The sequence below is a fragment of the Saccopteryx leptura genome, chromosome 2 (assembly GCF_036850995.1).
Source record: "Saccopteryx leptura isolate mSacLep1 chromosome 2, mSacLep1_pri_phased_curated, whole genome shotgun sequence".
Lineage (NCBI taxonomy): Eukaryota > Metazoa > Chordata > Mammalia > Chiroptera > Emballonuridae > Saccopteryx > Saccopteryx leptura.
The window spans coordinates 94,999,795-95,121,690 of NC_089504.1; the positions used below are offsets into that span (position 1 = coordinate 94,999,795).

Sequence of the window (121,896 nt, forward strand, 5' to 3'; positions counted from 1 at the left end):
CAGTGTAGCACAACTACAACCACAGACAGCAACATGGAAAAAGTTCAGATGCCAAAGCTACAAACTGATGCCATATATGTAGAATTCAAACACCAGGCAAAACTCATGCATTCCTAAGGTAAACACACTCCTCCTAAGGAAGAACAAGAAGGTGACTACCGTAAAATCAGGATAAGATTTCCCTGTAGAGAGAGCAGGGAGCATGAGGGAGTCTCTCTGCATTATGAGTCAAGTTCTATTTTTTGACCGAGGTGACAACTATAAACATTCATTCAGGTAAACATTGCACTGTTTATCAAAAACCCAAATATGCTTAAGAATTGAAAATAACAATTCTTGGGCCCACGTCCCAAATGATCTGATCCAATGGGTGTGGCTTAGGCCCTAAAAGCTACACTTTTAACAAAGAATTTGAGAGATTCAAATGTAGGTGGTCCTCAGACCAGGCACGGGGAGATAAAGACAGACAGCCTACCTTACAGCTGGGAAGAGCTTTAGGGGACAGTCAGAAAGCTCAGCCTGATTCCCAGTTTAACGTCCTGGCATGATCAGCTCAGGGGCTTCAGGAAGACTCCTTCAAGCCCTCCTTTGATCCAGGCACGAAGCCCATTAGCAGGGAGCAGAGGTAGAAAGATTGCTCAAAACCCCCAAACGGTTTAAGTAAACTTCTAAACAAACTGAGGGTGAACTTGGAATTACATCACAGTGTCTTTACCATTACAGATGTGTTTCTGTCTCAAAGAGAAAATTGGCCATTACAAAGTTTCTAAGTACATTTGATCACTTTTCTTTGGCTCTACAAGAGATGTTGTAGAGCCACCACTGGGTTCATGGCTGTCATTTACCAAGGTCCACATTTTTGCAACATGCAATACAGAAAACGAGGTCCAGTCCTGACATGACCATTAAATCTATAACCAGCACCTCTGTACCCTGCTATATAAAAAGCTCTTGTTTTCTAGGTAGACACACCAGCAAAATGCAAGAGGATGAATGAGCAAATCCAATATTTTCTTGCCTTTCCAACAGTAAACTTGGCATAGCTCTCTGGGCCCCCAACATTTTCCAGGTGCTCTCCCCCACTCCCCCCGCCCCTGCCCCCGGGGCTCTGTGCTCCTCTGACTGCTTGCTACAAAAGCAGCTGTGACACCAGGAGGCTGCAGCTCCCCCTGCAGCACTCTAAGCTGAAGTCCCATTGAAAACCACTCAGCTGGAACTAGCCAAATATACCCATTCATCAGGATGACTTTCCTTCTTCAAGTTAGGTCATAATCCCTTATACTACTTTCACCAAAGAAGCCTGTGTTGTGCTATGTGTGTTCAAACCCCACCACACCCCACCCCACTTCCTGGAGACTGTGAGACTTGCCTGCAGTGGGGTCTTCCTTTTCTCTCTTTTCAGCCTGCTTCCCCCTCTCGGATTCTATGAATTTTTCAGAACCTACAAGAGGATTCCTCCAACGTTGTCAGAAACCAGACATGTCTGGGGCACATCAGGAATCCCTATCATTTTTGTGTTATAAACCCAGCAAGCAGGTTTCCCTAAAAACCTTACTCTGATGATCCCATGTACCAACTGGGATTCACTCCCTAGCCAGTCCCGAGCCCCAAACTGCCCAAGCCCTATTGTTTCCACTACTGTTTCTGCTACTGTTTCCTCCAGAGCCTTCTGTGTTGCAACCTTCACCCCCGACTCCCATCCACGGACGCTTAGGCAAAGGGAGGTCACTGGAGCAGGCACATGGCTAAGCCTGAGCCTTAAAATCAGGGTGGGCTTTAGGGAAAATGACCAGGGGGTACTTCCTTTCCATCTCTGTATTGAATTTGCAAAGTCTATGGAGGAAAAGGAATTACACATATGTAGGTATAACCTCTTACCACATTTCCGAGGATCTCAAATGAAAAAGAATGTTTTAACACACAAAATGAGGAGAACTCTAACTTTGTGGATGGTATCATAGAAAAAGCTCTGGGCCAGGAGGAGGAAAAAGGGGATTCTCATCTTTCTTCTGCCAATGAATAGTTTGAGGCCTTAAGCACAATTCTTGGTCTGCAGTTTCCTGGTTTCTGCAAGGAAGTATTTGGCTTTACCAACAATTTCTTCCAGCTCAAAAATGCTGTAAACTTATGGATACTTTTTCATTCAGTGTATGTTTTATGTAAGGACTGTGAGCAAAAATTTGACTTCAGGACTTGACTGTGCTACCTGTCTCCACCCACCCTTTCCCCCTCTTTCCCAGGCAATATTAAATATTTTTAAAATCCCTCAAACTCATCTCTGTGGTACAATCAACCCAGGCGTCTCACCTTCATCACGCATGTATATTTATTTGTGCTCTCAATAATTGCTTACTTCTCCCCCACCTCATCCCTGGATTACAAACTACAATATGACATACGAAGAGCAAACAGTCAGAGTCAGGGAGCTGTAAATCCATCTGGAAAATCCCAACCAGCAAGACAGTTATGTCCCACAAAGTCATTGTAATTCACTCTCAAACGTCCTGGAAGCCTAAGAGAAAGAGAAAACCTTGCAGGTGCACAGTGAGCACCTTGGCACAGAAAGTTCACAAAGGCACAAACCAGTGCTTTCAGGGATGCGCAGCTTCCCTGTGCCCACATCCTGAAAGGCACGTGTAATGGCATTCTTTACACAGGAACAGAAAACGACAGAGTGAATAGAGCCTGCACTCAACACCCGTCGAGCAGCGAAGCATCTGGCTTCTCTTTGGAGCATTTCTCGCAAAGACTGTCTGTGGCTAGCTACAAGGGCAGGAAACAAGCTGTGTTCTAGAGAAAAAGGGAGCACTGTAAGGGGGACAGCCTGCAGTGGGGTTGGCTGGGGTGCTGTTTGCGTTGACTAGACAGGGCAGTCCTGTGTGTGTAGGTGCCGTCTGAGCTGAGATCTGGAGGCAGTAAGGGAGCAAGCATGCCAGATCCCCTGGGAAGAGTATAGCAGGTAGGTAGACAGCAGGTGCCAAAGGCCCTGAGATTGGCAAGGCTGGGCATGTTTATGGAAAAGGAAAAAGGCCAGTGTGACTGGAGTCCAGTAGTGCAGGGAATTGTGATGGGGAAATGGGCTCAAACAGAAAGAGTCTCAGGGCTAGGGGCAGAGGGCTGATGGCATGTGGCCAGCAAGAACTTTTGGCTTATACTGTAGGTAAGATGGGTAGGCAACCGAGTACAGAGCATTACTGACATATGTAGCTAAGAATAACCCTTGCAGGGTCTTCCTCCTTATGAAATACCCAGAAGCCACAAATAGAGCGAGGACTCCTCCTCTGCCATTACTGGGGTAGTCATCACCAATCTGAAGGTTTCTTAATGCATGCAGAGCCCTGAAAGTAGGAACCACTTTTACTCATGCCACATCTGCCTCACCTCAGCAAAGGCAATAAGACAGGAGGTTCCAATCTGTCTTTGTTCCTCACGTCCTAAGGTTCTTCCCAGAGACCTTAGGAGAAATTGTCAGGGGCCTCTAAGCATCCCACCTACTTGCTCCACGTATAGTTCTGTTTCCACCTGTGCCGTAGCTTACATCTTCTGGGTTCGTTATTGCTTGAAAAGTATCTGCCTGGACAAGAAGGATGGCAGGGCCACTGACTAGACTGTTCTTGGTTATCAGATGACTCTCGGTGGTTTCTGGAAGTGGGATGGAGGAAGTCAGCACATGAAGACAGAACTTATTCTTCCAAATTGTTGCCGTTGTGTACTAATTTTAAAAGAAATGTGATATGAAAAAATTAAAACCTGTACAATTATTAGGAGATGCTGGGATGTGACAATTCTGAGGTGGGTTTGGGTAGGAGCTCTTTAGTCTGGGTAAAGAGGAAGGGCTGGAAGGGAGAGAAGAGGAGTGCTTTGCCCTAGCGGAGACCCCAAAACTTTCTACATGTAGTAATAAGAAAAGGCAAACCTTGTGAGTTTATTAAGTGCGTCGAGAGGAAGCATGTTGAACTGAGTGGTTGTCTGCCACAGACAAAACCAAACAAAAACCAAGGAATCAAGATGTCTTCTCTACTGGCTTCCTTGGGCCACCACAACAAATTGCCACGAACTCAGCAGGTTAAAGCAACAGAGGTGTATTCTCTCACAGTCCTGGGGGCTAGAGATCTGAAGTCAGGGTATCTGTAGGGTCATGCTCCCTCCAAAGGCTGGAAGGGAAGAGTCTGTCCCTGCTGCTTCTGCTTTCTGTAGCTCCGGATGTCCCTTGGCTTCTGGTTGCAGGGTCTGCCTCCATCTCCACAAGCCTTCACCTGTGTCTCCCTGTGTCTCTCCTGTGTGTCTCTTCTAAGGATTACTTGTTGCCAGATTTAGGCAACTCACCCTTCATCCAGGATGATCTCCTCTGGAGAACCTTCGCATAATTAGATATGTAAAGACTCTTTACAAATAAGGTCACATTCCAAGATATGACATATTTTTGTGGGGGGCGGGAGAGCCATTAACCCTCCCAAGGGATACACTTATGGAAACAATAAATGAGCCTCCACCACTGAAGAACAGCAGGGGTGCAGCCATTCAGAAACACCCGGAGCACAAAGCCAGAAAGCAAGCAGCCAGGGAGAGGCCCGGGAAGCCATGGGAGCAGATACCACATGACCCGCAGATCAGGGATGTAGCTGGCAGAGGGAAGGCGACAACTCCGTGCAGCACAGCAGTGTGCAACCCTGGCTGCACATTAAAATCACTTGGGAGCTTTTAAAAAACACATTAACACCCAGGCTCCTCCCTCAGAGATTCTGACTTAATGGGGTTGGGTTGGTACCAGGTCATTCGCATTTTTTTTAAAGGTCCCCAGGAGATTCCCATGCGCAGCTAAGGTGGAGAAACCCCAGTAGCTAGAAGGGCATTGAGGGGAGGAGCCAGGGACCTATGTTCTCCCCCAGGCTCTGATGCTTACATGGGACAAGGAAATTCCCGTCTCCCCGGGATGTGCGTATGGGCTCAGAGACGACAGCCAACGTTCCCATTCTTTGTGCTTGTTCAGCACCCTTTTCACACAGTCCTCTGAGTTCTGCTGCTGCTGCCAGGCTGGTTGGAAGACCTTCCATACACACACTGTTCTGATTTTGCTTTCCATCTGCCCCTGCACCACGCGAGGAACTGTGTGATCCTCAGCACTCAGGCATGACTCGTTCAAATTACTTCAAGGGTGACAATTTGAGCAGCCGGCATTGGGTCCTCAGCAGAGCCATGGAGCCATGAGATGTGCGCATCTGAGGAGGCTGGTGTTACCTCAGAGCACTCTCCAACTGTCTGCTACAGTTCCTGAGGGGCCACCATGGCCTGTACTGTGGTGTTCTACTTCGTCCCTCTACTCTGAGCACTCTCTCCTCTGGGGCCCAGCCACCCGTGCAGAGAAGCCTTTCCGTTCTCTTCTGCTTTCCTGAAAGGAAGAAGACACAAACTCAGTAACACTTCTTGTGTTCAGTAGTTACTCCCCCCTAGGCCTTAAGAGAAGTTCTGGAGTGGAGATGGCCCTTTGGAACTGTCCCAAATTCAGGCTAGTCGGCCAGGTCTTTGCAAACCCTACTCCACTCCTCTGCAACAGAGCAAGCTGGTGCCATGCCTCGTGTTGGGCAGCTTTCTTGAACTGAGCTCAATTCCCAAAGAGGGACAGAGCCATGAGTTGCAGCCAACATTGCTGTCTGCTTGGAGAATGCGTGCCCTCATCTTGAAGGGGAACTTGGGCGGCACACTGCAGGATCCACCGCACCTTGAATATTTTCATTTTCACCAAATCAATTTAAAATTAGGAATTTATTATTTTTTTTACTGAATTCATCAGGAGATAAAAATCTTTTTTAGTGTGTGGGAAGGTCTTCTTTAGCTGGTTAAGAGCTTTAGCAAGCAAAGCTGAGTAAGAAACAAAAAAAAAATAAAAAAGAAAATTTGCCCTTGTTAAGTGATGAAAGAATTCTACAGCAACTGGCAAGAACACTGAGAAGCTAGTGTTTGGATATGAAAACAAAATCTCTAAGGTACTTAACACAAAACTCTGGCGTTCATAATGGAGAGTCTCACACACATAGACAGGCAGGCTGACAGACTGACAGAGAGGCCAGTGGTTCTCAAGGCAAACATCTTAAGTTACAGCAGCCCTTGGCTTCTTTCTTTTCCCCATTAGGTACTGCATTCAAAGGACCTTCATGTGGTACATTGAAGATCAAAGTACATTTTTTCAAAGGAGAGAAAAAAAAACAGAAAGAACTAACTATTCCAAATATACATATGTTCTCAGTTGTGCATATTTTCCATCCTTTGTTGTAGGAAAATAAGTTGAAGACAGGAAAGAACTAGGTGATAGAATCAATTGTGTACATATCATTGTCAAGAGAGGACGCCAGATTCAACACAATGGAAGCCTGTCTGTAAGCTGAGGCTTTTGGAATTTAAACTAATCAATGCTGTTACAACATTTGAGACTTTTTAAAAGACAATCTTCTTTTAAAGAAAAACTACAGTGGATTAAGACATATATATTAAAGCATGTTCATGGTGAATGTCACTTTTCTTTCTGCAGAAAGTTCTATTTCTTACTCTATTTCAAGTAGTTTTGTTTTTTTTGTTTTTTTTTTTTTGTTTTTTTTATTGATATTAGAGAGAGAGGAAGGGAGAGAAAGAGAAAGACAGAAACATCGATCTGTTCTTGTACATGTCCCTGACCTGGGATCAAACCTTCAATCTTTGCATATGAGGACAATGTTCTAACCAATTGAGCTACCCAGCCAGGGCTCATGTCCAGTTTAGATTAAATGACTCCTGCTACATTATCTTAGTGCTTCTAAGAGAAGCGAAAAAAATCACACACTATGTTCTTGAAGTTTCACCAGTAGAAAAGTATTCAAATAGTACATATTAAGCACATAGTTCAACACATACATTGCTAGTCTTCTGGGTGTCAGATACTGTGGTGGGCACTGAGGCTACATGAATAACTAGACACAGTGTCTAGTTATTTTCAAAGGGTGAGCAAGATAGACCATTCCAATGTTAGGCAGCAAATTTGAAGATAGCATATAGAGGAGTAATCACAGCTACCTTGGAAACAACCTGCCTTCTTGTGGGGAGGGATTTAGAGGATGAGGGAAGGTTCCATGGAAGAAATGTCTCATGAACCTAATCATGCAGAATGAGCAGGAGATAGATGGGCGAAGAGTCCTGGGAAAGACTTATGGGCTTGGGGAATGGTAATGACAAGCCATTCTGTATTGTTGCATATAGAAGAAATGCAGAACGGGAGATGACCTGGGGAAGTGGAAGAAGACAGCCCAGGAGGGCTTTGGATGACATGAAGGAGCTTAGAATCATTAAAGAGGAAGATGGCCAGATTTGCATTTAGACCAGTTGTTCTGGCAGCAGCATGGGAAAGGGATTTAAGGGAACCAAGATGAGGAACAGGTGTGAGAACTATTTTAGAAGCAATAGGACAGGGTTACTAATAGGATTTAGGCGTGAGGGAGAACAAGAAATTAAGTATAGTTCTCAGGTCTCTAGAAAGGGCGATTGGCTAGATGGATGGATGAATAGACTGTTAGATGGAGAATTCAGAAGAGTAGGTATAGAACGAAAGGATGGGAGTTTGGTTTTAGACACCTTGAGCTAGAGAGAACCAAGAAAGAGGTTAATGTAGATGTGGGAATCTAAATCTCTGAAGATAGGTCTAAGTTAAACATTGACTTGGGAGTCATTCCTGTATTCAAGCAGTATAAGGGTATAAATTGTTGTTTGTTTTTACATGTTTTATTCAAAACTGTGTATCCAGAACCTACAACTATACACACCGTAAGTGTCTGTTAGATGAAGAGTCATTAAACTCATGGCAGTGAACGAACTGTGTGGTAGAAACACTGAAGAAAAAGAAGTGATCAGAGAACACAGGGCAGCGTGGAAATAGATGTCTTGCTGGGCATCTCGGAGCTCTCACTGCCAACACTCCATACGGAATCTGTACATTTCAAGTTCAATAGAAATTACAAAAGAATTCAGTACTTACCTTCATTCAATTATCTCCAAAGTAACAGGAGGAAAGTCTATTTTATGTACTTTCAACTGAGTTGTATGAGGTAATGTGAGTGTTTAAAATGGACAAGAAATACACTCATGGACTTACAAAGACAAACCCTGCATAGTTCATCTAATTTTTTAAAACTTGGGAAAAACAAATTATATACTAATAAAAGAGACTATCTTGGTCACCACATGTATATACTAGTGCTGACTTAGCATCTCCATGGAAAGGATTCAAAGGGACTTCAAAATTGTTATGTTGAGGTGAGTGGCAGAGAAATGGGGAGTCACCTCTGACATCCCTCATTTCCATAGCTACACTGTTTCCAAATCCTGCCCGTTTCACATCCTGCATACCTCTAGAATCTAGTCACTTTCTCTCCCCATCACCCTACTCTACTCCAAGGAATGGCCACCTGTCCCTGGACTTCTGCATACCATCCCTCCTCTCATTCTCTCTGGACCTCCTCCCTCCCCTCCTTTAATGAATTTATTTAATGCTAACCTGAGTATTTTTGTTTTTTAAAAACACAAACCTGATCACATCTCCCTTTCATATGAAGCCCTTCATTGGCTTCCTGTGTCTCACAGGATAAACACAGATCTCCTTAAGTGACCTAAAAAGCCCTCAAGTCATGACCTCAGCCTCTTTCTGGTCTCCTCAGGCCCCTACCCCCTGCTCTCGGTCTGCTGTCTGCTCGGACCTTCCTTTCCTCATATCGGCTGCCTCCCTCCCACCCCAGCACTCGCTGTTTCCTCCACTTAGAACGCACTTATCATCAGCCCCCACTCTCCAACCCAGTCCATTCTTCCCGGTAAAATCAAATTCTACTATTGGCTGATTTCATGGAACTCCACCACTATCCCACAAGCACATAGCTCACTTTATAATTATAGACATTCTTCACTCTATAATTATCCATTCATTGCATAATTAAATAAATAATAGCTGTTGGCTGGGCCATCGGTTCCATATCTGTTTTTGATCCCAGCTCTATTATATCCCAGCTCTTAGATTTCCATCTAGCACATAGCAAGTACTCCAGAAATATCTGCTAAAATAATGAATGCATTAATGAATATGTGGAAGTGTATTTCTCTAGGTAGGATATTTGGGAGGCTTTGAAATTATTAACCAAAAAACAAATCTCTCAAAATGTAAGCACTATATGTTTTTACTTCCACTTCCCAGTTATTATACAATATTAAACAACATATGCCCATACATACTCCTTAACAAAATGTTTGATTGATCTGATTTTTCAGGTTGAACTGAAAAAGTAGAATAATAGTCATATAAAAAATTTCAGAGTCCCTTCTCTTAGACATAGTTCAGTAAAAGAATCAACTAGAAATAGCAGATCCAAAGCTATTTCAACCTATCCTTCACCATACCATGTAACAGACACTTTTTGAAACAGAAATAAAACAACAATATTTCTTAAACATTACTTTGAACAATCCTATAGTTCTATGGAAAGTTAACCAGGACTTCAAAAGTATTAGAAAAGCTTTGTAAATGCATTTTAAATAACTCATGCCTATAGTTTAATCATTGTCTCACATGGCTGTCTCCTCAGCCATAGCAGGAGCTGGACTTGACTGATTTTTTATTGCCAGGGCTAAGGCCCACATGCTTACCACCCACTAGCAATAAATGCTCCTGAAACAAATGCCAACTTCAAAATGTTCATTAAATGTTTCCTCTCTCCTTTTCTTCTTTTTTTTTTTCCAAGTGAGAGGAAGGGAGACAGAGAGACAGACTCCTGCATGAGCCCCAACCAGGATCCAACAGCAAGCCCCCTATGGCCCTGGGCCCTGGTCGGTGAACTGTGGCTCGTGAGTCACATGTGGCTCTTTGGCCCCTTGAGTGTGGCTCTTCCACAAAATACCACGTGTGGGTGCTACCTCAATAAGGGATGTATCTACCTATATAGTTTAAGTTTAAAAAATTTGGCTCTCAAAAAAATTTTCAATTGTTGTACTGTTGATATTTGGCTCTGTTGACTAATGAGTTTGCCGACCACTGCATATGGGATGATGTTCTGTTCTTCTGGGACAATGCTTGCAACTGAGCTATTTTTAGCACCTGAGGCAGAGCCTCTGCCGAGCCATCCTCAGTGCTCCAGGCCTATGCGCTTGAATCAATCAAGCCATAGCTGGGGGAGGAGAAAAGAAAAAGAGCAAGAGAGAGAGGGAGAAAAAGGGGAGACGGAAAGGGTGAAAAAGCAGATGGTCACTTCTCCTGTGTGCCTTGACAGGGAATTGAACCCAGGACATCCATATGCTGGGTCAACACTTTACCACTGAGGCAACTGGCCAGGGACCTCTATTTTCAAAAATAACTAAAAGGCATCCAGTTCAATATTGTCTAGAGATTGATTCTCCAATGTTTATAGGTATTATTGTTCCTTTCACCTCAAAAAAGGGTACCTATGTTTAGTCAAAAAGCAAATTTTGATATTTTCTTCGACCTTCTAAGATTGAATCTGCAGACTCCTCTGTTGAAAGGTGAAAAGACTGGCAAATCAAACATTAGGACTTACTGCTGCAAAAGAGACAGAGCCATGCGGAAGGTGTTTGGTCGGCCACGTGGTCGCTCCTGGAGAGCTGCCCTGTGCTGATTAAGAGGGAAAGCAGGTATGACTCAATTGGATAAAAAGGCCTCATATCTTTCTTACAGAAAAACTCCTTGTGGGAATTTCGGGACCTGGACCCATACAAATAGGCACGACTGAACCCAACATTCACAATGAAAATTTAAGGTGATTGTCTTACTACATGTTTCCCCAAAAGCAACCCCGGGGAAGACTTTGCATACCAGGAGTTTATTTGGGAGTGGCGCGGTGGGGAGGTGCAGAGGAGAGGAAGGGAAGGCAGCAAAAGAAAAGGTCCATTAACAGGCAAGACACTTCTGTGGACAACTGAAGCCCAGTCCCATGGGGGAACTCTGGAGCTGGAGCAGGTGGGAAGCATGAGATTCAGTTATTCCAATCAAGAGGCAGGATAGCTTGGGTATTTTATACAACGGTTAGTCCTTGCTTGAAGGCTGCTTCCAGAATTGTCCTTTCCTCAGCTCCTCCAGCCTTCTGTGTGAAAGCAGCAGAGCAGTTTCGGTGGCCAGAGAGCCCTGAGGCAAAGAAATGCAGCCACTACCAGTTGCAAGTTGGGCTGCCATGAGATAGGGATAATAGCCAGGGCACCGAGAGCATCTGCCACAGTAATGAACTGCACAGAGTCATTCCCATTTATCGGGTGCTTGCTCCGAGCAGAGCCCTTTACAATGATGATTTCATTTTTAAACTCATAACAGCCCTGGGAGGTAGGCATTATTATTACAACTTTACAACTAAAGAGAGAGGGTAGTGAACTTCTACAAGGTCATGCTCGAATGCATAGCATAATATATCTGGCTCCGGAGTTGAAGCTCTGAGCCACTGCTCTGTACTGGAAGGACTATCCTGCAGCTCCATAAATGTATACTGACCACCCATCCCATACACAGTGAAACTCACACAAGCCAGCCTTCCTTCCTGTCGGGCATTTCACTCTTTGCCTTTACTGGTTCTTTCACATTGGCATCAAGAGCTGTGCCAATTATTCAACAGTCAGTTGACCAAATACAGGACAACTTTGTGTAGGATAGTGGAGCTCTAAGGGCCTTTGACTGAAACTTCCAAATGAACATTCCGTGTGGCCAAGTTGTCAGTGAGAAAGAAGGTCTAATGAATCTCTGTGGTGCATGCCTGAAAGCGGGGCCTGAGCCACGCCAGCTTGAACACAATTATAAGGGCGTTGTTCCAGTGCCCTCCATACAGAGTAACTGTTATCTGAAGCTGTGGAGGCATTTCCTGAAATAGCCGGTAATTGTACAATGAAGCACATCATAAAAGCTGGCTGTCCCTCCACGCCTGATCACGAGGACAAAACTGAACCAGTTAGCACATTGATCTAGACCATGAAATTATGTTCAGAGGCTTTCCCTCCAACAGAGAAAAATCCACTTACCTAAAATAACCTCCCTTTAATAGACTGTTGCAGTAATAAACGGGTTTATTTGATGGAACTTGCTGTGTATACTCAAAGTGAATTTGAACCAACCAAATTCCCATCCTTCTCTCAAGTAGAGTAATGACTTCCTATATATTCATGCATTAAAATCACAGCATTTTGTCTTGAAAACAATGAAATTCTCTAAAGGTTACATTTCTAATTTCTCAGGATCCTCACTTTTTCTTATATAATTGATCAAAGAATTTCCCTAAGTTCTTTGATTCCTTGGAAAGCCTACTGCTAAGGGGGAAAAAAATTCATTTCATAATTCTTTTTAAAACTGCAAAATGATTAAAAGATATTCCAGAGACAATTATATAAAATACAAGATCAAATATTTAGGAAGAGAAGCAGAAGTTAAGAGTTCAGCTGACATATTTCTTCAGGTCTGGTGGATTAATTACCTCTATCACCCAAAGTTACCTACCATGGTTTGCATTCTCTGCAGGCAAAAAAACAAAACAAAAAAACCCCATAAAACAAAACACTGTGCATAGCCTCCACTGTCTGCACCAATTAATTTAAAGGAGAGGGGCTGCAGAAAGGCGCCTAGAACAACCTGACGATAAAATTAAAGCATGAAATGTTAGGGTCTTCTGTATCCCAGCCTACAAGGAGCCTCCTGACATCATCTCTTCTAGAAGGAATTTATTTTCTTGTTCCCTTAACATAGACATTGTAAACAGGCCAGTTTATATAGTAGGATGAAAGAACATTAAGGGATCCCTGAGAGGAAGCCACCAAAATGTGATCTTGGGAATGATGGCTTTGTAAACCCAGCGACAGGAACTCCTGAGATCTCTCCAGTGTCCTCCCCATTTAAATAGCTGTCATCTCCTTTTCTGCAGGCACGCAGACATGCTCTTCTGAAGACTGGCTCAAATGTGCTGTGATTCATGTGCATTTTTAAAGGATGCCCTGTCTCTATTAAAACATTTCCATCCAGGCCTTGGCCTGGTGGCTCAGTGGATAAAGCATTGCCCCAGCACATCAAGATTGAGGGTTCAATCCCTGATCAGGGAACATAGGAGAAGCACTCAATGAGTACACAACTAAATGGAACAACTAAGTGAAACAGTGAGTTGATGCTTCTCTCTCTCTCTCTCTCTCTCTCTTTCTCTCAAATCAATAAAAAAATGAAAACCATTTCATCCATAAAGCAGTGGAATAGCTATAATTGTGAGATGAACTAGATAGAGTTCACATTAAATAATAACTTCTGGTCACCTCAATAAATTCAATTAAAAAATAAAAATAACCTGACCAGGCAGTGGCACAGTAGATAGATCATTGGCCCAGGATGCTGAAAACCCAAGGTTGCCAGTTTGAGCATGGGATCATAGCCATGACCCTATGGTCACAGGCTTGTGCCCAAAGGTCACTAACTTGAAGCACAAGGCTGCTGGCTTGAGCCCAAGGTCACTGGCTTGAGCAAGGCATCACTGGTTCAGCTGGAGGCCCCCCCTCCCAGTCAAAGCACATATGAGAAGCAATCAATGAACAACTAAGGTGCTGCAACTATGAGTTTATGCTTCTCATCTCTCTCCCTTCCTGTCTGTCTGTCATTCTCTCTCTCCCTCACTAAATAAATAAATAAAAATAAAAAAAAAAAATTTCTGACCCAATCAGAATAAATGAATGTACTTGAAGAATTTGTCTGGCCTGACCGGGCAGTGGCGCAGTGGATAGAGTGTCAGACTGGGATGCTGAAGGACCCAGGTTCAAGACCCTGAGGTCACCAGCTTGAGCGCAGGCTCATCTGGTTTGAGCAAAAGCTCACCAGCTTGGACCCAAGGTCACTGGCTCAAGCAAGGGGTTACTCGGTCTGCTGAAGGCCCACGGTCAAGACACATATGAGAAAGCAATCAATGAACAACAAAGGTGTCACAATGCACAACGAAAAATGATTGATGCTTCTCATCTCTCCGTTTCTGTCTGTCTGTCCCTGTCTATCCCTCTCTCTGACTCTCTCTCTGTGTCTCTGAAAAAAAAAATTTTTGTCCGATGAGAAAAACCTGAGGTGTTGCCATTGCCACTATCCATGTCACCATTTTGCTTATAAATTGTGCCTACCCAGCACCATCACCTGCTCAGGCCAGCACAGGTGTGGAAATGAAGGCTCTTGCTGTGCTAAAATAAGACACCTGATGTTTGACAAATGGGGTGAGGAATAAGCTGTGTTTTATCTCAGACCTAAAGAAACAGGAATTCTCTATTCTCAATCTCAGCAGACAAAGAATAACACAAAAAACTAGAAACTATATACAGTATATTGATATGGAAAGGCGTATTTTTTAAAAAGTTCAAGCAGAGGATAGAACTATAGTTTAATATGCTACCTTTTATATAAAGAAAGGGACATATATACATTTAGGCTTAATTATATGTAAAATAATCTTAAGAGATAAACAAAATCCCAAAATGATGGTTGCCTCTGGAGAAGATAATGGAGGATTTGAAGTCAGGGGTAGAACCAGGACATGCGCTCTTCATTCTATACCTTTAAAAATGCTGGGCTTTTTATCATGGACATGTATTTCTTCTCTTTAAATACTGAATATTTGGAACTATATAGTCCATTTAAAAAACAGGAACAGAGAAACAAAAAATTCTAATGTGTAGTTATGGGCAGTGAGAAGTAACATTAGCAGGAGAATGAAACTTAGTTCTGCAGGAAAGCTCTGGGCACAAAACACAAGCCTCCAGATTTTCCCACCAGCCCCAGGGAGCTGGCGAATTCACGCACTGAGAGTCCACGCCCTGCCACATGTAGACTACTGTAAACTGCGGGGGTAGGGGGTGGGAGGGGGAGGCCTCGGGTCCTGAGCACTGCAGGGAAGTGTGGATTTGGCTGTTGGAAGGGAGAAGAAGCCTCAGGCACCATATCATGAGCTCTTTTCACTCACAACACTTCTGATACCAAGTGTGTGGGTTGTCCACACCAAGAATTCTCCAGTTCTCTGTGCACATCAACTGGATGTCTTACAATTAATTCAATTCTGACCCTACCCAGAGTTAGCACAGACCTCACAGGTGAGGGGCTGAGACCCACAAAACTGCACCACCCCCATTTCAGAGGTCCACCACAAATAGTGAATCCATGGGTTGCCCATACCTCTATGCCACTGATTATAAATTAAGAATCCCCACAGCCCCTCCTTAGGTGTAATCATTGTTATAATGGCTCACAAGACTCAGAACACTGCTTTATTTATTTGTTCTCATTTGTTGTAAAGGATGCAGGTGAACAGCTGGATGAAGAGGTACATAAGAGAGTTCTTGGAGGGTCCTGAATGCAGAAGCTCAAAGCTCATGGAGTCGGGGTACACCACACTCCTGACAGATGGATGTATTCACCAACCCAGAAGCTCCCCAAACCCTGGCATTTAGGAGTTTTGTGAAGGTTCCATTATATAGACACATTTGATTAAATGTTTGTCCATTAGTGTTTCCTCCCTGGAGATGGGGGAGGGATGTGTGTGAAAGTTTCAACTCTTTCACCATGTGGTTGATTCCTCTAGCAACCCGCCCCCATTCTAAAGCTCTCTAGGGGCCCACCAAGAGTCACCTCATTAGTATAAAGTCAGGTGTGATTGAAAGGGGCTAACTATATATAACACATTCTTCTTACCCCAACATTCAGGAAATTCTGAGGGTTTCAGAAGCTCTCGTGTGAGGGAACAAGGGCAAAAACCAAATGTGTATTTCTTATTATGTCTCAGCGTCACTCACAGAGATGCCGACTCCAGCAGCTGGACCCCTGCAGAGCACACTAAGGAGTCTGAACCTTGTGGTGGGTGCTGACAGCATCCACTGCGGGCCTCACCTATTGAGGTCAGTGTAGTGACCTACCAGCCATCATTGAGTGTCTCTGCCTAATATTCTTGGAACAGCACCTGGGGCTCAAATCTGACCTTTGAGCTTTGCTTTTATGAATTGTTACAGAGAGCTCCTTGGAAAGCCACAAAGGGAGCAAGAAGAATGGAAAAGATGGGAAAGAGCAAGGCCAAGACAGAAGAGGCAAACACAAGTTCCAAGTGCTGTCACCCCACTCACAGCAGACACTCCTCATTAGTCATGTCACTTTCCCCTTTGACATGAACTGGCAAAATCCTCATCAACATCAGAGGACTGGCAGCCACTCTCAGGCTATCAAAAGTACCTCTCAAGTGTCAACTATTTGTCCTGTCTTGACTAGAAGGTACAAAAGATTCAGCTAGACTAGGGAATAATAATAACATTCTAAAAATATGTTTTCTTTCTAAGCTCGGGTGTGTGGTTGCTACTGTAACAAATTACCACAAAGTTACTCTCTTAAAACAGCACAAATGGCATGTGTCTGTTCTGTAGGCAGAGGCAGATTAGGTCAGTTGAGGCCCCTGGCCAAGAATAAAATATTGAGCCCCTTAAAAAAGAGAGACAGGGAAAATAAAAATACATGTTAACCATATTTTTAAATAAATAAAAAATATTATGTACTATTACTGTTAAAATAGCACATATGAAGAAAAAAAAATAGCACATATGAAACCAAACTTGGTGCCATTAGGAGAGTGTGAAGTTGGAGTTTTGCGGGGCTCTTCAGAAGTCGGAGCCCAGGGCGCACCATTAAATCCAGTGAGCCCACCATTAAATCAGCCTCTGTCTGTACGTCAGAAGTCCATTGGCTATAGGTCTTGGCTGTAGACTCTAGGGAAAATCTGTTTACTTGCCTTTTCCAGCTTCTAGAAACTGCCCATAATCCTTAGCTTATGACCCCTTCCTCCATCAAAGCCAGCAATGACAGGTGGCATCCTTTTTACATGGCATTTAATCTCTTCTCATCTTCTACTTTTAGGGACTCTAGTTTGGACACACCCAAATGATCCAGGATAAATTCCCCATCTCAAAGTCCTTAATTACATTGGTAAAGTCTTTTTTTTTTTCAGGTAATCTAACATATTCACAGGTCCTTGGGATTAGGATGTAGACATCTTTGGGGGACCCTTGTGGTACTCTGCCTACCGCAAGCCCCTAAAAATAGTGTTTTATTAAAGTCATAATTTTTTCTAAAATGGATCCTGATTTCATATTATCTCACTTATTCTTTTCTTTTTTTCCCCTTTTGTGTGTGTGTGTGTGTGAGAGAGAGAGAAAGAAAGAGACAGACAGAAAGGGAAAGAGATGATGAAAAGCATCAACTCATAGTTGCATCACTTTAGTTGTTCATTGATTGCTTCTAATATATGCCTGCCTTGACTTAGTGACTGCTTGCTCAAGTCAGCAACCTTGGGATCAAGCCAGTGACCTGGGGCTTCAAGCACACGACCTTTGAGCTCAAGACAGAAACCATGAGATTATATTGATGACCCCATGCTCAAGCCAGTGACCCTCACGCTCAAGCTGGTGAGACTGTGCTCAAGCTGGATGAGCCTGCACTCAAGGTGGTGACCTCAGGTTTTGAACCTGGGACCTCAGGTTCTATTATGTACTATTATTGTTAAAATAGCACATATGAAAAAAAAATAGCACATATGAAACCAAACTTGGTGCCATTAGGAGAGTGTGAAGTTGGGGTTTTGCGAGGCTCTTCAGAAGTCGGAGCCCAGGGCATTTTTGTGAAAAAATTATGACTTTAATAAAACACCCTGGGCTTGACCTCCTAGATCAACCAACACTCTATTCGCTGTGCCACCACCAGCCGTACTCTCACCTATTCTTTTCAATCTGTGTGATTTTTGCAACTCTAACATTCGCAAAGCGGCATAAAATTTCTACCCAAACTGTTTCTGGGTGAGTAGTACGCTAAAGGTTTGATTAGCTATACTTTATAAGAACTAACTCTAATCACAAAGTCATCTAAGTGTTCAAAGTAGTCAGAACTCCCTCAGATATGCATATTGGGTCAGAATTTGTCTTCTAAATTGAAATTTATTATGGAGGAGTTGGCACCAGCAAATATTGGCCTGACCAAAATTAACATTGCTGAACATGTAACATACCTTTGAACCTACAAAGAAGTATTTGTCCACCCATGTTTATAGAAGTGCTATTCACAATAGCCAAAGGTGAAAGCAACCCAAGTGTCCAGTGGAAACTAGTCAATCTTAAAAAGGAAGGAAATGATCACATATGCTGCTACATGCTCAAAGATGTTACATTAAATGAAATAAGCCAGTCACACACACACAAAAAAAAAACAGTATATGATTCCACTTGGATGAGATATATAGAGTAATCAAATTTATGAAGACAAAAAAGTAGAATGGTGGTTACCAGGGACTGGACTTGGAGGAGAGAGAGGTAAACAGAGAGTTAGTGTTTAATGGGTACAGAGTTTCAGTTGTGGGAGATGTGGGTGAATGGTTTTACAACAACGTGAATGTTCTTAATGCCGCTAAACTGAACACTTAAAAATGATTAAAATTGTCCTTTTTTTTTTAATTTAGTGAGAGGAGGGGAGGCAGAGACAGATTCCCACATGCACCCAACCAGGATCCACCGGCAAGCTCACTAGAGGGTGATGCTCTCCCCATCTGGGGTATTGCTCTGTTGCTCAGCAACCAAGCTCTTCTTAGCCTCTGAGACAGAGGCTATGGAACCATCCTCAGCGCCCAGGGCCAACTCACTCTAATTGAGCCATGGCTGCAGGAGGGGAGGAGAAAGAGAGAGAGAGAAGCGAGAGGAGGAGGAATAGAGAAGCAGATGGGCACTTCTCCTGTGTGCCCTGACTAGGAATTGAACATCTACATACTGGGTGGACACTATCACTGAGCCAACCAGCCAGGGCCAAAACTGTCATTTTTTAAAATAATTCTTTTACTTATTCATTTTAGAGTGGAGAGAGAGAGAGAAGAGGGGAAGAGGTCAGGCATAATTTTTATGTTATGTGTATTTTACCACAGTTTTTAAAATTAAGATGTTTAAAACTGTGTTTAAATATCTTTGAGCTTAATCGTTTTAAAAATTGTTTGCAAAACTGTTGCAGAGTTGTTGTAATATAAAGTTATAATAATATAATGAAGGAGACACCAGAAAGTGAGATTCACATACACTTCCAATGCTTAACAATAAAGAGAAGTGACTATTAGCTTTGTCCACTCCATCAACTTTGTCCTTCACACAGAGGACATTGAAAAAGCCCCCAGAAAGTCCTAGAGATTTTATTTAACTCCCAGGTTGTGGTGCAAAACCCAGACAGCTATCTATAATTGATTTCTACCGTGTCACCAAAAATTTAATTCAGGTAGAATAAAACCAACAAAAACAGAGAGAAGAGAGGGAAGTCCGGGAAAGAGATATCAGTAAGTGATTCATTCCATCAAAAACATCTGTTGAGTACCTTTTTGCAAAATATTTTATAATTGGTTATATATAAGTAAACAAAGTGGTCCATATCTTCAAGTAGCTTATAAACTAACAACACATTCATTATTCAAGGAACTCATAAGTTAATAACAATTAATCAAGACATTTAAGGCTGCAAATATGAGAAAGCCCACTTGTAAGTGACTTAAACAAAAACAAGAATGTACAGGGCCACGTAAAATAAAAATTAAAGCCTAAAACGGTCATCAGAATGAAGTTTTTCTCCATTTCTCTTCTCTGTCTTCCACGTTCTTGGCTTTACTTTATTCTCAGGCTACAGCTGGTATTTCAAGCAACTCCAGATTTAACTATTTTTTACAGTTAGGGTATCTCAGTGGGATAGGAATATTACCTCTTTCTCAGTCATCCCCAACAATGTCTCACTGTGTTTCATTAATTCTGAGGGGCTCCCGTGCCCTTTACTGAACAATCACTGTGGGCTGAGGAATGAGATGCTCCAGTGAGGCAGGCCAGTCTGAGGACCTGTGCAGGAGCATGGGGTAATGTCAGTTTACCCTGATGCACTTAGTTGGGGCAGAAATGGCCAGGAGGAAACAGAGGTGATACCAGCAGAAGAAAGAACAAAAAGAGAGACTGGGTATCAAAAATAACAGCTGTCCACTCTGGCCTGTGGAGGAGAGACAAGAGAGTTAGGTATGGTGAGTGTTGTGGAGGTAAAAGGTGAAAAAGCTTATTTCAAATGGGGGAAGACCAGGGAAGTCTTCTTGGGGTAAGAGACACATGCACAGAGTGGCAGGGGTGGAAGTGGAGTAATAGGATGTTCCACAAAAAGAGAACAGCATGAGCAAAGGTGAGAAAGTCAGTCAGACCTCAGCTTGGTGCTTCACAATGAACAAAGAAGGGCCAAGGTAGAGAAGGGTGTTGGATGCCTGGCTGGACACATTCAACCTTCATTCAGCAAATGATGGGGCAGCATCAAAGGTTTCTGGTCCAGGGGTGGGTTGAAGAGTTGTACCTTTCAAGTAGGGACTTTGTCATGACGCATGGGATGGATTGGGATGGGTGCAGCGGGAAGCAGAGAACCAGTTTGAGGACTATTAGAATAGGCTGAGTACTTGGGACCAGGGCACCTGTGAGAAAGAGGGACGTGAGTGAACATGAAAGAAGTGATGGTGGGAGAAGCGGCAGGATGGAGACAGGTTGGTGACTTATTGGGGGGGGGGGGGGTAGGGAGAGAGCTGGTCAAGAGAAAAGCATAAAAAATATACATATACATGAAGCGTCACATTTGGGTGGATGTTGATGCCTGTGAGGGGAAGGGAGACAGAGAGAGAGAGAGAGAGAAATGGCGTTGTGATCGGACAAAGATAATTTCCATCTAAAGATAATTTTGCGTTTGGGGTGCCGGTATACAGATCAAATAGAAATCATAAAATTTGTGAGTTCTAAGGAAATTTAAAGGCCAGACATTTGGCCACACTGTCCCCACAAGTCCCATGGCGACAATTGATCTGCTGGAGCTAAGTAGTTGCTGTCCCCTCTGGACAGAGTTCTGCAGTTTGCCACAGTGTCCACTACTCCCAGTCTTTCAGTAGGTGATTAATAAGCTCATATTTGTCTAATTACTTAATTCATTTTTTTTTACCATTCAAAAATGTTGGTATTTGGCAAAGGAGGTTAAATGTCCTCCTTTTCTTTTCTCTTATAGACCATGAATTTCCTACCTCTATTTCAAAAAGTTTTCCTCAATCCCTACGTCATGTTTTGTGTCTTCTAAGTTATCTTTTTATTGTTTTACTATTTGTAAGAGAACACTCCATCTAGATACTTTTGCAAATTTTTGAGATAGGGATCCAGCTATATTTTCTTCTAGGAGATATTCACTTGGGTCAGCACATCAGATTTCCCGTTGAATTTAAATTATCTTCTTTGTCAGATATTAAATAGTTTGGAAGTGTAAAACACAGGCATTTTTGGTGACATGGAGTTATACATTCCTTGGAAACAGCCATATGATTCCAGCTAGTTTGCCATTGAACGAGAGGGCAAGTAAAGCACTTAATAAATATTAGGCCAATAACATGAAACAAGGAAAGTCCTACCAGAGAAATGAAAAAAAAACAACAACATGGGTCTGAGCCATAAACACTACCCTTCTGATACTGAGACGAATTTCTGTCCCATTCGGAAAGTATTTTGCAGTCTGTCTGCAGGGTGAGAACCCAGTCTCAGCCTGTGTGAGCCAGCTGGATGAACGGCTATACCTGGGAGCGAGACAGAGAGAGGTTCAGGTCCTGGCCAGGGAAGCCCCGTTAGCTACCTACAGAGGCCAACTTCACAAAGCAATTCCACCTTCCCTTCCCCTGACAGCCAGATCTAGACTAATGGCTCTCAAGTTTTAGCAGACACCAGAACCAGCTAGAAGACTTGTTAAAACACATATTGCTGGGCCCCACCCCCACAGCTTTGACTCAGCAACTGGAGGGAGAGGGAAAGGAGCAGCAGCTGAGAACTGGCATTTCTAACAAATTCCCAGGTGATGCCGATGCCGCTGGCCCGGGGACCCCACTTTGAGAACCGCTTCTCTAAGCTTTAATACCAAAATGACTAATAATTGTACCGATGACAACATCAAAATGACTAACACTACCCAAGAGATTTCAAGTGTACCAAAGAAAACCTTATTTGTGAAGTTCTTTCTGACTGTCTGATACAGAGTCGATGTCGTCTGTGTGTGCCAACGAAGTGACATTTGAGTTGCATCTTGAAGGATATGTGGAAATGTAGTAGGTATGGAGAGAAGACAGAGGGACAAGGGAATGCCCAGGCGTACAGGAGCAAGAAACTCAGAAAGCTGCACATAATTGCCTTGGGGAGAGCAGCAGGTGTGGAGTTCTGGCTGGAGAGGAAGGAGATCGACAAGCTCACCAGGGCCCTTGGAAACCACACCATGGAATGTGGACACGGTGCCGATGAACCCCTCTGGGTAACAGGGAGCCACCACAGGTGCTGCTTCTTTTCTGGCTGGGCAACTTGTAACTGGAAGAGTCATTAAGTGAGCCAGAATAGCAAGCTTGGGGAGTTGGGAGGGAGCGAGGACCTTAGCTGGAGGAGGTGGGCAGGAACATGTGTGATTTTAGGCACCTGTGAAGCATCATGGCCTTGGAGGTTCAGTCTGAAGCTCAGGGTCAAGGGCTGAGAAGAGCTTGGGTGCCCATGGACTCACTGTCCAGCCTACAGGAGTAAAAGAGTCAGCCAGCAAGAGGAACTGAGGTCAGCAATGGGCCCTGGGGATCACCAACCCCAACAGATGAAAAAACAGGAGCCAGCAGAGGAAGCTGGGCAGGAACAGTCAGAGAACAAAGGCCGGGGCAAGAGAACAGAACTTGGCCACCAGGCGCTGGAGCAGGTAGGTGAGCATGTCACAAAGGAGCATTGGGAGTTGTTCAAGATAAGGATCCATAAGAGTCCATCCATCCTGCGGCAGCCCTGCTGGGCGAGGAGCCGGGAGCTGCAGAGTGTTCTCTGCAGCCACAAAGCAGCCAACCATAGTGGGAACTCCTGGAGTAAGGAGAGCTGGGCTCAGACCACAGCTCCCATAGGCCTCCAGCACTTCTGCTCCACAGAGAGAGTGCAGCCCAGCCCTGGGTGCCCTATAGCAGTGGCTAGCAGCACTGTATGTGGTGACTAAGACTAATGAGTCAGCTCAGCATATAACAGGTTGGTGTTGAAGGCGGGAGGCAGAACACAGACTCCATGAATCTAAATCTCTATCTTCACAGATATCAGATATGGAACGTGTTTCTCCTTTTTGCAATTGGCACACTATTATAATGGTGTCCAAGTGGGCTCAGGGTGACTGCCCCAACCATATGCGAAAACTCTGCAAATTAGAGCTTCTTTATTATTTTGAAATGCTTGCTTTTGAAGAAAATATTTCATGATGTTATGGGTTGAATTGAGTGTCCCCCAAAAGATATGTTAAATTCCTAACCCTCAGTACATCAGAATGTGACATTTGGAAATAGGGTCGTCGCAGATGTAATTAGTTAAGATGAGGTCATACTGAAGTAGGGTGAACCCCTAGTCCCATATGGCGTCCATATAAGAAGGGGATACAGAGGTGGACACACAGGGAGAATGTCATGTGAAGATGGAGGCAGAGAAGGGAGTGATGAAGCTGCAAGCCAAGGGACACCAGGGACTGCCAGCCACCACCGGAAGCTGCAAGAGAAGCCTGGAGCAGATTGTCCCTCAGAACTCTCAAAAACAAAAAAACCCAACCCTGCCTGACCTGTGGTGGAGCAGTGGATAAAGCATCGACCTGGAACGCTGAGGCCGCTGGTTTGAAACCCTGTATTTGTCTGGTCAAGGCACATATGGGAGTTGATGCTTCCTGCTCCTACCCCCCTTCTCTCTCTCTCTCTCTCTCTCTCTCTCTCTCTTCTGTAAAACGATAAATTAAAAAAAAAAAAAACAACTCTGCCAATACCCTGGCTTTGGACTTCTAGTCTCTAGAACTGTGAGAGAATATATTGCTGCTATCTTAAGCCACCTTCTGTGTGGTGCTTTGTTATGAGAGCCCTGGGAAACAGATAAACAAGGAAAACTAGAAATACATTTGTATTACTATACTGCATTTCAATTTATTTTTCAAAGCAAGAAAGAGAAATTTGTTTAACAAAGAATATGCTAGCCCAACCCAGTGGTGGTGGTGGCAGAGTGGATAGAGCATCGGACTGGGATGCAGAGGACCCAGGTTCAAAACCCCAAGGTTGCCAGCTTGAGTATGGGCTCATCCGGCTTGAGTGCAAGGTCACTGGCTTGAGCATGGGATCATAGACATGACCCCATGGTCACTGGCTTGAGCCCAAATGTCACTGGCTTGAAGCCCAAGGTTGCTGACTTGAGCAAGGGGTCACTTGCTCGGCTGTAGCTTCCCCACCCGCCCCAGTCAAGGCACATATGAGAAAGCAATCAGTGAACAACGAAGGAGCCACAACAAAGAATTAATGCTTCTTATCTCTCTCCCTTTCTCTCTGTCACTCTCTGTCCTTCTCTCTGTCTCTCTCTGTCACACACACACACACACACACACACACACACACACACACACGCACAAGTATATGCTAGATTCTTTGAATATAATGCAACAGGTGTAAATGTTGTTGTTTTTCAACTTTATTGAGGTATTACTGACAAAATTGTTAGATATTTAAGGTGTACAGCCCTGGCTGGACAGCTCAGTTGGTTAAAGCATTGTCTGGATGTGCCAAGGTTGAGGGTTTGATCCCTGGGCAGGGCACATAGAGGAATCGACCAATGAATGCATGGATAAGTGGAACAGCAAATCGATGTTTCTCTCTGTCTCTCTTCCTTCCTCTGTCTCTAAAATTTAAAAAAAAAATTTAAGAAAAAAAGTAACATTTAAAAAAATAATAAAGTGTACATGATGGTTTGATATACATATACACTATAAAAAAGATTCTCCCATCAAGTAATTACCACCTCCCTCACCTCACATGTTTACTTTTTTTTTTTTCTTCTTTTTCAGTGAGAGTATTTAAGTTCTACTCTCTTAGGAAATTTCAGTTTTACAATACAGTGTTACCAACTGTATTCATTATGTTAAACATTAGATCCTCAGACACCATTTATCTTAAAACGAAAACATTGTATTATTTACCAAGTTCTGCCTAGTTTCCCCAACCCCTCAGCCCCTGGCAACCCCGTTCCTACTCTCTGTTTCTGACTTTGACTTTTTTTTTAAATCTCACATGTAATTGATACTATTCAATATTTGTTCTTCTCTGACTGACTTATTTCACCTAGTGTATTGCACTTCAAGTTCCATTCATGTTGTCGCAAGTGGTGGGATTTCCTTCTTTTTTAAAGGCTAAATGACATTTCATTATGTACATATACACCACATTTTCTTCATCCACTCATCCTTTGGCAGACACCTAGGTTGTTTCCATACTTTCTTGGCTATTGATAATAATGCTGCAATGACTTTTGGGGTGTAAATATCTCTTGGAGATAATGGTTTCTTTCCTTTGGATATATACCCAGACATGGAATTGCTGGATCAAATGGTGGTTCTGTTTTTCATTTCTTGAAGAACTCCATTGTGTTTTCCATAGTGGCTGCACAAGTTTACCTTCCCATCTGCAGTTCACAAAGGGTTCCGTTTTCTTCACATTTGTTATTGCTTGCCTTTTTGGGAACAGGTATAAAGTGCTCTCTCATTTTGGTTTTGATTTGCATTTCAACAGGTACAAATTTTGAATGGTTTTGTTTTTATCAGCAGCTCATACAAAGTTTTAAATCATGGTAACTAAAAGGAATTTTAAAAGAGCATCATTTAAACATCTTGCAGAGATCCTTATTATAGTCTTACTCAGAGACTTTTTACTCCGTCACTTTCGGCATGAAAGCTGACATAAAAAATTGATATTCGTTGGAAGTTCAGGTTTCTCAATCAAAAAGCTGAAAAGGTTTTATTTCGAAGCTCCATACAAATTTTATATTTAATACTTCTCAAATTTCTAAGTTTAATTTTCTGTTAATTCTATACTAAAATGATATAAAATTTCCACTAATCCTCCCCTCCCCCCCCCCCCCCCCCCCCCCCACACACACACACAGATAGATGCCTTTGAATCTCCTCTGGGTTATTCCACAATGCTGTACCAGCATCATCATTCTTTCTAGGTGCGCCATGATGTAAAAAGTTGAAAAGCACTAGAAACACTAAAAGAAAGGGTATCAAAAAGAAGTTATTAGTGGGGCCAATTACAATTACACAGTCTGCCAAAGGAGAGGGCATGGAAATGAGCAAGCCATTCAGTGGAGGGTGAGCTGATAACTGTTTCAAATCATGCAGGTTAAATGGAAGAATTCACCTGGATAAGCACATAATGAGCAGCAATTTGCAAGCGGCCTTCTCCTTAGCTTCCTTCAGGCCAATGCTTGTTTGTAACTGAGTATTTCTCAGCAGTCTGTCACTTTATCCATAGTGAAGTGACTTCATGAGAAAACATCTATCAATGTGAAATTCACAAGGAAAGAGAGTTAAGGTCACTATTTTCTGCATTTTTTACTATTACTCACATTTACAACTTCTAATTGTGTTTGTAGTAAATAACATCACTTTATACACCGAGAACCGCTGAAATGTCATAAGATGACCCCATAGATAGGTTGACTTACATAAAACATTTTTTAAAACTCAGATTTGAGTCTGTAAAGTTTGTATAATCTCACTGCCTTGGAAAAGATCATATGGGTTTCTTTTTTTTCCCCTCTTTCCCCTCTTTTTTTTTTAATTGATTTTAATTTATTGTGTTTACATAGATTCTTGTGTCCCCCGCATGCATCCTCCATCCCCCGTGTTCTCCTCAGCATCTCCCCTGCCTCCGTCCTTGCAACACACTCCCCACTTCCCTCCAGGATTATCCCATTCTCTCATCCCTTTTCCTTCTGTCCTCTTTCCCTCTGGTCCCTTTGATCCCGCCTCTGTGGGATTCCGTTCCTCAGTTCACATTGTTCACTGGATTCCTCAAATGAGTGAGGTCATATGATATTTTTCTTTCTCTGCTTGGCTTATTTCACTTAATATAATAGTTACCAGGTCCATTCATGTTGTTGCAAAAGGTAAGATTTCCTTCTTTTTCATGGCTCCATAGTGTTTCATTGTGTATATGTACCACTGCTTTTTAATCCACTTGTCTACTAACTGACATTTGGACTGTTTCCAGATCTTGGCTATTGTAAACAACGTTGCCATAAACATGGGGTGCATTTCTTCTTTTGAATCAGTGATTTGGTGTTCTTGGGATATATTCCTAAAAGTGGGATGGCTGGGTCAAAAGGCAGTTCCATTTTTAGTTTTTTGAGGAATCTCCATACTGTTTTCCACAGTGGTTGCACCAGTCTGCATTCCCACCAACAGTGCAGGAGGGTTCCCTTTTCTCCACATCTTCACCAGCACTTTTATTCTGTGTTGTTTTGTTGATGAGCGCCATTCTGCCAGGTGTGAGGTGGTATCTCATTTTGGTTTAAATTTGCATTTCTCTAATGATTACTGATGTTGAGCATTTTTTCATATGCCTATTGGCCATCTGTATGTACTCTTTGGAGAAGTGTCCATTCATTTCTTTTGCCCATTTTTTGACTGGATTGTTTATCATCCTGGTGTTGAGTTTTACAAGTTCTTTATAAATTTTCGTTATTAACATCTTATCAGACATATTGTCAAATATGTTCTCCCATTGTGTGTTTTGTCTTTTTATTTTGCTCATATTGTCTTTAGTTGCGCAAAAGCTTTTTAGTTTGATATAGTCCCATTTGTTCATCCTGTCCTTTATTTCACTTGCCCATGGAGTTAAATCAGCAAATATTAATACATTGCTGTGAGAGATGTCAGAGAGCTTTCTGCCTATGTTTTCTTCCAAGATGATTATGGTTTCACAACTTACATTTAAGTCTTTTATCCAGTTTAAGTTTATTTTTGTGGATGGTGTAAGTTGGTGGTCTAGTTTCATTTTTTGCAGGTAGCTGTCCAATTTTCCCAACACCATTTGTTAAAGAGACTGTCTTTACTCCATTGTATGCTCTTACCTCCTTTGTCAAATATCAATTGTCCATAAATGTGTGAGTTTATTTCTGGGTTCTCTGTTCTGTTCTATTGATCTATATGCCTGTTCTTATGCCAGTACCAGGCTGTTTTGAGTACAATGGCCTTGTAGTATAACTTGATATCAGGAAATGTGATACCTCCACTCTATTCTTCTTTTTCAAGATTGCTGAGGCTATTCATGTTCTTTTTGGGTTCCATATAAATTTTTGGAATATTTGTTTGATATCTTTGAAGTATGTCATTGGTATTTTAATAAGAATTGCATTGAATTTATAAGTTGCTTTGGTTAATATAGACATTTTAACAATGTTTTTTCTTCCTATCCATGAACACACTATATGCTTCCACTTGTTTGTATCTTTCTTGATCTCTTTTATCAATGTTTTATAATTTTCCGAGTACAAGTCTTTAACCTTCTCGGTTAAATTTACTCTTAGGTACTTTATTTTGTTGTTGTTGTTGTTGCAATAGTGAAGGGGATTGTTTCCTTAATTTCTCTTTCTGACAGTTCATTGTTGGTGTATAAAAATGCCTCTGATTTCTGAATATTAATTTTTTATCCTGACACCTTGCTTAATTCATTTATCAGGTCCAGTAGTTTTTTGACTGAGACTTTAGGGTTTTCTATATACAATATCATATCATCTGCAAATAATGATAGTTTTACTTCTTCTTTTCCAATTTGGATGTTTTTTATTTCTTCTTCTTGTCTGATTGCTGTGGCTAGAACTTCCAGAACTATATTGAATAAGAGTGGTGAAAGGGGGCACCCTTGCCTTGTTCTTGATCTTAAGGGGATTGCTTTTAATTTTTTCCCATTAATTATGATGTTGGCTGTGGGTTTGTCATAGATGGCCTTTATCATGTTGAGCAGGGGTCCCCAAACTTTTTACACAGGGGGCCAGTTCACTGTCCCTCAGACCGTTGGAGGGCCGAACTATAAAAAGAACTATGAACAAATCCCTATGCACACTGCACATATCTTATTTTAAAATAAAAAAACAAAATGGGAACAAATACAATATTTAAAATAAAGAACAAGTAAATTTAAATCAACAAACTGACCAGTATTTCAATGGGAACTATGCTCCTCTCACTGACCACCAATGAAAGAGGTGCCCCTTCCAGAAGTGCGGCGGGGGCCGGATAAATGGCCTCAGGGGGCCGCATGCGGCCCGCGGGCCGTAGTTTGGGGACCCCTGATGTTGAGGTATGTTCCCTATATCTTCACTTTACTGAGAGTTTTGATCATAAATGGGTGCTGAATTTTATTAAATGCTTTTTCTGCATCTATTGAAATTATCATGTGGTTTTTCTTCTTCATTTTGTTTATGTGATGAATCACATTGACTGATTTGCAAATATTGTACCAGCCTTGCCTCCCCAGAATAAATCCCACCTGATCATAATGTATTACTGGATCCGGTTTGCTCAATATTTTGTTGAGAATTTTAGCATCTAAATTCATCAGGTATATTGACCTATAGTTTTCTTTCTTTGTGTTGTCTTTGCCTGGTTTTGGAATTCGAATTATACTCGCCTCATAAAAGGAGCTTGGAAGTCTTCACTCCTCTTGAATTTTTTTAAATAGCCTGAGAAGGATAGGAGTTAGTTCTTCTTTGAATATTTGGTGAATATTTGGTAGAATTCGTCTGTAAAGCCATCTGGACCAGGGCTTTTGTTTGTTGGGAATTTTTTTTTTTTTTTTTTTTTTGGATAACTGTTTCAATCTCTTTTGTTGTAACCAGTCTGTTTAGGTTTTCTGATTCTTCCAGATTGATTTTTGAAAGATTATATTTTTCAAGGAATTTGTCTATTTCACCTAGGTTGTCTAATTTTCTGGCATACAGTTCTTCATAGTATTTTCTTACAATCCTTTGTATTTCTGCTGTGTCAGTTGTTACTTCTTTACTCTCATTTCTAATTTTATTTATTTGAGTCCTCTCTCCTTTTTTTTGGTGAGTTTGGTTAAAGGTTTATCGATCTTGTTTACTTTTTCAAAGAACGAGCTCTTGGTTTCATTGATCCTCTGTATTGTTTTTTATTTCCACTATGATCTTTATTATTTTCTTCCTTCTACTTCCTCTGGGCTTTACTTGCTGTTCTTTTTCTAGTTCTTTTAGATGCAGGGTTAAATTGTTTGAGTTTTTTCTAGCTTCTTAAGATATGCCTATGCCCTGGCCGGTTGGCTCAGTGGTAGAGCGTCGGCCTGGCGTGCAGAAGTCCCGGGTTCGATTCCCGGCCAGAGCACACAGGAGAAGCACCCATCTGCTTCTCCACCCATCCCCCTCTCCTTCCTCTCTGTCTTTCTCTTCCCCTCCCGCAGCAGAGGCTCCATTGGAGCTGAGATGGCCCAGGCGCTGGGGATGGCTCCTTGGCCTCTGCCCAAGGCACTAGAGTGGCTCTGGTCACAACAGAGCGATGCCCCGGAGGGGCAGAGCATCACCCCCTGGTGGGCAGAGCGTCGCCCCCTGGTGGGCGTGCCAGGTGGATCCCGGTCGGGCGCATGCGGGAGTCATCTGACTGTCTCTCCCCGTTTCCAGCTTCGGAAAAATACCAAAAAAAAAAAAAGATATGCCTATAATGCTATGAACCTCCCTCTCTGGACTTCTTTTGCTGTGTCCCATAAATTTTGAGTTGTTGTATGCTCATTTTCATTTGTTTCAAGGAAATTTTTTATTTTTTCCTTGATCTCATTGTTAACCCATTCTTTATTTAATAACATGCTATTTAGTTTCCAAGTCTTTGAGTGTTTTTCAGTTTTTCTACTGTAGTTGATTTCTAGTTTTATGCCATTGTGATCAGAGAATATTCTTGATTGATTTAAATCTTCTTAAATTTGTTGAGACTCATTTTGTGCCCTAACATGTGGTTTATCCTATAGATATACCGTGAGCACTTGAAAAGAATGTATATTTTGCTGCTTTAGGGTGAAAGGTTCTAAAAATATCTATAAAATCCAGTTGATCTAGTGTGTCCTTTAAGGCTGTTGTTTCTTTGTTAATTGAGGATCTATTCTTTGATGTTAGTGGGGTATTAAAATCCTCTACTATTTTAGTACTGCTGTTGATCTCACCCTTTATGTCCATCAAAATCTGCTTTATATATGATATTTAGGTGCTCCTATATTAGGTGCATAAATATTTATAATGGTTATATCTTCCTGTTGCATTGCTCCCTTTATCATTATGTAGAGACCTTTATCCCTTACTATATAGCGTTTGTTTTAAAGTCTATTTTGTCAGATATAAGTATTGCTACCCCAGCTTTTTTTCATTTCCATTTGCATGAAATATTTTTTTCCAACCTTTTACTTTCAGTCTATATGTATCTTTTGTTTTGAGGTGGGTATCTTGTAGACAGCATATGTACGTGTTCTGTGTTCTTATCCACACAGCTACCCTTTGTCTTTTGTTTAATTGGAGTATTTAATCCATTTACATTTAAGGTTATTATTGATATGAAGTTGTTTATTGCCATTTTATTCTTTAAATCTACATTTCTCTTTTACTAGATTTTTCCCCTTTTGTTCTGTTTACAATAAAGGACCCCTTAACATTTCTTGCAGCATTGGTTTGGTTGTAAAGAATTCCTTGAGTTTTATGTGTTTTTTGTTTTGTTTTGTTTTTTGTCTGCGAAGCTTTTTATTTGTCCTTCAATTTTAAACAATAGCCTTTTTGGATAAAGAAGACTTGGTTGTAGGCTCTTGTTCTGCATTACTTTAAATATTTCTTGCCATTCCCTTCTGGCCTCAAGTGTTTCTGTTGAGAAGTCAGATGTCACCCTTATGGGGGCTCCTTTGAAGGTGAATAACTGCTTTTCTCTTGCAGCTTTTAGTATTCTTTCTTAGCTTTGGTATTTTAATTATGATGTGTCTTGGTGTAGGTCTCTTTGGATTTCTCTTTAGTGGGATTCTCTGTGCTTCTTGAACTTGTGTGACTTTTTCCTGCATCAATTTAGGGAAGTTTTCAGCTATGATTTCTTCAATCAGATTCTCTGTACCTTGTTCTTTCTCTTCTCCTTCAGAAACCCCTATGATGCAGATGTTATTTCTCTTCATGTTGTCACAGAGCTCTCTTAGAGTTTCCTCAGACTTTTTGAGCTTCTTTTCTTTTTGTTGCTCCGCTTCCATGTTTTTGTTTATCTTGTCTTCTAAATCGCTGATGTGATCTTCTGCTTCATCCAGCCTGCTTTTTATCCTTCTAGTGTATTCTTCATTTCTGATATTGTATTTGTCATTTCTGACTGGTTCTTTTTTATGATTTCAATGTCCTTTTTGATGCTTATTATCTCTTTATTTTGGAGTTCATTATGGCCATTCATTGTTGCTCTAAGATCTTTGAGCATCCTAACAATCATTATTTTAAACTCTGCATCCGGTAATTTGGTTATTTTCATCTCAGTTCTTTTTCTGAGGATTTCTCTTGTTGATTTATTTGGATTGCATTTCTTTGTCTTCTCATTTTGTCTGTGTATCCACTCTTCCTTTGGGTTTGTGTATCTAGCTGAGTCTAGGGTTGGAATTGTCTGCCTCCAATTTTCAGTTGTGTTGTTTTTAGGTCTTCTTGGGTTCATATCAGCTGTTGTTTGTAATCTGCTGTGGGCTACTTATCTGCTATCATTATTCTTTTTGTTATTTTTGTTGGCGTTTTTCTATGTCTTAGCTGGGTCAGGTGTGAGGAGCCCTTTCTTAAGCTACCACTCTAACAAGGGTTGTTAGGACCTGAACTGATGCTCTCTGTATCTGACTGCTGGATGTGCCTGCCCTGGACCTCCCTGGCCAGAGCCTAGCACAGATCAGTGGGGGTCACTGCCTATGACTGGCTCTTATCAACTTTTTTGGAGGTACTGGCAATATAGATCTTGTGGCTGCCTCTGCTGGGCCCAGGTGCCATTGTAAATATCCACTGCACTCCTAGGCTAGCTTTTATCTACTTTTGGCCAGGGCAAAGTTCCTTTAAAATTTCACGTTACTTGCCTGACCTATGGTGGCACAGTGGATCAAGAATCAACCTGGAATGCTGAGGTTGCTGGTTCAAACCCCTGGGCATCCCCGGTCAAGGCACATATGGGAGTTGATGCTTCCTGCTCCTCCCCCTTTCTCTTTCTATCTCTCTCTCTCTGTCTCTCCTCTCTAAAATAAATAAATAAATAAAAATAATTTAAAAGTTCACATTACTCTAAGATCCGCTTTCTGCTGCCCCTTATTGCTGGCTAGTTGTTGGTCTCAGTACTGTAATTCAGTGATTAGGTACAGTATTGGATGTGGCTTCCCCCATAGCCTCAGATGTCTTTCTATCCAGATTTTTTATTTATTTTATTTTATTTTGTTTTTTTCTTCTCTTTCAGGACTCAGGAGGGTGTGGTCACAGGGGTCCAGTGGGTGTGGCCTCTGTGCTCCCGATGTGTGGTCTTTCTGCTGGCCCCCACTGCTGCTGTTGCCGCCATGGGCATTTGGGCTGGAGTGCTGCCAGTGCCTGCCTGCCTCCGCAGCTGCCACAGCTTCTGCTGCCCTTGCCAGCCAGTGTGCACCCACTCTGATGCCTCCGAGGCTGCCCAGGCCCCAGCCACCACGAAGGGCAGGCCCATGCCTCAGGCAGGATTGCACATGAGCTTGGGCCTCCACAGCTGCCATGGCTCCTGCCTCCACAGGTGGGCTGCAGGCACCTGCTTAGACTGCCTTCGCAATCACCCGGGCTTGCGCTGCAAGCAGGCTTGCATACTCACTCCAACCTCTGCAGCGGCTGCCGCAGCTTCCACCTGCACTGGTCAGCTGTACCTGCTCACTCGGACCAACCGGCCTCGCCTCCTGCAGCTATGCCCTGCTGCCACTGGCCCGCCTGCCCCTGGTGAGCATTCAACAGTGTGTGGGGGCAGGTGTGGCTCAGACCTCAGCACTCACTACTTGTGTCCCTAACATGCTGCCTGCCTCTAAGTGCCTCTTTGTTCTGACTGGAGCAAGATAGCCTCCAGTGGGCTAGGTAATTTCTTCCCTTTGCTGGCATTGCTGCTCTGATGAAAAATGTTCACATTAGATTTGGGGAGTGATTCAGCCCAGGAGTTAGGGTATCCATTTCTCAAAGTGTCTCCCCCTGTGCCTCCAAGACCACACTCTCCCCTGGCAACTTCAGTCCTCCCAGCACTCCTGCTCCCAGAGCCCCAAACAGGTGGCTGTGAGCGAGGCTCTCTGTGCAGTCCCTATAATACGAAGCCTGGGCCTGAGAGTTCCGTATCCTCTCAAATAGTATCTAGGCTCCTTTCTCAGCCAAATACAGTCATTCACCCTTTCCAGGCTCCAGGGCTCTAGGCTGGAACTCCGGTTCTGGGATTGAGGACCCACAACCCACAGCTCGCTGGGAAACCCTCCCCACCGTGAGAGTCCCTCCAGGCCGCTGCTTACTCCTGAGAGCAGAGAAGCCCTTTTCACATCTCAGCCTTTCCTACCAGTCTCAGTGTGGGTTCTTTGCTCGTCCTTGGGTATAGAATCCTCTTAGTTTAGTACACAGTTGGTCTTTCAAGATGACTGATCTCAAAATTAAGTTGTAATCCACTTTGGTTCTGGGATGTGGGAGTTGGAATATCCACCTACTCTGTGGCCATCTTGGGGATCAATCACATAGGTTTCTAATCTGTACCTATGTTGCTTTGTTGATACAGAGAAAATATGAAGGCAGTAGTTCCCAGCTTGGACAGACTGGGAGCCAGAAGTGGAAGCCCAGGTTCTGAGAACAAGATTTCCTATCGGGTCCTTCTGGTTCTCTCCCTCCCCCTTCCCTGGGAATATCCCTTCTTTTATGTCATCTACAGCCCCCTTTCCCTTCTTCAGCATCCCCCACCTCCCAGCCTCCTAGGAGATGGCTCAGGCTCGCTCTCCCAGTGCTCCATGGCTCCTGCATTTTTCCTGGAACCTGCAGTTATTTGTTCTTCTTTAGATCCCACTAAGCTGCAAGTCTGTTGTCTAGGACTAGAATGATGTCTTTAAAAAATGTTTTTATTATAAAATACATTATACATACCAAAGTATATTTATCACCTGTGTGAAAAGTAATATAAGCATGAGCCACTTTAGACTTGGAACCCATTTCAGGGGAGCGCTGTACAAGCCCTACTCCTCTAACCTTTGGAGTGTTGAAACTAGGCAAAACAACCTTTGGACTGGGCCTAAAGCAGCACTGTATCCCACACAACTCTGTGTTATGATTATGGGACTGAAAATTAAGTTAGCTATGCTACCTTATCTGCACTTATAGACATGCCTTCTTCCTTCTATTCCTTTTATCCACTTCCCTTTCTCATCAGCACACCTGGCTTTCTCCTCCCAATTGAAACTCTATTGGATTTCTGCCTGAATCAGTGTTTCCCAAATAGCTATACTTCTGGATCTCAAATAAATGCTTGTTGCCTCTCACCATTGGCCTTTTATTTTTACTTTTTTTAAGCATCTTTAAAAATGTATTTATTTGAGAGAGACAGAAAGAGAAGAGAGAGTAAGAAGCATCAACTTGTAGTTGTGGCGCTTTAGCTGTTCATTGGTTGCTTCACATATGTGCTTTGACTAGGGAGCTCAAGCCGAGCCAGTGACTCATTGCTCAGGCTGGTGTCCTTGGAGTTTCGAACCTAGGACCTCAGCATCCCAGGTCAATGTTCTATCCACTGTGACACCACCTATTAGGCAAAATGAGTTATTTTGAAGCTCCTAATCCTTTTGCCTCCTATACCCCTAGAGATAACTATTTCTCTGAATGTTTTATTCATGCTCTTGCTTTTATTTATAAGTACTACCTGGTTTTAACCTTTATATAAGTGGAATTTATATATGTATTCTTATGAGACTTCCTTGTGATGTAGGTATTTCACCCAAGAGAATGTTTGTGAGATTCATCCATGATGCTGTAAGGTAGCTATGGCTTATTTTCACTTCTTGCTAGAATTTCATTGTGTAAGTTCTCTACCCTTTGTTGATCTTTTCTGCTTTGCTAGATAGTTTGGTAATGCCCAGTTTTAGGTTAGTACGAACAGTGCTGCTGTGAACATTCTTGAACGTACCTCTTGGGCTGGGCCTCATGATTCTCCTAGAACTCTATCTAAGAGTAAGTGTCAATCTTTCTAGACAATGCTAAGTTATTTTCGAAAAGCATATAATCTAACCTACACTCCAACCAGCAATGCCCAAATCTTCCCATTGTCTTACAGTCTTACTCGTGCTTGCCATGGGCAGACTTGAATTTTTCCATTCTGATGAGTATAAAACAGTATTTCATGGTGTTTAAAGGAAGATGGCTTTTTTATTCCCAAAGCCCCAGCACCTAAAAGAGGACTGTGCTGGTAGTGAGGCTCATGAATCTTTTATTTGATGAATGAAGAGCAACAGTGCAATGTGACAAATGCCATTACAGAGGAGAATGCTAAGGACAGATTTGTAAATTAACTGCATGTCCTTTAGGTCTTCAAATCTAGTCGCATATCAGAATCAACCCGGTTTCCTCTTTTCTTATTTTATTACAAAGAACTTCAACATATAGGAAAGTTGGAAGAATTTTTATAGTGAATACCCACATGTTGCTATATTTGCTTTAAGGGGGGATTCTTTTGAAAGTGTCAATCCCCTAGGGCTGAGATTCTGATACTATATTCTGGGATGGGAGCAAAGAATCTTTTTGTCCAGGGGTTCTTATTTTGAAACTCCCCTGGTGATTCTGATGAGCAGCCAGCCTTGGAAACCATTGCCTGAAGGAACTCACTGCAATAAAAAAGACAGATTTATAATTAGCTCATTCTTTGTGGGGAAAATAAAAGTTCTACCTGGTGCCTACAGCAATTCTCTTAAACCACCAGAGTGGTGGGCAGGTTCCTGGGGTAGCAGGTCAGGTGCTCTCAGCCTGAGAAGCCAGGAAGGACCAGTGTGTCTCTATTCTTTCCTCGGGGTATCTTAGGCATAGAGAGGAACATGCGCTTCGAACCCAAGCCAGCTCCTTTCAACATCTGGGTATTGTTATGGGATGAAATATATTCCTCCAAATTCATATGTAAAAGCCCTAACTCTCAGTAATTCAGAATTTGACAATATTTGGAGATAAGATCTATAAAGAGATAATTAAGTTAAAATGAGGTCATATGGTGGGATATAATCCAATTATGACAGGTGTCCTTCCAAAAAGAGGAAATTTGGATACAGACATGTACACAGGGAAGACCATGTGAAGAATTTGAAGAATGTGAAGATGCAAGGAAAAGACAGTCATATCGACAAGCCAGGGAGAGAGGCCCCAGGAGACTCTAACCTTGACAACACTTTGATCTTGGATTCTAGCTTTCAGGATTGTATTGTGGGAAAACAAATTTCTGTTGTTTAAGCCAGTGATTTTCAGCATTTTTACACTTGGGAACCAGTAAGAATAGGAGAATTATTTTGAGGACCACTAAAGCAGAAATCACTCTGAGCATAAGCGAATTTGACTAAGATCAATGGGTCTATAATCTCCATACAGCATCAAGGTGGTTAACTCTTTTGTGGACCAGCACAACATTTCTGGTGGACCGATCTGCAGAACGGCAGCTGAAAATCACTGGTTTAAGCCACCCAGGCTGTGGTACTTTGTATGGCAGCCATGGCAAACTAACACAGGTGTGGAAGGGAAGACACCAAGCCTAGAGTCAGACAGTAGGATAGGCAGACTCAGCCTCCCACCTCCCCAACTTCCCCCAAAATGGGCCTAAATCAACAACCGTCAGAGTTGCTGGAGAAGGTACCACTATCGCCAGTGCCCTCCCTGTGCGGGCTGTGCTGGAAAAAAAAAGCACACCTCCTTTCCTGGCCCAGCTCCGGGGGGGGAGGGGTGGCACTGTCTGCATATATGAGGGTCTTCAGAGCCACCAACAGTGCCTGCCTCCTGCCGAGGGGCCCCAGACTACAGCATAATAACGAGGCTCCAGGCTGCTTCAGCATTTCCCTCACACCTCAAACCTTCTAAAATCTCCCTCATGTGGAGCCTTTGTGTCACAGCCTTCTTCTGTCAGGGTGGACATGGAACTCGACTCAGTCCTCCAAGCCTGGATCGTGCAGCAAACATCAAGGTTCAGGCCCATACCTTTCCTGCTGATCTTAACCCAGACAAGTGATGACTTCCGAGTAGCAACAATGCCAGTTGTGTAAAATAGCACTTTTTTGTCAGACAGGCTATTTTTTTTTATACTTACCGTAATTTTATAGATTTTTCAGCCCTCTTAGGTACAGTTAGGACTTGATGTTCATATTTCTGACCTGCTTAAAGGTCATCAGTTGTTTCTGCTGGCTGGGACCCTACCATGTCACCATGACCACCAGCCGGCCTGGCCACACCTGCCTCCCACAGTGTAGATCTCTGTCAGCTCTTTTGTTTCTTACGTCCACTTCACTGGTGAGGCTGCCCTGTGGGTCTCCCACACAGGGGGTCACCTCCTCGGAGAGGGTACCGTATGGGCAGCAGTTGCAAGAGTAAGCAACCTGGGTAAGTTGCATTTTCTGAGGTGTGGAGTTTCACAGGTCTCCCCTTCTCTCCCCATTTCTTCTTTTCCTGATATTGTGGCCCCATCCTTGACCATTGTACCGCCTCTGTGGGACTGCCCGCTCGGTAACAGGGTCCCGCCGAGCCTTTGGTTTATTACCTTCCAGGTCTCACACTCCCATTTTGGTTCCCAAAACTTTCTGTTCACATTATTCTGTTCTGCCCTCCTGTTTTACTTCCTCTTGTTTGAATTATCCTTTCACTGTTTTGGTGCGGCTTACCATTGTACTTCAGGTGTTCACTCAATCTCCTGATCTCGACCTTCACCGTTAAATGTTTCTTACCCTTCCAGTCCACTAAGCCCTGATTCTACAAGTTGGTCTGGTTTGTGGGCATCTTTATGACAGGAAGGAGGCAGGGGTGAGGGTGCATAGTTATTTCAAAACTGGAATCCCTATGTTGAGTAACATTGCTTTTCTATGGAAGCTTGGTCTGTCTGATCCAGTATCCAAGAACTGCATGCAAGAGTGGCATTCATCTTGAGGTGAAATCTTCTCAATTGTAAACGAATATTTCTTTGGAACTCTCCGTTATTCATTTGCAGCATTCTAGTTGCTGGGGGTTGCTGTGAGGGACAGGGTAACAACTGTATCTCAAGTAACAACAGATATTCAGATAGACAAACAGAGCCACTGATGACTTCGCCCATCAGTGGATTTGATCATGCTCATGTGGTCTCTCTTCAAACTTGTTTCAAAAGGTCCTTCTATTTTTCCCTCCTCCAATACCCCAAATGAGTCCATATGGTCCTCCTCAGTGCCCTGAAAATTTCAACTTTGGAATTATTCCTCTGAGTATGGCTCTAAAAGTCCAAGTTAACTTCCAAAGGCATCATCTAGTAGCCTCCTCAACTATTAACACCTTGATGTCAATTGGCTCATCAAACTGGGCAGGCTGGAGCTGAGCTCTGTTGCCCGGAAGCCTTCTCAGTCATTCACACCTTCCTGCCAAGTGGGCTGTCGAACTGGGAAGCACTGGGGCTGGTTTTGCAGGAAGGGATGAGGCTGAGGCGTAAGCAACTTTAGAAAGGTGGAGGCAGCTGTTAGATGAGAAAGAGACCACCCTGGTGGGGAGCCTCAGAGTAATAACAGAACGTAACAACCTATGGGGCTCTGGACGCTGGAGAACTTCTCTCACATGACGATTGAACATTTCTAGCATTTAAGAGTGGAGGGAAGAGAGGTACAGCACTATCGTTTTCAAAGACTGATTTCAGAGGAAGGTAAAGAAGGACAGGTTGTTCTTGGCAGAGAATATTTCCAGACATTGTAGGTCACAACACTAAAGGTTCTCTCTCCCTGATTATACTACTGCAGATCAACTCCAACTATTTAACACTCAAATCAAGCTCATCTTTGCTCCCAACTGTAAAGCATTTGACTAGAATATGATGTAACATGAACATATTCAATCTTAACCAATGAATGCAAGACCACAAATCTAAATAGTTCTGTAATCTCCATGTTCTGCACTATAAAAGGGGCAATTTAACAGGAGGTCTGTTCAGTTTTAGGGCCTCACACTGCACAGCCCCCACTTCCAACGTGCTATATTTGATTTTGTATTTGTAATTTTTGAGTTGCTAAAGAAGCCTTCAACTTCTAAACTGCATTAAGCCTCTGGTCCCACAAAACCTGGTCCCCCCTGATTCTCAGCCTCATTCAAGGAGCACACTCAAGGATCATGGAGCCAGGTGTGCTTGCATATGGGTCTTCATTTTCATTAGGAAAAGCAGACTCCACAAGTGCTTCTGGAATTGCCCCACAAAACTAGTGAAGGGGAGTTTGTCACCACGTAATATGTCACTTTGGGATAAGGATTATTTTAGGCTGGCTAATATCTAGAAATAGCACACCTGAGAGAAGCTCTACATGTTTACTTTTCTAAGGAAAATCTCTTTCTGTGAGGGTGTTCCCCTCACTACCCCCAGCCTGCTTTCACTATCAATTGAGAAGGCACAACTTAAATCTGCATAAACACTCTGCCCCTTGCTTACTTGGCTTTTGCTGGCCACCTCCAATAACTGACTCTCCATCTCCAACATCTTCTGTCTTTAGTTAAAGGAGGTATTATTTAAGGTGGTGGCTTCCACCATTTTGACAAGTGACTCAGTCTTCCTCCGTCTCTCCCATGTATACATGGTAAACAAGTATTAAACTTTAATTTGCTTTTCTCCTGCTAATCTGTATCTGATTAATTTAATTATTAATCCAACCAGGAGAACCCTGAAGAGTAGAAGATAATTTTCTCTCCCAGACACTAGCAACTTTATATTGTGGGCCATTTAAATGTCCTTTGTTAAGTTGTTTCTCTTTTTTCTTATCTCACCTCTTCTTTCAGATTCTAGACTACTCTATCTGGAGATGTATTTATACCTTCCTCCTTACCCCACCCAAGCTCACAGCAGGGTATGAATTGAGTCCTTTGATATGACACCAAATGTAGTATTTCTGAAGGAAATATTGCTGGGTTTGTGTTTCCAATTATTCTGACTCTTAGGATTCATGCTCCACTAATATCCATTTGTGATTATATTTTACTAAAGTAAATTGGTAAGACAGGACTCTCTGGACCGGCCTAAGTCACAGGGCTCCCCAGCATCCCAATGTTTAATTACTTCATATGTCTCAAACACAAATGACCCTATTAAAGGATGGTATATCTCTCATCTTTGGGGAGGGAGATGCATTGTGACACCTAGGGTTGTTATTGTTGTTGTTGTTTTAAACAACACGTGTACACACACATCACACTGTCACCCTAGAATAAGACAAGAAAAGGCTGGCTTCACTTGGAAGAAGAGCTGGTTAACTCTTGAACATTTCGATGAATTACCTTACCTCTCCCCGCGTAGCAATAATTCCTCTTTATTTGTAATGAGGTCCATGATAACAGTACCTATCACTGTATGGAAGTTTGCTTTGCAGGTTTGAGCAGATGCAATGTTAAGCAGGGTCCTTTCCATTTAAGGCCTGAGGCCAAACGCGCTGACATAGGGCACTTCCGGCTAGCCCAATCACCCGAGCTTGCTTCATTTGGGAAGGCAACGTGGGTGGGAGCATTTGGGTGGCATACCCCAAAAACCACAGTAATTGGAAGAGGGAAAATAGCAAATATCAATTAGTGACTCCTCAGCCAGCTACCAATCTTGGTTTCCAAGGGACTCCACCTTGATGTCTTCAGAAGCGGCTTCCTAGGGACCTCAGACAGAAACGACACGACGTCACATACATCTCGGTGCATTGAACACTTCTCCGGGGCGTCTCTGGTTATCTGCCCGGCTTCCCTGGCTCTATGCCGCCCTGTCAGCCTGTGGGCTTGTCAACCAGAATGCTCGCAGCTTCTCAGGGCTTCCGTGAGAACGCAAGCAGGACAAGGCTTGAGAATTGACAGGGACAGAGATGCTGCAGGGCTCCGGGAACCTCTCACCCCCCGGAGTGCAGGGGATGCCGCAATGCATTTCCCTGCCCCCCAGAACCCCTTACTCCCCAGAGTCGGGCAAGTGGCTAAATGTTAGCCAAGAATGTGGGTGGGTTGGGGGGCACACAAGGTGGGGAAGGCGAGGTGGCGGCGGAGCTGCCCACCCCCTGCCTCGGCCCGGCAGCCCCCAGCAGACGTGGCCGCGGGGGGGGGGGGCGGAAGGGGTTCGCGGGAGCTCGCGGGCCTGGGCGCCTCCCAGGAAGGCGGGGAGAGGAGCGCCTGTTTACCCAGGAGGGCTGTGCTGATAGCACGTTCCTCGAGTTTACTTTGCTTTCCTTGAGTTTATTGTAAAGGGGTAAAGTTTTCGGATCTGTCACGTGACCCTGACAGGTCCTGCCTATGGCGCGGCAGACCACCCACGCCGAGGGCCATGGAACTGCTTAATAGAAACAGGCTTGTAATTGTGAGTCCGCGCTGCACTCCGCCGAAAGCCTCCGGCGGCCCAGCGCGCCGGGGTTTTTACACTTTCCGTTCCTTTTGTAAAGACCAAGAAGGAGGAGGAGGAGAAGACCAAGACCAAGACCAAGAAAAAGACGACAAGGAAGACAAAGAGACCCGCAGCGACCAGGCTTGGGGGAGACGAGAGAAGACGGGGAGCAGACCGAGGAGCGCAGGACCAGAAAAGGGGGGCACCGGGCAAAAAGGAATTGATGTGAAATCCAAGCCCCGCGTCCGCTCCATCCGCACCCGCGCTCCGGGCAGGGCTTGACGGCCGGCTATGGTGAGTGCAGCCGCCGCCACCACCGCCACCTCGCCCTCACACGGCGCGCGCCCCGGGGACGCGGCGCTGCGGGACCCGGCGCCCAGAGCGGCGGAAAGAGGGCCGGGTGGGCGGCGCGCTGGGGCCGCCGGGTTGGGTGGGCTGCGCCGCAGTGGAGCGGTAGCTGGCCCGCGTCTCCACGCTCGCTGGCTGGCTCGCAAGCTCCAGGCCCCCGCCCCCCCGAGGCGGCCCCGCAGGGCGGGGAGGGGGCTGGCGGCAGCGGGCCGGGGAATGGCTTCAGGGGGAATTCTCACGGAGGGGGTCGCCTGGGATCCCATTTGCACGCTTGAAAGGGTCGCCACCTTGGCTTCCGCTCCTCAGCCTGGTGGTGGCTACTGAGTCGCCAGTGGAGGCAGAGCTAGGATGGAAGAGCTGGTGCGGAGAGAGTGACAGCGCCGGGGTGGGGGAGGGTGCGGGCTGAGCGCGCGCGCACCCGAGCGAGTGCTGCGGTCTCAGGGGAGCTGGTGCAGACCTGCTAGAGACCTGCTGGAGGAGACGGGCGCCTGGGCCGGGACCCCAGGGCCAGGAGGGAGAGGCACCTTACCAAAATCTGGAGTTCAAACTTCCCGCTCCTCGCTGCCCTTGGTGGGAAAAGCGGCCAGATAGGCTTTTTTGAGTTCACGAAGGGGCCACAGGTAGGAGATGGTTATGTGTTGAGCCCAGCGTCTGGTGCTTGCCACCCATTAAAGAGGAGGGCCGCTAGCCAGCGCTGAGAGGGTAGAAGGGAGTCCTGAGTGATCCAAACTCCTTTAGACCCGGTGCCAATAGTGGGTCCGTAAGACCACCAGAGACTGTACCTCTGGGATGACATGTGCTATGTCTTCAGGTATTTATGTTCAAAATGATTCCTAATGTGTGAATTATCAATACGTCCAAACTTTTTAGATCTCAATTTCTGCTACCTAAGAAGAACCATATGATATGGATTGTTGTCTATGGAAGACACCCAGAGACCTCTATTCTCCTAGACTAGGGAGAGAAAAGCATCTTTTCCTCTTGTTAGAGCCACATGGGTGGCTCTAAATATTTAATAGTTGGATAACTGACATCTTGAACGACTAACAATAGACCCTTTTCAGTATTCTGTATACATTTGATTTCTTCTTTTTCTCCTCCTCTTCCTCTTCCTTCTCCTCTCCTTCTTCTTCTCCTCCTTCTCCTTCTCCTTCTTCTTCTTCCTTTTTGGCTCCAGTAATTCAGTATGCAATTAATTGCCCCCACAAAAAAAAGACATTGCTTTTTGGTGTCATCCTTTGTCACTGTAAATTATTATTTATGGGTAGCACCTCAGGATAAATTGTTGTCTCAGGTGCATTGTGTTCCCATGTTGTACAACATGGGGCTTTCAATTGTGAGTTTGTGTGTGTTCCAGTTGTCACTCAGCTTCCTTCCACAAGGGTGTAAAACATCTTTGAGTGCAAGTCCTTTTTCTATTAAAATGCTGAAGCAAGGTGGACACCAATAGGCCCATTCTTAATTTGGGTATTACCTTCATTTCATACTCACCAAGAAGTGTATCTAATTCCTGGTTACAATCTAGTCATAATATAACAAACTATTTGAATTGTCTTCAACTTTTTACAGATAGAAAAACTGATAAACCAAATCAATGTGGATTAAAATAGGTCTTCCCTGTTTTATCCTTATGTCTCTCTCATACATACAACACACACACACACACACACACACACACACACACACACACCTTTTATTTTCTCCCGCCTCTGCCACAGTGTATAAAGCCCTATTGAGACATGTAGGCGTGATGTGTAAACCGGATTAGTAGTATGAAAGAAAGACACACAATAAGCTGGAATTGTTTTACTTCCCTTTCATTTCTCATGCCTATATCTCTAATAAATTTGTTGCTCCAGCAGTGGGTCAAAGGGATCATGTTGCTCAGCTTCTTTTTCATGCAAGACCCAATGGCAGAGATCACTGAAATGAATGGTGTGCCTTCTGCCAAATGCAATGCTTGATATAGATACATTAGGTGGGGAAACAGAGATGAGGCAATAGAGAGATAGAGAAAGAAATGTTCAAAGTGTGGGCCATTCCAGAATACATCTTCATGCATTAAAGTAAAGTAATGTGGCTAAGAAGATACTTAGACAAGGGAGGAAATCAATATAAGGGTCTATGCTATGTTTTCTTTTAAGTTCATTGTAGGCTCTGAACATTTTCTCTGCACTTGGTGACATTCTCAGCAAGAGAATATAAATAGCTTTGGGATTGCATAAAGTGTCTAATTCCCCTTTTCAAGCTAGTATTTGAATCTGGGGTAATAAATGGAGATTTCTGAGACCTTCTCAGGACATCTCCCCTCAGCCACCCCCCACCCCCCCCCTCCAGCTCACAATAAGCTCAAAAAATGCCAGTGCTCCTGGGTTTGTGCTGTAGACCCCTCATTTACTCCTTTGTGGAATTGGGAGCAGCTTCCCATTAAAGGAGATCAGGGGTAATTAGCAGCATTATTTTGACAAGTTGGCTAGAGCTATTCCCTTTCCTCCAGTTCTGGGGTGGGGGGTGGGGGGGGAGGAAACAGAAGGTGGAAGGGAGAAGGGGAGGGGAATCACACTCAGGGCTTTACATTTGATGGTGCTGAATCTGTTGCCCTCCCCCCATACCTTTTACATTCATTTTCTAGCATCACTTTTTAAGTAAATACAAAAGCTGCCAACAAGAAAATAATAAGACATTCTTAGGGAGCCAAAAAAATTTGATAGATGGTGGCATAGCGGTTTGAATTGAGTCAAGACTCAACTCTTATCCAAGGTATCTGCTTCTAATTGCTTACCTGGCCCCTGCTGGGGTCTCCATCCATAAATAGAATATTACATCAAACCTCCAATACCTCTCCTCGTCTCACCCTCTCAACACAAATACTATGGGACTTAATGTAATGTTTGCCCTCCTTTGCATTTGTAGTAAAAAGTATTAAACTTAGTAGACAAAATTATAACATCACCCAAGGGTCAAATTACTAGAACATATTTATCCCTTAATTCATTTGTACTCTGTAAAAATGAGTTAAATTACATTAGATTTTAAAGACCCATTTGGCTGGATCTGAGCAACCAGTGAAAAGTTAAATCTCATTGCTCCACCAAGTCCACCTCCCACAACTGCTTATCATTGGAATGTTCAAACATAAAGGGCTGATGTTTTATTTCACTGTCATCATTTGGATAATCGGATGTCATTTTTGAGATGTGTGTGGCGTGGCCATGGATATTTGAAATATTGGAGCAGAGAAAGAAGATATGAGTGAATCATATTTTAAGAGTTTAAGGAATCTTTTGAAAACGACAGACTCCAGTGAAGTCTTGGATGGTGATGGGGAAACCAAAGAGGACAATTGATGCATTGAGATGAACTTTACTTGGAAAGGGGACATAGAACACTCAACTGTTGCTCCAAAGAGAGCCAGCATCACCCACTGGTTGAAAAGGCCCAGAAATCTCACTTATTTGGTAACTAAGGAAGGGAGCCATGCTGCAGAAAGGTCATTAAAGGGACTGTCTTTCCAAGAGACACCTTTGCAGGCCTGGCTCCTCCGGCTAGCCTCATTTCAGGTCAGGGGAATCCTTGTGGTTCTAGTTGAGGTTAACAAACCCGGTGTGGCATAGCAGTCCCCTGCACAGGGCATGCATATTAAAGGCGACAATGCTTACAAATGTAAATAAGGGCAGATTGGTTAGGAACAACATTATCGCTGGGAATGTCGCACTCGCATGCATCAGCAATGAGGCAAATTGGGGGCAGCCTTAGCCCTGACCACCCAAGTCGAGCAGGCTTTTACACTGGCTCCTCTTCCCTTTCTTGAAACGTTACAGCAACAAGGCCAATTAGATCCTCAAAGTAATTCATCTCGGTGTATGAAAAAAGCAGACCACAGGGGAAGCGGCGGGTGGGGGTGGGGAGATTAAGATAGCGCTTGTTAGAGCCCAGGCTGGGGATTGCGTCCTGGAACCGAGGGGTAGAATTTACAGGCCGGGACCATTGTTTGAGTGCTGAAAAGTTAACCTACCAAACAGCGGGTGAGAGAGCTCAAGGCGCTGAAACCCCCGGAGATCAGCGTTCAAAAAGTTTAGAAATTAAGTCGTACCGAGGGAAATGTGCCCGAGTGGAAGAGGCGTTGCCACTGAAATAATGCGGTGGTAGCCGCAGCCAGGAAAGGACATGCAGCTGCGTGCGGGGAGCAATGGGCAACCAGGCTGTGTGCATAGTGTCTAATTTCACTTTAGAATTCCATAATCCAAGTAGCTATACTGAAATTGCTGTAAATAAAAGATTGGTAGGAAAAACGAATATTTTGGTCTAAATGTTGTAAAGAAATTTAAAAAGACAAACGCAGCAACCTGTCTATGGCTACGTGGTTCCCTTGCCATAGAGCACACTCAAATATAAAAACTGACATGGAAAACTAGGGGTACTACTCCCAGTCTTTAAAAACAAATTTCTGCGACAAGCACGATATGGTTTTGACTTTTGAAGCGTCTGCAGAACCATTCAGTAAAAAAATAAAATAATAGAATATTAAAATCACCTCTCCTGCTTTTTGCTACTTATCGAACTTAATAAAGATCATACTTTTGCTCAAAGATTAAACTTGTTACAGTCGAGCCCAATTCTCCTGCGATATAATTTATTAATGTACGTAGTGTCGTTTTCATTGGACAAGGCTCATCTTCCCTTCTGGATTTTAGCAGCCCTTCCCAGAGCAACCCACAAAATCACGTGCTCCCTCAGAGTTCTGAGGTTTGAATTTCCGCGCTGGCCGGGTACTCCGGTCCTCCTCCTGATCTAGTGAATATCCCCAGACACTTCTCTCTTTGTCTCTTTTATTCTACAGGATACCCTAACCCACCCGGGTACATGACACGTTTTGCCTGTTCGGGATTCAGGGAGCAGGGTCTCCCAGTGAAATCAGAAAGCGGAAAAAGCTAAGGGGAATGGTGGCAAGGCTGAGTAGGGCGGAGGAGAAAAGGGTGAAAGGAAGGAGAAAGGAAGTATAGGGAAAGAATGAGGGAGGGGAAACCGCTGAAGAGGAAGGAAGACGGCTGGGAGGGCTGGCCGACAGGCCCCCCACGGGAGCCGAATGGGCCGACCCGGTGGCCGGCTGGCAGCGCTGCAGTCCTCTGTCCGCGGCCGCTGGGCGGGTGAATGAAAAGGGACCCGTGCGCTCAGCCATTGGCCGGCCGCGGGGAGGCCGCGCGGGCATTGGGCAACGTAAGGGGGCCGGACCGCCTTCAGGAATGTACTACGGCGCGTCCGGCACGTCCGTCCGCGCCGGCGGGGCGCGCGCCTCGCCTGGGCTCCTGGGAGGCAGCTCTGGAGATGGGGAACCCGCCGGCCGCGAGCAGAGCGCACCGCCTTCCCTACCTGCATGACATGGGACGCGCGGGCGCAGGGAGTCCAGGAGCTCGGGCGCGCGCGTATCAGGCCGCCGGGCCACCGAGCGCGCGCTAGCCGGGACCTAGGTCACGTGGCCGCTTAGGGCCGCCCTCTCCCCGGCTCCTCCCCCTTTCTCTCCATCTGGGTTTCTTTCTTTCCTTTCCTTTCTTTCTTTTTTTTTCAATGAACACACACCGTGTGCATCTTAAAGCCACACGGCCCCATTTCACGGCTTAAGTCGGTTTCTTGATGCCGTGGGTCCCTCTGCAGTTCACCGTTTTTAAAAAAGAAAAAAATATATTAAAATAAGACAGAATCGAGGGTTTGTGGGTCTGACCCTATCTCAGGGAGAAACTTGCAAATATAAGAAAAACAAATTCCACCGTCTCAAAAAAATTTTTTAAATAAAAAACGGAGCTATGTGGACAGTTTAATTTGACTTGGGGCCTCAGAATCCACCTCAAGGAGTAGCGTGTTTTCTTTCCCAACGGGGAGAGAAGCCCCGGGATGTCTCGATGACACTGGTCGCAGTGTCCGGACAAGTCCTCGCAATCAGCCCACAATTTGTTTCGAATGAATCCAACATCAAAGCCTTTATTCTCTCCTACGTCACGCTGTTATTAAACTTAACAGGATGCGTACCAGTTTTTGAAAAGAAAGGTTTAATATAGACTTTAAATAAATAAGGACATGTGGTTATTTTTTTTAAAAAGGGTCTAAGTCCAAATAAATCCAAAATAGTCCAGAAAACTTTTCTTTCTCAAGGAAACAATTCCGTTTCTCTGGGTTGTTAAAAGGATTGTTGTTTCTCTTTTACATATGTCACATTAAAGATACAAATAAAAATGCCTTTGCCTCCATGAGAATTCTTCGGTGTCTGGATTCAACGTTTATAATACACGGCCTCCTTCAAACCAGGACTGTGCTGCCGTTGGGATTTGGGGGGGGGGGTAAAGAATGGCTTTTTAAAGAGGGTTTCTTTTTCCAACGTCCTTACTTTCCTCTTTAACTTTCCATTTGTTTATCTTAATGCTAGGCGTTGTTCCCTGCGAGAGCCTAAGTCTTCTCTTTAGTTATAAAAGAAAAGAGGGGGAAAAAAATCTGGCACATACTGGCGCACTATCCACCACCCTGTCATTATTGGTGTAGGCCTGGGAATTCAAGCCGGACCTCCCAGTATTTGCTGCAGCTTGAGGCCAAGGTGCCTCTGAAAGGGTTTTCTTTGAGGAATTTCAGAAATTGTTTAAGCGCTTAAAAAAATATTACATTTCCCCCCCGCGTCTATCGCGAGGCAAATGTTCGTGTGTTGTTTGTGTGTGTGTGTGTGTGTGTGTGTGTATGTCTGAGTGTGTGCGCGCGCTCAAAAGGCGTATACAAAAAGAAGATACTGTTGAAAAGAAAAAGAATAAGAAAGGAGGGAGAGACATTCCTTAATGGAAGTATTGCATGCGAGAAGGTTGGCGCTCTCGGAGGCTCCCCCCGAAGCCGGGGATGCACACACTGGGTTTGCCTACCTGGGTGGTCTCTCTACTTTGGTGAGCTGTTGCTAAGCAGCTAATAATAGTCATGTTTGCTGAGTAATTTCTGCCCTCGGTGAGCCAATCGCGTCGCAGAAACCCAAGCCATCTGACAGCCCCAGGGGCGGGAGCTCCAGCCTTTTTCTCTTTCGCTCGCTCTCTCCCCCTCCACCCCCTCCCCTCCTCCTCCTCTTTCTCCAAATGGAGAGAGTTCTTTTTTTTCTTCTTCCATCTCATCTATTGAATCAAGGAGCTGCTGCGGCCGCTGCCCGCTGCACACACACAGAGCGGAGTCCCCAGGTCCCGGGAGCGAGAGAGGCGCGCTGCACGGGGGCAGAATGGTCCAGCGGGTCGGCGAGGAGCACAAGAAAGCAGAGTCCGGGATCGACCAGCCACCGCGAGTACAGCAGCCAGAGCCCGAGCAGCCCGAGCAGCAGCTTCAGGAGCCGCCACCGCCAGCAGCAGCCGCCGCGAAAGCAGCGGCGGCGGCGGCTGCCCCGGCCCGGCAGCGCTGAGACTCGCCGGGCACCCACGGACCCTGCGGCGGCGGCTCTGCGCTTGCCCTCCGCGGCCGCTCGGGCGATCCGGGAGGCACCGAGGAAGCCAGCGAGGCCGGCGGGAGCGGCGGGGATTTGCTGGCGCTTTCTACAGTGAAGGGGTCGCGGCGCGGGGCGGGGGGCGGGTAGGGGGAGTTGGGGACCGCGAGGAGCGCCGCGCGAGCGCCCAAAGGACAGGCTGGCTCCGCGCGCCGGCTTTCGCCCTCCTGAGAACTGGATGTGGGCAGCGGCGGCCGCAGAGACCTCGGGACTCCCGCGCAATGTGGCAATGGAAGGCGCAGGGTCTGACTCCCCGGCAGCGGCTGTGGCCGAAGCGGCAGCAGCGCCCGCCGTGTGAGCAGCAGCAGCGGCGGCGGCGGCGGCAGCAGCAGCGGCAGCAGCAGGTCTGTCAACCGGAGCCCCAACCCGAACAGGCAGCGGCCAGCGGCGTCCTCGCGAGCCCAGCGCCGGGGCGCGTTGGGAGCCCGCAGCGGCGGCAGCAGCGCGCCGGACGGCCCGGGAAGCCTCGGTTCCCGCGGCGGCGGCGGCGGCGGCGGCAGCAACATGGCCTCGGCTGGTAACGGCGCGGAACCCCAGGATCGCGGCGGCGGCGGCAGCTGCAGCGGGGCCCCAGGCCGGCCGGCTGGAGGCGGGAGGCGCAGACGGACCCGGGGTCTGCGCCGCCTCTCCGCGCCGGACCGGGACTATCTGCACCGGCCCAGCTACTGCGACGCCGCCTTCGCTCTGGAGCAGATTTCCAAGGTGCATTTCAGACTCCTCTCCTCCCACTCTCTCCTCCCTCCTCTTCCTCTTTGGGAGCGTCCGGCCACACACGCACACACACACTCACTCACTCACTCACTCACTCACACACCTCTCCAGGAAAAGAAGCAGACTAGCGAGGATTGAAAAATTCAAACCCTCCCTCCGGTCCTAGGAGGAAAGGGCTGTCTGAGGTCCGCAGGGGGTGGAGGGTGTGTGTGTATGTGTGCGCGCGTGCGCGCGCGCGCGCGCCTCTGTGTACACGCGCCCTCCCGGCGTGCCTTTTCCGGAGCAGTGGAAAGCGGTCCACAGTGGACCACCTCGAGGGCGGCCGCCGCGCGGCACTGCCGGAGACCCTACCTAGGAGCCCCCTCTTCCCGCGCCCCTGCCCCTATTTGCAGCCCAAACCCCAGTAAGGCTGCCACATTTGTTAACCTTTTGGAAGGAGAGGCGGAGTACTGAGAGGCGGAGAAAAGGGGGGAGGGAGCCGAAATAAAGGTGGTTTCCTTTTTTGGCAGCCGGTTTTGCTTTTGTTGAGTGTGAAATCTCAGCTCCCTTAAAAATTATCCTCAGAAGAGGTCATTTCCCCTCTTCTTTTCCAGTTTTTGAGCCAGCTCTTTTCAGAGCCTGGGGGGGAAAGGGAAAGTTGTAAACAAATTGCCACCTTAAATCGGCGGTCTGGGTCTGCAGAGCGGCCGGGTTCATTGTGTTTACGAGGCTCGCTGAAATGTGTGGAATCCGGGGAAGGCAAGCACCCAGACGGGGGCCTGCCGGGGCCGCGGCCAGCGCCGGGAAAACGCCGCCGCCGGGAGCAGCCAGCGCCCGGTCAGGACCCCCTCCTACGCCAGCCTGGGCCCTTCCTCTGTGCACTCCGCTGCTCTTTACGTTTAACCAGAAGGGAAGGGGAAGGAGGGAAAGATCCATGTGGCTGCCCTCTTCTGATCACAAATATTGTCGTAAGTTACAGTTGGCTGCTCCACTTCCTAATTCAGCTCACACAGCGTCTCCCAACGCTATGGAAATGCGTCCCGAGTGAGCTCGGGCGACAGCGTCCACCACGTGGATCTCCTTACTACCACGCCGGCGCGGGCCAGAATGGGGAATCCCGCACTACATTGTTCCCCAAGCGCGCAAACCCCCAACCCGCTTTCCCGGAGGGGCACCCGAGAGAGATGAAGGGTGGGGCAGGATTTACGAGGAGCGGAGCCGAGTTTTGCGGGTTCTTAAATGTTTGTGGGTTCCTTCGCAGGGACTACGCAGCCCCTCCCTTAGCAGGTCCTGCGTGGCTATTGCCTGTATTGAGTAATTTCTCTGCCTCAACCACCCTTTCTCCTTGTAGCCCCCCATTCCGCGCCCCATGCCGCACTCGGGGATGCTGCTTAGGCCACGCGTGGGGGCACCCCCGCTGTACTGAGATTCAGCTCCCACACTGCAGCCCGACTTTGATTTGATCCCAGTCTCCCCACCCCCCCACGCTGCTCGCGTTCTCGCGTGTGGGCGGGGGTTCCATCCTCGAGGGCATCCCCCACGGCTTTCGCGGGATCAGCTGGCCGGTGCGTGCGCGGGCCGCAACTACCCGGCGCTCACCACTCTTCCTTTCTGTTTCATCCTCAGGGGAAAGCTACTGGCCGGAAAGCGCCGCTGTGGCTGAGAGCGAAGTTTCAGAGACTCTTATTTAAACTGGGTTGTTACATTCAAAAAAACTGCGGCAAGTTCTTGGTTGTGGGCCTCCTCATATTTGGGGCCTTCGCTGTGGGATTAAAGGCAGCTAATCTGGAAACCAACGTGGAGGAGCTGTGGGTGGAAGGTAAGTGACCCAGTACCCGGTGCGGCGCCCTCCCATCCCCCACCCCGGGCTCCTTCCCTCCCTTCCAATTGATAAAGATATTTGCCAGCATACACCTAGAGCATTTCGGTGGCGAGCGAAACCCCTTGCCCGCACCAGGGGGAATTGTTTATTGTTTGGGCGCCTGGCCGAGAGCCAGGCCCGCCCGACAAAGGCCGAGCTGTAATCTACTCGGGGCGCTGCGCAGTGCTAGGTGTTGTGGGAGAGAGCGGCGGGGCAAACGGCCAGGGCGCGGGGGCCCCTCCGCGGGACGGACCACTGCGCGGCCAGGGGCCGCGGGGTCTGCAGCCGCCGCCGCTGCCCACCTCCGCGGCGCCCAGAGAGGTGGCCAGAGGCAGGCCCCTCCGCTCCTCGCTCTGGTCCTCGGCTTCCGTCCACCCCGCCCCATCCACCGCATCCAAAGAAAAAGGAGCCGGGGCGCGGAGAAAGGCCACCCCTCGGGCTGGAGGGAGTGTGCGCGTTCCCAGCGGCTGCGGCCGCGGCGCTGGGGGCGGGGGGATGGCGGGGGGCGGGAGCCGCTGGGGCCTGCGGAGGCGGCGGCGTGTGTGGTCCTGTTTTTGGACAGCTTTCAACTCAGAGGGAAAAAAACATTTGTCTCAAGGTACAAAAAAAAAAAAAAAAAAAAAAAAAAGCGGGGAGGTGGGGGGAAGAATTTGAAAAAGGACTGTAAAGCACAGACTGGAACGTATGTACGCGAAGTAGGTTGTTTCCATCGGCTTTTAATACTGGAATTATTCTTGATTTGGAGGGGGCTGCGTTTTACAGGCTGAAAGAAGAAATGTGTTTTAAGAACGCACGTTTGGAGGGAGGGGGCCACGGAAGCTTTCCAAGGGATTCTGGGTTCTGCCAATCTTTTAAATGCATTTCGGGGGTGGGGGGTCTTTTTAAGAGTTGTCAGTTTAACTTGACCTTCCCCCCTCACGGAAACATTTTACATTCTTTAGGTGATACAGTCTTTTTTGTTTGTTTTGGGGGGCTGTATTCTGTTGTTTTTTGGGGGGTGACAGTCGTTCTATTTGGAAACATTTTTAAACCCTGTCTTGTCTCTCACAATGGGATGGGAGGGAGGGAGGCACTGAGGTAATTATATAGATATTTCAAACCGGAATATGCGGCGCATTCCTAGTGGAAGGTACCTAAGACAAAATTTGAAAGTCTGAGTTACATGCCTAATCGTTACCTTTCAGAATGCAGTAGGAGAACTAATCTTGGAGAATGTTTTGTTAATTTTGCCTTGTTTGTGAAGTTTTAGCCTTCAGTATTTTGCAAACGTGGTGAAGTCTTTAGTTGAGAAGTGACAATTAAAATAATAGTCGAAATAATTAAGACCAGAAGACATTCTTGCCTTAAGTAGTTAATAACACAAGTGTTATTTGGACTGAATCCATAGGGTAATTTACATGAATGCAACCCTTAATGTCATTGGTAGATAAAAGAAGGGTTTTATTGAGGATCTATGATCTAGCAACAAGTTTACTGAGTACCTGTAACATCCCTAGCACTGTCCTAGGCACTATCAGGGACACTGAAGCATATGAGACACTACTGAGCACAAATTCATGCACTTAAAGATGCTAGGGTTAAATAGACTTGCACTAAATTTGAGCTCACAGTTGAAGTGGGTGGTGAAAGTTAAATGAAAAATGCAAAGAGCTTTCATGGAGGTGCTGAGGCAAATTAGGGTGACTTGGGGGAGAGAGAGAGAGGAGGAAGGAGGGATTTCTAGGTAGTAGCTCAGAGAAGAGGATCAGGCAAAAGCCCAAATTAAGTGAACAGATGGAGCCCCTTCCACAACACCCCTGCTTCATCTCCTATGGAATAGGGTGCAGTAACTCAGGTGGGCCCTGTCAGTGCTGTAGTTTGAAAATGTGATTGGCTAGACTGTGGGGAGCTACCAGAGGTTCTGTCCGCAAGGGATGGAACAGAGGGGACCCCCAGCTCTGTCCACATGTTCACTTTCCACCATGTGAGCCAAGAAATGTGTTGGTTGTTGGTGACAAAAGATCATTTTTTTTGTTGGTTTGAGGAAGACTTTTCCATAGACTTGTAATGGGTTTAAAGAGAAGTAATGCAATTTTATTTTCTTAACATTGTATATTTCTAGTAGCAACTATGTTTCTGTATTACACAATACACTTCAGGGAAGGAGAAGTAACATGCCAAGTAGAGTCTTACTAGGCTCCATCTTAGTTAAGAGTGGTAGGGGCTGACACACCTGAAACTTGGTTCATTTTGTCCACTTTGGGCCTTTGAGCTGTTTTCCTTCCCACTTCTAATTGGGTGGTTTCAGTGTGGTTCACTGCTTCTTCAGCCAAATGTTATCTACTCCATACTATCACTTGTTGAGCAACTGGCATTACCATTTATTATTATCACGTGTCTTATAACTCAAAGTTGCTATCTATTATCTTTATTTTTGTAACATGATAGCTTATGTAAAATTTTTATATATAACAACTGAATTATTGTCCTCTTTTATATGAGAATCTGTGGATCCTTCATCTCACCATGACCACTCTGCCACTAACGACTTGTCAGATTTTCAACCTCTTTCATCTCATGGCTCATATAAACTACTAAAATTCTGCAGCATGCCAAAAAATATATTTTTTGCTGATCTGACCAAAAAAAAGTAGGTATAATTTTGACTGATTTACCTCCCCCCAAAAAACCCCGATAGTACTTTATCTACCTTTTTTGCTCCAAAGTAAATTTTAAAAAATCAAATGCCTATACTTATATATAAGTATTTCTGGTACCAAGAATTTAACCCAGCAGATGCAATCTTACTGTTGTAGCCGAACCAATAAAGTGGAACTGAATTATATGACCTATATATTAATGGTTTGAGATGGCATTCACACCAGACTGCTATTGTGTTGGCTATTGTCATTATTTTTATTTGACAGTATAAGGAAAAAGAGATCAATACCCCTGACTAAATGGTCAGGTATTGCATGTTTTCAAAATTCTTGTGGGACACCAAAACACTTACTTAAGTCAACTTGGTCTCCTGTTGCCTTGACCTTGATTTATCACTCAGTCACTCATTCACTGTATTTTTCCCCTGTAGAAGAAGCAACAGTTTCATAAATGCAAGTAAATCCAGCCAAGGAGGCCAGCATGCCATTTTATAAATTTAAATTCAAAGTAAAGGTCTTGTTTATGGTAGTGTGAACTTAATGTTCATGTCAGCAGTAAGTAGTATGAGATTTGATTTCAGAAATAAGAATTCACTTCTGTGTTATACTGTAGAAGAGTAAAATAAGAACTCAGAATTTAGGTTAATTTTGAACTTTAATCTTTTAAATTCTTCATCAGGATCAGCAAAATAGTTTGTTAGATGGTATTTTCTTAATAGGGACTGTAAAAGTTCTGGGTCCACACAGGGTGCTTACTACTACACTAAGTAAACCAAATGACAGGTTGCATATTTGCCAAGTTAAAAAGCAATAGAAGAAAGCATAGGAGATTTTATGGGGAGAGGAATGCTGAGGGACATTTTGGAAAAGGCTATTTTTCCTATAATTTCAAAAAATATTATGTATATATACACAGATGTAGACACATCCACAGGCAACTGGACGTATATATATGTCTACCCACAAATACATACATGTACGGGTGCACAAAAGTAGGTTTACAATTCATATGGAAAAAGACATGCAAGCAGGTTATGACTACCACAATAGCTTTATTAACTCAAGAATGTCACAGTGGCACAGTGCACTCAGGTACAATCTCAGAAGTGCTCAAATTGCTAGTCTTCATTATTTACACAGTCTTACAATCTTTGAAAATCAGAAAACAAACCTGAATTTCAGTGACCTGCTTAAGTTAGCCCCACTGACTCCTGAGGTGGTTGAATTCAAACCTACTTTTGCCCACCTCTGTGTATAGATCGAGCAATCAATCTCCACTTGTTTGTGTATACACACACTTATTACATTCATCCACGTCTGCCAAAAGGATGTTTTTTTATTTTATTTTTTAACATTGTCAGCAAATTAAAGGTATCCTTTGATTTAACTTCCATGCCTTGTTTAACATACTGGGGAAATGTAGCTTTATAAAGACAATTAATACATTGGCCCTAATGTGCGGATCAATATAAACTAGATAAGGAAGTTTGTCTCATATATTTTTTTATGGCATTGGTGATAAGAATTCTTTGATTCTGTTGTTAAAATATTCATATAATGATTGCCTTTTAAGAAACTGTCAATGTACATTAGATGGTAGCTTGAGTCTTAGGTCAAGTAAAAAATGTCAAACCTAGTCCTCTGGTGAATGGAGTCCTGAAGTTTGGTAACAGAAATGTGGAATGACGTGGTAGACATCTGATGTTACTGAAACACATACCAGTGCCAGTAAGGTCATGGAAAGACTAATTGTTATTTAAAAATAAAAATATTTATTCAGCACATATTCTCAGTTCCGGCTCTGTTCTAGGTAGGCACTGCTTGAAGCTCCAGGGAGATGGTGAACAGCCACAGTCTCTACCCTCAGGGTACCTCCAGCCAGCAGCAGGCTTACAGACCAATGGCAGGATGGCAGGACAGCCCCGAGGAAGGGAGCCTGAGCCAAGCACAGGAGCTGGAGCACTGGGGGTCATGGGGCATTCCAGGCTAAGGGAACATCATGGGCAAAGGCTCAGGATGGGTGTGACCTCCAAGAGAACTCTCAGTGCTTGCCTTGGTTGGAATGTCAGGTTCAGGGTAGGGAGGCTTAGAGCTTGAAGGTGTAGCCAGGTGGCAGGAAGGTCTTCAATGTGTGTTGGGGAGCTGCCAGCTCTTTTTTTCAATATTTTTTATTTTTTAGCCAATCTTTCTCTGTCTCATGACTCGCACTAGTGTTTTTGCCCTCTGGTGCCCTCCCTGGTACCAGACCACTTTACCTGATCTCACCCTTCTGGCACAAAAGGGAAACGCTTTAAGTCTTGCTCATTTCTCTGCTGACTTTTGTTTTTTGATTAGCACTTTTATCCTCCTGTCTCCCTCAATATCTACCCCCTCCCACTCCAGCCTTCTCTTAGACACAAGTTTGTTGTCATGATATTCCAGTAATAAAATGTGCATTCATATCCTTGAGCTTTTGGGATTTCTTTTCTCAAAGTTTACCCAGCCCCTGGCCCTTTTTACTGCAAAAGGGAACAGCCTGAGAAATGAATCCATAATGCCTTGTGTTTAATCTCTCTGGAAGTCAGCATCAAGGGAGGAGAGCAGCGAAGGAAAAATAGAAAAAAAAGGGAAATAGAATTTTAAAAATGCCTGCTTGACGTTTTTAAGTGCTCTCAAATATATACTACCTTGCTGGCATTATACCTTCACTATTCCTGGCAATTGTAGGAGATAATTGAGCTTCACCATCCTTTCTGCTTAGAGCAGGGTTTCTCGCTACTGATATTTTGGGCTGTGTAGCTCTCTTATGTGCATTGTAGGGTGTTTAGCAGCATCCCTGGCTTCTACCCACTAGATGCCAGTAGCACCCTCCTAGTTGTGATAGCCAAAATTGTGTCTAGTCATTGCCGTGTGTATGTGTGTGTGTGTGTGTGTGTTTTGATGATGATGATGATGCACAAAATCACCCCAGTTTAGAACTAATAGGTTTAGATAATAGATTCCAATTGAAAGACCTATGCTGTGCAGATGGAGGACTTTTATTATGATGATGGAATTGTGACTGCAAATACTTTGCCTTGAATTCAAAATGGTTTTATTCTTTAAGGTAGCTCTTCCATCCCCATATTTACTGACCCAAGGAACTAATTTGTTTTCATGCAAATAATTTAAATTTTTTGTTTTCCTAAAAGTTAGATTAAAAATTAAATAAACATCATGACAAGCTAGGAGAAACAGGCCATGGAAGAAAGAAGAAATTTTGTATCCAAGGACTTTTTCTTTAGGTGACTTAATTTTGCCAGATAGACCTTGTTGCATTTTAGCTACAGTAGGCTGAAGGATTTTAGCATGGAGGTGACTTTGTGGAAAGCAATAAAAGATGCCACTGGACTTTATTCATATTGAAATAACAGCTCCTTTCCGAAGTCCACATAGCGCACTATTAGATCTTTGGTGGTCTCGCTCTCCAGATGTTCCTGTCACACACCACTTTTCCCCAGGTGTCCTTACAAAGCTGAACCAGAGGGGATGAAGCATGTCAGCCAGAAAAGGGTGAGATGGTTCTGCTTTTACTGCCCTTTCCAAAGTTATCACCCAGTTTCTATTGTCTGGGGCTGTCAGTTTTGGTGAATTTCACAAGGGACAGAAAGACAGAATGTGGTGCAGCTCCTGTGTGCTCCCTGGTTCCCTGTGCACTTTTAAAAATTAAGAATGGGTTTATTAGATGGGTGATGATTAAATTCCAATAGTGGGCGCACACATACAGGTGGAAGCAGTTGTGGTATTTCTTTCATATCTGGAGGAAAACGATTAAAACAATAATCACTTTAAAAATAACAACCTCAGATGCCTTCTCCCCAGGGCAGCTGACCCTGCGGGTCCTTCCTATCTGTCTGCTGCCTGCCACTCTTGACCTCCAAAGAGTTTAGAAGCCAGATTGGGCGATGGGGTGTTTCAGATGCACGTAGCGCCACTTGGAGGCCCCAGAAAATGACAGCTTCCAGATGTACGAACTGCCGGATCCGTTTGTTTGGATTATGCGCCACAGCTGATGGCGAGATTAACGCTGGCTGGACAAGCTATGGAAGATTTGTCTGGTTTCCACAATGCCATGTTTATATTTCATTGGGATTTCTCCTTCAAAGCTGACCTCCCTATGACCCCAGAGCTCTGTCCACTCAGGCCGAGCTATAACTTGTCTGCCCTTCTCGAGCTGTGGGATGGGGGGTTCACAGTTCTCCAGCGGAGGGGGCTGCTGTTGTGGCTGCCCCCTTCTTTGTCATGGCAGCTGTCTGCCCCAATTTAACCACTGAGGAGTAGTCTGCTCTTCTGAGGCAGAGTAGGTGTGTGTGTGTGTGTGTGTGGTATGTGTGTGATTTTAAAAGTGTTTTTTGTTTTTAAAACAAGGAAATATCTTTAAATTATTTACCAGATATTAATAGAGACCATATTGCAGAAATAGAGTATTTTAACTTAGTACGATTTTGACAGTATTTTGAAGAAGAAAAAAGTTGAGGGAGTTGCAGCTATGTGAGGTATCCATAAAAACAATCATCAAATCCAAATGATTCTGTTAGTATAATGCTTATCTCCTTTGCCTCTCAGTGGGTCCCAGAACCCCCTTCTGCTTCCTCCTTTTCCCTCCTCTTCCTTCTACCCACCTCCTCCTAAACCGTCCAGTTCATTTCCTCTTAATGGATCTCGGGAATGACTAGCATAAATTCTGAAATGGTAGTAAATCTGGTTAATCACAAACTGACAGAGAATTATGTAATATTTCAAACATGCTAGATTCAGAGCCGCCATTTGCATCGTTGGGGTTCTTGGCTTGGTGAGGTGTAGTAGTAGTTCCAAGATCCTGCTCTTTGATGGGGTCTTGTCAGCAGAAGATGTGCTTCCCCTGTTGAAGAGTTGTGACATTTCTGTGGACTTTTGAGGTGACTTTAGAATCCACTGACAAGTAGAGTGTGAAATAAGTCTTGGTCCCCTGCACTTCACGTGCGGTATGAAATATAGAAGAACCGGCACCGTTGTGGTTCTGAGTTGGTAAGTGCAACATAAACATGGCATTCTGGCCTAGGTTCACTGCTCCAGGCTTTCCCCCGGGGAACTCCCATCAAAGCGGAAGGGAACAGGGAGCTTGGGTAGAGATGGAAGAGGGAGGACAGGTTTCCATATCCAGAGTTTGGCCAACACCACAGCATTAACTGGTCATTCACACGAGGTCCTGGAGAGCAAAGGCTTTGCCTATGAAGGCAATCCTGGCAGCTCAGAAGGAGGAAACTCCTTGGGACTTTTTCAGTCGGAATCTTCCTTGACTATACACGGGTATTGTCAAGGTTATCAAAATATAAATAAAATTGCTTGTTCTTTGCTCCCAAACTCTGAATTTGGGTGCTTTATGGTAATACTAGATTTTTTTTCCCTCGGGGTTGGGGTTTTATCCTTTTCTTTACACTGTAATATTTGCTTTTCTGCATGCTTCTTTAAGTTTCACAGAAATAGCCTTCCAAAACAGTAGAATACCGCCATTGAGAAACTGACTTCTGCGGAAATCTTTAGGAGTTTGTTGTGCAAAAGATGCAAACTGTCCTCAGTCACTTCAAGATTATAACTGTTTTGTTACATTTGGATTTAGACATAGTTGGTGAAACAGATATCATGTGTGAGGGAAACTGAATTGTTGGTGGGCAGTCAGGTTACCTAATGAATGAACAAGCTTGTTGTGGGAGAGGTTTATATATACTCTGGAGTCAGGACCTTATTTCTAACCCAGAAACCCAGGTGTGAGTTGGCCCAAACAGTGCGCACTGCATGTGGATCCCAAAACACCAACTGGCTAGGATGGCAAAGCTAGTACGAGGCAAGTCTCCATGCCATGGCGCAAGCTTCATTTATTGTTGTTAGTCAGGATAAATTAACAGAAAAATTGGGTTTCCCCAATTTATCATGCAAGATAGTTTGCAGTTATTGATGAAACATGTTACAAAAGTAAGCAAAAGGAACTGGAAGTGGGCTTTGTTAAGTCAATGTGCATGATTTTTTTCCCCTTAAATCATTGCTTAAGGGCTTCTGGCCCCTAGCTTAGGAATCCTGCCCAAAAATGCCAGATGTATTACACAGTCAAGTACTGCAATGTAAACACTGCTCTGTGCCATGAGGCAGGGTGGTCCATGTCCTATTTAAGAAGAGGGGAAAATTGGGAGGGAATGAGGGGGTAAGCCCTCTCTTCGCAATGAGCACAGTAGTGGTCCTGTCATTTGTGTGTTTGGCTGCGCAGACAAGATTTGGAACTACAGATGAATTCATGCTTTAGACTGGCAAAGAAAAGCAACTTGAATAGGGATGCCAAGGAGAGCAGAATGTGGCTTGGGTAGTATTGCTTCATTGGGTCAGATAAGTCTATCAAATGCTGAACCGAATGCAGAGATGCTGTTATAAGAAAGCTGTTGACCACATAGTTCAATTGAAAGTCGAGTAGAGCAAGTGGAGGAGAGACCAGCTTTCTTCATGACCTCTCCTATTTGGTGGGTGCACCTTTTGTTTTGTAGCACTGTGGAATAGCCCAAGATATGTTGCAAAATAAATGGCCTTCCACTAAATGTAAGTAAAGGCTCTACTAATAATAACCATTTGGAGATGAGAAAGCAGCTGGGCACTTTGGGCCACCCCTTGGGTGGGACACTGTACAGTGTTGCCCGTAAGTCAGGAGATTGGGATGCCTAGATGTCACCTGTACATCCAAATCTCTCATGCTACTCAGTCTTTAGATGGACTAAATTTAGGGATTTTAAAAGTTAATATGAAATTATTTTTGTAAATTAGTAGGAAAATGGGTTTCAGTTTGAATTTGGGGAATTGTTAGAACAACCTGCAGTAATATTATACTGATTGAAGAAATCAGTTCTGTAGAATGGTTCAAGAAAATTGCTTTACAACAATAGTGATGATAAAAGCAGGAATTTGGAGGTTAAGGAAAATGTCAGTTATTTGACTTCCCCTCCCCCGGCACCACTTTTTCCCCCTTTTTTTGAATTCTGCCATTTTCTGTACCCCCATTCTCTGATTTCCTTTGCTCCTTTAATGGGGAAACCAGAAAACTTTACAAAATAGATGTAAATCTCAAACAGTGTATTTTTACATAGAGGCTTTCTAAGAGAGAAAATAAAAGAATTTTCCCTAGCTGCCTAAGAAATGCTTTCCTCTTACCTGACCCCCCTCCCCACCGCCCCATGAGGTTTATACATTGTTGTAATAAATTTTTAAAATAGCAAATATGATTCCATCATTTCAGTCACATGTGATCCAGAAAAAAAATCGCGTGTGTTTAATATCTTGCTTAATTGCAAACAAAGCTTATACTTTCAGAGCATTGGGATTAGGACTAAATATCTATTAACTGTTCTTTCTAGAGATTTGGGGACTAGGATGACCCCCCCTTTTTTTAAAATAGGCTACAGTTTCACATGGCTCCCAAAAGAAATCCCTCTCCCTTTTTGTTTCCCACACCAATTGATTTATCATTTTGCTTGCAAGCAGATCCAGAATGTTAGGGCAAGAACACACTCACTTTTTTCTCGTAACTTTTTTGTTGCGGACCGAAACCAGTTGACTTGAATAAATTTTTCTGAGGCCTGAATGTAGCCAGCAACGTGGAAAAATCTTGCCATTCAGGGCCGCCTGAATGTACAGTTCAGCCACACAGTAAGCTGCATTGGTAGGCACTGGACTGCTAAATACAACCATTTTTCGCAGCAGCGAGTTAGACAGGTGATTAGCATAATTAGCACCGAGCAGCTATACATATGGTAATGCTGAGTGTGTAAATGCCAGCTGCGGTGTAAAATTTATGTCAGGGGTCGGCAGGGCTGTGCGAAAGTATTGTGTTCCAGCTGCAGGTCAGGGCCGCCAAAGCTTACCTCCTTTTCTCTTGTTGGTGAATACGCCAAACAGAAGAGAAAGACAGAAATATAACAGATACGGCTTTGATGGAATAGCCCAGTTCTGTGCAAGAGGGACTGTTCTGTAAAACACACACACACACACACTTGCACACACTTGCATAAATCCCATTACTTTCCCTACAAATTGTGTTTACTTCATGCAGGGTCCACAGAAGCAGGGACCAGGATGGGGGCTTTGGGTAGGTGAATGGGCCAAATGGCTTCCTGGGAGGACAACTTTAAGAGTTGTGCTTCTGTTTTTCTCATCCTCAGTGCCCCTCCCCCATTCCCTTCACTACTGCTGCCCACAGTGGTTTCCTTCACGTTAAAGGGGAGTGGGATCCCCACTGGATGGGATAGTGTTTGTCCTTTAGAAGAATTGGAAACAACTACCAAAGAGGCATTAGTTCACATTGAGCATAATTTAACTTTCCAATAGTGTGATGCTTCCCAAATTTTTTAAGTCGTTTTACCAAAGAGCTAAAAGTTTCTCTGTGCTTTGGGGCAGCCATGCTTACCATTCCATCAGACCCGTTAGACAAGAAAAGAATTATATAGTTTTCCTGTTTGAAAAGAGGATAGTCTTGAATGGCTCACACCCTTGGAAGTACACAATGGGGGAATTTATTGCTATGACAAGTTTGTATATTTTTGTACTTGAAACATTTTTTCCTGCCACATCCCCGTCAGTACCTCTCCCCCCCATGTTTGGTATCTATAAGAAGTGATAGTGACAGAATATAGCTCACACCACTGACCTGGTGATGAAACTTCCTCACTGCACCAGGGGGTCCTTATGCATCAGCTCCTAATCCAGCTAATCCTGATGACAACAAAATCATGAAAGTGGCCCCTAGTGACTGGCGTCTTCCCACAAAGATGCAGAGGGAAGTGTCGGTTGTGGGGTTGTGGGAGATAAATTGGGTGATCCTGTTGTTTCCTAAGGGCAGAGCCTGTGTCCGAAGGTGGGGACTCACACTATCCCCCCCCTCCCTTCCAGTGAGGCTCAAGTAGGAGGCCAGTGAAAAGAGCCCCAGTGAGACAATAGCCAGAAGACTGTTGAAAACAGCAAGGACTGTGAGGAGAGGTGATGTCAGCCCCACAGAAGTAGGAGAAGGGAACAGGGGTTAATGTTATGCAGCGGTCTGAATGCTGGGATAGAGAGCCCACTGCCGTGCAAGCATTTGGGTTTTGTTGTTGTTATCAGCTTGTTCTCTGTTTATTTTTTAAATGAAGACTTTAGTAGGCCTCAACTAAAAACTTAGAACTTAATAACAACACACTGTTTCTTGTCCCTGGGTGCTGTTTCCCGGTCTAGCCCTCCCTCTGAGCGCGCATGCTGTGTGATGGACCCTCCTGGGCTTGCTCAGCTCCTGCAGAAAGATGAGCTTGGGTTTTCATAACTTTTTTTGTTTGTAGCACTTGAGTATTCAGGTGAAATCCTGGGTCCTGGGACAGTTCAGAGCTGGCCAGGTAGGCAGTCAGGAATAGAGTAGAGCTCTACTCTGCTGTGTCCTGCCAGCAGGCAGGGACGTCCTTGGGTCTGTAGGCTGTGACTTCACTTGGCCTGTCTTAGGTGGGGTTTGACCACAGCCCTCATTTATTTGCACAGTAAGTTGCTAGTGAAGAGTGGGCCTCCTTGACAGATGCAGTGTCATCTTGGGAGCTGGTGGCCCTGTAAGAAATACTGGGAGGTGAGGGGGACCGTGGCAGGCAGCAGGTTCAGTGCATGCAGAGTGCTGGGGTGACCTGATTGTGTCCGACAGGGCGAGTGGTTGGCTCCAAGGAAGGCCATTCAGAGGAAGCAGCCTGGGCTGTAACAGATGGCACCACAGACAGCTGTGGGGGCTTGCAGGCAGCAGACGCATGCTCCAAACCAGCCAGCCGCCAGTGACTCCTGCCCACCCCCCACCCCCGCCACCACCTCTTTCTCTGGGGAGGGGTAGGGATATATGTCCTGCTCTTGTCTTGTTTTTTTGTGGTTTTTCATCTCACTGGGCTCCCTTCATGAAGGCAAATTCTCTCTGGGCTATCTGATTCTAGCATTTTCCCATGGCAACACCCAAGGGCACAATCCCACAAGGAGAAAAACAGCCCAGAAGCTTAAGCAGCAGTTGGCTAGTCATGAATAAAAGAGATGGGTGGAAGAGGACTGAAACTCACAGTCTAGGGGTTTGCAGCCGGTTGCCCAAATTACTGAATCTTTATTGTTTTCAAGTTAGAAAATGAGCTGGTATTCATAGTTTTGCAGTTATACTCTTTTTAGAGATTTGTACCTTTCTCACCCTTGCTGTATCTAAAGGCATACGTTGGAAGAGGGCATACGCAGAGTAACGGGGGGGGGGGGGGGGGGGGTATCTTTAGCGGCTGTTAGATAATTCATGGGATTAATCAAATGCAAATGCTACACTTGCATATACACAGACCCCATTTTCCTAATTGGACTCTGAGTGGGTACTTTTCAGCCTGAAAGGGTCATTTGTTTTGACTGATTGACTTTGAGGCTTTGGGGAGAATTAATATCTTATACAGATGACTGCCTGTTCCCAAGCCTCTGTATTGAGGCTGTTCATTTATTTATTCATCCAACACCCCAAGTATGCCTCCGTGAGCCTGGTGTGCCGAGGTGAGCGGGCAGCGGACAGCGCCTCCCTGAAAGGACTTGGAATTTATTGGGGAAAACACTTTGGTTGGTCACCCAGATTATCTTTTTGTGGATCACAATAAGCTTTTGCAAAAAGCTTTTTTTTTTTTTTTTTTCATGAATGCCACAGGCATGTATTAAGCCCTATGCAGACAGCTGTGCAGAGGAATGATAGAGCAGGAAGATGTCACAGAGGGGGCGTCTCTGGTCTGCCATGGATTGGAATAGCATGTGCCCAGCCATGGACCCAGCATGGAATGATTACATACATGTGCCAGCCCTTCTTCATCTTGGAAGACCATACTTGGTTTGATTTGGGAAAGAGAGGATCAGCAGAACTTGATCAAGAACTTATTTGCAGAAGTGATGCTCTTTATCCCACCTCTTTCAAAGAATTGGTTTAAGCCTCAGATTTGTGGAGAACATGGTAGAATTTGCTAAAAAGAGGCTAGGGGCTGCTTGTTCTTTGCCCTCATCTCTGCCTACCCTGGGGCCAGAAAGAAAATAGGGCCTGTCCACTGCCACCCATGGGGCTGTACTGACAAACTGGATTGCCTCAGTGGCAGTGATGTAGCGCTGTTGTCCTTTAAGTAAAAACACCAGTTATTTGCCCTGTGTAACATACTTCTATGCATTCTGAAGGCTCTAGCTGTGGGCTTAGTTTAGGCTGGTATGTGAGATTTGGCACTGCAAGACATGTTTCCTCAGCTGGTGCACAGAAGCCCCAAGGCTTGAAGGGTGGTTAGACTCAGGGTTAAGGGGTTTGTTCTGCCTCCTGTACCTGTATAGCCAGTTCTGTCATCACCCAAGCTCTGCATCTATGCTTTCTCGTCTGTAATTGGGTGCTAAGATAGACCCTGTGATATATGAATAAATGAACAGTATCTGATCAGCTACTGTATTAAGGGTTTGAGAAATTTCACATTATTGTCAATCCTTTGAGTTTAGTAAAAGCATTTTTATCCAATTATTATTATTATTAAGTGAGAGGCAGGGAGGCAGAGAGACAGACTCCTGCATGTGCCCCGACTGGGATCCACCCTGCAAGCCCACTAGGGGGTGATGCTCTGCCCATCTGGAGTCATTGCTCTGTTGCTCAGCAACTGAGCTATTTTAGCACCTGCGGGGAGGCCATGGTGCCTCCAGGGCCAACTTGCTCAAATGAGCATGGCTGCAGGAAGAGGAGAGAGGACAGAGAGAGAAAGAAGAGGGAGGGGTGGAAAAGCAGATGGGAACTTCTCCTATGTGCCCTGACCAGGAATCAAACCTGGGACTTACACACGCCAGGCTGACACTCTACTGCTGAGCTAACTGACCAGGGCTTTATCCCATTTTAATGGAGAACATTACTGTGGCTTAACTATATCATGGACTCATCCCAAATCTCAGTACCATTGGAACTCAGAACTATGATCTTCTGACCCCCATTCTCATCACCTGTCTATTCCAGCTTATCCCAGTTTGGGGGAGTGTCACTAAGCAAAATATTTATAAATAAGTAAACGAGCATGAAAGAACTCTGTAAGTTGAAAACACCACACTAGTATAAAGATTATTTTGTGTCCCAGGATCCTGAGATAACATTTTTTTTCCAGAGCCTTGTTGAGAGAGGTGGGTTATTTTATTGGAGAAGGAAAAGAATATGAAGACCCAGTATGACACAGGCATGTTATTTTTGCATTGAGCTTGTTTTTAATTCTGATCCCTACCAAGTAGCTTTCATATTTATTTTTATCTTATCACATAGAAGTCTTGAATTATGCATATTCATTGCAGAAAACTGAGAGATAAACCCTAAAAAGGGAAGCTGACAAATATTACCAATAAACCAATACCCAGCAATCGTGGTTGTTCACATGGTTGTCAGTATTCCTACATCTATGTCACAAATACCAGGTCTTGTGTTTCATTCTGCTCAGCAGTCAAAAATGACTATGCATTATTTCATGAACGTTCAGTTATTTTAAAAATAGTAGAGACTTTGACCTTGAAAATGGAAAGAAGAAAAAAACACCACTTCCCCCAGGTCACACCTGTGATTTCAGTCACTTAAAATGGGTTCTGTGGGGCTTTCTGAGAGCCCAGCTTCACACTGGTGCTTGATTAAAGAAGCCAGCGAGATAAGGAGCAGCTCTGGTTGTCACTCAGCTATGATTTAGGATAGGAGCGAGGCTAGCAAGTCAGGGGAATCCATAAAACTACTCTGTCCAGAGGGGTTTCTGTTTCTGGATTGGATGCTTGTCCCAGAGTGCCTTGGGTGAGTGCTGATGTAAGACCACAGGAGTGCAGTGTGGTTTGTGACAGGTGCACCCGAGAAGGAGTGAAGTGTACCTACCCTTACGATCAAGTTGATGACATTGTTATGGTGTTGCCAAGCTCCAGCCATGCTTGCCTCCTTTCTCCCTGCAAAAGCCAACCCCAAGGGTTTCGCAGTTGCCAGTTCTTCTGCCCAGAACACTGTCCCCCCAGCTCTTCAAAGTTCCTTCCTTTTAGGTCTTCCCTGGCCGCTCCATTTGAAGTGGCCTGCCCTGCCCACCACCCAGTACCTCAGAAGGCATCACCATCTTCATGTCCTCCATGGTACTTGTCATGTCATGAGATTATTTTAATTGCTTTGCTTTTCTGCTGTCTCCTTCACTAGCCAGCGAGCCACTTGAAGTGAAGAACACACTGGTCTCATGCACACAGCACCCCACAGCTTAGCACACACCCCCAAATGGAATGGACCCCATGGGTTAATGAATTGTGTGGCCACCATTTGTCATGTAAAAAATACTGAAATAGTTTTGCAAAAAATTCCTACTTAAATAGAAGATATGTTAAGTAAAATATGGTCACGTAATATGTAAAAATAAATGGAATTTAACAATACTCAAAAATAGGAAATAGCATAGGTGGTTGAGGAAATTTTAGAAGTGAGGGTCTTCCAACTCTAGTTGCGTAGTCCACCGATAATGATAAGTCTTATCTTGGTTGAAGCTGGTTGTCACGTTCGCAAAACATTTATCATTTGTGCAAAGAGATGGAAGAGCAAAAAGGTTTTCAATTCCAGAGACTTGAACATACACACCTTTATTAAAACGTGTTTATTTAAATATACGTCTAAAAAGGTGACCTCATGGAGCCCCTGAGGTACATTTTACTTTCTGTAGGAAATAGCATCATTTCTGAAAACCCCTGTGGTAAAATAACCTACTGTGAGGTTGCTTTGGAAGGCTGCAAAGTTCCCAGTGGCCAGAAACTTGTATCTGATTCTTTGTGTGTGTGCACTCCTCTTGGGTCATCCCCTTACTGGGGTTACAGGCTGCTCTGTGACCCAGGGGGGAGAGGGGCCCATTGTTCTTACCTCAGGGGTTTTATTCACCTAAGTTTTAAGCTTCAGTAAAGGGAAGAGGAAGTGCTACTCTATAAGCAGAATGAGAAACCTTGCGCCAGACAGTGCTTGCAGAGGCAGGTGGACATACAAATGATTCATAGGTGTGCACCACAGATGTCCTAGAGCCAGATAAAAGGAATAAGTTGAGCTTTTTTATTTTTCCCTCCGTAAAAGGTGTTTGGAGCTGCTTAGTGTGCTTTTCTGGGCTAATAATTGACTTTTTAGCATCAAACTACTTTTCTGTCTTTAGAGAAGGTGGGATTTAGTGTGATTTAGCTTACCAGTTAATTGGTTAAAAGTAGTTCGTTGTGATTTCTGCTCAAGGAGCCGGCCAGACCCTGGCTGCGGGCAGCTCTACTAGTGGGGTACCCTAAAAGGGAAGGGCCTGTGGCATTCTGTAAGTTTATCCTGAGCTGCCAGTTGTTTTCCTGTGCTCTTTCTTGAACTTCAAGTTGATTGTAAGCTCCTCCCTAATTCCCCGGGGCATTTGTCAAAGTTCTGCCTGAGGAGTCTTCCTATGTAATGTGACCAATTGATAATTTCCCTCTCACCCCCTCCCCCTGCATCCCTCCTGTCTAGCACACAGGGTCTGCTCAGCCTCAGCTCTGAGCCGTCTGGGTGAACCCACACAGATGATGCTGCCAGTCTGTGACTCTGGGATAGTTTTCGCAAGGAGGGCATTACTTGCTTTTCAGCCTATCTCCTTGTTTATAAAATATGCCAAGAGAACTAAACAGCCCGTAGTTCCCAGTACTTATTTCCTTGCCCAAACCAAATGTTTATGTGCTTGAATACTAAACTGAAGAAAAAGGATTCCTCCTCATGGGAAAGCTGCAGTGATCACTGAAGGCTCTTTCTGAAGGATATAGCTAAAGGTCTGCCTCTTGGCCAGCGTTCAGGATGAGTGCCTTTAGGAACTCGGAGACTCACTTGTGGGCCCTGGAGCGTGTGTGGGGAGGGGGCTCTAGTAGTCTCTGCTGCTCCCCACAGCCCCTAACCCTTGATTGCAGAGGGTCAAAGGGCCCTCCAGAGCTTCACCTCACCACTCCCTCTCCCCACACACCTGTCCCTTGACTAGTGAAACTCCCTGCCATACCTCCCAGCCAGATGCAGCATTCTGAGCTTGGCTTGTTCTAAAACCATAACTGGCACACAACCTCGACTTGAGGAAGAAGGCTAGAGTAGTTTGCAGCAACAGCATCACCTGTGTCTGGTTGTGCTGGCTTCTGGCACGCCCAGCATTGGCTGGCCTGCTGGACTGCAGGCGTGGTGCTGGGCCAGGGGTTCTGGCTTCAACAGCAGGTTCAGGATCACCCGAGGGGCTCCCAGAACACAGGCTGCCCACCCCCAAGGCGGCTCAGTCTGGCCCCTGTGTTTTCTGGACGTTGACCAGGTGACTGATGGAACCAGGTTCCAGGTCCAGTGATGTTTCCCTGTGTGCGTCTGACGGGATTCCCATTATTCTATTTTCTCCTGGCAAGTTTTGTGCTGAATACACATTTGTCACCTTTCACTGTTTCTTTTTCCAAGAGGAGAAACATTTCCTTGTTACCTTTGCCAAATTATTTAGGAGGAGATTGTAAATTGAAGCCATTTATCTTGAAATGTGCTATGGGGGCACATTGTTTATACAAGTGAAAGAAATTTAACAGTGGTATTTGGTCTGGTCTGCAAGGAAAAGGTATCTCAAGTTTTCTGGCCTCTCCCCCTTTGTACATGCAGTGCGCATTAGTAGGAAGACACATTACATAGGAAATACAAAGCATGCATGCATTAGGTTTGCATGTATGACAGGCAGTAGTCCTTAGTGGGTTTTAGTGAGTATTTTTTATGTTTATTATTGAGAAAGTTCAACATTGCTAATAACAGTAATGTTACTGTTGCTCCTCAAACATCAGTGATACCTTTTCATGACCAGAATTTATGTATCTGGTATCCTCTGCTTCTCAATGAGGTTAACAGATAAAAGGTGAATTTGTGGGGATTTTGCTGTTCTAACTGAAACCTGTACATGTTTGTCAGTTGGTGGACGAGTAAGTCGTGAATTAAATTATACTCGCCAGAAGATTGGAGAAGAGGCTATGTTTAACCCTCAACTCATGATTCAGACTCCGAAAGAAGAAGGTGCTAATGTCTTGACCACAGAAGCGCTCCGCCAACACCTGGACTCAGCTCTCCGGGCCAGCCGGGTCCACGTATATATGTATAACAGGTGAGGTGATGGGAAGAGGCTGCGGCTTCGGCTCCTTTACTTTAGTAAATAAGGTTGCCCTGGAAATATACATAGGGTGTTAATTCAAATATATATATATATATATTTTTTTTTTTTTTTGCATCAACTCATTGTTTCACCCAGTTATTCCATTTAATTGTGTACTCACTAATTGCTTCTCATACATGCCTTGACTCCCTAGGACGATGCTTTGTCCACTGAGCCACCTGGCCAGGGCCTCACATAGTTTTTTTAAGGAAATGATTTTTTATTTTTATCTCGATTCATTTCCAGAGTTTGGTAACCAAACACATGACTTAATAATATATTACCAGTCAGCATTTTGGCACTGGACCCAAATGTTTATGATTTTTCAAGTAGCCATTGGGTGGCTTTACATGTATTCTGAAGGTGCTGCATCACCTGCGATGTTTTTAGAACAGTTAGACTTTGAATTATCTTTGATCAACTTGCAAGGGGTAAGAAAAGAATAGCAAAGAAAAAGATGAAAGAAGTCACTGGCTCATTACTTTGTATTCACTGGAGATATTGATAGTTGTTAGTTTCTGTCACAAAGCAAATAGGGGCTTGAGCCACTATGGTGAATCCCTGCTGACAAGAAGGTGCAATAAGGTATGTATAACCCTGTAACATCATAGCTAATTTAACAATGCTGTGGGATAGTAAAAGCACAGGAAGAGTTCTGGAACCAAACTAACAGCACTTTTCCTTTTCTATTTGAACTGGGGCATATCAGTGCAGGGCTCACGTCTTGTCCATTCCTACAGCATTTAGGTCAGGGCAGGACTTGGAGTTTGTTGGTTGGCCACCTGAGCTGATGAGTTTAACTGGATCTCCTCCCTGAACCATTGAGATGACCATTACTAAACATTTCCAGGGAAACACTGAGCTGACATTTTTATAACTCCATCCTGCCCCCATAGGCCTTCAACACCTCTCAACTGAGTGGTTAGCGGGTACGATTTATTTTTCACTGGGGAGGTAAGGAAGTGGCAGTGTAGACATAGTGGCCAGGCAGAAGGAGGAAGAATGAAATGAGAATCTGCACTTCTCTCTGCTATAACCTCAGGTCTGCATGGACTTACCTGGATTGGCTATAAAACCCATCTAGCTGGAGACAGGATCCTAGGGACCAACAGGACCTGTGACAAGACACAGGTCTTCAGCATACTCTTATTTCCTATTCTGTAAACCAAGTTTTGATCGTGTTTGCTCAGTTACCCTCAGGAGGTTCCCAGAACAATATTGGATATGTATATCTATGAAAGGGTTTTTGAAAATGTCAGGGGATGTATTTTAACGCTTCTGTCAGGCAAACCTGGGCCGAGAGTGCGTCAGCACAGCCCTCCTAGTCTGTCAGGAGCTTTGTAGGGAAAGCAGCTAACTACCCAGTGAAATTTTTGCAAAATTTGCAAGTGGAAATGGGTGCCCCAGAGCCACTGTGAGCATGCCAGATGCATTCTTAATGCAACATACCTACCTTGGGCTGGGGGATTGTCATTTAGTTTAGGAGAAGATGAGAGCACCTGTATAATGAAATAATACTCTTAGGCTGAGATGGAACCAGAGAACTTTTAAGCATGAACTTCAGAGAACTCCTAGTTCAACCTATCTTATTTTTTAGGTAAGAAAATTGGGAATTAGACTGATTAGAGCATCTGTCCAAGTTCTTACAGTTATTAACTAGTACAGCCAGATTGCATACCCTTTCTTGTGCCTCCAAGCCCTCTGGTTTTTTAAATCACAGCCATGACCTTCTCAAGCAAGTGTAAGTAAGAGTTAATTGAGAGTTAAGTGAAAACCTGCTCAGGCTAGATAGCCTATGTCAGTGCTCTATGGAATTAAAATATAAACATTTACATACAAGAGTGGGTGGATGGATGGACAGATTGATGAGTGGATTGGTAATTTGGGTTGTGCTCTAAGGAGCTGGCAGTCTAGTTAGAGAGAAGAAAGATGCCAGTATGAGAAGCATGTACAAAATCAAACACAGGCTGTCCCCACTGCAGGTGTTCCAGGTGTCGGGCAGGCGATCTGACCAGCCCACCCTCAAGAGAGCCCTTGTTCTTAATAGCACTGATCAAAGAAAGCTTGGCAGGGAGGTGGCCTTTAGTGGGACATGGAGGGACGAATGGGCAGGTTCCACAGGGAAGACGGCAAAGTCCAGAATGCGTCTTTGGGTGGTCAGTAAAATAGAGAGTTTGGAGGGAGATTATTTCTACTTTTTCATCTCTTAGATTTCTCTCCCCTACCATTTCCAGATCCCCCCCCCTTTTTTTGAGATAGGCTTCATCTCCCTAAAGGCATGGGCTTATAGAACACTCTTCTAGGGGTAACAGAACTCCATAGTAATACGTGGATGATAGATCGAAAATGACTGTAGGTCAGTCTGTTTAATGTCATTTCTACAGGACAAGAAGAGAAGATGATGCAAAGGGGAGAACGGAGCTGCCTGGCACTGTTGTTTGCAGCACTCATCCGTTTTGAACACTGTTACTAAGGCCATTATCTGGCAGTAAAAAAAAGTCAATATTTTCCCACCTGAACATATGTTAATACATTATAATCCTTCCTGATTTTGTCTTCATTTATTTTGAATTTGTGATAATTCAACTCTGAATTATTTGCCCTGATGTTGTTTAATGTGGGTGGAAAAGCAGATTAATGGTATCAATAGGATTATTGGGAGAAACAGTCAAGAAAACAAGACTTTTCAAGTAGTTTGATAGTGTTAATTTACATAAACACCCACATGTTAATTACAACTGGGTATTATCTATTCATTAAAGCAAGCTTGTAGGGTCTCTTCTTGGCCAAAGCTTTGACAGATACTTAAAAGTGGTAAAAAAAAAAATTGTGGTCTTGCCATATGTCCTGCAGTTCTGATTCTGCACTGATTTCTTTACTTCGTGACAATGAGAAGTTTTTGTCTCTGCTCTTTACCCAGGCAGTGGAAATTGGAACATTTGTGTTACAAATCCGGAGAACTTATCACAGAAACAGGTTACATGGATCAGGTATATTTTCCTTTAGTTTACAAAGAAAATTCTCAAGAAATGCCCCAGTGGTATTCATTAGCCTAATGCCTGGCCTATTCTTTTTAACTTTGACAGATAATAGAATATCTTTATCCTTGTTTAATTATTACACCTTTGGACTGCTTCTGGGAAGGGGCCAAGTTACAGTCTGGGACGGCATACCTGCTGTAAGTGTACCACCTTATTTTCTGATGTCTGGGATTTCTAAACTTTAGAATGCTTCTGAGGTTACTTTATCATTGCTTATTCTGTGTCAGTTTTGAACAAGAAATGAAAAACATTGAAATTCAATGTGCATTTTTGGAGTGAATAGTGGTGGGGGAGAGGGGACTTCAGCAGAATATTGTTCCTCTTTTCAGAAAAATAAAAGTTCTGTAGGCATCATTAAATTTCATTCACTTTTACCAGCCTATTTATATGCAAATAAAATGCAAATGACCTCAGAGTATGTGTGATTTTTAACTCTTTAAAATGTTTGCAGTTTTGCAGACCACACTCAAGTAGGGTAACTTTTCTTTTAAGGGAAGGATTTATTAGTGGGTACATGTCAGAACTAAATATTCTGAGTTAAAGTTCAAGGTCTTCCTGTGAAGTAAAATGCAGACCTTTCTTTGGATCACATTAATGACATTTAAGAGGGAAATCTGCTATCTTGGAAGGTCCTGGTCGTGGATGCTTCACAGTCTAACAGTTAGATATTATACACACGGCATCATTTAAAGAATAATTGTTAATCAGTGTCGACATTTTCAGTTAATTATGCAAGAGTTAGCAGTGCTTGGGTTATTGTTTCTGTCCGAGCTTGCACATATCTGCAAAAGCAATTTGCAGTGGCCATACCCTGACCTTCAGTGTACAGTTTTAGATGGGAAATAAGGGGTTTTGTGTTTTCTGGTTGGGAGATTCTGAATAATGACTTCAGCCTGGTTAAGCAGCTACAGTGTGGTTTGAACCACATAACAGGCAGCCAAAAGCCTTTCTGGTCTGTCAACAGCACAAATTCAAAAGTGAGTGTGGGGGGAAGTGGCCTTGATGGCGGTGATGGCCGAGGCAGCAGGGGGCTCAAGGGGGTGACTGCCGGGCTGTCAGAGGGCGCTCATAAGTACGGGATTATTGCAGGTAATGGAGATCAAATATTTTGATTGATGACATTTACAGAGCATTTATTAGGCTAGCAAGTGCTAATTTGATATTGTGATTTTTTTTTTTCCTCTCTCTCTCTTAATTTTGAATCTCAGTCTTCACTTTAGAAGCACCACTGGCTAATTTTATTTTTTGTTATTAAGATACAACATATCAGCAAGTAAACATTTTTTGTGCCTTCATCCACTTACCGGCTCTCTGCTGGCCACCTTCCTTCGTGAATTATTTACCTGTCTGAGGTTTTTCACACAGATGGTCCAGAAAGGGGCATTCATTTGATAGGCCAGGTTCGGAAGAGCAGCATTACCTTTAAAAAGCCTCATGGAATTTCACATAGTGCATGCACTATATACCATCTTGTTATTTTACTGAGGCTTTGGGAGCTTCTTTTCATTGTCTGGCCTCCTAATTCCTTTCGCAGAGGTAAGCCTCCTTTGCAGTGGACAAACTTTGACCCTTTGGAATTCCTAGAAGAGCTAAAGAAAATAAACTACCAAGTGGACAGCTGGGAGGAAATGCTGAATAAGGCGGAAGTTGGTCATGGTTACATGGACCGGCCCTGCCTCAACCCGGCTGATCCCGACTGCCCTGCCACAGCCCCCAACAAAAACACAACCAAAGTGAGTAGTACCTCAGTGAATCTTCACAGGGTGGGTAACGAAGAAAGTCTGACATATTCCCCCATTCTTCATTTTATTATTTTCATTTTTTAAGATTTCATTCTCAACGACTTTTTGGTCTATGGAACTAAGTTTGTTGATAGAGCTAAATTTTTGCTGTAAGATTTGCCGTACACCTCTCATTAGCCTTGTTTTTAATGCTCTCTGAAACAAACAAGCCCTGAGTGCACTGGATTTCAACAAGGCACGTGACCTGCTTGCTAATTCCCACAATTATGTGGCTGTCTTTCTGTTTTAGCCTCTTGATATGGCCCTTGTTTTGAATGGCGGATGTCATGGGTTATCCAGGAAGTACATGCACTGGCAGGAGGAGCTGATTGTGGGTGGCACAGTCAAGAACAGCACTGGGAAGCTTGTCAGGTAATCCAGCACACAAGAGAACCCAAAACGTGTCGTTTCCATCCTGCCGCGAAAAGCCACTTCCCTTTGACGTTTGCCTGTGTATTTGTACGAATACTGTCATCCTAGCTAGCAGTCTGGTGTTATAGCATATTAGGAAATAATAGCAGACCAGGCCAACTCGAAAAGGCACCTCGCAGGGGATTTTTCAAGAACATTTCTTGTCATTTTCATTGAGATTACAGTTAGTGATTAGAGGGTTTTAGATCTGCCCATTATAGAGGAAATATGGGCAAGTGAAAAGCAAGCAAAAGACATTTGTCATAGCCTACAGGGTTAAGTGGTATGAGCTAAACTTCGTCACAGCCTGGAAGTTAAAGAGAAAGACCCAACAAATGACAGCCTACCAGGAGTTACCCTCTGTGCACTGTGCGCTCCACTCCGGCAGGTGTTAGGGCTCTGTCTGAGATCTCTCCCTCGGGAAAGCCCTCGTCTGGGATTTCTGCATAAGCGAGCATGTCGGGGCGAGCCCAGCATATCTGGTCAAGCTATCTACTCCTCTCCCCTTCCTGTTTCATTGGGTTAAAAACTGAGGGAGGAAATTGCCTATTAATTTAATTTTGGGGTCTATCTGTACAAGGTGTGTAAGGTTACACCTTTAATATGGTACATCAATCTATTAAATAAAATCACCATCCAGGTCTCGTTTTAATGGAAACATGTGCTCACGAAGAAGGATAGAATGACTGCGGGGGAGCTAGGGGTGCTCACTGGGGATTCTGCGCAGTGAGAGCTGCTTCCTGGGGGTGCTGATCTATTCCTCTCACTCTCCCACCCCCGTCTCCTCGCAGTGCCCACGCCTTGCAGACCATGTTTCAGTTAATGACTCCCAAGCAGATGTATGAACACTTCAAGGGGTATGAGTACGTCTCACATATCAACTGGAACGAGGACAAGGCCGCAGCCATCCTGGAGGCTTGGCAGAGGACCTATGTGGAGGTGAGTCGCTAGCATTCCGACACCCACCTTTGAAGCCAGGACAGGCCCCTGAGTTCCCAAGTACTTCATTTGAGGGATGTTTTAAAACATTTTTTTGTTTGTTTGAATTTATTTTCAAGACAGACTGTAATTCTGGGAACTTGTGGGATTAAAACTTTTTTCCCTTTTCCTAATACTGAAAATCTTAATATTTGGGTGACGCTAATGCTAATTGGGGTGCCCTGAGACATTTCAAGTAACCAGTTGTAAACTCCAGAGTTTAGGCATAACTGTTGGAAAAAAACCGTTTGGTTAGCAAGAAAAGGTGTCTGGAAAACATTAGCAAGGCATAGAATCTGTTCACAGCTGCAGTTCCCTTGGTTAGGTCATGTGACAGGAGCTGGCCTTTGTTTCCCAAGCAGTGACCTTTCCTGAGCTGCATTTGACCTTTTAAAGGTGGAGTGCCCATAAGACCGAGTTGTTTTGGATTAAGGGGAACTGATGAGACTGAAAGTCAGTTGTAGAGTTATGGAGGGGGAATAGCTCTGGGAGTGAACTTAACTGACACTGGCTCCCGGCCCCACATTCTCACGTAACTAGTGGTCACCTTCACTGTCTCAGGCCCAGAGTTGTTTATTGTTAGTCCAAGTTCAAACCTGAATTATGTAGAACTCTTTATAATGCATCAGAAAAAAAGTGAGGGTTGGTTTGAGGGGATATGTCCCTTGCCTCTGTTCTATTGAAGCTCTTTGAAGCTTTCGTTTCAGCTGGGATTTTTGTCCTTATGTTGTGACCACAGGTGGTTCATCAAAGTGTCGCCCAGAACTCCACTCAGAAGGTGCTTTCCTTTACCACAACGACCCTGGATGACATCCTCAAGTCCTTCTCCGATGTCAGTGTCATCCGAGTGGCCAGTGGCTACTTACTGATGGTAAACGAAGTTACACTAGGTGTTTGGGTTTCTTTTGGTTTTTGGTTTTTACCTTCCCATGATGGTTCCTGCTTTTTAACTGCTCTTAACACACATGTGCATCTAAGACAAAGAGAGAGCTTGGGCTTCATAACAGTTTGAGAAGTGGTCGTGTAAAGCAGTTTGCCCGTCTTTGATTTGTATCATTCTGTGTGATGTCTGTAATGTAAAGTTTTGTTGTTGGATTCCATGAAGTTTTACCTTGTGATTTGGGGTAATGGGTGGGGGAAAACATTAGAATCCTTACACATTCTAATGTTTGGCTTTTGTTTTGTGTCTCCCTCTCCCTCTTCTCCCCTCTCCTCCCTTCCCCTTCATTCCTTGCCCGACCCCCTCCCACGTTTCTGCTTGCAGCTTGCCTATGCCTGTTTAACCATGCTGCGCTGGGACTGCTCCAAGTCCCAGGGTGCCGTGGGGCTGGCTGGCGTCCTGTTGGTTGCACTGTCAGTGGCTGCAGGATTGGGCCTGTGTTCATTGATCGGGATTTCCTTTAATGCTGCAACAACTCAGGTACTAAAGGAGCCATCCATCGTTTTGTTGACCAACACTGCTCCCTGGGCTCCGATGCTCTGGCCTCCGGCCCTCCTGTGTGTCCTTGTCACCTAAGGGTCTTCCAGCCTCTTCCACTAGGATGCCACATTTCTCAGGGGAGTACTTTCTGGAAATGGACTGCTCCCACTCATCAGTGGGCAGGAGATCTGAATGGGCTTGATGATTAGTAGAGATGCTTCACTTAGCGATGGAATTTAGATCGTTTATTAAAGCAGTGGTTTTCAGACACCTGGAGGGCTTGTGAGAACTCTGATGGCTAGGCACCACCCCCAGAGTTTGTGATTCAGTTGATTTGGGATGCGGGTAGAGAATTGCGTTTCTCACCCATTCCCAATGCCGCTGGCCCCGGGGTCATGCTCTGAGGACCACTGCTTCACATGTGTTACAGTCCTCCTCTTTTATTAACTTTAACAAAAGTCGTACATGGCACTTAGAAATAGAAGCGTATGCAGTCGCTCTACTGTGAGCTAGATTTTGGGGATTTAACTATCAGATAAAACTAAATTCTTCACCCTGGGCAATGTAAACTGTCTTCCGGACAGCTATGGGGGGCTCTGGTGGCAGTGTTGTCAATAGCCTGGGGGCGATCAGAATTGACCCTCCCACCGTGTCTAATTCACTGCCCTCTGTGTTCACTGCAGGTTCTGCCATTTCTCGCTCTTGGCGTTGGTGTGGACGACGTTTTCCTTCTGGCACATGCGTTTAGTGAAACAGGACAGAATAAGAGAATCCCCTTTGAGGTAATGGAAAATAGAAGAATAAGGCATCAGGGACAGCTAAAGCCTCTTCTGTTCCTGAGTGTCCTTTTGTTTTTCTCAGTCCACCCCAATAAGTAATTTAGTTCCAAGTCAGAGGACATGTTACTGGCTCTAAATAAGAGAAGTCAGAAGAATCTCAGGAAATGTATTCCGATATGCACATTCATTTCCATGAGGGTTTTTTTTCGGGGGGGGGGGGTCACTTTGTCCCTACCACCTTTTATATCACATTGAAAATACACTGAGGTCATTACCTTGCAGCTTGGTGTTTTGGATGGTAATAACTGTGAGGAGCATGTGACTATCTAGATAGCACTGAAAACACTTTTTTTTTTAGGTGAGGAGAGGGGAGATACAGAGACAGACTCTCACATGTGCCCCAACCAGGATCAACTCTGGGCAATCCCTGTCTGGGGCTGATTCTCAAATCAACATATCTGTCCTCAGCACCTGGGCCCATGCTTGGACCAATTGAGCCACTGGCTGTGGGAGGAGAAGAGTGAGAGAAGGTGGAGAGGGAGGGGAAGAGAAGCAGACAGTTGCTTCTCATGTGTGCCCTAACCAGGAATTGAACCCGGGACGTTCACACACCAGGCCAGTGCTCTGTCCTCTGAGCAAACCATCCAGGGCCCTGAAAACACTTTGAACACCTATGTGAGGGGAAACAGCAGAGGCATCCCTTTCTTATTCCCGACGTCAGTATTGTAAACTACTGCTTGTCTTATTTTGCTGTGTATTTGAATTGTTCACACAGTCTGTGCTCTCAGAACACCCTGCTCTGTTCAGGTCTCAGCACAGTGGTTTCTTGTCCTCAGGACAGGACCGGGGAGTGCCTGAAGCGCACGGGAGCCAGTGTGGCCCTGACTTCCATCAGCAATGTCACAGCCTTCTTTATGGCTGCGTTGATCCCGATCCCTGCTCTGCGGGCATTCTCCCTCCAGGTGAGTTTCCGGCGATTAGATCTGTGTGAGCACTGTGTGGACTCCAAGCATCACTGCCATGTGTAATGGTCCTGCTGCCATGAGTGACAGACCATGCCAGCCTCGGGACTCTTTCTTCTGGGCAGATGCTTCTTTAAGCAAGAACCTTGACATTTTCTCTTAAAAGAGTGGTAGGGTTCTTTCCTTCCTTGGAAGTCTTATATCCAGATGCCTGTAACCTGAGGGACTTGCCTTTTCATTGTTAGTTAAACTAAAATGGTTCTGGGACTACACCCAGGTGGGACACCAGTAAACTCGTACTTTAGACAGTCAGGAGTCCTCTGTGTTCATCCATGGGACAGCCCGTTTATTGGCTGTCCCTGTTTCTAACTCCTTCTCCACTAAGTCTCCGTGCTTACTCTCCAAGCATGCGACCCTCTCTCCTGATGTCCGCCAGCAGCCCAGCACAAGGCAGCCGTATGGAGCAGACGTGGTTGACAGTAAGAGGAGGCTGCAGTGTAGCTCAGGCTAGAGGGCACCTTAGGTATCGGATGCTGCCATGTGAGACCGTATGGCCGTTCTCTGCCTGCAGGTGGCTTGCTGACAGGACCTTGCCACCTCCTCTCCTTAGTTAGCTTCCACCAGCTCTCCTGTCTGCTTTCTCTTTCCCTTTGGTCCCCAACTTCCCTCTCAGGCTGCCCAAGAAAACTCAAAATTCCTCTTCCTTCTTTATGCAGAGCAGTTTGGCTCCCATGTCTTTCTCTTCTCTCTTTCCAAAGCAGGCTCTTTCACATCTAGAGGCCATCAAGGTATTTTTTTAAACGTAGAGCCAGCTTATGTGAATTGTAAGAATGGAGAGCTTTTTGTTTTGTTTTGTTTTGTTTTTGCTTTTGTTTTTTAATTCTATGTATGAGAAGGGTAGATATTGAAACAGATTTCTGCATGTGCCCCAGCCGGAATCTACCCGGCAACCCCAATCTGGAGCAGATACTCGAAAAAACCAAGCTATCCTCAGCACCTGGGGCTGACACTCAGACCAGACAAGGCACTGGCTGCGAGAGGGGAAGAAAGAGAGAAAGGGGAGAGAGGGGTGAGAGGAGCAGGTGGTCGCTTCTCCTGTGTGCCCTGACTGGGAATCAAACCCAGGACGTCCATATGCTGGGCTGATGCTCTCTCCACTGAGACAACCAGCCAGGGCCTGGCATCTCTTACATCTGCGGAAAACTCACAGGAATCCTGATGTCTGTGATACAGGCACTTCATGGTCTTCCTAAGCCCGAAATTAAAGAAGGTTTTGATAGTTCAGGGATATTATTGAAGTTTTCTGAACTACATTTAAATTTTAAAGCTTTAGCTGTTCCCCTCCCCCCAAAAAAATGTTAAAGGAGCAATGGCTTTGCCTTTCTTTATTCCTTTTCCCCTTACAATCTGATATGTAATTCATGAAATGGTCAGGTGTTTAAAGGAAACTACTTTTGATGTCACTTTTTGAACTGTTATTACCCTCAGCTTATTCATACTGCTTTGCTCTCTTTAATCGCCAAAAGGTTCTAAGGATTGTAACCAAAAAAAGAAATTGGCAGATCATAAGTTACGTCTCTGTTTATATTTTTGTTTTGTTTTGTTTTTTACAGGGATAGAGAGAGAGAGTCAGAGAGAGGGACAGATAGGGACAGACAGACAGGAATGGAGAGAGATGAGAAGCATCAATCATCAGTTTTTCATTTTGACACCTTAGTTGTTCATTGATTGCTTTCTCATATGTGCCTTGACCGCGGGCCTTCAGCAGACCGAGTAACCAGCGACCTTGGGTCCAAGCTGGTGAGCTCTTTTCTCAAACCAGATGAACCTGCGCTCAAGTTGGCAAGCTCGGTGTCTCGAACCTGGGTCCTTCTGCGTCCCAGTCCGATGCTCTATCTACTGCGCCACTGCCTGGTCAGGCTCTCTGTTTATATTTTTGTCAACGTGATTCGTCTTCGTATTTAAATTAAATTTCGCTAATTAGTGATGACAGAGCAACTAAGGATCCTGCTGTGTTTGGAACTAGACTTGTTTGATATTTGGTGTTAGGTATGACATGAAAAAAGGCTTTGCACCAATCTTTATGACCACCAGCTCCCAAAGGAAAAAAGACTTATAAAAAATTTTTTAAAAAGTTTACTTTTGTTATAAATATATATAAAAATAGAAATAGTAAGTGAATCAATGGATAAAGTTAAATCTGAAATTGGGACGGAAGTTCAGGAATAAGAAAACCCCTCTCTCCACTCAGTAGTATGGAAGATGAGTAGGATGCCTGCCGAGTGGCGGGTGTATCTGCAGTGCTGGAAGCCTTTTTGCGCAGGCGTGCATTGGCGTAGCTCCCTGTGATGTGCTGTTCTTCTTTGACATGCAGCAGATTCTGGAACTAAGATGTTCTGGAATCTTTTAGTGGTGGGACCCTCTCTCCCTCCTCTCTCATTGCCGCTCACCTTCCCCTCACTGTCTGTGACCTGCTCTGCCTCTTGTCTTCTTGTCCTCTCTCTCATTCTCTCCTCTCCTCTCCTCTCAGTACACACTGGTGAATTCATCAAGGCATACCCTCCTTTAATGGTATCCTATGGTGTGGTGGTCTGAAACGCTACATGAGTTTTCCTAAACGCCTTTTAGAAAATCCCGTACACTCAGTTCTTCCAAGGTAAGCACCCAACGGAGACGAAATGAGTACTGTTGGTTTTGCATTTCTGTTCCGATGCACTTGAAGTATCACTTTAGGAAATAGTGTCTTCAAATTCCAGGGGTCCATATATATTAAAGAATAGCTTCCATGACACTGGTTCATTCTCTGTCCAACAAACAAAATTTTAAAAAAGAAGAAAATGTAAGAAAGACAGCAAACGGCATCATGAGTTCTGCAAAAATCATTAGAAACTTGAATGTTGATTCCCTTTTAATTTGTGTTGGCATTTGAAATTGATCATTTTGTAGCTTTTCTTTCCTTCATTAAACTGTGTTAGATTGTGACTGAGTATTCATCTGTGTTTATAATTTCAGGATCCTACAGATTAAGCATCAAAAGGGAGAGATCCAAAGTGTTTCTATCCAAAAATAAACCGATGTTAACTTAGGAATTTCCCCTGTGGAAGTGTGCAAATTTTGTAGCCTTAACAAAATATATAGAATTCCCCCCACCCCAAAATCTGTCTTCCTGCATCTGTCCAAATGCCACGTCTATACCAGAAAGCATTGGCACCAACTATAATTCTTTGGGAACCAGTGCCCTGCAATGGGGCTTTGCTGGTAATTGAATGGTGTCTGTTCTTCAGTGAAACTCCCAGAAAAGAATGCCTTATTGTTCCAAATGGTCAGAGGGTTTAAACAAGGGGCCTTCTAGGCAGAGCGAGTTCATCTCTGTGCTCTGCAAGGGCCTTGGCAGGGCCACCATAGATGCTTTGCAGGGACATTTCCTTTAAACACAACAATTAGAATTGATTGACAGTGCGCGATCCTCTCTGTCAGCTTTCCAGAGTTGCAATTTCTTCAACTACCTTTGCTCCAGCGGTGCCACTTCTCCTTTACTAAGGAATCCTTGCTGTTTGGTTTTACTGTTTTGGTGCACTTTACGGGATGTTGAAGTTCTGTTATTTTCTCATTGGACAGTGTTCTCTCTATCTATGTAATAAGCCATTTGACAGTGAGTTTATATTAGGGTGCTGCTTTGGGTTTCTTCTCTTGTTGCTCTGAGACAGGCCAAGATGCTCAGCAGATTTCTTCACTGGATGAAGTTGGTATCAGATACGTCCCCCAGGCTTTACGGAAGTATCAGTGTCGTTCTGGCTATACACCTGGGCCATCTGTGTGTGCCTGCATGGCTTAGCTTATCACAGTGTCTGCCCTTGTCCTTAGGAACTTTTGTTCAAACTGAGACACCCAGAGTTTCTTGCCTATGTTTACTCATGAATTCTCAACGTTGACTGTAATAGAGAGAAAAGCTGAGGGGTTTTACCCAGGATTATGTTTTCCTGGAAAATCCTAGAGAATCGGGCCCATTTTTCCCAGCATCCCTGTTGTCTGCTTGGTTAGGAGCCTTCCCTCAACCCATGTCCCTCCCCTCAGGCGGTGACCAGCTCTAACAAGATTTCCCAGGTCTTGGTTGGGCTGAGGACCTAGCATCAAGCCCACATTTGAATTCGGTTTACTGGGTAACTCAGGCAGGTGTCCTTCACCTGCAACAGCAGGTCTTTACTAGGTAATGGTGTCAGAAGCAATGCTAATGTCTGTCTGCTTCCTGGTTGCTCCGGGAGTCCAGTGAATCATGGAGAACTACCTGGTGTCCCATGGCTCCTTCTTGCTCCCTTTTCTTCCTTTAATAGAGATTTTTTTTTCTCTCTGTTGATTGAGAGAAAGAGGAAATGAGAGAGAGAGAGAGAAGCATCAACTTGTTCCACATAGTTGTACAGTCATTGATTGCTTCCTGACCGGGGATTGAACCTGTGACCTTGGTACTCCAGGACGACACTCTATCCACTGAGCCGTCTAGCCAGGGACCCCTAATAGAGTTTTACACCTACCAGTGCTGAATGGCCTGTGCAGGGGTGTCCCTCTCAAGACTTCACCTTTCAGATTTTCTCCACAGGCCACCTTTTTTCTCCTGGGTCTTGCCAGAGGCCTTTTTTGTCTCCTACATCTCCCCGAAAAATCTTCTCTGACCACCCATTCCGCCCCACATGCACCCCTGCCTGAATGCCCTCTCTCCCTTTTCTGAGATGCTATGGGACCCTATCATGCTTTCATTGCAGTAATCAGCCTAAATTGTAGTTATTTATAGGTCCGACTATGTCAGTCTCTGAGAGCAGGGTTTTGTCTTACTTACCTTTGTTTCTTAGGTACCTACCACAGTGGCCTGGCTTTTCTTTCTAAAGTACTTATTTCTTAGGTGACTTCTCCAGTCAAAAGAGGAATTTTCTTATTAATATAAACCTATCCTGCAGGTCTTTAAAGAATATGATGTATGTTTAAAGGTTTAAGTAGCACGTTTATATATTTGAATTGATGAGGAATCTCTACAGCAGACTTAAGAAGAGTCAGATCAATTTTTTTTAGGAAGAGCCTCTTGATTATTTTTTGGTTTTTTAGAATTGACAGGGAATTAACTATTGGAACTCTCGAACTCAGGTTTGCAGTTTCACCTTGAGCATAAATTCACAACTACTTTCCAAAGCCCTTTGCAGAGTTCTGAGATGCTTTTGTTAGGTGTCTGCTTTCTTCTCTCACCCTGGGATGAGTACCCAGTTTGAGAAGGTTTTAGAACTAAACAGTTCTTTCAAAAAACCTCACAAGAGGTTATAATGGTCAAACAGTTTTCTGATGATGTCTTGGTTGCTTAGCATTCCATTTGCATTTTTTTTTCATTGTGCTGCTTCTCCATGCCTTTCTGAACGGGAGAGCCCTTTCAACTGTCCTCTGTTGACTTTTTTGTATTAACGGCCCAATTGTGTAATTTTTACTAGGTCAGCAGGAGATTTGCCAAAGCACTGCAGAATCTACCCTGTGTTTATTCTAGGTTATGGAGTGACTTTTGAATCTGTACTTATTTATTCTGCATACTATAATCACACACAGGAATTTCTTTCTGCTTAACTCTCCTTGACCTTCCCTGTTACTGCACATGCACACCCCACAGGCTGCTCCAGGGGCTATTTGGAATGTGCCTATTAAAAACCTCAGGGGATGTGTTTGAAATTTTATTTCATGTTTCAAAGGTGACATTTTGATATACTCAATTCACCTTATGTATAAATTTTCTAAGTGTAAAAGTCAGGGCTGCGTGAACCCCTAGCAATATTGTAAAAGGGAAAATATTCCCTTTTGTTTTCAATTAAAACATCTCAAGTGACTCCTCTGTTCTATCTTTGTAGATTTGGTCTCGTTAGTTTGCTAGCGAGATGCTAGTTTAGGGTATTTGTACCTTACAGGCTTGTGGAATTATTAGCAATGGAAGGGACCAGGGTGAGGAGGGTCTAGTCTAGTCAAATGGTCTCTTAGTGAATAAAGAGAAGCAAAGTGATGAGAAACTTGAACATCTATTTCAGGCTTAAACACTTCAGTAGGAAAGTGAAAGAAAGATGTAGTCAAAGCCATCCTCTGACTGGGAGGGGACATACCGGTGACCTACCTGTTTCTCTGCCCCCAGGCAGCGGTAGTGGTGGTCTTCAATTTCGCTATGGTTCTGCTCATTTTTCCTGCAATTCTCAGCATGGACCTGTATCGACGTGAGGACAGGAGGTTGGATATTTTCTGCTGTTTTACAAGGTATGTTTTCCTGGTAACAGTGGCCCTTATTTGTTGGGTACAGACTAGTAGTTTTTAGAGGACGCTTTAGTCTGTGGACTTGGATGGAAATGCACATCACATGGCTTGTCCCAGAGTGACAGAGGCAGCAGAGAGGATGGACGGAGGATGACCATGCCCTGGTGTTCCAGCAGAGTCACTGGGGCTCTCCGCCACTCCGACTGGACATCCTCACAGCCATGAGGTTGTGACACATGTGATTGTTTATTTATGTCATGAGTCAATATTGCTCATTGTTGGAAGTGTGTCATATCTATGCATCAGGGCAGAACAAAGGTGGAAAAGCACCCATCTGGAAAAAATATAGCCTTTTCGGTGTTTGTTTACTTTTTTCTTTTAAGGAATTGTGCTTGGAAGGGGTTCATCAGCATGTAACTTGACTTTGTAAGCCACAGCCAGGACCAGCCATCTATCCGTCTGACCTCTGATTTACTTGTGTCTGTGTCCAGATAGATGGCGTGTATGCAGTTCAGTGGTATGCTCTTTCTCTCCTAAGTCAGAGCTGTGTGAAACGGATATTATCGGTCACCAGCAGAAGTAATAGCACCGTTTCCCTGTTTCAGTGACCACCGCAACACGTTTTGTCCTCTTTCAGCCCCTGCGTCAGCAGAGTGATTCAGGTCGAGCCGCAGGCCTACACAGAGGCCCCTGAGAGCACCCGCTCCAGCCCCCCGCCCCCCTACAGCAGCCACAGCTTCGCCCACGAGACACAGATCACCATGCAGTCCACGGTGCAGCTGCGCACAGAGTACGACCCCCACACGCACGTGTACTACACCACCGCCGAGCCGCTGTCCGAGATCTCCGTGCAGCCGGTCACCCTGACTCAGGACACCCTCAGCTGCCAGAGCCCCGAGAGTACCAGCTCCACGAGGGACCTGCTCTCCCAGTTCTCTGACTCCGGCCTCCACTGCCTTGACCCACCCTGTACCAAGTGGACACTTTCTTCTTTCGCCGAGAAACACTATGCACCTTTCCTCTTGAAACCAAAAGCCAAGGTAATCTACCCAAACCGAAGACTTCCTGTCTTCAGGAAGTAACAGAACAGCCTCCTTGGGCATTCATGGGGTGTGATGTATTTCAGGCCTCCTAAGGAGCCAGCCCAGTGATAACATGGGCTGTTTCAATGATCTCATCTCCTATAGGAGTGAATCTCAACGTAGCAAGTGCTTCTGTGAATTTAGATCAACTCTAAACTTTTACATTTTAAACATGGTATTCTTCATGAGGTTGTTTAAAAGTGTGATTATTATGCTTTTATGTTTTTCCCTCTGGGAGAATGACCCCTTACATGCTGTATCAGGGCCAGTGGGATGGTGACAGTGAGGCAGAAACCAAATAGTTTCTTTGTCGATGGAGAGTCCATCATCTTCCTTGGGGTCTGACCCCATGCCTTTTTACTCTGTTGCAGGTTGTGGTGATCTTTCTTTTCCTGGGCTTGCTGGGGGTCAGCCTTTATGGGACTACCCGAGTGCGTGATGGGCTGGACCTTACAGACATTGTGCCTCGGGAAACCAGAGAATATGACTTTATCGCTGCACAGTTCAAGTACTTTTCCTTCTACAACATGTACATAGTCACCCAGAAAGCCGATTACCCGAACATTCAGCACTTACTGTACGACCTTCACAGGAGTTTCAGTAGTGTGAAGTATGTCATGTTGGAAGAAAATAAACAGCTTCCCAAAATGTGGCTGCACTACTTCCGGGACTGGCTCCGAGGTAAGATGCCGCGAGAGAGCGTCCATCCATCCTTCCTAAACATCTGCTCTTTGGTGTTCTGCTTCCACAGGTTTCTTCTGTTCAGTTTATGAAAATGTTAGATTATAATGTCACACTGACATGTTTCATTGACTTCTCTTAAGAGCTGCTTAAAATTCTTGTGTGCAGACTTTCTGGGGCAGCCTCCCCAAACTGGCTTTGACCTATAAAACAATACAGATATTTCATTGGGTGACTCAGGAACTTCTGTAAGAATTTATGAGTGCACATGAGGAGACGGGAAAGTATATGATAAACTGTGGCGCTGGATACTTCTAGTATTCTTTTTGGAGGAGAGATGGTGGCTAGTTTGGGTGACCCAAGTGATAAAACTGTTGATGGAAGCCCTAGGCTGACTCACTGCCAGTGACAGCTTGATACACTAGTAGGTTTTCCATTATTGGTGAATATAATTTTAAATTCTATATTCTGACCATCTTCTGATTTGGCATAAAAGGCCATGAAATAAACTTACAAATGCTTTGATCATGTCTCACAGTATTTCGTAATAAAATTCTGCTTTAAAATGCCTTTGATAGCTTCTTACCTTGCTCTTAGAAACATGTCTAGGAAATAGTTGTCAACTAGAGCAGAAAAAAAAGATCTAAATTTGCTCCTAAACTGCTGGCTGAATACAAATGTATTCAGTGCTTCCAAGAACATGTGTTCATTTATTCTGTGTTGACACATAGAAAGTGAAGTGGAGAATCAAGATAATTATCCATACGCTTCAAGTAAAAATGCTATTATTGAAATACTCAAATAATTAGGACCCAACATTTTTTGGCTTAAGTTATCCAAATCATTTTCTTAATTTCTCCTTTAATTAGACTTGTTTAAATATAGATTTAAGTGCCTTTTTTGGTCTAAAGTCAGTATACTTATATGTAAAGATTAAGCAGCCATTTTCCCTGTGAGTTTCTGTGAAATGCTAAACAACTTGAGTTTGATTGAAAATTGTTCAATACCGTGTCTGGCTTTGACCTCTGTTCTTAGAATTTTGTTCATTACACATATATCAGAGTTGACCTCTTTTTTGGGGGGGGGGGAATAAAACTACATGATATGAATATTATTTTTTACCATGCTTTTGAAATTAATTTGAATTTATTTATGGTCTTATTTTTCACTGTAGTTTGGGAAGCAGTATTTTTTGGATATTGAGTCAAAAGATCAGACAGTTGAGAGATCCCTGCTTTTCACTCCCCCAACCCCCATTGGCCAAAGATATGCAAATAGTTTGCCACAAGTGACAAAAGAAATCTGCAGTGCACAACCAGTATCTGGGCAGAGAAAGGTTGTTGTAGACCTGACTTCAGTGTCTCTAGCAGTTCGTTCCTTTGGATGCTCAGTAAGGCATGTTAGGTGGAGTTTGGGAACACAGTTGAGAGTTATTGTCTCCAGGCAGTGCAGAGGGCTAAACTTTTTATATGATACTGTAATTTCTGTGCTTTCATGTATTTAAAAACCTAAAGCAGGTGGACTTGAAGAGTCTTTTTTTTAAAGTGTATTTGTAAATCATGTTTTGATTGCTAAGTGAGCCACACCCACCTAGACCAAGTGAGATCCGTTCAGTGCTCCCAAGTCAGTGTCCCATCCAGGCTTAAAACTAACTGCATCCTACTGTCAGGAGGTCCAGCAGAGCCCTGTGTACAGGACGGCCAGATACTGGAACTGTTGGCTGCCTAGGGCTACTTCATGCCTATCAAGTGGTTGATTTGGTCTTTAAACATTTCCTGCAAAGAAATAGTTAGCCTTGAATCAGCTTTCCTCTGAGACCTTCTGTGTGGTTGTTAAGTGATGGAACCCTCATTGGCTGTTAATGGAATTATCTTTGAAAACCATGTCACCCCCACTGGTCTTTACCAATATTTCAATAATTGGGAGTCGGGGTTGAATTCATAAAAGATATAAAATGGCCACACTGCAATGATGCAAATAAAATTTAAATTAATGTTTTCTCTTTTGAGTCCCCTATGAAAGAAAAATTGGCAGTTGGGATAATTAGCTTAGAACTTTTCACAAGGAAATAATTAGTATAAAATATTTAAAATGAGAAACGTCCCAACTAAAACTGTTCATGTTTTGCTGTGAAATAAGTAAAATGCTCTAATTCATTTCTGTATTGTGCATGCGTTGGTATATAAAATGTTGACAAGGGGCAGTGGAAGCAAATCCTTGTACTTTGTGTCTAGAATCACAGACTGTGAGCACTTAGGCCAACCCATTGTTACTTGAGCTTTTGGTAATTATCAGAAAATAATATGCTAGTTATAAGGACTTAACTTTTCCATAAAGTCAGTGACTCTTTCTTGTTAATCTTTGTATTCCAAGTAGAGTGACTGTCACAGGGGGCCCAGCAGCACCTGTGATGAGTTGACCTGAATTGCCAGCAGGGTGGGCCCGGGTCTGTCTTCCTTTGTTTCCCTCTAAGCTGTCCCCAAATCCTTAGTGTCTAGTATCTTTTAACCACACCCAGAGTTTTGATACACTCCTGTTTGCCACCAGACTTTCTTGTTTCCCACGTTAACTCTGCTAATGTTATTCATGTTTTTAGCAAATCCTTCCTGGGCACTGTAGTAGTGTGTTCAGGGCAATTTAATTGAACTCTTGGTTCAAGCCAAGTCTGGAATCAGGCTGCCTGGGTCCAAAACTTAGCTCTAACACTTGCCTGCTGATGGTCTTCCTCAAACAGATTTTACCTTTCCAAGCCTCAGTTTGCTCATGGTACTCAGAGGGCCATCTCATGAGGTTGGTACAGGAATTAAACTTGGGGTAATCTGTGTAAAATGCTTAAGACAGTGCAGTACTCACTAAGCCTGAGCTGCTCTTCAGGATTAACAGGTCAAGAGGGAAAGAGTTAAAAGTACCACATAGAAGCCACGAAGTGATGAAACTTCTATTATGGTGAGGAAAACAGATCAGGCCTTTTTAAAGGGGGTTGGAGTTGTTTTTCCTCTCCTGTTTATTTTTTTCAAAAACAGAAAAAAAAAGGACTTAAGGTAATAAAATAACATCTGTTCAATACAGCTTGTTGTGTGCATGCCTTGCTATGAAAAACAGTCTGTGTGAGTGTTGGGAGCCCGCCGTGCCGGTGGTCTCGCTGACTGTAGCCCCTCCACACTCACCCCTAACAGGGCCTTCTTTCATGGCTGAGCCCACAGTCCTCATCCCCAGATTGTTCCTATAGAAACAATGCCCACAGCGATGTCGGAAGGAAGATTTAGTTTAAAGAGAGAGACAGAGAGGCAGGGTCCTGTGCTCTCCCTCCCCCTACTTCAAACCTCAGGAGCTTAGCCATTCTGAGCACTAATGGAACCCGCTTTTGGGGGGTGTCTTTGAAGTCATTCAAGGCATGTCATGAAATGAAATAAACCCTTCTCCTTCTGGCCGGCCACATCTAACCCGTGCATGTACAGCTTGTGCAAAAGGTGTGGTTTCCTGAGCTGCTGGGGCTCGCAGCTCTACTTGGGAGGTGACTAGGGGGGAAGCAGGGCAGTGGGAAGGGGGCAGGGTGTCAGAGGAGAGTGTGCACACCAGGATGGCTTGGACCCCCAAGGCCGGGTCATCAGGGGCCTGTTTTCTCTTCCAGCACGCTTATCTCTTTACAGCTGTAGCCAAACTGTCAGGTCTGTAATGATGGTTTTGATTACAGAGGCCAAGAGCAGCTGTGTGTGGTGGGCTGGTGGGCTCACCCATCCCCCAAACCCAGAATGCTCTTTCCTTCCCCTCCCTGGGCTTGCGGTTTGTCATCTGTTCTCACAGAGCCCCCTTGTATTGGCCTGTGGCTTCCTGTTCTAAATCTGATCCAAATACACCCCGTGAGGTCTTTCCCTGCGCATGCACGCGCACACGCGTTCCCCGCTCGCTCCCCACTCCGCACCCCCTCTTCCCAGGAAAGGGTGGCAAGGAGGAAGAGAACGGTCGAGAGTGAATAGGTGTTGGCTGTGATCTTTACACAACCTGGCAGCTGATCCCACAGCTTGTATTAGCTCCACAAGCCGAACAGATGGAACAAATTGACAGAATCGTGTTCACTCACCCTGGGCTCGAAGCAGCTGAGTTGCTGTTTGAAGTTGGGAGTTTGAATGTCTCTTCCCCCACCCCGTGGAATTTCTGGTTGTGCTGAAGAACCCGTGGCTCAGCACCAGACAGTGGCACAAAACGGTCAATAAGCCTGGGTGTCTTCCTCATGCCCTCTCTCTTTCCTGCTTTTTTTCAGAATAGTCATGTAGGAAAAGGAATCTTTTTTTTTTAAGGTAAAACATGTATATTTATTTCCTAGAACTGAATATCTACCCTGTGCCACCCTTAAATCAACAATGATTAGCAACTTGAAGTTCACTCATGAAAAAGCTAATGATATCATTTGAACAGGAAGTTGAATATAATAAAACACAGAACGTTCTGGGGTGATGCCCCACACCACCCTCTCCTACCACCCCATTAGGACCAGGGTCATTCCTCCGAAGAGTTCTAACGTATTACATACACTTGCCTTTTCCAGGACTTCAGGATGCATTTGACAGTGATTGGGAGACCGGGAAAATCATGCCAAACAATTACAAAAACGGATCAGATGACGGGGTCCTTGCCTATAAACTCCTAGTGCAGACCGGCAGCCGCGATAAACCCATCGACATCAGTCAGGTACTCATGCTGCCTGACACCATGGGGCCTTCAGGGGGTGCTGGTGAGAGAGCTCTGGGGCAGCTGCCATATTGAAAACTTGTACACTGCCTGTGAGCCCAACCTGTACTTTCTGGAGGCGAGAGCCATCAGGGGCTGGAATTCTGAACACCGAGTTGGCTCTAATACACGTTATCCCACCAGCTAATTGTGTGGCCACAGACAAGCCGGAGAGTCTCACTTTGCTCATCTGTCAAGTGGGGACAAGTGTGTTACCCACCTCCAGAGCAATTGTAAAAACAAAGTACAGTTGAGGCAATGTAGGTTCTTTTCGGAGTTAGAAATGCTGCATTGTGTTGTTCGCTTTGAATTCTAATATTTGTTTCCTCGCTGGTCTTGATTGTATCCAAATTCAAAAATATTGAGCTGTTTGGTAGCAGTCACTTGCACGGACAGAATTTGGGGTGGATGGATGGGTTAGGAGATCAGAGAGGTTACTAAGAACAGGAGGATTTGCTGCATTTGATTCTCTTGGGTCACCCTGGCCCCAGGCGTAGAGAAGGAGGACATACAGATATGTCGTCATGAGCGAGACATAATACGGAAATGCAAATCCTTGGGACCTAGCTGAACTCAGACTTCTTAGTAACAAGAGCTGTTTCTATTTGGTAATCATGCTCCAACTGTGTCATACCTTCTCTGTGACACTTTGATTCCAGTGTATCCCTCTTGATTCCTCAGGCCTGTTGCGGAGTGTGTTGGAACCCTTCAGATTTCAAATGGCTCCAACACGACTACCGGCTTTCCCCAGATCCTGTTTCCTCCGCTCTTTGTAGCTTGCTTGCTTCACCTTCAGGCAGAAAAACCATCATGCTAATGATCTTCCCAGCAGCTCTGTTTATTGTCTCCCCTTTTTTGCTGGCATTCAAGGTGACAGATTTACAAAGTACATTGTTCAGAGTTATTATGGAGTGTGAACTCGATTCTTTATGGCCACATGCGGGTGTGCTATCGGGTTTGACAAGGATGTGGGCATAGGAGCCTGTCTGAGAGATGGCAGGAATGCTGGTAGCTGGGTTGGGCAGTAGGGATCAGGGAGACCGTGGGACAAAACTGATTGGACCAGCCCCCTCCCTTCCCCCCCCCCCCCACACACACACATCATTTCCTTTGCCTGGGAGGGAGAACGGGGTGCTGCGTGCACGGAGGCCAGGAGCTGTACTATGTAATTCCAGAGATGGCTTGAAGACATACAGTTGTTACATATCCTGTGGATTAATTGAATCCAGATCTCTAAAATTTACTTCTCTCGCTCTCCTCCACTCTCTTTCTCCCTTCACTCTTTCTCCCTTCACTCTGGTAACTGCTGTCACTGGTGTTTTTCATTTTGTTAAAAGAGACCAAAAGCATTGGAACCAGGCCTGAATCTAAAGTAAACAGGAAAAAAATGTCTGTGTGTGTGCGTGTCACAATGTTTTTCACCTAAGTGACACCCGCAAGACCTACTGTAGAGGGAGCATGGTGTTTGCCCAGCCTAGGATGTGGCATCCGACTCGTGACCACCTCTCTCAGAAAATAAGATTACCCAGGAAGCCTGGCTGTGCGCCAGTCTCCTCTGCATTCTGGCGATGGGCATTTTTTGAATACACAGGTCATAGGAGGCTAGTGTTAGCAAAATTTATACAGATGTTGTTTTATTTTTATAGCTCTCCTCCATTTACTGGGTGGCATTTCCTTCAGTGTTAACAGCAGAGGTTAACTGCACACAGACGTGTATAGGGATTCTTGCCAGGTTTCCCCCTCCCCTTCTCCTCTCCTATAAATATGTTTCTCCAGATTGTTCATTCTCCGCCTTGGCTGCAGACAGTCTTTTAGCATTCAGGTTTAATTGGTGCAGTTGATTCCTGGGCCATCTGCAGAGCTGTGTGTATGTGTTATAAACACTGAGTTTTGCATCCTCCGTTCAATGCATTTTGAAAGAAACCCAAGGTGTCCTGATGGGGTTTTTCTTACACTTGAAAACAGTGGGCATCTTAGTCTTTGTTAGAAATGCCGGTGCAGGGCTCTACCTCTTCTCTCCCTGGGCAGGAGCATGTTTACCCCAGATCCCCTTCTGAATGGCCTCTGTTCTTCCCACTCTGCAGTTGACTAAGCGGCGCCTGGTGGATGCGGACGGCATCATTAATCCCAGCGCTTTCTATATCTACCTGACTGCTTGGGTCAGCAACGACCCCGTGGCTTACGCTGCCTCCCAGGCCAACATCCGGCCTCACCGTCCCGAGTGGGTGCACGACAAAGCCGACTACATGCCAGAAACCAGGCTGAGAAGTGAGTAGCATCCATCCATGGCCTGCGAGCTCATGGAGTCATCTCTCCCTGTTCTTCCAAGTTCAGTCACAGTCCTCTTTTCCCTCAGATGCTGCCCAGGGTTCCAAAGTGTAAATAGAACAATCTTACTTCTTTTTGTTTAAAACGCTAGGAGACAGATGAGGATGTGTAATAGAATACAACCCGCACTCTAACACATTGAGAAATAAGTCTCTAATCTCCGTCTGTAGCTTTAACTCTAAGACATCCACCAGGCTTTGCTCTTTAGTGCTGCCAGCTGTTCCCTGTGAAAGCTGGGGACGCCTCCAGGTTGAGTGTTATTTTACTATTGCAAAGTTTTATCACTGGGGATTATATGTTTATCTTAACTTTGTCAACTCTGGTGTTGAAGGGATTTTTGGCAAGTTCAGGTCATTCCTATAAGCCACCAAGCACCTGTACTCTGTCAAAGCCGTTTAAACTGGAGCAGGAAAGTCTGTATACAGCAGCGTCCTCTTCCCTTCTCACCTCTCTGCTCTGACTTGGAGAGGTGGTTCTGCGTGGATTTGATTTTGCATTTACGTTAGAGATGTTAGTAGCTTACACCTCCGGGGGAGGATGTAAGAAAGGAGACAGGTCCCCTCGCAAACATGACTGGAGAGCAGGCGGGCTATGCATCTCCCTCTATCTAAACCCCAGAGCCTCGTGGCAAGCAGCCAAGGCTTGTCTTAATGAAAATTTATAGTTGAGATTATAATAGGGCAAATCATGTTTAGCAAGTCAACTGAATGACCCCAAAGGGTCTGGAACACACAACGGCAGTAACCAAATGCTTGTTGTGTAAGGATTTCTTCCCCTGCTGCTGAAGACTTAGCATTACATTAAAAAAAAAAAAAAAAAAAGAAGCATGGAAGGTTTAAGGGTGTTAGATCACTAAAAGGATAAGAAAGTTAAGCATTTTTCTCTGCCAAAGCATGACTTTCGAGCTATTTTGTTCTCATAAGTGATTGAGTGAAACAGTTTGAACTTCGTATTTTCATTTGTGTCAGTCGAACAAAAAAAAATGTTCCCCCGATTGAATTCTTTAAGTTGCTTAGAGTTGTTACAAAAGTGACAGCTTCTCGAGCATTGAAATCAAAGGTTAAATAAATACACAGATCACAGGCTCCTCCCCCTAAAAAAACCACAAAGGTTGATTATTGCTTTAAACATTTTAAACCAAACAGTAAAATTCTAAAGAGCCGATGACTCTGTCGTTGGTATTGTTTGCCCTTGGTGTTGCAAGAGGTGCGGTAAGTGGACATGCCTGCAAAGTTCTTTCTCTCTTCATTGTCATCATGGAGAATTTGGGGACACACGTGGGGCATGGCCAACAGTGGGGGTTTGTCACATCTCTCCCTTTCACGATTTTGCAAGGAGCCCCTCACCCACAGCTCTCTCCCTTTCCCCTTCTCTGTGCAGTCCCAGCGGCAGAGCCCATCGAGTATGCTCAGTTTCCTTTCTACCTCAACGGCTTGCATGACACCTCAGACTTCGTGGAAGCGATTGAAAAAGTCAGAGCCATCTGCAACAACTACACAAGCCTGGGGCTCTCCAGCTACCCTAACGGCTACCCCTTCCTCTTCTGGGAGCAGTACCTCGACCTCCGCCACTGGCTCCTGCTGTCCATCAGCGTGGTGCTGGCCTGCACGTTTTTCGTGTGTGCCGTCTTCCTCCTAAACCCCTGGACGGGTGGGATCATTGTGAGTGTACTCTAAGGGTCTTTGTGGAAGTCAAATTCCTTTCAGCATAGCTCTTTCTGCAGCCGGGCAGTTTTGTTTATGTCTGGGCCTCTGGAGGAGGGTATAGATTGCATCATTCGTGCTATATTTATTCTGCCAGAGGTGGCAAGGTTCATGGTTAGGTAGAGCCTTTAATGGCTTTACTCCTGTGTCCCCTTTCCATACAGCTTAAAACTTTTTGTTTAAGGACACTTTCCATAACAGCTCCAAGCATTTATGAAACACACTCAAAGCATAACTAATTTTTTTAAATGCGAGTGTCATTTTTAGGATAATCCCAGACCTAATATAGAGAAGGTTCTGTTCAGTAGAGGGATAGTTAGAAAAGTTTTGACAGTGGTATAGGAATAAAATGGTTATGTGTTGTGTGTATTTTAACTCTTGGGGGGGAGGGGAATGGTACCTAATATTGCTCACCAGTCCTTTCTGCACGTATATAATACTTCAGGTTTGAAGAAAGTTTTATGTAGAGTCTAATAAAATCATGGCAGTGTTTAAATTCCGTGAACTGTGGTACAGACTTCAAAATGCCAGAATTATAAAAACAGAGACCAGGTCTTGTTTCTGTACCATAAGTCTGTGCAGCAGGTATGTTAAAAGGTAAATGTTTAGTCTGTAGGGTTTTTCATGGTACTTAAGCAATTGATGTTGTCCATCTTTCATTAGCTTATTGAAAGATAGCAAAAGAGACTTTCCTTACACTTGTCCTTTCCCATCATCGCTGCCTGCTGCCCCGCCCCCGAGAGGGAAGCTTACGCTCTCCTCTTCCATCCGCTGTAAAGTTTGTTTTACTTGTATTTTCCTCCCCTTTGGCCCAAGAAACTTTAAAATCTACCTCACAGATTTTCTTTCCATCTCCTTGCAAATTTTTACAAGGCAGATGAAAGGCCAGTAAAACTTCTCCTTGGATTTAACTGTTTGTTTTGTCCACCCCAGTCGCTCCACATTTTTGTACAGCGAAGGGGGTTGTAACCTGACCTGCGTCAGCGGGCAACAAGTTCCTTTTCCCCTGCAAAACTTGCTCCCAAGTCATCCTCCCTTAGTCCATGGGCTCCAAGCACAAGCAGAGCTACTTCCAGGGGGAAGAACTTTGTACTCACCCTATCCTGTCAGCATCCTCTAGGATGGAGGGTGAGGCAACCAGAGACTCCATCCAGTATCAACTCGGTTACTGAGTTGAAGGATGGTCTCTTGACGGTTAAGATCAAAATGGAAGGAAACACCTTGTTTTAAATTACATTTATTGCTCCTGATGAATTCTTATTTGTGTAAATCCTCATAGATTGTTCCGCTGGAGTTTTTTTTAAATGTTATACTTGCCAGAGACAGGTATATTGGAAAAAAAAACAAAGCACACTGAGCTTTGCCTTTATGTATTCCTGCTGTCCCAAAATTGCCTCAAAGCTTCCCATCCCAGAAGCAAGATGTCGAATTAGGAAGTAAAGGCAGTTGTTGGAAGCTACAGCAGGTCATGGTACTTGGGTGCCAGGTGGTTTTCTCTGCTTTTGATCTGAAGTGAGGCCACATCAGGGCTTAAACACCTACCTTGTTTTCCATACCTAGAGTGTGTTTGTGCCTGGCCACTGATCCCTGTGACTTCTTACAGGTGACGGTCCTTGCTTTGATGACAGTTGAGCTCTTTGGCATGATGGGTCTCATCGGGATCAAGTTGAGTGCCGTGCCTGTGGTTATCCTGATCGCATCCGTCGGCATCGGAGTGGAGTTCACCGTTCACGTTGCTCTGGTACGGGAGACAGTGGCAGCTACAACTCTGAAAAAGCAACATATTTCCTCTAGCTCCAAGCTGGGAACCTTTTTATTTTCTCCCATCATCAAGGAACACACCAATACACACAGCATGAACAGGCTTCATTCAGACTGGCACCGGCATTCCCTAGGAGTGGCTGGAATTGGGCTGGATGCCTTTCCCTCTCAGGGAATCTAAGGAGAAGGTCATCGAAGGTGAACTTGTGCCGGGCTGGGTGAGCCAGAGGTAGCCCTGGCAGTGTTTGAGCGGACCAGGAAGGATCCTGTGTATTCATTGTTGACATTGGTGTGATCATAGGTCTTGAAGTTGTCGACTGAGTTCCCAAGACAGATGGTGTGTGTGTAGGAGTATGTGTGTGTGTGCACAACCATACATGATGTTTAAAACTACAGTAATAAAGCAAGGATAAAATGAGACCACACTCAGAGGGGATGGCAGAATTGAGGGTGAGGCGAGTTGGCAGCCATGGACACACCCTGGGCCCAGTGAGCCAAAGAGCAGGTGCTCAGCCCGGAGGATCTGCTCCCACCGAGCCCACCCTGTTCCCTCATCTCCCAGCCTCCACATTTAAGAACTAGTGTTGTTCTCCGCAGGAAGTCTTCCCCCCTCCTCTTTCTGTGCCCAGTCCTGTGAGTGCTTTGTTGGAGGAAATTAAACTTCAGAAGGAGTCCAGGAGACAAGCCCATTCATTGTCAGTGTTTATCAGAGAATTGTTCAAAAGTTCATACGAATATGTAAGTTATGGTCCATGCCCGTTGTGCTTATAGCCTAAGTCCTTGGGTTATTGGTATGGCATTCAGTGAATATTTATGGACGGAATAACTATTGGTGTTTGGAATGCTAGGTAGGAAATTGAGCATTGGACTTGATCTTATTACATTCAACTTTGTTTTTGGTCTCTGCCATTGGTTTTTCTCTGGCTCAATATGGGGCATGTGTGTCTGTGCACATGCTCTGCTTGTTCTTCCGCGGTCCTTCCATAGGGGTGTTTTGAGGCCCTGTTTATGCAACTTAGAGATTGTACACATCTGTATTTCAGGAGGAATGTTTTGTTGAAGTTGGCCCATGTTTATCCCCGTGTATAATGAAAACAACTGATAGTACAGACACAGTATTCTCTAAATTTTGAGCCTGCACAAATCACTTTCCTCCACTGAATGGGGAGGAGGGAGAGACAGAGCCCAACATCTTAGAGCTTAGAAACACATAATTTCGGCCCTGGCCAGTTGGCTCAGCAGTAGAGCGTCAGCCTGGCATGTGAAGTCCTGGGTTTGATTTCCGGTCAGGGCACACAGGAGAAGTGACCATTTGCTTCTCCATCCTCCCCCCTCCTCCTCCTCTCTCTCTCTCTCTCTCTTCCACTCCTGCAGCCATGACTCAAATGATTCGAGCAAGTTGACCCTGGGCGCTGAGGATGGATGGCTCCATGGCCTTGCCTCATGAGCTGAGGTGGCTTGGTTGCCAAGCAACAGAGAAGCAGATGGGCAGAGCATCGCCCAGTAGGGGGCTTGCCAGGTGGATTCGGGTCAGGGCGCATGCAGGAGTCTGTCTCTCTGCCTCCTTGCCTCTCAGTTCACTAAAAAACAAGTAAAAATAAATATAAATAAAAGAAATAATTCCAATATTTCTTCAAAAAAGGAGAAAACATTGTGTGTGAATTTAAGATTTCACAGGTCATTTTATTCTGGTAGTTTACATTGCAAACAAAGGCAGATCTGTCCTGGAGCAGATTCTTACAATGGAAATGCACAACTCCGTCTTTAAGCTGCAGGGGCACCCCAGGTCTCTGCCCATGAGGTGGTATGAACCCGAATACCCACACCAGGGTTGAATAAACAATGAAGGAATGTCTCTACTGCTCAGGCAAGATTTACTTCTGAGAATTTTCAGGAGTATCAAGAGCCAGCTTGACTTTGTGAGCAGCAATCCGGGCTTAGTGCTTCGAGCCTAAGTATTCCTCAAGAGACTGTGTACACTTAGGACACAGTGTTCTCACCATACCCTGCATGTAAAGGTCTGTTTAAAGTGGGCAGTGCCTGCTGTTGATGAAGTGCACTTTTCTTCCGTGGATGTTTTTAGGGAATCAGGGTTCCTGTCAGTTCACTGTTTCCGTAGCATAAACGGAATGTGAGGGGATAAACCACCTTGACCTCTATTCTGGCTTCATGGCCCAAGCGCAGCCCAAAGTCACATGGTTCCAGGTGTGATGGTGCTTTCCTCCCCAGAGAGAAAGGCAACCAGATCGACCCTGAAATCTTCTAACTATTCATATATAGTACCCGCTTAAGGGGGAAGTGTGAAGACTCATAGCACTCCCTGGTATACTTTTGTATCTTGGTCCGTTAAGGAAAATAAGCACCCTGTCCCTTTACAGGGTGCATACGGGATGGGAATGCACCCTGCAATGCTGTGGGCTTGGGTTTTGGAGGAGCTGCAGCCTGCAGAGTTGCCAGCTCTCTCCTCAGCTTATCCCAGAACAGCCTGAACTTTCAAGCAGAGAGAACATGTGCCAGGCCCACCCACCCTCCCTGTTGGGTTCCTGCTGTAGGACCAAACAGAGTGTAACAGTAACTGACCCATATTTAATCAGTCCTGGGTCACTCTCAAGCCAGCAGTCGAAGCTAACAGCCTGATACACTGGGACTTTGTAAAATTGCCATTTAGTAAAACAGCGTTTTTGACCTGGAAGAGCTATAGAGAACACAAGGGAGATGGATGTGCCCACATGTAGTCTCAGGACAGGATTCATTTCACTTAAAATTCTAAATAGGCAGTCCACGAGTTACGAATGAGATAGGTTCTGTAGATTTGTTTTTAAGTTGAATTTGTATAGAAGTTGGGAAGTACAAGCCCTGGCCAGCTAGCTCAGCAGTAGAGCGTCAGCCTGGCGTGTGGAAGTCCCAGGTTCGATTCCCAGCCAGGGCACACAGGAGCAGCGCCCATCTGCTTCTCCACCCTTTCTCCTCTCCTTTCTCTCTGTCTCTCTCTTCCCCTCCCACAGCCAGGGCTTCATTGGAGCAGAGTTGGCCTGGGTGCTGAAGATAGCTCCATGACCTGTGCCTCAAGTGCTAGAATGGCTCTGGTTGCAACAGAGCAACGCCCTGATGGGCAGAGCATTGTCCCCTGGTGGGCATGCCAGGTGGATTCCGGTAGGGTGCATGCATGAGTCTGTCTCTGCCTCCCTGCTTCTCACTTCAGAAAAATACAAAAACAAAAAAAAGAAGTTGAAAGTACATTGACCTGTTAAATGCAGCCTAGACACACATTTGTCTTAACATAGTATTTATTTTTACCTTTCTGTGTATATGTATACTTATATATCCCGTCCGTAACCAGGGACTGCCTGCATTTTTCTTATGATTGCTCCATGGTGCTTTGATGTACTACAAGCACATTAGTTTGAGCACAGTGACAGAAATTCTAACCTCAGCATACTCATGAGGAAATAAGTATTTAGCACCTAGGTTAGGTGCATCTGTGACACGGAGCTAAAAACTAAGTCCATTCAGAAGTAAGATCTTGACCATACAATCAGGCAAAATAATGTCGCTTTCACAGCTAGCGAGCTCCCATGTGAGTGGTGTGAAAGAATTTGGGTGGGGGAGAAACTCAAAGGTGAGAACATTTGCTCATTTTTCTATATTGGTTCGGTTTTTAATTTCAGGTAAGCATGCTTTCCATCTTCTTTCGCTGTTTTTATTCAAGATTTATATCAACACCAACTATGACCCAGGATCATGAACAGGCTGTTTTAGCGTAAGCCCTGGTTTAGCTAGATGAGTAATCCTCAGTAAGTTCCAAGAGCTCCACAAGAAGATCCGAGAGGTTCCGTCAAGGCAGAGGAAAGCAGCTGCAGAATTGAAGCCAGAGCTGACAACTGACTGAGTCAGGTTCAGGACTCTGACCATCTCCCCTCTTCTCGTTGCACAGGCCTTTCTCACCGCCATCGGCGACAAGAACCGCAGGGCCGTGCTGGCCCTGGAGCACATGTTTGCGCCCGTTCTGGATGGGGCCGTTTCTACTCTGCTGGGAGTGCTGATGCTTGCAGGATCAGAGTTTGATTTCATTGTCAGGTAAGCAAGAGTAGGAGAGAAGCCTATTTCTAAAAATCATTATTTGCTCATATGATTTCTGTTGCTTATTTCCTTCTGTATGTGGTAGATTAGAGCAGTGGTCCCAACCCCCGGGCCGCAGACAGGTACCAGTCCATGGGCCATTTGGTACCGGTCTGCGGAGGAAGAATAAATAACTTACATTATTTCCGTTTTATTTATATTTAAATCTGAATGATGTTTTATTTTTTAAAAATGACCAGATTCCCTGTTACATCCATCTAAAGCTCACTCTTGACGCTTGTCTTGGTCACATGATACATTTATCCGTCCCACCTTAAAGGCCGGTCTGTGAAAATATTTTCTGACATTAAACCAGCCCGTGGCCCAAAAAAAGGTTGGGGACCACTGGATTAGAGCATTTCTTCATTATGACTCAACTTACCCCCATCTTTATTGAGGTATAATTTATAATTGACCAACAAAATTCATATATATTTAAAGTATGCAGTATGTTTTGATTACTATAATCTGTGATGCCACCCTTTTTTTTTTGCGATTGAGACACACACACACACACACACACACACACACACACACACGGAGACAAACAGTAAGGGAGAGGTGAAAAGCATCAACTCGTAGTTGTGGCACTTTTAGTTATTCATTGATTGCTTTTTCATATGTACCTTGATGGGGGGAGCTCCAGCTGAGCCAGTGACCCCTTGCTCAAGCCAGCGACCTTTGGGCTCAAGCCAGTGACCATGGGGTCATGTCTGTGATCCTACTCTCAAGATGGTGACCCTCACATCAAGCTGGTGAGCCTGGGCTATAGCCAGCTGATTTCTCACTCAAGCCAATGACCTTGGGGTTTGGAACCACTGCACCACCACCTGGTCAGACATCACATTTTTTTTAGTTTGTTAACTCAGAGCTATGCTGGGGGTATAAAGACAAGGTCTCCACTAGGGCCATCTTGGGGAGAAAAAATATAGGGTTTAGGGCTGGCAGCAAAGGCAACTCCACAGCTGCAGGCCAAAGGATCACCCAGTACTCCATTATTGGTAATCCAACTTAGAAATATCTACAGAAGGAGATGACTGGTTCCCATTAATTGACTGAATCTGACCTTCACTTCTCCTTCGAAACTGTATCAAAGAAAACATACAAGTACCTAAAATTGTCACCTAGATTTTACTCTCTTAAGAAGTGAAGATAATGTGCCTAGATTTCAGATTCAAGTTTTCACTAAGATTTAGGACACACTTAGCAGGTGACTTTAATGTCAGATACCTCTCTTTGGATCTCAAGACAAGGACTTTCTGGTGAAGTTAGTGAACCGTGTGACTGTGAAGCATAGAAGAAGAGTGAGTTTCCCTTTTTAGAAGAATTTGTGAACAGCAGGGCAAGACCACTTACTTCTCTGAACAGGCTCTGCTGCTTCATGGAGCATCTGCATCTGCTCTTGGAGGCCACGCCACTGCTCCAGGGAAGGGAAGGCAGGGAGCAGTGGCCCATAAGTGATCATCCAGGATCCAGACTGAATCTGAGAAATGGCAGGCTTGTTTGTAATACTTCAGTAATCTGGAGAGAAAACCCAAACAGGCTTTCCTGGGGACTCTGTGTGTCTTTGGTAGGCCTTTCATTTTCAAGTACAAAGAAAGGTTTTCTGTTGTAGCCAGTTTGTTATGGAAAAAAACAAACATCAATCCACTGGTGTGTGGCATCCCCCGCTAGACAGGTCCACATCTGAGCTTCACCAAACTTCCGAAGAGGAGAGCCAGAGTCTGATCACTGTCATTTTGGTGTAGGTGAGTGAAGAGGAGATCCTGATGAGTGTAGATCACACTTTTCAAACTGTAATGTGCCTGTGAATCATCCAAGACTCTGTCAGTGCAGATCGATTTTCACTGGAGGTGGGAGGGTAGAGAAGCCTGCCTTCCCAGCCAGCTGCTCCCAGGTGATTCCCACATATCTGGTGTCCTCAGCCAGACTTATTGATCGGTTAACAAGCCAATTAATATATATTCTTATTTGTCACTACCAGAAAGAATAAAGTTTTGGTCGGGGTTTTAAGTTCTTAATTTGACTTTTATTTCCTTTGCTTACATTTATTTATTCGGGCATTAGTAGTTGTTTCTTTTTTATTAAGTGAGAGGAGGGGAAGCAGAGAGACAGACTCCCGTGTGTGCCCCCACTGGGATCTACCAGTCAAGTCCCCCATGGGGTGATGCTCTGACCATTTGGGGCAATGCACGCAACTGAGTCATTTTTAGCACCTGAGGCGGAGGCTCCATCCTCAGCGCCCAAGGCCAGTGTGCTTGAACCAAGCCATGGCTGTGGGAGGGGAGAGAGAGAAAGAGAGAAAAGGGAGAGGAGGAAGGGTGGAGAATCAGATGATGGCTTCTCCTGTGTGCCCTGACCAGGAATCGAACGTGGGACATCCACACACAGGGCTGATGCTCTACCACTGAGCCAACTGGCCAGGGCCAAGTAGTTGTTTCTTTATGGTATAAAACACCGTATGTCAAAAGAGTGTTTTTTTGTGCAGTTTCTCATTTGACACAGTGTGACAAGCACCTCATAAGTGTCGTTTCACACAACAGCAAATAATGTGGACCCTGTTCCTCTCCATGTAACTTATGGGCAGTTCACAACCATGGGAAATGCACAGTGGATGATGGGATCTCAGGCAGTCTGTCTTGTGGTGTGTGCCAAGTGACCACGCAGAGGAAACACAGCCTGGGTCTTACCAAACCACTGGAACCCTCGGTGGAGGGCAGAATCCCAGCTCTCTCATCTAACCCCTGGCTTGTACTCTCTCAGAGATATCAGAGTTCTTGTTTCAAGCACTTAAAAAGGCTTCCCGTTTTCTAGAACTGGATGGATTGACCTGATAAAGTCCTCACTGGGGTCAACTAGATGAGCAGACATTGTATACACTAAGCGTCAGAAATCTAATTGGTCTGTTTATTCTACGGTTAGATGGATGGGACGCAAATGTCTTACTGCCTGCCGCTGATGTATGCCTCTGCCTAAAGTTCCCGCAGTTTACATTAGAGCAAGACGTTGGCTGCTCAGCTTTTACTAATGCAGTTCAGAAGTTTCTAGTGTTTACAATAGCTGCGAGGTATTTGTATTTTTATAGCGATTCCCTCTCCTTTCATCTAATGTCGAAACATATATAGAAATTGCAGCATTTGGTGCCTGTTCTGTTTTATGATCCAGAGGACCTTTAACAGATAGATACTTGCCCTCCCTCTTCCCAGAACATCCTGAGTTCTCCCTGAACACAGCCCACTTCCAGCAAAATCATTAGTTCCAGAAACACACACTTGCTCTGCGTCTGCTCCTCCCGCTACGGAGGGTGTCCGCCAGTGGCCATCCCGGCTGACAGGTTTACCTTGGTATTCATGAACAATCCCAGACCTTAGCCCTCGGTGGTGGGAAAGTGGGGCCACTTGTGCATTCTCCCCTTCTTCATGGTGCTGCGGCCTTTATGTTGGAATTGGCTGTTGCAAAACAAGGCTATTCAGAGATGCTAAATTGTTCAACAAAGGCTTGGCCACAGAGCAGCCCCATCCCTGCGGACTGCCCCCCCCCCACACACACACACACACAAATGCCCCAGCAACCACAGAATGGGCTGCATTTTCTTTGCAGAAAGCTAGTTTCCGTGTACTGAAAAAAGGGTAGTGGTGGCAGTTTTAGCTCTTTGGTCAAACTGGAATTCAACAGTTCTAGACAGAAAGTCGTGATTAATGAAAGCCCAGGGAAAGCCTTACCTGATAGCTGGAGACTTAAGATACCCCGATCTGAGATGCAGAAGCATTTCACAGTGGATTAGCGGCCTCCTGAGCGAAATTGTTTAAATTCTACACCCTTCGCTTCATTTGTTTGCTTCTGCCGGGTGTTCGTGGGCAGGGCCCCTCCACATTGTATTTGTGCTTTCAGTCTGCTCAGCCATTCAGTGCCGGTTCCATATTTTTGTGTTTGTGAAACACATGCATAAATAACATTACGTGCCATGAGGTTTCAGCAAATTAACAAACTGGGTCTTTTTCTCCTCTCTCTACATGAAATAACACTCTGGGCTGTGGAATGCAGCCCTCAAAATCATAAGGTTAGAAAAGAAGGAAAAAAGTCTAACCTTGTGCTGAATTTGAACTGTGTTTTTGGTAATGGCCTTTTCACCCCGGTGTGGGCCTCGCTCATCTTTGGCTTCCAAGGTGATATAATATGTGGGCACCTGGACGGTAGCTTCATTTTCCTTTGCCACAGTGAATGTTTCTGTTCCCCCTTTATCTTCAAGGTATTTCTTTGCTGTCCTGGCAATCCTAACAATCCTGGGTGTTCTCAATGGGCTGGTCCTGCTTCCAGTCCTGTTGTCCTTCTTCGGACCGTGTCCTGAGGTCAGTCATATGCCGGGTGTAGTGTGCAGTCCACGGGCCACTTGAATGCTGATTTTCCTGGTGTCACTCTTAATTTAGATATTTAGCTATATCTGCACTGCTGATTTACTTTTTCTTTAAACATCTCAATATAACTATCAATTTTTTTTTTCTCTTCAATGGAATAGTCTTGGGGTCGTAGCACTAGTTTTGGGGTTTTTTTTTAAATGAAGTGATTGGCAGCCTGAGTCCTATAGGTCTGTATCCATGAAGTGTTTTCCACTCTAGAAAAACATCTGGGCTTGAACAAGAGTGGAAAGGGCCCCGCCTGCCTTTCCAGTGTGGTAGAGCAGAGGGCAGTCCTTTTGCTCAGCTGTCAGACTTTGGAGTCCTTCTCAAGGTGGCAGAAAGGGGGAGGTGAATAGAGCTGAGTGGTGGCGGGGGGGGGGGGGGGGGGGGGTTGGGCGGGCAGAGATCCCTGAAGAATACTGTGCTTTGAACTTTGTGTACAACAGGTAAATGGACGATAGCACATTTAATATGGAATTCTCTTAAATAGGTATCTCCAGCCAACGGGCTGAACCGGCTGCCCACCCCTTCCCCTGAGCCACCCCCCAGCGTGGTCCGGTTTGTCGTGCCCCCCAGTCATGCAAACAATGGATCTGATTCCTCCGACTCGGAGTACAGTTCTCAGACAACGGTGTCGGGACTGAGCGAGGAGCTTCGGCAGTACGAGGCCCAGCAGGGCAGCAGAGGCCCTGCCCACCAAGTGATCGTGGAAGCCACAGAAAACCCTGTCTTTGCCCGCTCCACAGTAAGTCTCCCTCGGGGGCAGTCCCTCCCTGCTCTGAGCAGCAGCTCTGACAATGTGTGAAAGCAGAGGAGAGATTAGGTGGATTCATAAGAAATTGCCAATATTTGACTCTCCTTAGACTATAAAAGTGTCAGGTTCAAGGAGTTGGATCTCATGTGGATCAGAAAGGGCAGCGGCGAGGCCTGGTGAAGTCCACAGAGCAGGAGCAGACCTCTTATTTGGGAGAAGTACAGTTTGAGGTAAAAGGCTATCAGTAGAGCAGGACTTGCCTCCCCCCCCCCCCTTTAAGCTGTATATTGTTTAAAAATGATACTTTAAAAAATTGGAGTAGGACCTTTATTGCTAGCAAAAGTGATATATTTTTTTTCTCCCACTTCTGTTACCTTTAATTGATTACCCTTGGTACAAAATTTATTTCCATTGTTACTGTCTAAGCTTTACCGGAAGCTTTGCTGGCTCTAGGGGGCTGAGAAGCTTAGCCTTTGGGAGTCCCGGAAAGCTGTGAGCTCTGGGCTCTGTGCTTCCAAGCTGTCCTCAGCCCTCCTAGAGCGTGGCACACACAGCCCAAGGCTGTGTCCCTCCAGCTAAGGACCTCCTGCTGTCCAGGAAATGGGTATTCCAGTCCCAGGCCAGAGCAGGCCTGCCTAGGGAGAGAAAGAGAGACAGAGAGAGAGAGAGAAGGGCCAACCAAATAACCTAAATATTCCTCCTCCTACCCCCCAGGGCGATGCCTGCTGAGCTGCAGTGTGAATCTGGTTTTGTTCAGCGGGAGCCTAAAAATAGGTACAAGCTGACCGACTTTGAAGTTGGTCACGGTCCTTTTGATTGATGTGGCCACTGTGCTGCTCCACGCTTTGTATAGAGACCCAGAAACCAGATTCCTAACAGCCAGACAGAGCAGCCCTGTCCCGTAGAACTTTCTGTGATGGTGCAAATGCCATCTGTAGCCACGTGTGGCTGTGGAGCGCTTGAAATGTGGCTAGTGAGATGAGAAGCCGAATTTTGAATTTAAATTAATTGAAATATAAGTAGTTATATGTCCCTAACGACTACCACATTCAACAGTGTAGATACAGACAGTCCTGCGAACGTCTGGCATTTGGGTGAGCCAGGGCCAGATGCTTAGTGGTTTTAAGAGAGGCATTGAAGATCTGACCCTCCTGCGCAGGGTGGGGTGAACTATGGGAGGGAGGCAGCTTGGATACTCCGACCACAGCCCTGCATTTATGGGCCACAGCTGTATGTGTCCAGCCAGCTGTGTTGATGAAAGCTGAGACACAAGGTCCAAATACGGCACTCCTCTGCCACGTTGTGGAGGCTCTGAGAGAATGGGGTTTTCCTTCTGTGAGTGGAAGGACCCTGATGGCTCCCCCAGGCTTCTCCCAGTCGTTTGTGGGGTCACAGGAGCTCTTGGTTAAGAAGAGCTGTATGTGGGTGGCCAGGCTGGAACTGGAGCCAGTTAGGGAGGGCCGGGAGCAGCAAGGGTGTTGCCCACCCTGGGCTTAGCACCTAGCCTGCTTTAACCCGCCCTTGCCTCTGCAGGTGGTCCATCCGGAAGCAAGGCATCATCCGCCCTTGAACGCTCAGCAGCAGCCCCACCTGGACTCGGGGTCCCTGCCGCCCGGATGGCCAGGCCAGCAGCCCCAGAGGGAACCTCTGAGAGAAGGCTTGCGGCCACCCCCCTACCGACCGCGCAGAGACGCTTTTGAAATTTCTACTGAAGGGCATTCTGGCCCTAGCAATAGGGACCGCATGGGCCCCCGGGGAGCCCGCTCTCACACCCCTCGGCACCCAGTGTTCACTGCCATGGGCAGCTCTGTGCCCAGCTACTGCCAGCCCATCACCACCGTGACGGCCTCGGCGTCCGTGACTGTTGCCGTGCACCCCCCACCTGCCCCCGGGTCCGGGCGAAACCCCCGAGGCGGGCTGTGCCCAGGCTACGAGGACTACCCCCAGACGGACCCCAGACTGTTCGAGGACCCCCATGTGCCTTTTAACATCCGGTGCGAGAGGAGGGATTCCAAGGTGGAGGTCATAGAGCTGCAGGACGTGGAGTGTGAGGAGAGGCCCCGGGGCAGCGGCTCCAGCTGAGGTGTGTGAGGCCATTGGGCACTAAAAACAAAACTCCTTGGGGGTTTCTGGGGCTTGGAGCCCTTTGGCATCAGCACATCCCGAAATGAACGCCAGTGACCTCTGATCCTCAAGGCAAGGCTGCTTCTCTAAGCTCTGTCATCACTGGGGAACCAGTCTTGTCCCAAATTGGGTTCCTCCCGACACTATTAGCCTGTTGAGGATCACTGCATCCTAACAAAGATGCTAACAGCTACACCTGTTGTGCAGTCTTTATGAAAGTGCTCTGCAGGTGTTGCGATCAGTGAACACAGCCATGTCACTAGCCCCTAGATCAAGGAAAGGATCATGAGCAGCCCCTGGAAACCCCTCCCACCCCCACCGGACACCCCCGCAACCTGATTCCTCATACGTAGATTCGTTCTGCCTGTTCTTGTGCTTTATAAATCTGGGTTCATATATGTTACTAAGCTTGACTTCCCTTTTTCTTTTCTTTTAAAGGGTGAGTAAAATCGGGAGCAAAGAGGCCAAAGATTGGAATCCCTCTCCCCATCCCCTCTCCCCAGAACTGCTTGAAGAGAACTGCTTGGAGTTAGCAAGCTGAACTGCCCCAGAGCTGCAGTTCGCTGTCACTGTATCTGATTGTATTATTTTGTGAGATATTTCTATAAATATTTAAGAGGTGTACACATATGTAAATATGAAGGAATGGATATAAAGTAGTGTGGTCTGGGGCTCCTCCGCCCCCGCCTCAGAGTGGGCTGTGGTGGCTGCAGCGAGGCCCCTCCCTATTGTACAGTGGTCTCCGTGCCATGACCAGGCTTAACTTAGTCTTAAATTTCAGCATATGTTGCTGCTGCTTAAATATTGTATAATTTACCTGTATAATTCTATGCAAATATTGCTTATATAATAGGATTATTTTGTAAAGGTTTCTGTTTAAAATATTTTTAATTTGCATATCACAACCCTGTGGTAGTATGAAATGTTACTGTTAACTTTCAAACACGCTATGCGTGATAATTTTGTTATTGTTTAATGAGCAGATATGAAGAAAGCACGTTAACCCTGGTGGCTTCTAGGTGTAGTTGGATGCGATCTGTGTGTGTGAATCATGTGTGTGACTTCCCAATGTACTGTATGTACTGTTGATTCTTTTTTCTTTCCTCTTTTTTTTTTGTTTCCTTCACTCTGTAAACTTTAGTCACTAAAGTTTAGTGGGCTCTGCCCTAGTCAAGCTGGAAAAGTCAGGATACCTTTTACTGCCTAGTGCATTCACTTCAATTCCAAGGCATGTCTTAAGATTGCTGGCTGCCACCTAGACATCCCAGCTCATGCTTCAGAGGAGATAAGTTTGTTCCAATGGATCTTTATGGTGGACGTTGGAACCTCAGGGTATAGAGCTAACATCTGTTCATCTTCGTTATTGTTCAAGAATCAGAAAGCATGCCTAGTGGTGAGCCTCAGCTGGGCCATGAGTGTATTATACAGCCTTGATTGTACCTCTTGTGACCAGTACACACACAAACCACACATATGCATGCACACACACACACCATCCCCATCACATGAAAAAAATGTGAGTGGATTAAAAAGGTTTTGGAGATAATGGCCCTGCTACAGGTAGAAAAGCCTGTTCATTCTGGGCTCACAATAAACCAACCCAGAGGTGATGTTTTGAGTCCCTACCATTTAAAATCCCTTTCTTACTTAATTGCACAGTTGGTTGGGGCTTTCTGGATCTATTTGCATCATTAAAAATAAATAGTGAGCATCCAATACAGTGATGTGGGGTCAGGAGTTCTGTGAGATACGAGCTTTAGAAGGGTCCTTCTCAGTGTGTTTATATCGACATTGTAGGTGCACACTTTCTAAGTAAATCATTTCCTTTCTCTTCCCATTATTAGAGTTCTTTTAATGTGACACATTTTTTTCAATGTGACATTTTTTGACAAGCAGGAAGATGCTAATTGCATACAGTCCACTGAAGAACGGATACAGAGGCAGATCTCTCAACCAGGCATTATTTTTAAAGATTTGCCTTCTGTATTGATTATGTTGTCTTGCTCTGAGGTGTGGTCTTCCTTGGCTGTTAGCCAGGGACCAGCGTGTCGAGGAAGCGCTTGGCACCCAGACTAAGCTACTACAGGAGGACACAAACGGCAGCTCCCATTTCACGTCAAAAATCTTAACCGAAAGGCAATGAATGGGCCCCTAGTAGTACCCAGCAGTGCAGTGACCTCAGACCCTAAACTCATAACGAAACTGTAAGATACTAATCAGAAGTCACCTGTGGGCACCAGGTGTGTGGGTTTAATGTGCCAGGGGCCCCGATGGCCCCACTGCTACTGTTTGGTGCCTCTGTTAGCCACACTGTCCGAAATCTAACACCCAGCTCTGCTCAGAAAACTTACATGTCCTGCGTTCAGGAGAGAGATGACGCAAAGTTCTGAGGTCTCCTTCCCTCTGGCTCGCGGCGTGGACTCGCTCCTTCCCCGAGCCAGACTTGTGTGGTGCATGACAGCCTGCGCGGCCCCGCTTTCTGCACAGCATTGAACTTTCTCCCGTCGTCACATTGGCGAAGGGAGAGCACGGGGCTGGCAGGCAACTAGAATCTCTCTCTCTTAAATAGTTTTATTTTGTCTGTCTTGTTTGTTCATTTGGATGTTTTAATTTTTAAAAAGAAATCTTTGCTGATATTTATAATTTTGTATCATAAGAATGTTTTCCTACAGTATTTGTCATGCCAGTTTATAACAAAAAAAAAATGCAGGGATTTTTATTTCTATTGGAAACACTATTACAGCTATGTTTTACTTTGGAACAGAATTTTTATTTGTATAGAGTGCTTACTAATGTTAAATAGTTCAGAGTATATAACATTTGCATTAAGGTCTCCTGGTAGGTTTTAGTTTAAGGAGTTTAAAGGAAATAAATATTCAAACTGGGTCTCATTGTCTACCAATTTTGGTGGAAATGGGTTTGTGTCATTTCAATTACAAAGATAAAAGTATGCCATATAATTTATTTATATGAAAATTTATTTTTGTAGTGTACATAGTAGTCATCAAGTCTTTTGACAGAAGTATATTTTTAAAGAATTTATATGTGATGAATTCATAATGTCTGTAACTTTGCTGAGACATGAGTGAGGCACACTTTTCATTGTAAAGTACAGCAAGGGAAAGAAAATGTTTTAACAGTGTTAAGAGAGTGAGATCCCATGAATATTCAAGCAATTGTGAAATGTGTCTTAGTTGCCATTTGTGACCTAGTGTGGTTCTCCTTGTAAACCTTGGAAGGCAAAAATGTACAAACTCTCTAAATATTAATGTTCAAACACTGATAGAAATTTCTAACATGAATAAAAAATAATATAACTTGTTGGTATGTCTTTGTTTCTAGAGCGTTTTTTTAAGTTAAATATTTTATGAAGGCAGTGAGTGTGTCAGGCGGTCATCAACTCTGTTGCTTTGTTTTGCCAACCTTGTTAAATACTCATTTTTTGTTCTACTTCGTGGAGGCATTGTTGATGTAAAGAGTTCCATAGGTCTATTTTCTGACACCGGGAAAGCCGAAATTATCATCGAAACTGGTCCCTTCTGTCATCTCATTAGGATTTATTTTTTCAATGTGATGCCTAATAATGAGAAGGAATATTTATAAAAACAAATTCAGTGTTTATTAAAATAAATAAAGGTGTCATATTGCTGATACTATGGGACAGGTGAATCTGAAACAAGCTGTTATTTTCTGAGTGTTTATGGTATGATTATACCTTATCTGTGGTGTAACCACGGGAGAAAATCAGGCCAGGAATGGACCCATTTGACAGCCAGAAGCAAAGGTATGGGGAAAACCCAAACTGCTCTAAGCATGTGGTGAGAGGTCAGCAAGCTGCGGCCCATGGGCTGCCTCCTGTCTTGTCAAGATTTATCAGAAGACAGACACTTGTTCACATACAGATTGTCTATGGCCGCCTTCGAGCTGCAACAGCAGAGTTGAGTAGTTGGAACAAGACTGCATGGCCTGTGAAGCATAACATATTTATTAACTGGCCCTTAAAGAGTTTTGCTGATCCATTTTATGACAAGGTTCTCATAGGCCGATGATTCTCAAGTAGTATAAGGACCATGGATGAGCAGCATTGGTCTGCTTGGAAGCTTGCTAGAAAAGCAGGATCTTCAGGGCCATCCCAGACCAACTGATTCAGAATTCCAGGAATCTGCTTTAACGCGCTGTCCTGGCGGCTCTGTGGCACCGGCAGAGGCCATCCTGTTCCTTCTAGTGGATGGTGGCCGTGATTCTACATAGCCGATGCAGGCCAGATCTGGAAACAACATAAGGACCTTGAATGCTCACAAAAACATACTCATCTGTGGGAAAGACTCAGGAGTTGCGCATTTGTGTCTGGGAGAGGAACTCCCTTTCAGTGCTCTGCCACCACTGTGAAACTCCTGACCTAATGGGCATGTTCACGCCAGGCTACACCTCCTCTGCCCTGCACTGAGAGGGCTCCAGTTGACCCACTTGACTTGAGCAAGTCACCTAAAACCTTGGAGCCTCAGCATCCTCATCTGTGTATCAAAGATGATGTGTCCCTCACTAACTTCTGGAGGTTCAAAGCAATGATAGCTGTGGCGAGGTCCAGACTAGAGGGGACATTAAGAGTCAACTGAGAATCAGAACAACTTCTGTGGAACACACACACAGTTCCTGTTCAGTCACCAACATTCAGCCTCAGCGTTCCCCACCTCTAAGATGACGAGAATACTCGTTCAGAAATGTGAGAGTTCCTATGGGAAGGTTTTGTACTTTATGAACCACTGGAGACATTAGAGGTATACAGTAAACTGACCAAAAAATGACATACTCAGGTAATACAATGTCCTTGTTAATGGATACTTTACCTAGAAAAAAATAAAATATTAAGTAGGGTTTCCTGTCTTATTACCTCATCTCTTTACCTTCTCCTGATATAATCAGCAATCTGTTCCTAAGCCCTTCAGTAGTAAATTTCATATATTAATGCTCACTTGGTTCATTCAAAAGAGGAGGAAGATGTACTCCCTGAAACTGAACATGGAAAATATTAATTGCATTAATTGGGTTTCAAATTGAAAGACACTTTCTTTTAAACGTGCTTTATTCTACAAAAATGACCATTCATTGCCATCAAATGTTATATTCTTTATAAATTACATATACCTAAGTAAGCTAACCTAGTTTTCATGTTGGCCTGGGGAGAAGTTTTTAATCAGATCTGTGTCCCAAAATCCACCATATTTATTCAGGACTTAGGTAAACATAAGGCCCCATTTTTTTTGGCACGACAGACATATTTAACAGCTCTAGGAATGCTGTGCGCTGCTAAATTTCGGGCAGCAGCCACATCGATGTAAAAGCAGGTGTTTCATTTTTGGTAACTGGCAACTGACCTCCCAAAAGGAAAAGTGGAGATGACCTATTAATCATCTTAAAAGAATATCTGCCAAGTTTTAATTACTTTTAGTGAAGGCTGCATCTAATGAGAACACTCCTCAAAAATGAATCTCTTTAATTGTTCCCATTGTTGTAATGGAGAACACATTGGGCACCATCTTCTGCGTAGGTTCCCTGCCGGGCAATTACAACAGCCAGCACGAGGATGTTGATGGCAAGGTTTACACACCTCTTCCTTACAGATTCCCTTTCTTGAATCACAAGAATGAGACCCTGCAGCTGAGAAGCTGTGGAGGGAACTGACCTTGTAGAGAGCATTTGCCCTGATGGTGAGACAGCCCTGTGAGCAGTGCCACCCAACAGAGGTGACCACAAAGTCCTTGGACCCCTTTACATTCCTTTCTCCTGAGTATCCTCTTCATCCGCTCCCTGCCCACAGGACCTGAGGCTGAGGGTACAGGAGTGTGAGGTGTAAGCAAGCCCAGGAAGCACATGTCAACTGCACTGTCTTCATACACAATGGGCAACAGCTTGTATTCTCATGGAGTGGGGTGGGGGAAAGTAGACAAGAACTCATCTTATTTTTATAAAGAAAATAATCATGTAGATGGAGAAGAAATTGATAAGCAAGTTCTGACTGGTGAGTTATTATATAATAATGAGGATTGCAGCATTAAGCCCAAGTCAAGGAGCCAAAAGAAAAATCTTGGTAATTATAAAGTTCAATCAGCAGCAGCGGTAGGTCGACTCCTGTTGAGAGCCTCTTTCTTTGCTAGAGAAGCAAGATGAGACAGGAACAGAGGAAAGCAGGACACTCTCTGCCATGGATTGAGGGAGAGAAGAGCTATCCATCAGCAGGAACATGATCGGATATCCAGAAAATGAGGCAGACACTAAGAGGCCAAAGCACCACCCAAACTAGGAAAAGAGTGTTTAAATGATAAAGATGCATGAAGAAAAATAAGAGTGGACTGGAGTGCCAAGAGACAAAGACTTCCTTCAAAACATCCACGGGCTGTCAGACCAGCCACCAGCCCACAATACCTGAGAGCTGTGACTGCGGAAGTGTCGATAGCACACCCAGGCCTGTCGGTGGCCGCCTTCCCCTGTTCCTCCAGAGCCCCCACTGCACACGCAGTCATGGAAGGCTATCACAAATCACTGCAGTTTGCCATGAATCCTGGAAGGTTAATGCTGTATGAGACGTTTGCCACCTTGCATCCAAGAAATCTGGAGAAGTGATAGGACGTGCCTAACGTTAGCCAACACCTTCAGTCATCAAGTCAGTTTAGAACCTGGATCTAGTCCAGTCTGGCGTTCTTATTCTCTCTTATTGCCCCCATTCCCCCCCTCTTCCACCGCCACACACACCCCATTTGTTTTACATGTTAACTTCAAGGGTCCGGGTGACTGTGCTCCCTACACAACTACTATAGCCAGAGAGCATCTGGGCCTCTCAGCCACTGTGTGTGTGTGTGTGTGTGTGTGTGTGTGTGTGTGTGTGTGTGTGTGTGTGTATCCATGTGCTCATAGACTGTATGTCTGCACCAAAGAAGAAGGGCTGCAATGGGGGAAGCAATTAGCAAACCTTGGAATTATCCTTCTGATTACACTTAAATTCCAAAAGCTAACTGGCTGAAATGCTCCTCCTTAATTAGAAGCAATTAATATGTGAAACTAAGTTTGCATTTCACAAGAGAGTTTGCATTTCGTGATCGAAATCTCATAGTTCACTCACTAATGGTCTCTAATGGCCTGTAATCACAAAGCACACACAATTAAGGGGGGATTTTCAAAGTATAAGTCAGGGAAAATGCCCGCACTTATGAATTATTCTTCCGCTGCCGAGGACACAGCCTGCATCCACCTTGGACTGCAGAACACGCATCATGCACGCCTGGGCTTGCCCAAACACACCCACGTGAGCAAGAAGTTCTGACCCGTCAACTTTGACCTCTTCTGAATTTTCTCCTCTCTACTGTCATTCTCTCAAGGCTTGTCATCTCTGAGAGCCCCCTCTCAGCACCAAGGCCAATAGAAGTCTATTCAAAAGGCAGATTCTGATGGTGAAGCCCCACCCCGGGCAGCCATAACACTGGTAAAATAAATAAATAAAAATAAAAATAAACCATATTTTTTCTGCAATATATTTATATATCAGGCCATACATAAGTTATCTCACCAAACTAACTCAATAAACATGATATCAACAGAAAAAAGAAAAAAGCTCTAAAATGCAGGAGGAAATAGAAAAAATGCGAGACAATAAGAAAAAGAATGAAGCAGCAGAGCAATTCAGAATTACAAAGGAGAACTAAGGAAAAAAGAAGGAGCCCTGGCCGGTTGGCTCAGTGCTAGAGCAGCATGTGGATGTCCCTGTTCGATTCCCGGTCAGAACATACAGAAAAAGTGCCCATCTGCTTCTCCACCCCTTCCCTTCCCTCTCCCCCTTCTTTCTCTCTCTCATGCTCTCTCTTCCCTTCCTGCAGCCATGACTCAATTGGTTTGATCACATTGGTCCCAGGCACTGAGGATGGCTCCGTGGAGCCTCCACCTCAGGTGCCAGAAATGGCTCAGTTGGGCATGTTCCCAGATAGGCAGAGCACTGGCTCCAGATGGGGGTTGCCAGGTGGATCCTGGTTGGGGCTCATGCGGAAGTCTGTCTTCTGTCTCCCTTCTCCTCACTTGGAAAAGAAGAAGGAAAAAGGAAAAATAAAAAAAGATAGAAGGAAAAAGCAAAGCCTGAGTTAAAGGAAGGCGCCAGCAGAGTTGAGACCATGATAGGAATTCCTCATCACACACCAAAGTAATTTTATAAGAATGGTAGTATTCTAAAACCAAAGTGGGAAGGAAGATCATAAAAAAATGGTGCCTTGGCCCTGGCCAGGTGGCTCAGTGATAGAGCATCGGCCCAGTGTGTGGAAGTCCTGGGTTTGATTTCCAGCCAGGGCACACAGGAGAAGCGCCATCTGCTTCTCCACCCCTCCCCTTCTCCTTCCTCTCTCTCTCTCTCTCTTCCTCTCCTGCAGCCAAGGCTCCATTGGAGCAAAGTAGGCCCAGGCATGGGGGATGGCTCCATGGTCTCCACCTCAGGTGCTAGAATGGCTCTAGTTGCAACAGAGCAATGCCCCAGATGGGCAGAGGATCGCCCCCTAGTGGGCATACCAGGTGGATCCCAGTCAGGCACATGCAGGAGTCTGTCTCTCTGCCTCCCCATTTCTCACTTCAGAAAAATACAAAAAATAAAAATTTTTTTTTAAATGGTGCCTTGCTTTCTTACTGCCTGGCCATCTGGGTGGCTGCACTTGAGGCAGGAAGATGGTGGCCACAAAGAAAGTGAAAAGTCACAGGAGTCGGTCAATTCTAGACTTCAACTTTTTATGAAAAGTGGAAGTACCTGCTGGGGTACAAGCAGGCAACGAAAACAATCAGGCAAAGCAAAACTGGTTACCGTCTCCAACAACCACTGAGCCTTGAGGAAGTCTCCATGTTGGCCAAGACTGGCATCCATTACTACAGTGGCAATACTATAGAATTTGGCACAGCGTGTGAAAAACACTACTGAGCATGCACACTAGCTACTGCTGATGCAGGTGACCCTGGTATCACTCACTGGAAGCATGGCAGGAAACACTGGTGAAAAATTAATCAGGCAAAACTCTTTAATAAAATTATCCAGGGCTTGATTTAAATATGCACATGCGAGGATTCACGCACACACAAAGAATGCCTTTATGTTATGTATTAATTTTTTCCTTTATCTTCCTTTTATTTTATAAAATCTTATTTGGAGCAGGGGTTGCCCAGCTATAGTTCCTGACATGAAAAACCTTAAAATCTATTTCTTTCTATCTCTCTACAAATGTATATAAACAGAAAGACACATATATATGCATTCTGTGTTTGCTTTGCTTTACTTTTTAATACAGAAAATTTTCACACACATAACATTTCCCCAGTTCTGTTTCGTCAGTTCTCCTTCAATTTTTGACTGTTTGCTGGAGTAAACACAAATTCAGACATGATGGCATTTCACTTGCAGATACTTCAGTATGCATCTGAGACTTTTTAAAAACCTAACCACCCTGCTATTATTACACCAAACAGAATTAAAAAGAATTCCTTCATATCACATGATACCTAATTTATAATCAAATCTTCCTGATTGTTCCAAAGATGATTTTATGTGTTTTAATCCCCCCCCCCTTTTTTGTGGCAGAGACAGAGAGAGTCAGAGAGAGAGACAGACAGGCAGGAAGGGAGAGAGACGAGAAACATCAATTCGTCCTTGCGGTTCCCTAGTTGTTCATTCATTGATTTCTCATATGTGCCTTGATCAGGGGGGGCTATAGCAGACCAAGTGACCCCTTGCTCAAGCCAGAGACCTTGGGCTCAAGCTGGTGAGCCTTGCTCAAACCAGATGAGCCCACGCTCAAGCTGGTGAGCTCAGGGTCTCGAACCTGGGTCCTCTGCATCCCAGTCTGACGCTCTATCCACTGCACCACCACCCGATCAGGCCCCCATTTTTTTGTTATTGTTGTTGTTCAAACACATTTATTTATTTTATTTATTTATTTATTTATTGACAGAGACAGAGAGTGAGAGAGAGGGATAGATAGGGACAGACAGGAAGGGAGAGAGATGAGAAGCATCAATCATCAGTTTTTTGTTACGACACCTTAGTTGTTCATTGATTGCTTTCTCATATGTGCCTTGACCGTGGGCCCTCAACAGACTGAGTAACCCCTTGCTCGAGCCAGTGACCTTGGGTCTAAGCTGGTGAGCTCTGCTCAAACCAGGTGAGCCCGCGCTCAAGCTGGCCACCTCGGGGTCTCGAACCTGGATCCTCTGCATCCCAGTCCGACACTCTGTCCACTGCGCCACCTCCTGGTCAGGCCCCCATATTTTTTGATGCAAACAATTCTATAATAATATTGGTTTTGTTCATCTTCAAACAAAGAGAGTAGCAACAATTTTTATAGTTTAAAAAATATGTTTAAGACTCTGGCCGGTTGGCTCAGCGGTAGAGCGTCGGCCTGGCGTGCGGGGGACCCGGGTTCGATTCCCGGCCAGGGCACATAGGGGAAGCGCCCATTTGCTTCTCCACCCCCACCCCCTCCTTCCTCTCTGTCTCTCTCTTCCCCTCCCGCAGCCAAGGCTCCATTGGAGCAAAGATGGCCCGGGTGCTGGGGATGGCTCCTTGGCCTCTGCCCCAGGCGCTAGAGTGGCTCTGGTCGCGACAGAGCGACTCCCCAGAGGGGCAGAACATCGCCCCCTGGTGGGCAGAGCGTCGTGCCGGGTGGATCCCGGTCGGGCACATGCGGGAGTCTGTCTGACTGTCTCTCCCCGTTTCCAGCTTCAGAAAAATACAAAAAAAAAATGTTTAAAAAATAAATATGTTAGATAAATTAAAATACACACTAAATATTATAATATGGAATACATTTCATCGTTTTAAAAATATTTTTCCTCGTTTACTGTATAGCATCGCTTGTTTTCT

The 121,896-nt window shown here is 44.8% G+C and overlaps 1 protein-coding gene across 4 annotated transcripts; it reads left to right on the forward strand.

Moving 5' to 3' along the window:
• The first annotated feature begins 50,666 nt into the window (after positions 1-50,666).
• On the forward strand, positions 50,667-114,319 carry PTCH1 (patched 1). Of its 4 annotated transcripts, none has more exons than XM_066368336.1 (24): positions 50,667-51,011; positions 52,626-52,818; positions 71,464-71,653; positions 74,622-74,691; positions 74,788-74,879; positions 76,277-76,475; positions 76,774-76,895; positions 77,726-77,873; positions 78,652-78,783; positions 79,177-79,332; positions 80,016-80,114; positions 80,948-81,073; positions 87,225-87,343; positions 87,978-88,380; positions 88,794-89,103; positions 93,650-93,792; positions 95,916-96,099; positions 97,540-97,820; positions 99,466-99,603; positions 103,558-103,700; positions 107,992-108,091; positions 108,630-108,884; positions 110,427-110,976; positions 111,456-114,319. In XM_066368336.1, the coding sequence occupies exons 1-23, from the start codon at positions 50,814-50,816 to the stop codon at positions 110,973-110,975; spliced, it is 4,350 nt and encodes a 1,449-aa protein (XP_066224433.1). In that variant the 5' UTR covers positions 50,667-50,813; the 3' UTR covers position 110,976; positions 111,456-114,319. The 4 variants fall into 4 exon arrangements, with proteins under 4 accessions (XP_066224433.1, XP_066224436.1, XP_066224434.1 ...); XM_066368339.1 differs by lacking the exon at positions 50,667-51,011 and adding an exon at positions 51,757-51,967; XM_066368337.1 differs by lacking the exon at positions 50,667-51,011 and adding an exon at positions 52,195-52,286.
• Positions 114,320-121,896: the final 7,577 nt, after the last annotated feature.

Excerpts from the sequence above, each read along its gene's own strand:
- PTCH1 (XM_066368336.1), top strand. The coding sequence starts at position 50,814 with ATGGCCTCGGCTGGTAACGGCGCGGAACCCCAGGATCGCGGCGGCGGC. Across the intron at positions 52,819-71,463 it reads GGAGGAGCTGTGGGTGGAAG|TTGGTGGACGAGTAAGTCGT; the intron begins GTAAGTGACCCA and ends CATGTTTGTCAG. Across the intron at positions 87,344-87,977 it reads ATTTTCTGCTGTTTTACAAG|CCCCTGCGTCAGCAGAGTGA; the intron begins GTATGTTTTCCT and ends GTCCTCTTTCAG.